At 40.0% G+C, this 144,179-nt stretch overlaps 5 protein-coding genes and 1 long non-coding RNA gene across 15 annotated transcripts; 3 read left to right on the plus strand and 3 right to left on the minus strand.

The window, feature by feature from the left end:
- The first annotated feature begins 21,064 nt into the window (after positions 1 to 21,064).
- Positions 21,065 to 49,306, plus strand: lrrc17 (leucine rich repeat containing 17). 5 transcript variants are annotated; one of them, XM_086268760.1, is made up of 5 exons: positions 21,065 to 21,540; positions 30,426 to 30,778; positions 31,694 to 32,180; positions 40,360 to 40,515; positions 45,252 to 49,306. In XM_086268760.1, exons 2-5 carry the CDS (start codon positions 30,506 to 30,508, stop codon positions 45,692 to 45,694), a joined length of 1,359 nt encoding a protein of 452 aa, XP_086124886.1. In that variant the 5' UTR covers positions 21,065 to 21,540; positions 30,426 to 30,505; the 3' UTR covers positions 45,695 to 49,306. The 5 variants fall into 5 exon arrangements, with proteins under 5 accessions (XP_086124886.1, XP_086124887.1, XP_086124890.1 ...); XM_086268761.1 differs by having other exon boundaries at positions 30,429 to 30,778; XM_086268764.1 differs by lacking the exon at positions 21,065 to 21,540 and adding an exon at positions 22,435 to 22,455.
- LOC147310436 (ras-related protein Rab-19-like) lies at positions 47,326 to 53,694 on the minus strand. The gene is made up of 4 exons (XM_086268765.1): positions 52,843 to 53,694; positions 50,584 to 50,767; positions 49,768 to 49,871; positions 47,326 to 49,684 (listed from the first exon to the last, which is right to left on the minus strand). The coding sequence occupies exons 1-4, from the start codon at positions 53,035 to 53,037 to the stop codon at positions 49,493 to 49,495; spliced, it is 675 nt and encodes a 224-aa protein (XP_086124891.1). The 5' UTR covers positions 53,038 to 53,694; the 3' UTR covers positions 47,326 to 49,492.
- Positions 53,695 to 55,582: 1,888 nt separating this feature from the next.
- On the plus strand, positions 55,583 to 75,839 carry LOC147310437 (tetraspanin-8-like). Of its 3 annotated transcripts, XR_015125893.1 has the most exons (11): positions 55,687 to 55,800; positions 56,452 to 56,517; positions 56,873 to 56,986; positions 57,133 to 57,207; positions 57,325 to 57,423; positions 59,529 to 59,615; positions 63,340 to 63,399; positions 63,652 to 63,735; positions 63,858 to 68,926; positions 70,192 to 70,332; positions 70,602 to 75,671. XR_015125893.1 is itself a non-coding variant. In XM_086270291.1 (9 exons), the coding sequence occupies exons 1-9, from the start codon at positions 55,720 to 55,722 to the stop codon at positions 63,960 to 63,962; spliced, it is 771 nt and encodes a 256-aa protein (XP_086126417.1). In that variant the 5' UTR covers positions 55,583 to 55,719; the 3' UTR covers positions 63,963 to 68,944. The 3 variants fall into 3 exon arrangements, 2 of the variants coding, with proteins under 2 accessions (XP_086126417.1, XP_086126416.1); XM_086270291.1 differs by lacking the exons at positions 70,192 to 70,332; positions 70,602 to 75,671 and having other exon boundaries at positions 55,583 to 55,800; positions 63,858 to 68,944; XM_086270290.1 differs by lacking the exons at positions 55,687 to 55,800; positions 56,452 to 56,517; positions 56,873 to 56,986; ... (3 more) ...; positions 63,340 to 63,399; positions 63,652 to 63,735 and having other exon boundaries at positions 63,970 to 68,926; positions 70,602 to 70,713; positions 71,212 to 75,839.
- Positions 65,076 to 70,132, minus strand: LOC147310438 (uncharacterized). The gene is made up of 6 exons (XR_015125894.1): positions 68,701 to 70,132; positions 67,076 to 67,158; positions 66,819 to 66,908; positions 66,395 to 66,451; positions 66,167 to 66,251; positions 65,076 to 65,957 (listed from the first exon to the last, which is right to left on the minus strand). It is a non-coding gene; the product is annotated as an uncharacterized LOC147310438 (long non-coding RNA).
- Positions 75,840 to 75,952: 113 nt separating the features above from the next.
- On the minus strand, positions 75,953 to 83,253 carry LOC147310439 (tetraspanin-8-like). 2 transcript variants are annotated; one of them, XM_086270293.1, is made up of 9 exons: positions 83,043 to 83,253; positions 80,100 to 80,165; positions 79,694 to 79,810; positions 79,500 to 79,574; positions 79,333 to 79,416; positions 78,511 to 78,600; positions 77,792 to 77,863; positions 77,575 to 77,658; positions 75,953 to 77,152 (listed from the first exon to the last, which is right to left on the minus strand). In XM_086270293.1, exons 1-9 carry the CDS (start codon positions 83,100 to 83,102, stop codon positions 77,018 to 77,020), a joined length of 783 nt encoding a protein of 260 aa, XP_086126419.1. In that variant the 5' UTR covers positions 83,103 to 83,253; the 3' UTR covers positions 75,953 to 77,017. The 2 variants fall into 2 exon arrangements, with proteins under 2 accessions (XP_086126419.1, XP_086126418.1); XM_086270292.1 differs by having other exon boundaries at positions 79,497 to 79,574.
- An 8,564-nt stretch (positions 83,254 to 91,817) lies between these two features.
- On the plus strand, positions 91,818 to 99,344 carry LOC147310440 (pseudouridylate synthase PUS7L-like). Of its 3 annotated transcripts, XM_086269771.1 has the most exons (11): positions 91,818 to 91,885; positions 91,987 to 92,016; positions 92,427 to 93,248; positions 93,613 to 93,772; positions 93,934 to 94,153; positions 96,251 to 96,349; positions 96,486 to 96,567; positions 96,911 to 97,076; positions 97,489 to 97,615; positions 98,576 to 98,629; positions 98,730 to 99,344. In XM_086269771.1, exons 3-11 carry the CDS (start codon positions 92,459 to 92,461, stop codon positions 99,048 to 99,050), a joined length of 2,019 nt encoding a protein of 672 aa, XP_086125897.1. In that variant the 5' UTR covers positions 91,818 to 91,885; positions 91,987 to 92,016; positions 92,427 to 92,458; the 3' UTR covers positions 99,051 to 99,344. The 3 variants fall into 3 exon arrangements, with proteins under 3 accessions (XP_086125897.1, XP_086125896.1, XP_086125898.1); XM_086269772.1 differs by lacking the exon at positions 91,987 to 92,016 and having other exon boundaries at positions 91,840 to 91,885; XM_086269770.1 differs by having other exon boundaries at positions 91,818 to 93,248.
- Positions 99,345 to 144,179: the final 44,835 nt, after the last annotated feature.

The raw sequence follows: 144,179 nt of genomic DNA on the forward strand, positions 1-144,179 counted from the left end.
ACTTAGTTTGGGTCACTTAAGTACTCTTGCTCTTCCTTTGTTTCTCTCTGACCTGTTTTCCATCATGTTGCATGGAAACATGTCGACTGACATCATTGCAACCTTTGACCAATCAGTTTTATTTATTGTGGTGTCTTGGATGACATGTATATTACTATATAAAGAACTGGGCTTTCTGTCACTCAAAGATGCTTCCTGTTGTTCAGGCTTTCCCCCACAAATTGAATACAGACGACTGAATTTGTAGTACAGTAACAGCACACATACAAAAAAAGACTGTTGAAAAAACTAAACAAAAAAAAAATTGGGTTAACAAGCTCTGAAAATGCAGCTGACTATGTAAGAGGTTATGGGGGACTCAAAAATGTTAGATAAATAAGGAAATGCTAAATTCTGAGCCACCTCCTTTTGAAGGTCTCTTATCAAACTGATTTTTCAAGGAACGGTCCACATGATCTATCCATTACTTTTCCACTGCAGTAATTCCACATGCCCAGCACCATATGACACATATCTTACTCTGAACTGAAAGCCACACAAAACAGAAACAGGGACTTTAGAATTAAAAGCGTATATCACCAAAAGCACTTATCATGAAACAGTATTACTTTGCCATGATATTGAGCTGGATGGAACAACGGAAATAGGAAAAAACAAAACAGAAATAGGAAAAAACACAAGGGAAGTATTTCTGGGGAGACAATAACACGACGGACCAGTTGCAGGAACCCAAAACATGCTAGGTGTGTTTTATCATGATTAATACTGATGACAGATTTTTAGGCTAATAGTTAGGCTAACACACTTACCTCTCATCTATTCTTTCCTCACAAAACCAATAGAACCTCCACTTCTTTTAAGTGTCTCTCAGCGCAATTCTTAGTATATTTTGGTTCCTGCAACTGGTCCGTCGTGGGAAGAAATACTTCCCTTGTGCTTTTGGACATGTGTTTTTTCTATTTCTGTTTAGTTTTTTCTCATTTCCGTTGTGTTTTGTGTGCTTTTGCAGCATTTTTCTTATTGCTGGTGTTTTCTTAAGTTGCAGTCCATTTGGCCTCTCAGGGCCACCGTAGGTATCTCTCAGGGCAGATTTTATAGAATTCTGAATTTCCAGAATATTCCTTTAAGAAAAAAAAACAAGAAAGCCACAAAGCTGCTGCTTTCTTACAACAGACAGCGCATAGACACACACACACACACACACACACACACACACACACACACACACACACACACACACACACACACACACACACACATATATGTGCAGACTTTAGCTTGTTAGTGTTGGAACACAGATGTTCTAATGAGAAGTTACCCTTAATAGTAAATCACTCTTTGACACGCCATGAATGTATTTCATTCCAACATGCAAACACTCTGGCAGATACTGAAGCTGAGTACACCCTAAATCACAGATTTAGGGTGTACATATAACAAAAAGATTTATTTATCTCACAGCAGTGAGCAGAACATGTGAGCAGAGGTGTATACACAGTTTGTATAGACAGACTATGATGTGGGACAGTTTTCTACTTAATGCCTAAACTGTTTCACTCTTTGTCTGTAAGAGAAAGACAGAAAACAAGTGTGAATTTTTCCCCAGAACACATTACGCGAAACTGTCTAATAGAGTTCTTTGGAAGTTGAAGGAGATTTTGCAAAAACAAAAAAAAAATACTATGCGGTATCTGTGGTGCTGACTCGGCTTATTTTCAAGTGGAGATGCACTCAGCCAAGAAACGGTTGGTTCATCTCTCAAATGATGTGTGTAAGAGAAACACTTGTGTTGGATATAGGTTCACACAAAGTGGCTGACACACACAAACACACGCTGCAGTCTTTTAGATGAAATTAAGCTTTGGCCAAAAGTCTTGAGTCCCCCCTCATTCCTTTATATTATGCTTCCAAGGAGCTGAACTTTCTCGTAATTATTTTAAAGTGGTTTCAAACAAAAGTTCTCCAGTCTTTCTGAATGTCTGAAAGTATAGAGTAAAAGAAGAAATGGTAGGCCTGAAAAGATAGCTGCTAGAAATTTTGCACTTAAGGAAAAGAAAAAACAGCAACCACCTGACACAGGATATTGGAGATGCATCTGCACCTTCAGTTGATCCATCCACAGTTCAATGAAACCTCATCAGAAATGGTCTCAGGGGAAGGGTGGCTGTCATGAAGCCAATCTTAAGGGAGGGAAACAGGGAGAAAAGGCTGAGGTACCCCAAATTACACAAGAACGGCATGTTTTTTATGCATTGACCTCTGGTGTCTGCCATGCATTTTCTGTGGCTTTAAAGGTGTTACACAGGCTATTTTGCATAATGCTAAATTAATGCTTTTTAACCACTAGGAGCATGTTTATTAGACATGTAATTTACCAGAAAATGTGCTGTAATATCTAAAAGGGGATATTTTCTCCAGCTCAGGCAGCTATGTTCACATCTTTCACTGTTGTAAACAGACATCCAGTTAACGGAAAAAGTCTAATAACTATATTTTAAGGCATCAGATCATCATTGACTCACAATACTGTGCAGTCAGGTTTATAATGCCTTAAACAGCTTTGGGCTTCATGGGTAAGAGAAACTTGGAAGAATTCCGAAATGCATTAATGCTCCTTATCCTTATCACCACAGTGAGATTTGCAAGAGTCCAGCCAATATCAACAATTTTACCTCTGCCTTATCAAAGCTGTAGATTATTAGCTAGTAAGCCAGTTGTAAAATATCTCTGTAAATTAATGAAACATAAATAAAGTGCAAATGCTACATTGATTTTAGGTGGCCTCTCAAATTAATGTGCCAGATGTAGCACATCACATGTGCTTGGCACATTATTACATTTTCACACATCTCATAATGTTGGTCATAATTTACTCTTCTTTTGTTTAAGCAGCTATTTCTAGACTGACACTAAAGACACCCCGTGGACATTTGCAACATTCCGATTACATTACAACATGTACGGTATCGTAGCTAGAAGTTATGGCAGTTCAAGTAATGACATGACAACAACTGTCAGCCTCCATTTCTCCCCAAAGATTTGGCTTGTCTGAGAGAAACGTGAGCGGGTTTATTGGACAACATAAAGCGCACCTGGACATCGGCATGATAGAATTTTAAAAGTAGACTGGATTCGCCTCATGCGAGTTTCTCTTCTCTCCCCCAAAAGGCTTGGCTTGGAAAACTTTGCCTTCTTTTGTGGAAAAAAGAAGCAGGGGAGTATGATGAAAGCTTACCATTGGTATAAATTTGACATGTTCAAAGACATCTGGAAGGTAAACAGAAAGAGGAGAAAAGAGAGGCTAAAATAAAGGGTCAGGAAAAGAATAAACTGAATAAAATGATTTTAAAAAGACAAAAAAAAAGTCTAGGATATACAAATGGAAAATGGATGAGTGAAAATAGTGAGGGAAGATGAGATGAGTGATGAGAAGGGATGTGGGTTGAATAAATGTTTTTGGACATAGCTGGGATGGGGGGGAAAAACAGCCTCCAGAAAAGAGGAGAATGTTTTGCAGACATATTTTAAACTTTCATGGGAATCAGCAGAAACATCCTCTTTGGCTTAAGACATACAGACCATTTACTCTTTCACAGTTTGACTATGCAAAGTTACAAGTTCTTTTCTATATTGCAAGTACAGTTGAACCACAGTCAGGTTTATTACAGCGATGAATGATTTGTAGACTATAAAATCATAAACAGCCTCCTTTTATGGCTTCTGCTGAGCTCTTGTTCTAACCCAGAACACCGATGTTAGATGATTACATCCCATGGAAACTATTTCCAAAGATCACACTTAATATTTTGAAGTAATTATTCCAAAAATATCCATGCATGCCAACTGCAGTTTAGCTAAGGTGTAACTATAAGACTACTCTACTTAAAACTACAGCGAATAAGCCCATAAACTAAACTGTTTGAGGTTCTTAAAATAGACTGCATGAGTGTGTGTATATATGGATGATTTCTATCTTCTTTGTTATGTTTTTGTCCACTATACTGGGACAGCTGCTGTATAAAGCTGGCTGGCAACACTGACAAATGGCCCATTGGGTGGCAGAAATCAGAGTACTTCCCACAGCAGTTTAGGCTTGTGATCTTGATTAAATCACAGAGTATGCATGAACATACTGGTATATAATCTGGTCTTTAGCAGGTGATAAAATCAGGTAAATACAACATAAAAAACCTTGACATATTAGATTGTATCATTTTTTATTAAAAAACAAACAACTATATCAAAATGTTGAAGCAGTGGGTGAAAAAACGTGTGCAACGTAATTGCAAATTTTTAGAGCAGTACAACATTTAAAGTAGCATTTAGTACAATATTGCATAGTAAGAGCTTTTATTTTTATGATAACAAAGATAAAAAATAAAATCCACAGTGCAGAGTGTGCTTGAGAAACTGTCGGACAGTTTCTGTGTGCATCAGGTGTGCACTAAGAGAGTGCCAAAGAGGAAAAACATCAGTGTGCTTAATCTTAAAGAAGGGTTATTAAATCATTTCCAAATAATTTAAAGTCCATCGTTCAGTCCATCATTTACTGAGAAAGACTATTCACAAGAGGAAAACATTCAAGGCAGCTGATGATCTTCCCAGGAGTGGAAGTCCAAGCAAAATCACCCCAAGGTCAGACTGTGCAACTGTAATAAACCCAAAAGCTGCATCTCAGACTCTGCAAGCCACAGTTAGCATGTTAAATGTTAAAGTTCACGACAGCACAATTAGAAAACGACTGAACAAGTTTGGCTTGTTTGGAAGGGTTGCCAGGAGAATGTTTCTTCTCTCTAAAAAGAACTTGGCAGCATAACTTACGTTTACAAAGTTAAATCTGAACAAACCATAAGACCTCTGGAACAATGGCCTTTGGACAGACAAGACCCAAGTGAAGATGCTTGGCAATAAGGCACAACACCATTTTTGGAGAAATCTAAACACAGCATATCAGCATAAACACACTGTAGCGCAGTGGAGGGATAATGATTTGGGCTTGTTTTGCAGCAGCAGCAGGACCTGGGCACCTTGCAGTCATTAAGCTGACAATGAAGTCCTCTGTACTTCTAGTTGTCTGTACTCATTTGACTACTCTAGAGTCAAATGTCACAATAGCAAATCTACAGCAGAATGGCTGAAAATTAACAAAGAATAAAGAAAGGTATTGCAATCCGGTTGTTCAGTCTGACGTCACTAGCCGTGTCTGGGTCTAAACTCCGCTGCAGGTCCATATATCAAACGATCACTGTGGCATTACTGAGAGTTGAAAAACTGTCTAAAGTCTTTCATCTTTAATAAAATGATCAGCGTTCTGCTCTACCAGGTGTAACAATTGAGTTTAACATCCAGGCATCCATGAAAACGGAATTTATGACATTTAACGGAGTTAGAAGTTAGCAGGGAGTTAGCTCGCTAGCTTCTATCTAAATACAATATAGCATGTCCTGACTGCGGGGTTTTGGAAACAAATTAAAACGTACAGCTCTGTTATCACTTCCAGCATAAATGAAGACAGAAAACTAAACAGCAGTAACGTTTGTAGGGTTACTGAAGTTGGGCTAGCTGGTATATAATGATGTGCTGCGTGACCGCTAGTGACACAGCTACGTTAGCATAATATAAACAAGCTAACTTTTTTTTCCACTCGATAAAAGTTACCGTGAGTGTTCTCGGTGGTCAGGAACAAATGTAATCGCATGGCAGGATGCTGTAAAAGGACCAAACTTCAGCCAGGAGAACAACTGAGATAATCCATCCACAATACGAGGTTAGTCATTCATATACTGCTGCATGGGCTGGGCTGTAGTTACACCCTAAGGTTTTAAAAACTGAGCTTAAATAAATGATTAGCGGTAATAAAAGCCAAGGGAGGTCAACAGTGATCACTGACTGTTTTAGGAGCTTTTTGAGATCAAATAGAAGAAAATACATAGCATTAAACATGTTAACAACACAAAAGCCATATTAAACGCAGACTACTTTAGACCCGGAAGTAGGATTCGTCGCGTCATCACTGAACAACCGGATGGCCCTGTAAAAGGCCTCAGACCTTAGCCTGAAATGGTATTATGGGAAAGCTGTGCACTAACAATGCCTGGAAACCTGAATAAAATTAAGCAACACTGAAGGAGATTTCCTGTACGATACCAAATTAAGCTAGGCAAGAAGGGAAGAAATGGCATTCCTACTGCTCACATAGACAGAGAACCACATAGATGAGGAAGAGAGCAGTGGGAAAACAGGGAATAAGAAGTCAAACCAAGGACAACAACAAATACAAAGTATTGAATTTAGTTTTTTATTAATAATCCACAGCCTTTGGAATCTATTGCATTTGCAGATAATTGAGACATATTTTCCTCTGGAGCTGTGTATTTATGTGTGGACTCATAACACAGACCAATGATTCTTGGAATATCCAGTTAAATGGAATGACATGTGATACATCTTCAACAAGTAATTTGGGTTCTGCAGAGCATGTTCCTTGTTTTATGTGTCCTTGGATTAAAGGCTTAACGATGTCATCATAGACAAAAGAGATAAATGAAACATGCAAAAAGCAGCTCTGCTTTAAACAGGAATTAGATACAAAAATTGGGGTAAAAAAGCATTTAGTGGCAATGAAAGCAATAGTGATAGCAGCTTGCACGGCTCATATTTCAGCTTGAAATGTTGGCTTAAAAGGAAAAAAAGACTGAATTATGTTCATCATTTTGTAACATTGCACTAGTAGTTTTGAAACTAAAACTGCTTCCAGATCGCATACGCAATGATTGGTCTTGATTTGGAGAGACAAGAATTGGTACACAATCAATTGAGAATATTATTAAGGTATATGTTTGCACTGGCCTGCACCAGTTACCAGTCACTTTGTGGAGCATTGGACTGCCACTACCTCATAAGACTTTGTTGTTACACTATCTCTTACCGTACATTACCAAATCTCCATTTGCACTACTCTGCCTGGTTTGCACTCAATGTCATTTACTCATTATATTGTATATTGTATAGCTTTCTTGTTATATGTAAAAATTGTATTGTATTTATTTATTTAAATTTTACTTTTTAATTATTTTACTTGCATTTTTAATCACTCTTATATTTAAATGTTCATTTGCTATTTTATCTAGGGATTGAGAGTAACGTAGTTTCTATTCTCTGTATGTCCTGTACATGTGGCAGAATTGACAATAAAGCTGACTTTGACTTTGACTTAAATTCAGCTCTCAGACAACAAGAGAAGGATAACCTCTAACAATAGTAAGAAATCTCCCTTCTATTAGGCATTAGCCTTAACAGCATTAAGTTCTACAAAGCAAGACCACAGGTCTAGCATAATGAACCCAACGCTTCTTGTAACAACGTCTCTTCTTCATCATAGCATGTTTCCTTCTTTCTTGATCCTCCCCCATCTGCCTATCAGTGGCAGAGCAGTCTTGTAATGTGGATAGACGAACAGCTGTGGTATGTTTGGACAGTGCTGGCCTCCACAGTATGGTCTCCTTGGTAGCAGAAGGAAGTGCAAGAGAGGTTCTGTGAGAACTTTTAGCAACATCAGGATTAAGTGGGATTTTTACCATGTTACAACAGAAGGTGATGGTGAAGTGAAAGTGATTATTTTTCGTCTTTTCTATCTGTGTTGGACTGTCTGCAGGCAAAGCAACATGCTATTTTCATCACCCTGCCCTGCAACATTTGCCAAAAACCTTAAGTCTGTGAATGTCACATTTTCCCATATTGCCTCAAACTCATAATTATCCATAAACTATGTATCAATGGAGCTTATCCCAGCTATCCGGGGTAACATTCAGATTCTGATATACATATATTTATATTTATTTTTATTTGTTATCAAAAGGTGAGACCCTTCTCCCTCTGGTGCACTACACAGACTCTACCCCACTCCTAGAAAAATTTATTTTCCTTACACAGATTCTTCAGTCTAACATGTGCTATTGTGTTATTAGTTAAACCAAATTTACTCTTTGAAGGGGGCATGTTGAAGATTTCCATTTCATGCTTAATTTTAGTTATTGACAGGGCCATTGCATCAGAAAAACGAGTGGAAACACTGAAACCAGATAGTTAACACAGTGGAGAATTCATTCCTGGTCTCGGGCTGATGCAACTTTTGAATGTTTAAGGTGATTGAAACCATTTTAAGTTAAATGTAAGACACTTGAGAGCCAGAGAACACATCTGGGTGTACTCAGTGCAGTACATAATATAGCCTGCAGCTCCTTGCTATACTTGAGTAAGAATAGCCCATTCTCTCATTTTCCTAGACATACTGTAGAATAGCTTAGCAACACAAAAATTCAACCAGGAGACGACAAGCACCACACATTTCTGAGAACAAAGCTAGTTCAAAATGACTCATCATTTAGTCAAAAGGAGATTATTATCTATATTTGATGGCATGGGTCTAGGCAGTGGCAATTCTAGAGTCTGTTAGGGGGGCATCTCCAGCCAACGCTCATCACCATTATCTTATAAATAAGCTGACACAAGCTTCAACAACAGGAACTTTAAAATAAATAAATGCAGAGCTATATATGGACAGGCAGAATGAAAACTTATAGTGGACTTTTAATAAAATAATCCATAAGATATTGCGTCCAAAATGTCCAAAATTCCAGAAGGTTTAGGAAAATCATGAGAATCCAGTCGTTAAGTGATGACGTGACGAATCCTACTTCCGGGCCTAAAGTAGTCTGCATTTAATATGGCTTTTGTGTTGTTAACATGTTTAATGTTTTGTATTTTCTTCTATTTAATCTCAAAAAGCTCCTAAAACAGTCAGTGATCACTGTTGACCTCCCTCGGCTTTTATTACCGCTAATCATTTATTTAAGCTCAGTTTTTAAAACCTTAGGATGTAACTACAGCCCAGCCCATGCAGCAGTATATGAATGACTAACCTTGTATTGTGGATGGATTATCTAAGTTGTTCTCCTGGCTGAAGTTTGGTCCTTTTACAGCATCTTGCCATGCGATTACATTTGTTCCTGACCACCGAGAACACTCACGTTAACTTATCGAGTGGAAAAAAAAGTTAGCTTGTTTATATTATGCTAACATAGCTGTGTCGCTAGCGGTCACGTAGCACATCATTATATACCAGCTAGCCAATCTTCAGTAATCCTACAAACGTCACTGCTGTTTAGTTTTCTGTCTTCATTTATGTTGGAAGTGATAACAGAGCTGTATGTTTTAATTTGTTTCCAAAACCCCGTAGTCAGGACATGCTATATTGTATTTAGATAGAAGCTAGCAAGCTAACTTCCTGCTAACTTCTAACTCAGTTAAATGTCATAAATTCCGTTTTCATGGATGCCTGAATGTTAAACTCAATTGTTACACCTGGTAGAGCAGAACGCTGATCATTTTATTAAAGATGAAAGACTTTAGACAGTTTTCAACTCTCAGTAATGCCATAGTGATCGTTTGATATATGGACCTGCAGCGGAGTTTAGGCCCAGACACGGCTAGTGACGTCAGACTTAACGACCGGATAGGAAACCAAACCAACCAGAAACATGATGGGAGATAACAAAGCACCGCCAGCAACAAAGGACTGACCGGGTTAAAGCACACACACTGAGGGGAAAAGGGAAGTGGAGACAGATGCAAGGAACAACTGGAGAAAATAAGATGAGGGAAAAAATGACAATAGTTTCTAATTAAAACAGGAAGTAAAAAGCGATTACTAAATGGTGCAAGAGACACTAATGAACTTAATAAGGTGGAAAAGACACGAGACGATGGAACTAAACTCTTAACAACCAAAAACTGAGAACATGACTAAACAGCAAAATAGATAAAGAATATATATATATAATATATATAATATAACTTATTCTATAACTGCAGTTAAGAAAATGGAGCGATGGCAGAGGGAGAAAGCCAGAAGTGAGGATAGAAGCTTCAAGCCACCTTACATGAAAGAGGGAGAAGTTAATGAGAGCAGATTGGATATTAAAAAAGTCACACTGAGGAAATTGTGTAAGTTATAAAATAAAAATGCACTGTGAGCTTTTATTTCTTTTATAAAATGTTCTCTCTTCTGTTTGAATTCAATCTATCTTTGACGTTAAGAAGAACTCATTTTGCTGCAGAGGAGCAGAGGGAGCAGAGAGTCTTAGGTCAATGCAATTCTGCTTGGAACAAACTACAAAGATGTTCCTTCTACTCTTTCCAGAATGCTGTCACTTTTGGTTTGCTTCTTGTGCAGCTGTGAAATAAAGTAATGTGGAATGAAAGCGTATTATGGTTCGCAAATGATGAGCTGATGTAGAAAGACAGGTAAAGTTTGGACACGTGTCAGGATTTTCTTCAACATTTTCAGGGAAGTCAAGTTATAAATCTAAGGGCAAGTCATCTAAAATAAACTAAAGATGAAGCATTTCAAACGGAAATAAAACCCCAGCAAATAAATAAGTCTGTGATATTTTCATATTCACAGCTCAGTGTAAAGCGCTTTTAAAAACAGCAGACCAAAGCAGTAATTAACCACAGTCCTTCTAATTAAAATGGTTTCATATGCTGAAATTGCTTTACACAACAACACTGAAATTTATTTTGACATCTTGAAGAAGTTATGGAATTGGCCTTGATATCTCCGAGACAGAGCTATTTGGGGTTTGTGGAAAACTGTTCTACTGCTTTCCCCAGTTTTCCCCCTTTATGGAATAGTAACTGGCGACACAGCCAATATCAGCATTGTTGTCTTGATCTTTTAAATCTTAAAAATAGAAAACATAGAACAAAGTAGACTACTAATACAGACTCTGATCAGTGCTAGAAACATTTGCAGCCAGTCAGAATTGTATTTAAATATGATTTACTCTGGATGTTCCTGCTTTTATCTCTGTTGGGGAAAGATACAGCACAAAAAGATACATCTGGCCCCAGCTTGCACATATTATTTTAAACACCTTATTATCTGCAAGGGTCTTTCTTAACACCACTCATCTGGCAGCTTCCTTAGGAGGTCAAATGATTCGTGCAGATTATTTTTAAATGAATGTATCTATATTTTCTTTCGCAGCACTGAAAACACCGAGCTTCCCTGGAATAGTGTTGGCTTGGTAGAGGAAATTTCCGGTCCCGGATAACTTGTCCTGGTGACCTCATGGTGCACTCCACACAGGGAGTACAGCTATGTTGCCTAAGGGATAGTATGTCTTTAGTTTAAGCTTTTGTCAGGTTGACTAAAGTTTGCATTGTCTTTGTTCAAACTCCCATTTTATAATCTTTGGTCCTGAGGGAAAACAGAAAGGAAGATAAGTTGGATAACCATGCCTGCCTCTCTGGCTTGTTATTTTATCTCATTGGAGGAAAGCGCTGAAATGATGGTAACAACTCTGAAATGGGATATGGCCATTAGAGGAATAGAAAGCATGCTGGTTTAATTTGGAACTTTTATTAGAACTTAGTGTGATGATTTTATTACTATGTCCAGTCTGTTTTTTATTTAGTTGTGCCTACCTAATAGTGATATGTATCAACTCCAAGTAGTAAGATGGAAATAATTGCAGTAGCTAATCTAAAAAACTAATCCAAAGTCTACAGCCACCCCTCATTTCTTGATATTTTGCTTCCAGACTCTTGAGCTTGGGCTCCAGACTCTTGGCTTTGAGCAATAGGGCTTTTTTTTGTCATCTCCAAAACAGTTAGACCTTTTTTTTTTTTTTTTACACCAACAAGGTGATTCCCAGGGAGCTATTAGCTAAAATCTTGGTGTAACCTGTCACGGTTTGGCATGGCAAACCGTGGGGGGTGTGGGGAAGGAGGACCCAGGCGCGGTGCTCTATGCATTTATTTACAGTGATGGAACTGATACACAACAATAATACATCCCCGTGTGCTCCCGACTTCCACTCCGTGTCTTCTCCCAGTGTTTGTGCCCATGTGTCTGCTCCCTCGTGCCAGTGCACTCTGTGTCTGCTGCCCTCTCATCCAGCAATCCTTCCTGGGAAAATAGAGGCAGTAGTTAGTACCCTCAGTTCACTTGGTAAGCTCACACTCACAAACAGACCAGCTGGAGAACTGACGGGACGTCTCACGAAATGATCCCACGCCGGTGGGAGCTCCAAGACTCTCTTAAGTAGCTCCCCCGACGAGGCCTGATCAGCAGCAGGTGTGTGGCTTCGGGTGTGGCCAGTCCGCCAGCAGGGCCACACCCACCAGGCCTGAAGGCGCCCGCAGAAACACACACACACACACACACACACACACACACACACACACACACATACAAGCAGGGATAACGAGGGACAGCAATACAAAATATATATTATAATATTAGTCCATAACTGCTCAGGGATTCTGGGTCGCTCAGACCCAGGACCCTGACATAACCTTAGTTTTGGCATATGTATTTACTTATTTATTTACACACTGAAGTTGTATAGATTATAAAATAAATGTATGCTTCATAATATGTTTTGCACTAATATTGCATGCTTTTTACATATCCTACAGGGCTCTCAAAATTTCAAAATCCCTGGTAGCCCTTCGGGCAGGGACTCTTCAGTTTTTGGTAGCCCAAAATAAATCTAAGTAGCCCGAATAAAAAAAGAGAGCAATTTTTTGATTGACGTTTTGTTTCCTTTACAATATTATACATTAAAGTATAATATTGTAAAGGAAACAAAACATTAATCAAAAAATTGTTGAAAAACAAATTACAACATTGTATAAAAATTACAATCATCAACTCAAATACTTGGTTCTAATTGAACAGAAATTTCTATGAACTTGTAAGAACTGTGTAGGACATGAATCAGTCTGTGTCAGATCCTGAATTTGAAATTTCCGCTGAAGTCACGGGTAAGAGACAAGTGGAACCAAGATCTAGGCCATTTGCTTTTTGAAGTTTGCAAAGACTGCTAAATTTTGCCAGTGGTAGTTCACTCTTTGCAACATAGTACGCTGTTCTAAACAGATTTTTCAGGTTTATTTTTAGTATGTTATTTGCAATTGGTGTTTGTTCGGGAAAGATATTGCAGACTGAGCAATAATGCATTTCTTGCATTTTTCATGGGTTCTAATGGGGCCTTTCTTAAAATGACTGGTCCCGGTAACAAAGGCGCTTGTCGACTCAGAAATCGAGAGAAAACCAACAACACACCCGGCAGAACATTATGTTATTTACACGGGTGCACATAAGTGGTCCGCATGTGCGCATTCGCTGTCAAAATAAAAGAGGCGCACCAGATAAGAAGTTGCAACGCGCGTTTGCGTCTATATAAAAAGCACTGTTTTTGTCCGCTAGAGTGGGATTTTCACGGCACATTCCGCACCACATCTCTGTGCGTTCATCATTTGTTTGAAGCCAGCTCACCTCCTGCAACCACTTTTCTTTTGTGGTTCGGACTCCTTCTGACATTTCTTTGGAGGTGGAGGAACACCAAAGTAATTGCTTAAAGGAGCTTCTTCGACATCTTTAAGAGTTCTAAACAAATGTCTGTCCTCCTCCAGAAAATCTTATGTATGCAAACACGCGTTGCAACTTCATATCTCGTGCGCGTTTTTTTTTTTTTTTTTTTGACTGCGAATGCACACCTGCGGACCACTTATGTGCAGCCCCGATTATATAGCTCGTCATATTGCAGCCACAGAAATTCTTTTGTCCATGAAACCATAAAGCTGCACTTTCTTTTTGTCTTATAGTCTGATTTGTCATAACTTTTCCGTTTTGTGGTAAGCTTTTCTTTGGCTGTCACTTCTTCACCCTGACCTGTCTTATTTGGCTCAGCAGAACTAAAATATATATCCTGCTGCTTTTACACACACACTCACATAACGGTCAGCGATTCTCTGCGCGATCAACCTCTCACATGTTTAAGCTTGCTGCGGGAGATTTCACTTGTCATGTTTGCATAGTAAGCTAACGATTGATAAGACGATGTCAGAGGAATTGGTGCGCAAATTATCATCACTCACCAATCAGTGCTGTCGCTCTCTATACACAGTTCGCGCGATTGCAAAGTGAAAGCAAAAAACAAGCGCAAATTCAAACGCGATTTCAATATGTCACATATTGACAGTGGCTCACCGATGCCAATGACATAATTACCCAGCTACATTTCCGAAAGAATGCAAAAGCATTGACATATATTTTTCCTTCCTACAATAGCCCGACGGGCAGGGCAGAGATAGATTTTGGTAGCCGGACTGGAAAAATCGCTAGCCCCGGGACGTCGGGCTAGCGATTTTGCAAGCCCTGTCCTAGCTTATTATATAATTATTTACTTTACTATCATTTACCTCACCTTATTAATTTATGTGTAACATTTAGGGTATTTATTATGGTCACTTTTGAGTGGTAAATTTGGTTCCTAACTAGTAGTGCCTGTTTTTAGAGTTCGACATGCTCTGAATGTCAGTTGGGAAGAGATTGGAGTAAAGGTTGAGTAAACTCTGTCCTGCCCTGTTGGTATTTATGTGATACTTTTAAGAGAAACTGTAGCCCACCTTACACCCACAGCCCACACAGAATACTAATGCAGCCAGAAATGACGGATACACTGGCATGTCCCAGGGTGGTGAGCATACTTAGAAAAACAGGACAGTGAACAAATTGAGGATTAAAGAGAAGAAGTGTCAGGCTTAAAACCCATCTAGAACAGATGAACAGTATTTAAAAGTCATAGGAAAAAAATCCAGCAAAGACCTGACACAGAACCTGAGAAATGCATCTGGCCCTGCAGCGGCTCCAGCTGCTGTTCACGGAAGCCTCATCAGAAAATGGTCTCAGTCGGAGGCTGGCTGTCAAGAGAAAAAAAAGGGAGAAATGATGAGTTATGAATCACACAGTGAAGTAAATTAGTGGCAACATGTGTTATGGATAATTGAATCCAAATTTAAATTTCTGGTTCAAGTCAGTGTCAATATTTTCAATATTTTGTGGAGGAGGTCAAAAGAGAGGTAGAACAGTGTCCACAGCCATCAGTAAAGGCCCCAGTATGAATTGGGGATCTTGTCAAAAATGATGGAATAATGAACACAGAAAAGTACCAACAGATGATATTACATGATCCACATGCAATACCATCTGGAAAGCGTCTGTTTGGCAGTGGCTTCATTTTTCATCATGACAATGATGCCAAACATAAGAGAGAAAGTTCAGGCTGTGTTGAAAAAGATGGTCGTACCAAATATTGCTCATTTTCAGTCTCATTGGAATTGTACAATCTCTGGTTTTTTATTATATGCTGTATCTCTTTGCATGCTTTCAATAAATCACCTATTTCCCATTTTCCAAGCAAAATCTAAAGAAATGGGGGTGGCTCAAGAATTTTTCACAGTGCTGTTCATAAAAACACATCATCTTGAATTCAATACAAGGCACATTGTTGTTTATGAAAATAATGTGTTTGATTTTTATTAGAATTTTTTTTATTGCTTTTGAGCTTTTGGCAGAACACAGAACAACAAATAATGAAGACACTGAAAAGAACTTACATTTAGAATAGTTTACGATTAAGAATAACAAATTCTCTAGTTTTATCTCTGAATTTGGTCTTCACTAAATCCACGGTACAAAATAAGGCTCTTTCCTGCTAAATCTTCCACTGTGTTCTCTAGCTAGTGGTTAAAGCTAGGCATTAGCTAGCGGCTAACCGCCTACCATTTGGGTATAGCATACCAACTGAGCTACGGAGCTAGATGGCTCACAACATCACTGTATTCATTTTTCAAATAAACAATGAACAGAGGAGCATGAGGCCTGCAACCAATAAATGCTGTCAGTAGTCATTATTCACCTTACTCTCAGGAATACTTTAGGGATGAACCATGGTTTAGAGTTATATTGAGAGCTGCAACATACTGCCATGGAGACATTGCTCATATTTGTCTAGAATTATCCACAGCCCAGGGTTTAAACCAACACTGTCACTTATTTAATAAACATTGCCAAATTCCAGAAAATATTACTTACAGTTCATCATGATGTGATTCAAATCTGCCGTGGCTCTCGGGATGACAAATTGTGACAGCAGCTGATGAAGAAAATATATCCAAACAATCTTCTTTCCACCCTCCTGTTAGCCTCGATTAATGGTCAATATTACGCTAAACGCAGTTACAGCTAAGCAATGTATTAATCAGCGGAAAGCACGGAGCCGAAGGCAGTTGTGTTATTGTCTTATTGATGTCTATTTCTCTATTCTCAGTCCAATCTTCATTTGTCTGTTTGCGAAATGTTATGATTTTTAATCCACAATGACATCCAGAGAAACACACTGTCACAGACACCCAGTTAATTACCCATGTGAGAGCAAAAAGTATGTAAGAATGACTCTTTTTATTTCTTCGAGTCAGTGTTTTGCTCTCTATTTCACTGAGTAAAACAGCCATATTCTACCATTCTGGCATCTTTTACTTCCTTAAACTCTTCTTCAAGTACAATAAAGCAAACGGGGGATGAAAAAAAAGCAGGAGAAGAAAACTGAAGAAGAAAAGCGGAAGCGGCTGAAAGATGACAACGCAAAACAAATTAATCACCTAAAGGAGTGGAAAGAGGAGGAAAGGGGCATGTAAACAGTGAGGAAATAAAGAAGGGGGGGAAGAAGGTGACGTGATTTCCAGAGCAAAGGAGTTATTAATGCTTGTTGTCTTTGAAGTGAGCAATTACCTGTGGAGTGTGTGCTGAATCACTGCTGTACACTGACAGAGTGTAACAGAAGGGATTCAGTGTGCAGCACTTTGCTTAAAATTGGATCTACATTTATAGCCAGAGCAGATGGAGATACTGGGTCATCTGGTTTGTCTAAATACTTGTATCCGCATGAACAGCGTGTACATGTGTTGCTTCAGCATGCTTCCAGACTGTTATGGATTGCGGCCAGGTAGAGAAGCATGGGACTCAGACAGAACCAAGGTCAAATAAAGTCAGCCAATACAAATGAGAAGAAGAGAGCAGAGTTAAGTGACTAAACATGCAGGTTATTCAAGGGTGTCTCATAGGTGGTACAATACTAAAAGCTTACCAATATCTCTGATGTTGTTGCAAAGAAAACATCCAATATGTGTCCTCGTGCAACTCTTCAATTACTTTCAGTACTGCTGCTTCTCTGTGTGTCTTTCACACCCCCATTTCACAGGGAAAAAGTCTGAATGAAATTCAGCTTTAACTTCATTTGAATGAGGAGAGATCATTAGGAAAAATTAAACGTAATTAATCAGTGTATTTGGAGATTAGACTCCGGTAGGAGATGAGTTGCACAAAGCACAGTCTGAAAGGGAGAATGACAGAGAGCATAGATTTAAACCCTGCAGCGTAGATGCTGATTGGTTCAAAGCAGGCACGCAAGAAGATGATTGGAGCAGAGTATTGAGCTAGACAGCGTGGGTAGCGGTAGTAATATGAAGAACAGACTAGCAGCTGAAAAGCGATTACAGATCTTAATTGCTGAACTTCCGCATAAGCTTCATTAGAAAGCTGTTTTTGTGTGGCTAAACAAAAGGCCATAAAAAGATTAGATGAATTTCTTTGTTGATTTAAGCCTTTAGTTCCCATTTACTCCTGTATAGAGTAGAATAGAAATATATAGAGTGATTTTATAAGCTTTGTTTTGCTTTGTTTTTTAAAGCCATCTATTAGAACTGCTTTCATCAAAGATTATTTTGGAAGTTTATACACCGTTTGGAGGTTATAAAAACGTTTTAAATGGATGCAGTGGATTGTCAGGTTGACCTGGCTCTCAAAGAATGTTTGAGACATTTTAACAAGGCACACATCCTTCATCTCCCCACTGGCAGCACAGCTGGCCTGGCACACAAACAGACCTTCTCATTCCTGGGTATTAACAAACACACATTCAGGCAAAGGTTTTCTGACTGCCCTGCAAGCCTGCTTTTGTGCATGTGTGTATATATACTTAGCTTCAGTGTATGTTCATTTACCACTGTTAAGTAGACAGGTTATATAGCCTTTTGAGAAACTAAAAATGCTTTGCATGTCCCCATACCTGCTGTCCTACGTACTAAAAATAAGTGTTCTGTTATAAGTACCCCCAGGCCTTTTGAAGTGTTTGCCAGTAAACAATCCCTTTAAGAAGCTGCAGAATGGTGGTCCTAATATGGAACTGTTCCACTCAGTGTTGATCTAGAGACCAGAAGTGCTGAGCAGTATGTTGACTATCAGGGATTACTTGTCTCCTACTAAATTAAACTTCACAGATCAACAAAACTGTCACGGTCCTGGGTCTCCTGACCCAGCGTTTTTAGTTCTTTGTGATTTTTGTATTATTGTACTTGTGTGTGATTTATTCTATGGCTTCTAGTTTTGATCCCTTGCCCTTCATGTCTCTCTGTGTCCCCTCTGTTCTGTGTAATTGTGTGTCTTTGCATGTTTGAGTTTCTTGTTTTCTGTCACTCTGCATTGTGCATTATGTTCTCATGGTTGGTTTTTTGTTACTCTCGCTAGTCTAGTCTCTTGTGTTCCCAGCTGAGTATTTCCCTGTGTATTTTGGTTCTTTGACCTCTGCCTTATGGTTTATGTCTCTGTATTTCTTAGTTGCTGTCTCCACTGTGTCAAGTTCGCGTCTCTGTGTGATACTTCCTGTTTTACTTTGATGGTCCGTGTCTCATGTGAATGCGTCCTGCTTTGCTTGTCTCGTCAGTCCTGATTTCTCCCAGCTGTGCCCTCCTTCTGTGTCTCATTCCCCTCGTTACTTCCCAGTGTATTTAAACCCTGTGTTTCTCTGAGTCAGTGTCGCGTTGTCCCTCATGCTGTGTGTGGATCTCCCTGTGAGTTCTTAGTTTATGGTTTCCCAGTTTAGTCTAGTTTTGTATGTTTGTTCTACCAGCAAATAAAGCTGTGTTTTGAGTTCACCTCCCCGAGTCTGTGAGTCCTGCATTTTGGGTCCAACTCCTGCCTGCCGCACAGCGATTCATGACAAAAACACTATTCTGCTTTGTTTTCTTACTCATGTTTGCAACAAACTGCAAGTGTGTCAAGTGAATATGTTTATTATTAAACAAAAATGTCAACTTTTATCAAATAAATTATTAAAAATGCGCGAGTAGTCTTGTGTTACAGAAGTGCTAAAGCAAAAAAATACACTGTTTGTACATCCACTGCAGTCCTAAGTTGCATGTGAGAATGTAGATGCCCACTGCAGTATTATCAGAGTTTAAATAGTCTTCACCCTCCAAACTCCTTACTGCAGAGTGTGTGTGCCATTTCATTTTTGCTGATGTGAGAACTGTGCTGGAGAAGTGTAAGTGTCTTATTTTGCTGCATATGTGTCACATTCACATGTTTCACATCATCAAACAAATGTTAATGTTAGACAAAGATGATAAGATGATAATGCAAAATGCAGTTTTTAAATGAGAATTTTTTTTATTAAGATCTCAGTAAACAATATTGTAGTAAACACACCACAGACCAGTTGACAATTCAATGCTTTTCAGCATGATTGTGGATGCAGCTCAGGTGTGTCCACCTCCCCTGCAGCGCCACAGACCACGTGCTGCCGCATATATATTATATGAGAATCTAATGAAATTCAAGAACAGATGAGAGACAAAATTATTGACATCTATGAGTCTGGGAAGGGTTATAAAGCTATTTGTATGGTTTTAGGTCTTCGGTGAACCATGACGAGAGCTGTTATCCACAAATGGAGAAAATCTGGAACACTGGTAAATCTTCCCACAAGTGGCCGGCCTACAAAAATTACTCCAAGAGCTCATCGATGACTCATGTAGGGGGTCACAAAAGAACCCAGAACAATATCTGAAGAACTGCAGGCCTCAGTTACCTCAGTTGAGGTCAGTGATCATGATTCAACAATTAGTAATAGACTGGGAAAAAATGACATCCATGGCAGATTTCCAAGGAAAACACCACTGCTGACCAAAAATAACAATGCACAAGAGTTTGGAGAAAATATTCTGTTGACCAATGAGGCAAAAGTTCAACTTTTTGGAAGGTTTGAGTGCCATCACTGATGTAAAACTAATATAGCATTTTATAAAAAGATGATCATACCAGTAGCAAAGCATGGTGATGGGAGTGTGATGGTCTGGGCCTGGATTACTTGCTATTGATAGAACCATGAAATCTGCTCTCTACCAGAAATTCATGGTTCAAGTATTTTAACACACTGGATACAATTTTAATGTAAGAATCGTGCTTAAAGTCAAGATGGAGCAGCTTTACTTGTGGTTGGGATTCTTGCAGAATTTGCAAGACAGTGTTAGAAGAGAGCCCATCTTGAGTCGAGGTTATGTGTTTAGAGCTGAACTGCTGCAGGTTCTTGCCATTCACCAACCTGTAGAATATATTGGCTTGCTTGCTTTTTATGGACAAATGCAGAATCATCTGATTATATACTAAATACACAGCTGACAACACAAACCGCTTGTTAATTCTCTTGAATTCTTAGATTGCAGCTTGTTTTTCTTCTTTGATGCTCTCTGCACCCAATGTTTCATTGCTGATTGGTTAAAAATAGAAGATCCATTCAGTCATCTGTTTGTGAAAGGACCTGCCCTTTGTCAAATAGTTTCCAAAGACAATTTCTGACACGGTTCTTGTAACAAGCAATCAAATATGACAGATTAATCCTTTCATGAACATCAGCCAAATGTAATGGCAATGATTTATGGGGAGTACAAAGCACAAATGTTAAGGTGCTGATACTTAAACCCATACTGTGAGGACATAGTATAAAACTCCAAATGAGCTCTGGTTACTTCTCTTGTGCTGTTGTATCCTAAATTGATGCAATCCAGGTGTTGAGTGGCAAACTGTTTGCAAAACTTTGTGAAACCCCACGCTCTGCTTGCAAGATGTATGTAACATCTTCCAAGGACTAATAACAAAACAGTGCTTCACCACTGAAGCAGATGTTGGAAGTGGACCAAAGTTATTTTGGAACAAGCCTGTAAAGATTTAAGGTAAATCTAGAAGGTTCTTTCTTCCTTGAGTAGCACAACAGAAAAAAGAAAGAGACAGACAGGCTGGCACACTGGTGTTTGCATTGGTGGGCGAGTGCATGACTTCACAAGCTCTCTCTTACTCAGAGTACTCTCTATCAGGCCAGTTAGCAGCACATCTTGGGGGTAAGTCCACTGCTTCAAGACGGAATCAGTGCAGGGTTGGAGCCCTCCCACACATGTCTGTGTGTGTGTGTGCATACTGCTAAACCAGACAAAGCCTTGTAGCTCCTTCGAGAATCAGTTTTACATTGCTTGCAGTCTCTCTCTCTGTGTCTCTCTCTTCACACTTTCAGTACAGTCTAGCTGAGTGGGTGAAAAGCAAGGAGTTCATGAGAGAGAAAAGGAGAGAGAGAGAGAGAGAGAGAGGGAAGGTGAGAGAGAGAGAGAGAGAGAGAGAGAGCAAGCGCAGCCACTCATTCGTCCCTCACTCCAGGCTCTAAGTTTACAGGCAGCCAGGCAGATTTTCTTGGCTTGGATGCAGCGCTCATGACAGGATTAGGAGCCTGGGATACAGGATCAACCGGAGATCTGCAGGTTCTAGTGGATGAGCCCAGGTCAGATTCTCACCCTGCACAGGTAGGAAAAAAAATAGTGCATCAGACCTTTATATATAAAAGTTTGCAACCTTGGGATTGTTCAAAGTGTATTTCTTTAACAAAATCTGATTCTCCAAGTGTTAACAAAAGGCCACAGTGAACCAGTTAAATCATAAAGTAAAGGGTGCAAAGTTGCAGAGTATGTAGCAATAAAATGTACCAAAGTGTTGACTTTTAATTTTAACAGACATATATTACTTCCCCTTTGTTTTAACCCCTTTGTTCTTTAGAAATTACAGGGAGTTTAAAGGCGTGCACTAACAATGAATGAAAAAACTCTGTCAGTTTTCATTACTTACTAAAGGATTGATAGTAAGAGAGTCAAAGACAAGTTTTGGCAAATGCAGAAGCAAAATTGAAATTCTGGATTGAGTGTCAGACACTAACTCAATAACAACTCATCACAAATGTGAAGCTTTGAAAGGGCAGAAATGAGCAACACACAAGTGTGTAGAACATGCAAAATGCAATTAAAACTCATAAACAGGGAGGAGATTAGAAAATCTTTTAAAAAATAATTTCAGCAAAGCTCTCTCTTGTTTCTTGCTCTGTATTTGTTGATTTGTTGAATTGCTGAAGTAAGCATTCTTTCCACTATGAAATTTTTAGCTGGAAGTGCTGAAGAGGTGCCAAGTTTATTTTAAAATGTGCGTGTGGGCGGATGGGGATCATTGTCGCCAGAGATTAATTTCGAAATCTCTGCAAAAGCAGCAAAAGAGAGAAAAAAAAAAAAAAAAAAACAGGAATGAAACATCCAAGTTCCTGTTTCAGATGCTTCCTTCTTATGTTATGTAACTGGCTGGTGGTCCCGCTCACACTGCTGCGACAGATTGAGCCGAGCACCACTTCTGCCAGGGAGAGAGGTGAATTTCTTTTCTTGGACCCTCTTTGCACTGTAAGGAAGAAATTATAGATAGCCACGCCCTTAGAACCCTGTTGTGTGCTACTTCATGTTCATTGAATGCAGCCGGTTCTCTATCTCGTTGAAAATGAAGAAGGACTGCAAGAGAGTTCAAGGAAATGGCAAAAAACATTCACATTTTCAAAAAGCTTGATGTTAGAATATTCTAAAGGATCCACACACTGCTGCACAGATTGTGCTGTTTTCTCGCAGGTTGCTTATATTTGATTATATTTGCGCATGTCCTTGCAGCAATATGCACACACAGATTTACGTGCCCTCTTTTAACTGAAATTCCAAACGTATGCTTGGGAAGTGGGAGCAGTGTGTGGTTTCACCCTGAAATTCTTCAGGGAGAAAAGGAGAGAAGAGAAACTTGGTAAAGTTGCAGGTTTACTCTGATTACAAAGTGCATTGGTGCCTTTTAGTAAAACTTCCTTCTTCTCAGTCTTGTTGCAGTTACATTTAAATAGAGCACGCTGGGGTAAGAACACGAGTGGGAGAACTCTGTTTGTCTTTACTGCTCAGATGTGTCTGGCACCAAACCAAAGCTGGGTGGTGGGGGAAGGCATTGTGCATGTGTTTGAACTCTGTTAAACATCTTGTGTCAGCTTTTGAACTCCCTTTTAAAAAAAAAGTAGACACTGAAGGTTGAGGACATACTATGTTATCAAACACCGCAAAATATTGTATAATAATAAGATAAAGCACCTCCCCTGCTCTTTGTTTTTTAGGATGGGTGGTGGTGGTAGGGTAATGACTCCATAATCTTTACTTAAAGCTGGCCATTTTTCCCGTACAGGAGTTGCACAGATGCAGCTGGACTCTGGCCACTCTCAAAGGTGACCAACTGCTGATTTTGGACATGCTTTTGCACGTGTTTGGATTTCAAAGTGTTCTAGAAAGCTGTTTCTCGTGGGTCTTGCAGGGGGAAGACACAAAGACAGGCAAAATGGCTCGTTTCTGTCAGAAAAGTCCTTCTGCTGTTTGCTTTTGTGAGCGGGGGCACCTCTGACCCTCTCCGAAACACTCAAGCGTTCACTTTCTGTCTCCAAACATTTCTTTCACAGCACTCTCAGTTTTCCTCCACTGCAGAAATGAACTTGTATGGTTTCAATTAGGCTCTCAGGGACGTGTGAGGGTTCTCTCTTGAATGCTTTCTACATGCGCAGCATGTCTGTCTCTGTTACTGTCTCATCCTCTCCTTTAGCATTAAGGGATTATTATTATTAGACTTCCCTCCCACTTCTGTTTTCTATACATTCCCACTGTCTGCACTTTTATTCTTTCCCTGTCTTCATCTCTCTCTGTTTGGAGTAGCTTGTCGGTAGGTCTGTTAAACAGTTGCACTTGGGCATGCAGGAGAGTTAACCCAAAGGAAACAAAGCAAGGTCAAAGCAAGGGAGGCTTTCCAGTGTATTAAAGAAGAAAAGTCACCTATCACATATAAGCTCACTCCTTGTCTATGCTCTCCGATTTTCTGTCTTTTTTTCTTCTCTTATTAACTGCCTGACTTACCAATTGATGGCTTCCGTGTGCATGCGACTTGGATGGAATTTTTACATTTTGTATTAGTAGCTAAGCAGGAAAACCTCATTCTTGTTTTTACAGCCTCCCCTTCTTGTTCTCACTTCTCTCTCTAACACAGTGGCCCTTGTGTTTCTGAACTGTTTCCCCTGGCGGTCTGAACTCTTTCCATACCAAGTGACCTGTCCACTGTTACCACCAAGATCCTCTGTGGTCGACCAGTGCAGGTAGCCACTGTGCAGTCTCAAGGCTTTGCTGGCGATATACTGTTACACTAATCACTACAATTTTCAGGGTTTATTTTTTATTTTATTTATTTTTTTGCTTTTTAGGTACGCCCTGCTTCATCATCAGTCTGGAAGTCATTGCCGTGGTTTTGACTTGTCTTTTCATCATTTGTAAACCAGCAACAGCGCTCTATCCTGATTATGTAATATCCCTGCAGTCATCGAGAGGTCACCGGTGGTCTGTGCTTTGACCCACAGATATAATCTGACTAGATCTATTACACGGGCACCCTTTGCTGTTGCAGTTTTCCCCCAGCTAGCCAGGGTTTTAACCAAAAGGCTTTCTTCTTTGTTCTTGGCTTAACAAAAACAGTGACACTTAAAACCAAACAAAAAATATCTCCTCTTTGCCAGCAGGAATTTCCCTTTTGCTGATGTCACTTTTTTTGGTAACTTAAATTTTGCCTTTGGGACTTGCACTTTCTTCCTGCGGTTTCTATTTAGTCTGAAACATCTTTTGCATCTGGTTTTCGAATAAACGAGCAGCCACCATCTGTATTTGTCCAAACTGCAGTCAGTGCCTCTTCCTGATGTAGGTGGTATGCGATGGTTTTAGAAGCCAACCTGTCTGCTCTGGTCTACTGAGCCCAAATGGCCCATTTGAGCCCACACAGACAATTCAAGAAACATACACAGACACTCAAAGACAGAGCATGCTCAGGCATATGTCTGCGGGTGTCTGTTGTATGCATACTTTGCTATCTGCTTTATTATCCAGTACTGACAGCCCTAAATTATGTGTATATTTTGTGCAGTGTGGGTACTACTGTACATATAGTCAATGAATCACTTGTATCTTTTCGTTTTTTGCACAATATCCATTTTTATTGCAATGCTGTAAACTTTTATTACGTTACTATTACACTACTAGAGATTCCTTGAGAGTAATCATACAAATATTCGCATATGAACACAAATCCCTAATACCTTATTTTGTCTGGATACAGAAGATGTTGCATTTAAAGATAAACTCACAAGACACTCAATTTGCTAGTATCCTTTAGTCGTTGGACGCACTTCAACTCTTCATGGCATTAATTCAACAAGGTGCTGAAAACATTCTGCAGAGATTTTGGTCCATGTTGACATGTTAGTAACACACAGTTTTTGCAGATTTGTCAGCTGAATACCTGTTATTCAAATCTTCCACCGCATCCCAATGGTACTCTATTGGATTGAGACCTGATAACTGTGTCAGACCATCTGAGTACAGTGAACCCAATGTCATGGTCAACAAACCAGTTCGAGATTAAATGAACACATAGTACATTTTTTGAGTTACTGTTAACTTCCTATAAGAGTGATAGTTCTCCTCTGAAATCAACAAGGCACTTTTTCTGCCACTTATTGCATATTTTCCCTGTTTTTCGGGCCATTTTCTGTAAACTCTAGAGAAGATTGTGTGGGAATATTCATAAATCAGCACTTTCTGACATGCTCAGACCAGCCTGTCTGGCGCTAACAAGCATGCCACGTTCAAAGCCACTTAAATCTCCTTTTTTCCCCATTCTCATCCATGGTTTGAATGTCGGCAGGCCAGCTAGACCATGTCTAAATGCCTAAATGCATTCAATTCCTCCTGTGTGATTGGCTGGTTAGTAATTTGTGTTAAAAAGCCACACAACATGTGTACCTGACAAAGTGATTGGTCAGTGTAGCATAATTGGTAAAAACCATCCTGGAGAGCACTTCACAGAAAAATGTAAGAGAGATTACTGTAGAAATGGATGACATTTTCGGCCTTAATCCCTGTCCAAAAAATCAAGCTACTTTTAATTGGTGCTTAGTTGGGGTCAGTATACACTCAGCTTGGGTCTGGAGATCTTTCACTTATTGCTTTATTATAACACGTTACTTTGGTAGGTGCTTGAAGGCATTTGATGCTGTGTTCTCAACAGACCAGAGCTGTCTCTGGGCAGGGTCCAGTTTGCACTTCACTGTCACTTTGTTGTTGTTATGTGAAATATTTTATGATTCATATGTGCAAATGTCCACACCCTCTGACAACATCTCATGCGTGAACTAAAATTGGGCAATTGTTGCAATGCAAATTAAAATCCAATTTGATTTTGATCATATGCTTTTTGTATATAATCAGAGAATGCTTAAAAACTGAGACTACAACAAAAGTAATCTCACTGTTTGATTAGTAACTCTAATTCCAATACTGAAGGTAGGAATGGTTGTGCGTTCACGGCATTACAGATGTATGAATGTAATATGAATGTTATAATCTGTTAATTTTTTATGTGTTACACCGAGCGCTGCTCATAAAATGACATAAGGTAAAAAATAATAGGACTTTGGATACGGCACATTAAAGCTGGTTCAGCAGGGAGACAATATATTCAGTTAGATCAACACTCCCTGCAAACTGTCCCCAAAACATATTCCTCAGACTTGGGTATTTATTCAGCGGTTTGTTTTCATTTGTGTCGACAACTTAAAGCTCTTTTGCTCATCTAAAGACTGCATGCATCAATTGTCTTATTAAAAAGTTATTGGTTTCTTTGAAAAATAAATTCCTCACAACTGAGCCAGAAATGCAAAAAAGTAATTAGCAACAAGAAAAAAGAAAAAAAAAAACCTCAAAGAACATGCTGTATCTTTATCGTTGTAAAGTAACCCGGAGACAATTAAATGTCACTCTTGCTAGCAGGCAGGACTTTTGCTGAACTTGTGGATACAACTGTGTTCCAGACTGGGCACAGACATGACACTATCCACACAAAAATTATGAACAAAAAAATGAACTATGATTAAGGTCTCTGAGGCAAAAGAGAGGACTCGAATTCTTTGCAGAGGTTTATTTTCACGTAGTCAAAACGCAGGGACACGTTGCTACCACATTTTACGTCTAGACCAAACTCTATTCTTGTTCAGGACAGATGTTATAGTGGCAGGAAAACAGTCTGTGTGATATTTAGAGACGCCCCTGAGGATAAATGGGCCTTCTGTAGATGTTCTAAGATGGAGGGAGATAGTTTTTTTTTTTCTTTTTCTTTGACCACTTTGGGTTGGCATACACTGACCAGTGGTAGCTGGAGTGGGAAATAATACCAGAGTGGAAGGACTAAACTAGTCTGCTGTGGCCATGGGGCTAACCAAAGGGACGGGTTTAGCCTGAGTGGGTTTATTATGGTCACAGCTGGAATGTGTGCTGGATAATGTAGAGTGACTATGCCAATAGTTGTCTAGAAGCTTGATAACCAGATAAACTAGATAAAAAGAGAGATAGACCAGCACCACAGTTACATATATAAATGGGTAGGTATACATCACAAGTGGGTTTGACCCCCTTTTCTTCATGGCATAGATTCAAAAGCTTCTGGAAATATTCTTTATAGATTTTGGTCCATATTGACATGATAGCATCTGCAATTCCTGCAGATTTGTCAACTTCACATCTGTTATGCAAATCTTCCATTCCACCACAGCCCAAAGGTGCTCTATTGTGACATGGCTTGTTATCCTGGTCAAAGTATCCATCACAAGATCAGTACACTGTGGACATAAAGGGCTAGACATGTTCAGCAACAATACTTAGGCTGTGGTGTTTGAATCATTCTCAGTATTTTATGGGGCTCAAATATTTTCACCAAGAAAATATCTTCCACACCATTACCCCACCAGCAGCCTGAACTATTGATTCACGGCAAGGTGGATCCATGCTTTCATGTTTTTTATGCCAAATTTTAACTCAGCCAACAATGTCACAGCAGAAATTGATACTCATGAGACAAGCCAACATTTTTCCAATCATCTGTTGTCTAATTTTGAGCGAGTGAGTGTGAACTGTAGCCTCAGTTTTCTGTTCTTAGTGGACATGAACGGCACCCAGTGTGATCTTCTGCTGCTGTAGGATGTTTGCTTCTGGGTTCAGTGATGCCCTTCTGCATAGCTTGGTTGTAAGCAGAGGTCATTTATATAATATAATACAATTATTATTATTATTATGCCAGTTTAAATGGCTTAAACTGAAAGCACTTACGTTGGCAAATACTTAAATAGTGATACACAGGGGATGTGTCTGGATCTCCTCAACAAGTCTCTCTGTGCTTTCAACCTGAGTCTAATCTAGTCTGGACTTTATACGTGGCACAAGTCTCTCATTGTGTTAAAACATGCCACTCATCAGCTTCATAAACATTTACCACAGGATCTATAACATGTTCTCTTGCTTGCACACTGGCACATAAATACATAGAAAGAAGAAAGACAGGCACAGTTAGGCAGATAATGTTAGGTAGTGACTTAGAAGACCAATTCATTAAGTTCTTCTTGGGTTTGGAGAGACAGCTCGCTGGAAGGGAATTGCTCCATATAATGGCTTCAGTGAAAGAAACTGAAGGTTTATGTTTGCTTCATTTGATTAGAGATCATTTGTAGATGGACAGAAGATTTCTCAGTGAAGTGCAAAGTATTTCCCCAGATACATTCTCAGCTGTTTTTGCTTGTAGCTAGCTACATGCCCTGTCTGTTCTTCACAATGGAACGACACCATCTGCATTGACAGGCTTGTTCCACTGTATGAGTCTGAAAGACGGTAAGAGAGCTGCGGTTTGGTACAGTTGGCCTTAGTCAGCACACATGTGTGTCTGTATGTGTGCGCGGGGTGCACGTTGGCAGACCTGTCGGCCTCCCCCTCTTTTTTTCTTTTTGGCTCTGATAACACAAGGGATTCATGACTCATATATTTTGGCATGAAATGTGCACACCCATACACATGCGCATATTAACATAGCCAGCAGGCTGTGAGAACAACCAACTGTAGAGTAAAAAAAAGACAATTACCATCATTATTAGGCAATAAATAATAATATTTACAGTCTTGACATATTCATATTTGCACCTGATGACAGTGTTGGAGTTTGACAGTGCAAATGGCAAGAACAGCAGACCAAGAAACAGACATACAGGCTCTATGTGGTTTTAAAAGAAATGGTTTATTTGGGAAATTTGGTAGGCTGCTGTAAATATGAAACTACAATCAGCCTTGTTTGCTTAGCAAAATGACTGGAAACCAGTAGAAACAGCTTGCCTGCATGTGCCCTGATATTTAAAAAAACAAAACTGCTTACATTACCTTTTAAGTTCACTAATTAACACGCCACATTTTGGTGGTTTGACCTATATAGTAAATGGTGTGTGAACAAACCGCAAACTTGTGGCTTTACATGGCTTTTTATGTGCAGTACTACATCCAGGCCAGGTTTCTGTGGTTCTGGATGATCTTCACTAGTTGTCTGGGAACCTGACAGATAATGAAACATATATTGTATTGTCAAACTGTCCAACTAACACGTACATGTGGCAGATATTTATACACATAACACACTTGTTACTGTATCGAGCACTCTTGGTGTTTTTAGATAAAGGAAAATAGCTCTAAACACATGAAACTACATGATTTCAAATGCAATACACACACACCCCGACCCTCTACTTTATAACACAAACAATTCCTATATTATAAGGAGAAAAACTGTGTTTAGAAGATCTTGAACATTCAGCTTTGTTTGGCTGGAGGCAGAAAACAAAGAAAACTGAAAGAAAAAATAAAAGAAAACTGTTATGAACACACATCAACCTCGAGAAATGTCTTTTCGTTTTTTCTCAAAAACCCCTTTTCCACCCCCACACCCCATTTCTGCCCACTCCACAATCACTCAGCTTTCCCACTAATTCTTTCAACATGTTCAGCATTACTGCTTTAGTTGTTGCCAGATATTGACAGATTGCCAGATGTTGACAGATATGCTGTAATAAAGCAGATACTCTTTATCTGTGTCAACTTCTCCTTTATGTTGCACATAAATGCACACAATAATGTGATGTCAAACACTGACATTTTCATGTTTTCTATTCTATAAAAGCATTCAATGCAAAGTGCTCATGAAGATTAAAAAAAAAAGTGTGATACTCAGCAAATGGGTTCAGGTAATCCTCAAATTCCTGGTATAAAGAGTACTGAGGAAAACCTGCATATGGACCAGGAGAACATCCAAACTCCACACAGTAAGGCCCAAGATGCAGGTTCTTATTAAGGACTCTCTTGCAAATCTTTTAGGATTTTGTGAGAAGTTTCCACTGAAGACCTTTGAAAATTCATTTTCTTCTCTCCCTCTCTTCCTCTGTTTGTGCCACCAGCAGTGACTGACCTGTATCCCTTCCTCATCCAACTTCCGAAATTGACCTGATTGCCAGGCTCCATCCTCTCCTCTCCTGTCATGCATCTCCTTGTTTCCCTCCTGCTCTTGCTACTCCTTGGATCAGCGGAACCCCGGAGAGGCCCTCGGTCAAAGGCTGTGGAGAGGGGCGCACGGGGCCATGTACGGGGTAGAGGCAGGCCCGGCGTCATGAGGCGTCAAACTGAGGTGTGCTTGGAATACATGGAGTCAGGAGAAAAATACCTTGACTGCCAGGATAGGCAGCTGACCACTGTGATGCAGGACTGGCCCAAAGATATCCACCACCTACTGCTGGCGAGAAATAGGATTCAGGTATTTACAGGCAGATTTCTGTTCACCTGGTGCAAAAATAACAACTGATGTTAATTACAGCGGACTGGAGATCTTTTTTTTTTGCAAGAAATTGGGTTCTTTGCAGCAATTAAGCCTGAGTTAAGTATCCATAATCTATTACTCTCTATGCTTCAGATGGCTTGTTGATGCCATGAGCATCTGTGCACCAGTTATTTGGGAGCAAGATCAAAGACAGACTTTTCTTCCTTATGTGTGCAGCTTTTTGCATGTCTGAGCAAGTACAGGATGTTTATGTCGCAGGTGCTGAGAGAACTGAAACAAAATGTTAGCCTGCAGGTTAATAAGTGGAAATGACTGAGCAATAGACACTGATGAAAGCAATGAAAACAGGTATAACTTATGCGGGAAGTCTTCGGCACTTTGTTTTGGATTTAAATAGGATATATTTTATCATTTAAAACATCTTTAACATGTATTTTTTACACTAAAAATATGTAATTTGAAAAGTTAGATACTTGGAATTACAGATAGAGAAAACTGATCCATGCTGTGTCTTTCACCACTTGCAGCACTTTGGGTTTACTGTTGCTGTTCAGAAATGGTAATCTTAACATAGTGCACCACTGTATTTTCCAAATGTCTGACATCTGGCTCCAGCAATATGGGAATTTTAAACTTCAGGCTCTGAAACAGTTGCCTATACATCAGTGGGTAATGCCACAGTAGTTATGGCCATTTTTTATATAGAATCTGTGGTATAACATGGGGTCAAATGGCCGTAGGAGGCTAAATTCCTACAAGCTGCAAACTGCAGACGATTGAAGTTTTTTAGTACAGTAAAGATAAGAATAATGCACAAGTAAGCTGATGGTAAATGCTACCATATTGTCCAGAAATGCAAATAAAACAACTCAAGTACATCTCTCCTTTCAGGTTTTGAGGGACAACATGTTTGCTCAGTTCACCCAGCTGAAGAGCTTGGATCTCCAGCAGAACCGCATCTCCAGGGTGGAGGATGATGCGTTCAGTGGCCTCTCCCAGCTCAAAACCCTGCTCCTCCAGCACAACCAAATGACAACAGCCTCCGAGGAGGTCCTGCTCCCCCTACCCCGCCTTACTTATCTCCGTCTCTATGACAACCCGTGGAGCTGCCTGTGTCCCTTGGAAAGCTTGATTAGAAAACTGCAGCTGCCAGGCAACCGCAACTTGGGCAATTACGCCATATGTGCAGAGCCTCTTTCACTGAAGGGTCAGAAACTAAAAAAGTTGACTGTAGACCTGCTGTGTGAGGAAGACAAGGGGCCAGAACCTGGAGTTGTAGAACGGCCAAAGCCTCCGCCAAAAATAAGGAAGCCAGATGCCACCTCCATGTGCCTCACGTACATGTTTCCCAAACCGCTGCTGGACTGCAGCAACAAAGGTGAGAGATTGTCAAGTTCTGTCTCTCTATATCTTTATCTATACATTGTGACCTATTCTTTAAATCTGTGTCTTCTTGCCTTGAAATCTGAGGCAAGAAGACACAACTTGGATGCCATTATAATATAAGTTGACGTATGCAGGTCTTGGTTGGGGCAGCAGAGGTTACCTATTAGCAGCATTGCTATGAGGATGCTGGTTTGTCCAGATGTTTTAGAAGGACTGGTGTGAAGGTTTGTGCAGAAAAACTTGGACTAAAAGCACCTTATTAAAAAACTCATTTACAGAGTTTGTTATGTTCAAATGTTTTTTTATTAACTGTGAAATGGGGGAGGGGGGGGGGTGTGTATTTGTTTTGGACGGTGAGCATTATGTACTGGATGGGGAAGTTGTGGTTAGTAAGACCACACAAAAATCATCTTACATCCAAGCTTTATTCTTGGAAATGTGGTGAAAATAAGAAAATATTACCATGTACTAAACTGAGCTGGTGAAACATAGTAATCTTTATACTACATGTTTGTTTGCCTGTTAGAAAAGTTGCATTTCAAATTAACTACAAAGTACTTTATAAGACTAACTAGATGCTGAGTAGCCCAACTTTACATTTACGCCATAAACGCAACACAAAGAAGAAGCCGTGTGGGGAGTAGGATGTGATTATTTTCTTATCACTGACAAAGTATCTCGAGGACTTCACTGAAAGAAAAGCCAGGGTGCAGTACATAGAAAATTATGGCATTTAACAGTTGTTTTCACTAACCTGTCAATCCGATTTAATTAATTTTCTCTAATTGAAGGAATGTTGTTCTGGAATGTGAGTTTGACCTCGTGTATCATCCTAGCTTTAGTATATTGATATAACTTTTAGTCAAAGTTAAAAAGACATTATAGAAAAACACAGATGTTTATTATTAGTGCAATAACAGAAAAATGATCAGCTTTAATTAAACTAAATGTAGGAATGAAATAAACTCTGACAAAGAACAATTTCATTGTTTCTGAATCAGACAGTATTTGTCCAATTTCAGGTGCTTTGCTAAACTTGGCCGCTTCTTTGTTGCAAACAGATAAACTGCTGTGAGAGGAGTACTTCATATGAAAAGGCACATTTATTAGCTTTGCTCAGCGCTCTTCGGGACACAGTCCTGCTTATTTGTTCATTGAAATTAGGCGCAAGAGTTTTTTTTGTTGAATTATGTTTGGATTATAATCAGGCGGCAAGCAGAGACGTGTTTGTTTTATTAGCAATTTCTACACTGGCTGTCTGAGCCTGGCTGGGCGGAAAGGCGTACGCTCTCTTCTCCTTTTTCAAACTCTTGCTCAGTAGTGGAAAAGTTAGGATTAAAAAGTAAGGTTTCATATATATCATACATGTACAGGTTTTTGTGTGAAGGCAGATGTCTTTATCTGATCAGCCAGTATTTTAGGCTTGTTCTTGTTATTACCCATCATGTAATGTGACATTTGATGAGTTAAACTTTTGCAGTACTATGAAAAAGTATTTGCCCCTTCCTGACTTCTTCTTCGTTTCTTTTCTTTTTTCTTTTTGTGTGAATTTTATAGGATTTTTCACATCATCAAATAAATATTAATATTAGACAGACCACCTGAATAAAAGAAAAAAAAAATTGCAATGAAGCCAATGAGTCTTTGACATCGCTGTAGAGGAATTTTGGCCCACTCGTTTTTGCAGAATTGTTTTAATTCAGCCACATTGGAGGGTTTTTGAGGCTTTGCAGCGTTTAACATGTGGGTCATGCTAAAGGTTTCTTTGTTTTTCTGAGCCACCTTTTCTGACCCCAAAACAAAATGAACATTTTGGATTGGCCGAGTCAAAGTGCAAACTTAAAGGCATTTGAGATGCTGTTGCATGACCTTCAACAGAATTCCTCCACAGCGATGTGAAAGACTCACTGCCAGTCATTGCAAACACTTGATTGACAAGGACTTGTGCTTACCAGTTTTTAGGTTTAGGGGCAATTACTTTATCACAGCACTACACGTGCGCTCTAAACTTTGCAAATATAGTCCAAGTTCTCACCCAGGTTTTCACATCTGGTTCTATCTTTGCATTAAGCTGTCACTATGAGACTGTTGTCATAGTGACCCCAGTGTTGCCTTCAAAAAGACAGATGGCAATTTCTGAATTTGTGCAGATCCCTTGTGGTTACTTTCATGTGGCCTCTCCAGTTCCTCTTCTATCTTCTTTTTGTTGTCCTCTCACCATCCATTTAATTTAACACACTGTTTAACACACACTGAAACTCTGACACTTTCTGCGTCCATTATTCTGACCAAGTCCCACATGAGGATTTGAATACATCTATCAATGGCGAGCTTGTATCCTCCTGAGAAAGCAGTCTTTCATAGAGAATCGACAAGCCAAAACCACACAATGCAGCTTCTGTGTTGTAAGGACTTGAAGAAGCTTTTGCATATTTTCCTAATTATTTTTTTTCTACAGTAAGACATTTGAATATGTTCTTTATCTGAAGCATCATAAGGTTTCTCTGTTTTGCTCACAGGGTGAACATCCCATCCATCTCTCCACAACTTTCCTTTTTTATGCCCAGTAATGGTTCTCCCCATCCTGCCTCTTTCTAAACCACACTGCACCATAAAAGCTGTATGTGTTGTGTGAATATTCCTTAATATGGTGCAGCTGTTGTGCATGACAGTTAATTCCTGGTTTTGTGCTTTTGATTTGAAAGGATGCCCATGCTGCATATTTACTTCTCATTTTGTTCTTTTCCAGCACTTGTGTTTTCATTTAATAGTTGTATTAGCCGTGTGAAATCTAATCTAAGCATTACACTTACATGATTTCCCCCTAATCGTTTGTCTATTTGACAATCTAAGTGCTTAGAGTTTTCTTTGCTGTAATTCAGCCCAAATGAACTACTGTTGTAGTGTCTTGATGCATGAAACTAGCACTACTGAGGTCAGTTTCTTGACTATTAATATGGAAATTGTCATGACCAACAACAACCACTGATCAGAGACCACTGATCAATGGCCATTCACACAGGGTTGTGGAATTGCTGCAATCATAACATTGTAAGATGCTGTGATTCCTTCAATTCAGAGATGGTCTTTCCCTTTTTCAGTAAACGGCCTCCTTGATTTCTTCAACTAACCTGTAGGTGTGAATAGAGTGCGGAGTCTTGGTCTGATGAGTTAGCTCTTTTGTGTTTTGCCATGCACTTCACCAGAGGTTGTGGGGTTTTCCCCGTTACTCTGTGGGGGACCAGATCCTTGGGGTGGACCAATTTTTGGCACAGAGTATTTTGGTGTTTGAAAGCCACAGGGACACAGTGTCTCTGTGGCTTAAATACTAACAAATCTTAAATACTGATCTGTATGCATTGGTTTATGTTACACATCAACTTTTGAATCTCACAGTCTAAGAAGGCTAACTTGATATTTTGGTTAACTTGATGTGTTGGTCCACTGAGTTAATGTGACCAGTGAACCGTGGTATATCGTCAGATTTGATTTTCACCCAGGTGTCATCCACATACCTGAACCAATGATTTGGTGGTGTTCCAGGGTAGGACAGCAGAGCCCTCTTTTCCACTTCTTCCATGAACAAGTTGGCCACAGTGGGTGAAACTGGGAAACTGTTGTTTGCCCATGTTTTGGGCTGACCAGTTTTTGTAAAAAATGTGGAAAGAAGACAGTTCCAAAAGCAAACACACTTGGTCAGTGCTGAGAGTGCTCCTGTTGTTGAAGTTGAGGTCATTCTGTAATTTCTTACGAGCTGCGTCCACTGCTTCAGTAATGAAAGATGTAATAACATCCCTTTGTCAACAAAATCTAATGTCTTTTGGATGTGGTGTTTAGAGCTGCCTACCAACGTGTTGAGAATTGAAGCCAGAAACTTTGAGATGTTATAGGTGAAGATGATGGGGAAGGCATACTGTAATAAAAGGATAGAGTACAAATAGCACAATGTATCTCCAACTGCCACATCTGTAAGAAAAATAAACATACAACACCTGGAACACAAACTTTTGAAAATGCACAGGTGCATAAATCAACAATATACCTGTGTGTGTGTGAGTGTGTGTGAGTGAGTGTGAGAGAGAGAAAGAGAGAGAGAGTGTGAGTGTGTATGTGTGTAGGTGTGTGTGTGTGTGAGTGTGAGTGTGAGAGAGAAAGAGAAAGAGAGTGTCGAGTGTGAGTGTGTGTGTATGTGTATGGGTCTTTGTCACGAATGTACTTGAAAATGATGGTTAGAAGCCACAAAAACGAAGCCCGGGAGCCAGAAGCAGACAGAGATGGATCGGGGAAAACCGGGCCACCCGCAGCCCCCAAGAGTACTGAAGACCTAAGGCCAAACATCTTCACCCAGCAGGAGAAGGAGGGATAAGTAGACACCCCCCTCAGATTATACAGAGCACTGTGATTATATTGGTTTTAGGGCCATGATGTGATGTTAATGCCCATTTATCTACAGTGTCTTAGTAAAGTCCTTGGCCACTGTTATAAGAACAGTTTGAGTTCTTTATAGTTTGCTTCCAAGGACCCACACTATCTTTTAGTTGTTAAAGTACTCTTGAGCAATAGCTCTTCTGTGTTTTTCACAGGCTTTTAAGGTTTTCCTTTGGACATTGGCTGCTTTTTCGCTCATTTTTAGTCCAGTCTTGGTACATGACCATTTTCAGAATGTCTGTCAGGCTGAGTAGCCTGACAAACATTCTGAAAACTCATAAAAAAAGCACCCAACTTGATGGTTGAACCAGTGTTGTGTCTACGCATAACAGAAACCTTAACTACACTAGAGTATATAAAATATTCTAGGAAGCCCCATCACTTCTGATATTGTAAGATGTTATACATAAGCCAGACGTGTTAAATGAGAGCAAAAATCTTCCATCTTTTAACAGTCCCCCCGCCCAACATTATAAATCTCATGATGATGCTCAGAAACCCAGTTTTATGTTCCTAGACATTGTTTTCAAAGCTGCTGTTACAGCCGGTAAATCATAGATTTCAGTGGTAACAAGTGCTGTGTAAAAACTTGGGACATTTGACATCTGAGTAGGCAGCACAAAAATGAGTCATTTGTATATGGTGACTTGGCTGCACATACACCCACACTCATAGCACTGTTATAGCTCTCTATGGATCTCGTGGATCACAGACAGCGGGCAGATCGTTAGCAGAAAAAAAAGAGACCATATTTTAGGTTGAGGAGAAGTTGCTGTGGTTTCAAGGGTCCTGACTGCAATGTTAACTGTTTACCTTTTGGGAAACTTTTTTACTTTTTCACACTGGGGTGAAACGGTCACAGAAGCAATCAATGTAGCATGGGAGGAGCATGGTCACCGTCATAAATATAAAGTAAACAGAGTTACTAATAGGTTTTCCACTTAATAATAATCTCAACTCTGTTGCTAAGGGTTCTGAATAGACTAAGATTCATTGCACTGCATATCTGTGTTTCTTTCTCTGCCATGAAAGCATTTACATTTACAATTTAACAAGTAAGGTGCATTTGACCTCACATGACATGTGGAACCGAGAAAGGCCCATCCTAATATATAAACTACTTTATTGCATCCTAGTGCTACTATGCAACACATAATACTGCCTAACATAAACATGTGAAGTAACCTTTTCCCCCGTCAAAAGTGGGGCGTGCTTCCAAAAAAGCCATAAATGGCTGCTTACTATTCACTATGCACAGTGGACCCCCTGTAATCACATCAGCACTGTAAAAAATTAATGGCTTCACTTTCTGCTGTCTAAACAGTATAAAAAGGTTTTGCAACACGTGCTCTGAGTGAGTTCAGTGTTTTTGCACAAATTGAATATTTGCTTTGCAGGAATGACTGAAGCGCTTCATGATATTTTATGGAATCTGAAGCCAAGAAAGAAAAGACTCTGGCTACGGTCCGGTACTTCACTCCACATATCTATTTAAATCATCCTTAGTGCTAGCACATAAATAGTAGAGTGGGTTACACAGATAAATTTCCAGATTGATGCTCTGCACTCCTACTAAATAATGTAAATAGCTTCGTTCTTTGTATTGAGACTGTGTAAATACTGCATTTACTCCCTGTGTTCCTGTGTTTAACTAGTATTAGTTGTACTAATACAGGAACCTCTATGCACTGCATTGGTGAGTGGCCACGTATATTAGTGCTAAAAAGTTATTTAAAGTTGGCCTGTTGAAGTGAACCAGGTGATTCAACTTAGACTACAAATAATAGATTATGACATCTGTGAGAATTTAAAAAAAATATATATATTTATAATGGATTTTTTAAATAGATTGGGTTTCCAAAAAGGAAACGTTTTCTCATGCAGCTATAAAGCATGAAGTCCTTTTTAAAAAAAGAAAAGTCCAAGAGGTACAGCTGTTCACCGAACTAATGACTTCAGCAGATTCAGCGAGAGCCCAGTGCAGTGATAAATGACTTTCACACTTCCTGACCCAGGTCCTTCGTCCGTATCTTCCTTCATTCATCTGTCTCATCAGTAGATACATGTTAACAGATGTTAAAGCAGGAAAGTGCTTAACACTTTATCTGCCATATCTGTGCCATGAAAAAAGTGACTCCTGATAAAAGCTTCCTGATAAAACACGGTAGCTCAGCTTTTTGTTGAACTTTTACTACCCAGAGGGAAACATGGACTTCTGGTCACAGACACTACTGTCACAGCTGAATACACAGTGTAGGCGTAGGTCTTTATTTATGGTAAAACACCGAAGACCACAGATGTATCTGTCTTTGCAATGGAGGATTTGCGTTTGGCTCGGAAAACTGAAGTCCGATTTCTCACAAGGGAATCAGGAAGTTTAAGTCTAATGTTGGAATGACCGCATTTCCCTTTCCTAAAAAGCTGCTTTGACAACATTTCAGACACATTTACACCTATTGGCAGGCTGGGATTCCCTTTAGGTTTTCCAGAAGAAAATTTCTCGCCACATTGGACTGATAACATGTGCTGGAATGCTCTCTGAAGACAATTTTTGCTTCCCTGCATCACATCACAAAACAATAATCATTACACTTCCTGAGTCTGTTGGCTACATCTGTGTGTGTGCTGCATGTGTGTGTGTTTTCTTGGAGTCTGTGATGATTAATGGCACCATGCCTGCATAATAAAACCAGCTATAACATCTGTGGCAGTAAAGAGTACAACATCTGCGCTATAAATGTGTCCATAAGCATACTTCTGATGCAGCCTGTGTAAATAAATACATTCAGGAAACATCTTTGTATGCTTTGCCACACACATTTCATTCATGATTTTACTTACAAATCTACAAAAAGTTGGCATTCAATACCAAAGCAAAGCATTGTTTAATTATGTCTTAGGCCGCGCTTGCTGCCTATGCACACTTATGTTTCCTCCAGTCTATTTTGCTTCACAAACAATCAGCTATGATCCTTTTGATGATACAGGTTGCATGGACCACCTAGTCTGTTTTAAACAGCGCTACAATGTGATTGGCACGGCAGATGGGACTTCCAATTTAAAAGATATTCATGATGTTGCCCACCATGACAGGTTCAACAAATCTAATGACTCAAAAAACCACAAAGCCACAAAGTCTAATCTGTGAAGGCTTTGATCCAAAACCTCCAAAAGGTAAACTGTGATCAGAGAAACCTGAATCTATTCATTGTTAGTGCCGAACATACAGGTTTCAGCCTTTTATTTTCAGTGGTTTTGTAGTGACAGCGTCAAATCTTTATTTCACCTCCCCCATCACGGCAGGAGGAACATTTATAAAATCTACCTCCGGTGTGGGACTTTAATTCAAAACTCCAGAGAGGCTCTGTTATAGAGATTGCGATACGTAGGACGCTTTGACTGTTTAGTGCATTACTGACTTCAAAGACAAGTATGAGTGTGTGTGAGTGATGCTTCCAGTGTAAGCAGAAAAGAGATCCCTCTGGCAAATAAGTGAAATGTTGTCATACATGATGTCCCCTTTGACTACATCTTGAAAATGTAAAAAGTTGCACACAACCTGCAAACCATCTTGAAGCCATAAAGATGCAGACACATTTCTGTCTGAGTTGAAGAGCCGGAAATGTTCACACCCTCTGTTCACATATCTTTTTTTTGTGTGCACTGATGATAGTAAAAACTTTTGTCTTTCAGGTATCATGAAAGTTGAAGGCCTAATGTTTCTGAACTTTTTCTGTCTGCAGATTTGATTAGCATCCCACCTGACCTGCCATCTGACATAGTGAGGATGGATCTGTCCAACAATAAAATAAAACATCTCAAGCCAAAACATTTTGTGCTGTCCAAAGACCTCAAACTTCTCAACCTCAGCAGTAACAACCTGCACCATATAGACACAGGTAACAGAAGCACCGCTCACATATTCTCTCTCTGCCACACACACATGTGAATCTGAGCACTCGTATCTGGATATCCAAGTATTTTGTGTTGTCACAGCACAGAAAACAGACCCAACTGCACAACTCAGATAGATAAATTACATTTTTAAGGGTGGTTCAATTCAATTGTATCTATATAGCAGCCAATCACAACAATCTCTTTAAGGTGTTTTCTGCCAGGGATTAATAATAAAAAATAATTAAATACAGAGTGGTGTATAAACAAAGAGATTTAAAAGTGGTGAGTGAAGAAGAAATGCTCAGTACATCATGGGAAGCCTCAGCCGTTTAGGCCTATTGCAGCTTTTCACAGGAGCTTTTGCAGGATTCGGGGTCACCTAACTACACTACCTGGCTTGGATTTAACTAAGCAAATAGGTACAAGCCTCATATTGGACAATTACTGCATGGGGGATTATCTTTCAGCTGGCAACAACTTATTTAACCCCAACTGGTGCAATGAGTTCTTTCTCATTTCATAAACAACCGCGTCGAAAGACACATCTCATGATCGTGAAAAAGATGTTAGTGTGTTTGAGAAGGGTTAAATCATTGGCACCCATCAAGCTGAGAAAACATCTAAGGAGATTGCAGAAACTACTAAAACTGGGTTAAGAACTGTCTAGTGCATTATTAAAAAGTGGAAGGATACCCATCATCAGAAAAAAAAAAGTAGAACTCAGAGCTAGGTTTAATAGTAAACATGCACAAAGCGAAGGGAACTCAAGGGAAAACCACTAATCAGTTTGGCAAACCAGGAAAAAAGGCTTCAATTGACTAGGGAGCATAACGATTGGACTCTGGAGCAATGGAAGAAGGTCATGTGGTCTGATGAGTCTAGATTTACCTTGTTTCAGAGTGATGGGCGCATCAGGATTCGAAGCGAGGCAGATGAAGTGATGTACCCATCGTGCCTAGTGCCTACTGTACAAGCCTGTGGGGAACGTGCTATGATCTGGGGTTGGTCAGGTCTAGGTTCAGCAACAGTATGTGCTCCAAGAAGGAGGTCTGACTATAGTGAATGACAAGGTTATTCCATCAATAGGTTTTTTCTTCCCTGATGGCATGGACATGTTCCAAGATGACAATGCCAGGAAACATCATTTTCACACATGGATTAGCCACCACAGAGTCCAGACCTTAACCCCATTGAGAGTCTTTGGGATGTGCTGGAGAAGGCTTTGCGCAGCGGTCAGTCTCTACCATCAGTGCAAGTTCTAGGTGAAAAATTAATGCACTGGATTGAAATAAATCTTGTGTCATTGCAGAAGCTTACCGAAACAATGCCACAGCAAATGTGTGCCGTAATCAAAGCTAAAGGCGGTCCAATGATTTTACCATACCTATGATATCATATAGATGCTTCTAGCTCTTGAGAAAGTGTTTTTTAATCAACAATATAAATCAAAGGTTTGAACTTTTACTTCTGCTATTTGCCAGGCAGACGTACTTGTGATAGGCTGCATTCACTATCGATAACTTGATAGCATTCTTAGCAATATTTTGAGTTCTGCATCAAAAGATTTTTTTAAATAACTCAAACAATATTTGTAGGCTTTTCCTAAAATAAGATTCAAAAAGCTTTTCCCTCTAACTTGCATTTACTATGCATCATTAATGACTAAGACCATGCAATTTCATATTTTAGTTACAATAAGCCAAGAAAAACAATAATTATACTTGACTACATTTTTGTAATGATAACAAGCAGAAATTCTGGCTACTCCTTGAGGGCAGGGGCAGGACAACCATCCTCTTTGCCTACAGAATCTCCCACAGTTCTCTATTCAGGAATGTCTTATAATGTCCCACTAGAGGATTAAACTCCTTGAACACATTGCGATATTTCACTTTTTCCCCTCAAGAAATACTGCACAATTATTATTATTTTTATTTAAAATTTATTGAGATGAACCTGAGAAAGAAGCACATGTTCCACTCACAGGGAAAACAGATATCTGTGATTTATTAGAAAGATGTTGTTTATCACCTCATCTCTAAGCCTCACTGGCTTGTGCTCAGGGTTCATTTTGAGGACATCCAAGTCAATCAAAATGTGACATATTTAAAATTGTGAACAGGTTCATGGTACACACTGGGGAAAATGTGGCTAGAAATTGCAGTGCAAGCAAAATGATTGAATATGCAATGAACTTGCAATCTCATTACCTTTGAAATGGCTGTTTTGAAGACAGGGACCAGGTCTGTGACCACTCGCAGTTAGCTGTTATCTTCAAAGCAAGTCAAGCAAGTCAAGGCAGCAATAAAATGGCAATAAGACGGAAAAAGTCTGCTGTCAGTTTCTGATTAAATTTAATCAAGTTGCCATTTACATATAATAGTTGCTGCAGGACAGCAATTTAACTGCAAAATGACATAGCTGCTTGTCAACCTTGACCTATAATGGCTATCAATACATTGATGGTTGTTGCACGCTCAACCACTGGGCAACCAACCACTACAACTACTCGCAACTGGCCTCAAGAGGCAAAAAATTGCAAGGTAGTTTACTTAACTGCATTGTGACTGATTTATTAGAGAGTTCCCAAATCCTTTCCTTCCTTCAGAGGCACATAAATGCTTCTTTCCTTGTTTATTTCAGCAGTTCCCAAAATAATGTAAAATTACCCTATAGTTCATGAGAAAAAAACCAATTTTTATGGAAATATGTAACATTGGACATTGACATGGACTAGATGAGAAAGTATTCGGAATACAAATTCGACCTCAGAAATAGAGGAGTACCATTAAAAAGTGAGAATTCATTAATCTCACCGAGCTAATTATGTGCGAGTCCATCCCTTTTCTGGCAAAGAGGGAAATTCAAAAAGCTTCATTATCCTGCAACAGCACATGCAAACAATCTACTGTAGCTCACCCCACTGTGTCTAACATTCTCTGGAAACTCAAACAGAAAGTCAGTATAATTGTGAGAGCTTGTGATTGCCAGTGGCATGTGGTTTAAATCCCCAAACCCTCTTTTTAATCATGTCCACATTCAGAGTATATTCAAAAGAAAAAGTTGTTTATTTATGCTTTTCATGGGAAAGGTGGCCAGAGAGAAAAGAAACATGAATGAAAATGCAACATAAAAAAATCTGGCACATTGCATCAGTGTTCTCTTATTTGTGTTACTTTTTTCATGGAAGTCTTTGGCAGATTGTTTTGGTTTTCTAGGCCAGGCAAAACCCCAGAATAGACAAAGCAGTAATTTGATGGTCACAGGATAATGCAGTGCACTTAAAGCCTAATTTTCCTAATTTTCCTCAGACTAATAACTTTATATCTTAGAAAATGTAAAAGGAAAGGGTCCCACCCAAGGTTAAATAAATAAATAAATAAAAGTTCATAATAGTCTTTAACTAAGTCAGTTTATCCAGCTGGCATTATTTCTGTGTTATTGCAAGTGAAGTTTCAGTGACCGGATCGCGACTCTAAGTTTAGATGCTTAGATTAGGATCTCTTGAAGAGCATGGAAGAAAAGGTAAGTGTCCCTAATAAACAGTTTAGCCTTTAGGAAATGTGCTTCAGACTTTCTGGCAAAGTTGGATGAAAGGATTCATGTATTTCAGTTCCTGGGAAAGTAGCATGAATGTGGTCATTGTGGCTCCAACAAGCACATGAATAGTATCCAATTTGGGAGAGCCTCAAGCCTCATGAGTCCAGAGATAAGACATGGGAGGAGGAGGTGAAACGAGCATCCCTGCCCCCTTTATTACACTTCCTTCCTCTGCTATAGTTTCCTCTGTCTGTGTTGTTCTTGGAGATGAATGTTCATAAAGCTAATGTAGACACTGAAAGAACCTCAACACCCAACCAAACCAAAAAAAAAACTTTTTCAGTCTTCCTTTTCAAGTTCCCAATGTCATGAATTCCCTCCTTCTTAGTTCTCTACCTCCATACGTTCCTCCCCCCCTTTCCGCTCTGTAAAGATCAAAGCCTGGCCAAAGGCTGGGGAGCGTGAAATGGTCTTTGCTGTCCCATTACTCCCACTGAGAATGCATCCATGGGCATGCACGTGCACACATTAGAAAATCAGACAGCTAACAGTGACTGGAAACATTTGAGAATATCAGCAGTCACCTTTTAAATCAAAATGTTTGATTTTGCGTGTCATGAAGCCCAGCTGAAACCCAGTGTCTATACAGGGAAACTGGCCTCGGCAGCTTGCACATCTGGAAAAGCACCGTCAATACTGAAAGGTTTTAGAGCAACGTATGCTCCTATTCAGATGGCATCTTTTTCAGGTCTTGCATATTTTAAGTAAGACAAGGCTAAACTTCATACGTCATGAATGGAATCAGCCTTTCACCAATTGAAAAAATTTGGCACAGCATGAAACCAAAAATGTGACCTAGAAGACCCAGGTATGTTGATAAGCTAGAAAAAAAGCTAGAAAAAAAAGTTTGCATTGTTTTGCAACTTTTATGGAACTGGGTTATAAAAAGACTTGATTACTTGATTATTCTTAAAGATAATCAATCAGTCAACAATGAACTAAAACGGTCCAAAAGCCAAAAAATATGTCAAAGACTGTGAGAAACTATGGTAGAGTTTAAACTGTGGCAATTTCTTTGTGTGTATTTTTCTTCCTTTTTAGTCATTTTATTCTCTGTTGAGTCTTAAATTGCTCTTTAAACCTCATGAATGCCAACAGAATGCTAACTAATTTAGTTTGCACTTTTCCCTGCTCCCAGCTGCATTTGCAGGCCTGCTGTACCTCCGTGAGCTTGACCTCTCCAACAACAGTCTCCAATACTTCCAGTACAGTGTACTAGAGGACCTCTACTTCCTACGGAAGCTCTCACTGGACAACAACCCGTGGTTCTGCGACTACAACATCCACTACCTAAATTACTGGCTCAAGCACCATCCTGGCGTCCATCACACTGGCTTGATCTGCTCAGGGCCGCCTGAGTTCAAGGGCTGGCGTGTCGCGGATTACGTCAAGACCTACAACGGGGAATGTCCTGTAGATAAACAAACAGAAGGGACAGATACAGGACAGGGGGCACAAGAACAGTCAGAAAATGACGCACAGAAGCCAGGGATGGACAATAGTGATGGACAGGGTGCAAATCTTCCACAACACCTGAAAAAGGCGGCACCAAACAAATTTAAAATCATCAGGCTGAGCTAAAATGCAGACGGCTCAGAGGACTGGTAGAAACGTATACAATAAGATTGAAATGGATGTCTGAGAACAAGCTGAACGATGGCTTAATAAAAGGAGGAACTCTGTTTTGTGGTAAAATCCATTACGTAGGCTATTAGGGATAAAGCTTCCCTGTTCTGTATGGGTTGCAGAAATACCTAACTCTATCACTTTTCTCTCTTACAGTAATTTTAATTTTGACTTCAGGATATACTTTTTTTTTCTTCTAAAAAGTAGTTTTTGGTCTTTTGGTATTAACGTGTGCTTTTGTCTACTTGTTTTCAGGAAATAAAATTTGTTGTTTTTTGTATTGTTTTTTTCTGAAAATGTGTTTTACTATGTGATCGAAAATTTCCAGATACATTGCAGGTAATGTGTCAAGGATCACAAATGATTATTGCTAAAGTGTTCCATATTCCATATCATTAGCTGCTTATGGTGGGGGGGTGCTGGAGCCTATTTCAGGCACAGGCACAGAGAAGGGTATCTAAACACCACATAGAAACTCCCAACACGATAAGAAGGTTCTTGCTGTTTACTGATCGCCACCGGAGACTCCCAAGCAATGAAAAATTATCCATACAATGTAATACTGATCAATTTAAAAGGTACCCAAGAAGCTTAAATTTATAATGTTTTTTTTCTTAAATACATAACATAATGAGTCCCAAGACGAACCTAATACAATTTAATGTTCTTTTTTTTTTTTTCAAGGACAAGGCACATTAATCACCATTAGTATAAATGTGCTATTTTTTGCCAAATGGCTCATTTTGAGTTGCTGTTCCTGGGCCAGATGTTAAATTATCCATTAAAGGGCTGTAAAACATAAAAGAACACAATTAAAGGCCATTAGAAAATAGAGGAAGGAAAAAATAAAACAGGGTCAAAACTTGAGAGAATGGAGCAGGTAGCATGGAAACAATGCTGTGCAATAGTCTAGGAAAATGGGAAATGTGTGTTTGCTGAAGTCTAGCAAGCTTTAAAGTCAGTATTTGGTGTGACCACTGTTATTCTTCAACACACCCTGAACTCTTATAGGAAAAATTCTTGAATTCATAATTCCATCAATTTAGGCAAGATCTCCTATACCACTGAAATGCAGCCCCAAACCATCACAGAGCCTCCAGAGTGTTTTATAGATGGCTGTAGACACCCCTTTCCTTAATTTCTCTGTGTATAGTGATTATTTCAGGCAGAAATTACAAATTTGGATTTATCCCTCCATAAGATCTGTTTCCAGTGAACTTCAGTTCAGTGCTTGTGTAATTTGGCATACCTCAGCTTTTTCTTCCCGTTTCCCTTTCCTAAGAAAGGATTCTTGACAGTCATCCTTCCACCTAGACTATGTGAACTGAGGCTTCAGTGAAAAGCAGATGGATCAACTGAAGGTCCAGATCCATCTCTCAGGTCCCTTGTTAGGTCTTTACTGGACTGGACTTTATTTCTTAAAGGCATGGCTGTCAGATACTGTTCATCTGTTGTGGATAGTTTTATACACCTACCACTTCTTTTCTCCTCCAGTTGTCTAATTTCATGGTTTTTGGCTTTGGGAATCACCTTATTATTGCAAAATTACAATTTTATGACTGTTGATCTGTGTTATTGTTGGATTTTTTTTTCCTGGATTCACCCAAAGAAATGGGAACAAATGTGTTTGTGATAAAGCCAGCTAGTAACAAAATGAAGTAAAGATATATAATTTAAAAAGTTGTTCTTTGCTAAGTTGTCTGTTGCACATAGACACAACACTGGTTTGCCCTTAAACCTAGATGCCTTTTTAAGCTTGAATGATTCATAGGTCTGTGTTAAATAGTTTGACATAAAAAACAAACAAACACTTTTCTGGTGAGAAACAAGGACTGGATTGAAAATGAGTGAAAAAGTACCACTTTAAAATATGGCTTTTAAAAGTCTGGTTCCTTTGAGACAAAATATAAGGAATTGATGAGTGGCTCAAGACTTTTGCGCAGTACTGTGTATAACATAAAAAGGAGTCTGGAACAAACAGCAGAGTCAGTTAAACCATAATGACATAACAGCCCTTTACATTACAGATGACAAAGATTAAGCTAACTAATCAGACAAAACTGACTAAAAGGAAAGGAAGTGAGCACCGATGATGGCAATCTAACTGCTTTTAAACCAGACTGCGTGCAAAGAAATGATAATCCAAGCAATAATTCATTCTTAAAGAATAACTCACAGACTGGATCAAGGAGAAAAAAAATACAAAACTCACATGTATTTATAATTTGTTGCTTGTCAGATGCAGCACAATGTTACTGATAAGGGACCAGGCTACACCTGGATGGTCTTTTTAAGCACTGGATAACCAAAACAACAAACACTGATGATCAGCATAGCATTTGTTACATTGCTTCAAGGCTGGTGTTTCAGTGAGGTCTGCCAACTTTGCATCCTGGTTTTGACCCTGTCAGCTATGTTTAGAGGAAGTAGTCTTGGCGTGGTTCTGCCTTTAGGCTAATGAGACTTTTTCCTGCCTCCTGGTTTTCATATAAACTTGGTTAATTGTTTTTAGTGCCCTGACAGATGTTCCAAATAACCTTAGTCTTTAAGTCAATAAACAATCAGCCTACCTCATGCACAATGTGTAACAGCACAGTGCCATCTTGTGTTAACTCATAAGGAAGGCACCCATTCAGTACTCATCAGCCCAGCCCTTCTCAGGAAAATTCCCCTATAATCGGCTGGGAACTTAAAAGCAAGTATGAATTACTGTATGAACTGTGAACTATATTAATTTCTGGTGAATGTGGCCTTCTTAGTCTCAGGATCCCCCTCATTAACACACTAAAAATAAGGACATATGTTGGAAAAAAAACCCCAACCTTCAGAAAATTTCACAAGTGCAGACCATGGTGCATTAAAGGCAGTTTCATTTTGTTCACAAGCATTAAAGCACAACAAAGTGCAACCTCTCACAGACATTTTTAAGCATGTAAGATATCATTATCCGTGTATCTTTTGTATCTTAGAAAAAAACAAGGGCTTAAAAATGACATTATTCACAGTGATTTGGCTCATAGCAGACCCCCCTCTGGACTTTTTCAAACACACTGCAGCAGCAGAGGATCACAGCTCATTACAGAGACAACACAAGAGGTCACTTGGGTGAAATACTCAGTCCTCTGAAAGCATTTAGTAACAACATCTAATTGTCTTTCACTGGCTTTTCAAAAGCTCTATAAAGGCACAAAGAAAAAACTTCAACAAAAAAAAAAAGAAAGTAAGAAAGAAAATTGGGACTTTTTTGTGTTTAACTGATTGCACATTTGTTCCCAGTAGGTGTGATTGTAACTTGTAAAAACAGCCATAATAGCTCTTCAGTTTATAAATGAATTGCTGGATTCATTTTAAGTAGCCTCATGACATCTTGTGGAAATAAAATGGTATTAAATGGGAGACAAAAGCAGTCCAAGTAATGCTTGACATGAATGAGAAACGTTTACTGGAACTTTCCCACAACACTGATTACTCCCATCACCACTCTGTTATTCTCTAAATGAAAAGACTGGTCAACTATTTTTCAGGTCAGGTAAGTCACAAAAAAAGTACACTGGTTTTCTTGCTTGTTTTTTTAAGGCAATTATTTTCTGATAATTGCCTGAATCCCCTCGATGCATATATTGTTGAATGTTCTTGAGCCTGTGCTCGCCCTTATTCCCACAGTGATGTATCTCCTTCAGTTCTTCAGCTCCATCTTTCTCTTGCTGCCAACATCCAATGTCGGTCCCTTTTCTTGTCCTGTCTGCATTTGTATCAGCAACACGATTTTTTTTCTGGTGTGTGTGTGTTGGCACTTATGGTGCCATTGATTGGCCGAGAGTTGGCTCGCAGCAGAACTCGAGGCGTGTCCTTGCTCTCGGAGTCTTCAGGCTGCACGTTAAGGCCGTTACGAGACAGCAGCTCTCTGGCCATCAGCATGAAGGCTTCGTCCACATGCTGACTATCCTAGAAAAATATAAAAAAAGCTCTATATAACAAGTATCATCAGCATTAAATGGTCCCATCTATTTATTATATGCGTGTATTACCTTTGCAGATGTTTCTAGTGCAGCCAAAATGCCTTTTTGTTTTGCCAGATTGCAGGCTTCTTGAAACTGAACCTCCCGTTCCTGCTCCAGGTCACATTTATTACCTAAATGGAGAGAATAAAGAAGCTAAGTGATGTACACACAGTGACACAGGTTCTGTTAATATTACCTTGCACCTAATTTACATAATAAAGTCAAACTCTACTCGTGTCCATACAGTACTGTGAGCAGTAACACATGTTAATTTTAAAATGTAGTAAGCAGCAGCAAGACTCCCAAGACACAAATCAAGCTTAATTGACTAAAGATAGGGCATTAAGTTAGAAAGAACAAAAACAGAGGTGGCTGGGTTGCAAAGTGGCTTGCAGATCGCAGGAACAGTTGAAAATGATACAATTGTATATTTTGCATAAGCAGGCCATGCTAACTACAATATTTCTTTATTTAGTTGAGCTTGGTATCATTTTCACTTAAAAACAAAAGTGCATTTCTTCAGTCAAAGCATCCTACTCACCAAGCAGCATTCACTTATTTACACAATGACTGATGCATCACACCAGTTTTGGGGGGGAATTGGGAAAGACATTCATGATTCAACCACTGAACATCTGTGTGAACAAGCCTTTCGAACTCCTTAGCCACATCACAGGAGAACGTTTTCACAGTAATCTGTGTAAAAACTGCCAGGAGAAGAGGCTTTTTCTCATTTAAAGGCTATTGTAATCAAATTCCCAGTATTCTTTAGGGCTAACAGCATACCAAGAAATCTTCATTTCCTTAATGCTTTCAGTCGTTATCAGTCCTATCAGCACTCACCTATGAGTACGAGAACCACATTGGCTGCTCCATATAGCTCCACCTCTTCTATCCAGTGCTTCACCGAGTCAAAAGTTGAACGCCGTGTGATGTCATAGGCAATCACCGCACCGTGAGCGCTGCGGTAGTAGCTCTGGGTGATCGTACGAAATCTTTCCTGACCTGCTGTGTCCCATACTTGCATCTGCAACAATAAATCATATTTAAGAAATTACAGGAGGATGGTATCATAGTAAAGTAAAGAGTATTATTACTATATCGAGACAATCATTTCTGGATTAAGGTTTTTGTTCTCAGTGCTCTGTATCAGTGAAGTACTTACTCCAAATAAAGATATCAGGATTTTGGAACATGAAAATTTCCACCTAGTGCAAGGCAGCTCAGTGGATACAGATGTTAATCTTTCAAAATGTGATATGGAGTGCCCCGCAACACGAGTGCTATCTGGACCACCCACCTACACACATAAATGCTCACACAGTTGAGCACTCATTAGTCTTCCCCTGAATAACAGTCCCCGAGGACCAGACAGACCTTGTTAGTGTGGTAACAACTGTCATAGTAACAAACAAGACTCACCAACCCCACCCCATTTGTTTTAATGCTATGTGATGGTTACACCTAATGCAGATTATAGACATATGCTCAGATCTTTTTTGAGCATAGACTTCTACATGCATATGATGCTGATCAATATAAATCTGCAATGCCTTTAAAACAGGCTAATGACTCTTTTATGTCGATGTGAACGGCCTCGTTTTGTGACTAAGTAACTCTTTGTAGGGGCTTTCAAATACCTGCTTTTCTGCCTTAATGAACATCATACGAAAAGTCTATCATTTCAATAACAGAAGAACCCAACAAAATAATTTATAAGAAATTAATTTTAAGTTCCTATTGGTCCATACGACTGTGATATAACTTCTGATCACCAAGATATCCAGATATTTTTAATACCAATAGTCTGAATTATGAGGTCTCAGGCTTGCAAAATTAGATGGTGTTGTAAGACTACTTATGAATTACATCACCAGTGTGTGAATGTGTGTGTGAATGGGTGGATGACTGGATATGTAAAGCGCTTTGGGGTCCTTAGGGACTAGTAAAGCGCTATAAAAATACAGGCCATTTACCATTTTACCATGAATTGATTGAATCTTTAAGATGATCCTACACTGTGATTTGCCGATGCTTAAAAACAGACAGGCTAAAGTGAAAAATAGAAAGTTTTCAGAAGATTCAATGCAGCTGAAATGATACCAGTTAACACAGAATCTTTAAACATCCACAGTTAAAACTCGCCATTTGAAGTTGGACTACTTCCCTTTGCGTGCTTTTTTTTTTTTAGAAATAGTTCACATCATTGCTATACTAACGCACGGATAGTTGTAATATTTCCCCTAGCTTTAAAAAGATGATCTATTAGTTAAGGAGAGAATGCATGCCATGAATTTATATCATGCAACCATCTGTTTGCCCACCAAACACTGCAGTTACTGTATTTGTGTGTTTGTCTTGAATGACATACTGTTTCTTCCCCTGTGATTGATGAAGTTAGAAATTAGGGGAACAAAAAGGAGGCATTAAAAAGCCACACTACCATGTCTGTGTTTACTGATCAGTGCAGATAGTGAATGAACATGTATTATACACAAGCCACGACTTAACTGTATGAATAAGGAGCTAGATGTATTTATCCAAGTAGGCATTCAGACCAGAAGTATATCACAGCAATCATGATCCACCCAAACAATTAGTTCCTTTTTTTGTGTGTAATGACAGCACAGAGAAGTTTATTTTTACTCATACAAAAGGTCAAGCAGAGAAACCTGAACTACAGGTCCTTCGTGTGAGTGGCTGGCGTGACCCGTTTACAACTCAGCATACAGTAACTCGCACTGTAACCGAACGACTCCCCATTGTTATATCATTTACTGAGAAAATGAGAGAAGTTCATCACATCTGCACATTTAAAAGAACTATTGTTCCATTCATCCAGGTTCCTCACTCCTCATGACATGAGCAGACCTGTCCTAAATGATATATTTAATCTAATCAACAGCATATGGACCGGCTAAAGTGACTTAAAATAGATGTATTAACTAGTACATTAACTAGTAAGCCAGAAACTTAACTTGGATTTTTTTTTTTAGCCTAACTCAAGCCTCAGAAAAGGAAAAACCCAAACTCTCTCCCACAAACGCTACCAACTGCCTTTCACACACACACGCACAGACACGCACATTACGGGGAACTCACCTTCACCTTCTTCCCCTCAATGTTCAGTGTCCGTACAGTGAAATCTACTCCGATGGTGTTCTGCTGTTTCTCTGAGAAAATCCCAGACTTGAAATTCTGAATCACGCAGGTCTTCCCCACGTTTGAGTCTCCAATAAGGATTAACTTAAACAGGAAGTCAAAAGTATCATCATGTTCAGGTGCTGGCATCTCCATGATGAAGTCACAGTGCAATGTGTGTCTTTTCCTGGGAATAAATGGAAGGAAATGATCCCTCCAGTAATGTAGATCGCTAGGAATGGGTTTTCTTTGAGGGTAAGAGACGCTGGGTTATCTTTGAATTTGAATCAAGACTCAGTCACAAGAAGGAATATGGATATCAAACTTGTGGTGTGTTCAAAGTTTCAACAGGGAACAACTGAAAAAATGCCCTGGCTCCTTCTTCTTCTAACAAAATCTACAGTTGGTAAGCAGGCTAGATTTCCATCAGCAGAGTAGGTTTAGGTAAATATGGCCTGCAAAACCAGTTTAAGGCTGGTGGAAGGTTTGTCAAGATAGAGAGCAGTTCAAAGGTTAAAAAAGCTTCAGACAATCCATCCAGTCATTCAAAAAAATTTCCTAATAAGTCTGCATGTCTTCTGTTTTTAGTTCAGTCTGCCCCTCTTGTGTTCTTTCAAACAAAACCGTCTGAGTTCTGCTTTTCTTTTCAGCAACTTCTCAGTTGTTGACCCACTTTTTAGCCCCCAGCAAAAAACAGCACACGGCCTGTTGCCCCTTTGCACAGGTTCTGGCTGTCGCAGCAAAGGAGAGCTTCCTCAAAATAAGAATTTTTAAAGATGTGTGTCCGTAATCCAGGTTGTCTAATCCACCTGCTGCTCTTTCACACACGTGTCACTTTCCTCCACCTGACTCTCTCCCTCCCTTTTATTTTCTTCCCTCACCAGTTCTTCCTGTTTTCTTTTTCGCTGTTTAGAGCACCTGTTGTAACAATAGAAACCTGCTCTACCTGCTTTTCGCAAGTAACCCAGCCCAGCATCATTGTTGGATCCTGGGAAATGGAGTCTGTTGACCACCTACACACACAATATGTCTGCTGAAAATCAGAGAATATTACATTATTGAAACTAAGCATATTTCTTTAAGTATTATACTTGAACTCAAAGCTATTTACATTTTAGGTGCATAGGTTTTTCATATTTATATCCTGTTCATAGCCTGTACATAGCTTGTACTCACTACAGCCTGTACATACTTATAGTTATAGAATATTCACAACATACCTCATACTGTGTACATTATAACATAATAGACCCATTTCTGTAATATACTTACATATCTATATTATTGCTAATATATATTGTAATATATCTATATCACTAAAGCACTTCTGGATGGATGCAAACTGCATTTCGTTGCCCTGTACCTGTGCATGTGCAATGACAATAAAGTTGAATTCTATTCTATTCTATTCTATTCTGATGGGAAAGAGAAAGTGCACTCTTTTAAGTCACTTTTAAAATTTTGCATATTAGAACATAGTAAAAATTTCGGCCTTACTAGTTTCTAAAACATTTTTAGGAAAAACTACACAAAAATCAAAGAAATGTGTGAAAAACGGAGAAAATTCAATTATTCAGTAGCTTGAAGCACCAACTTTAGTAGCTATTACTGTGACATCGTCAGCCTTTGTCCCAATTCTTTTTACTGTATAAGTTTCAGTTCGCTAATTTATGCACAGCTCTCTTAAGGTCTTGCCTTAAGAGAGGTTGAGGTAGAAGTTTTGACTTCGACTGGGACATTGCAGCACCCTTTTCAGCCATTCTGTTGTAGATTTGATGCTGTGCTTGGAATCATCAAATCAAATCAAATCAATTTATTTATATAGCACTTTTCACAGGATAAAAACCACAAAGTGCTTCGCAGTAATATAAAACAGGAATACATAAAATACATTAATAAACAAACATACAGCACAAATCTAATTAAAATCTAAATAAATGAGTCTTAAGCTGCTTTTTAAAAGAATAAATACAACCAAGGCAACGTAATGATGGAGGGAGAGCGTTCCACAACCTGGGGGCCACCGCTCTAAAAGATCTATCACCTCATGGTCATGACGCATGACCCCTTTTCAGCCAAGCTTTAGCCATCAGATGGATGTCCTCACATCTGACTGTAGAACACTGAGATGCACAGAGGAGTTCTGTGGCTGCAAAATAAGCCCACAGGCGTACTCAAAATGTGTACTTTCAAAAACTGCATCTGCAATTTACTTTCATTTTTGTTCAATAAATAATGACATGGTGTAATGCCATGTGTCACAGTTCATCTCAGACTGTATTTTCATAATTAAAGACCACAAAAAATGACCATTTAAGGACCACATAACTTTGAATTGTATCCTAACACATAAAACCTTAGAAGTGATAGAGGGTGTACTTTCGTTTTGTCATTTTTTTAGGTGAAATACAGCATTTTTGTTTTACATTATATATAATGTAAAATAGGCATACAAATATATACATTTGTATGCTTGTATGGATTCAGCAAACCTGGCACATTGTAGTTAGACATGCACAGATTAACATTTGGCGGCTCGAATAAATTAGCCTGTCTTACTGAGTTTTGTTCAGAGGATACGAGCGCCTCCTCGATGCTAGCTGTGGCCATGTGGCAAGAGCCACTGCCTTTAACCGCGGTTAAGCTAAGCATTACTCCCGGATTGCAATATTTCCGAATGCACCTGAAAGCGGCACAGACTCCTCATCCAGCACATCACAGTGACGTCCTGTGCGGATACAGCAGACAGATGCCCTGACTGCTACGGTCCCAGGTCTACATCCGTAACGTTTTCTCCATGTAAAAGGGCGTTTTAAAGCCCGGGGGAGCAGCAGCAGAATGCAGCGGAGCGCGGTGGTCGTGGTGGCGGATAAAACGAGCTTGAAAAGGCCGTTTATTTTTGCAAATTCAGTCCATATGGTAGGAATTTTAAATCAATGCATTTAAAGCCCAGGGGCCTGTTTGATATCTTTTTATAAGGTTAAGTAGTTCATTTGTTGTCGTGTTCCCACTCAGATCAATTAATCTAAACCAAACAATGCTGTTTTGTCTGTATACCACGCGTATCGCGTGTAGTGTACTGCAGTGTTTGCTGTATGGTTCTTCCAATGTGTTTTTAAGGTTATACACTAAGAAGTCATCAGAAATGGGGGTGAAATTGCCATTGTGATGAATTTCTGCCTTAATATAAGGACACCCATCCTTTTCCGTCCATCTTCACCCCAGCATCTTCCCTTCAAATCACATATGCAGTATTCTCACATTGGTAATGTTTACAGTGTTCTGTGTTTTCCCAGCTGAGTCACATGTAAAGGCCTTCTGTTTTGCTGTGCTGTTACCTTGCTGTTCAGTACTTCTGCCTTCCATCTGCACTCAAAGGAGCTGCTGCTCCTTTAAGAAGTGACACCCATGATTTAAGCCCTAAACTGAGAATCTTTGCAGTTCCACATTCCCCGAGCTGCAAAACAAGCAGACCTATCATTAACCTCAAATATTTATTTCATTGTGACATCCTCTTAACTCAAAGCTGTTTGCACACTTAACACATGTTTGCGTTCTTCCTCTCCAAAGGCGCTGTGCTTCTTCTTGCTGACAATGACAGTGGCTTATCATCGAGATATCTTACAAACTGGAAAAGTAAGACCGACTTCTCATGGTTTTGGGGTTTGGAAAAAATAGTTTCAGATGTGTGCATTTATTGAAGGTGGCAATAATGCTTGTCAGGCTTCAGTGGAGACAACTGGGGATTTATACTAGGGGTCTCATCAGTGTCCTTGAGGAAGACAGTGAATAATCATCATGCTCAGTGCACATCTTCTGAATGCAAGCATGACTGTTAACCTCAAACAAACCTTAAAAGTGAATGTTAAGTGTAAGCGAAATTCAGGTCGGGTGAAATCTTTCACAAATGTTTGATTCAAGGCTTATTCATCAAAACTGACAAGTCCAGTCGGTGTATCATTTTAACACCATTGTGGTTTTTCCTCTTCAGATGGTGTCTACTGTTTCCGTAGTGATGTTGTACGTGATAGAGATTGGCTGCCTGCTGCTCTCGGTGCTCGGCGTGTTCGGAGCCTTCAAAGAAAAGAGATGGTGTTTTATTCTGGTAAAAGTGTGTTTGTGTTGCTGCTGCGCATGTGGGTCAAATCTATGTCAAATAACAAAGCTCGACTCATTCATTATTCTTGTTTTCGATTTCGTTCATTTGATTTCTTTGTCACTAAAACTTTCACTGATTTTGTTTGTGTGCAGTATGCAGCTGGGATGGCAGCAGCCAGTCAAACAATAATTGTTAAAGCAGCACTAAGTTACCAAGATATTTATGAGGTATGACATTACGTGAAGGCCCTGCAGTAAAATGTCACCTAAAGCTGCTAAAAAAAGCTTTTGCTGTGGTCTTAATATGCTAAGAGAAGATTTTAATGTTGATTTCTTTCTCCTCAGAAACGTGTGGTCAATGAAGAGTCCAAGCTGCTGTCCATGATGCCACTCACTACAACAAGCCAAGCCAACAAGACATGGCTGTATCATATTCAGCAAGAAGTAAGCAGAAGTTACTTATACAGTGGGGGAAATGATTATTTGATCCCCTGCTGAATTTGTAAGTTTGTCCATACAAATGGACAGCCTTCTAATTAGTACCTTGAGGCAACTGTTGTTGTTGTTGTTGGCACTATATAAATAAAATCGAATTGAACTGATTTTGATGATAGTTTCATTTTACATAAAAGTGATAACTTGATTTGCATGTCATTGACTTGGTGGTGAAGCCGTTGTTGGCAAGCACAGTAATAAGATGTTTCTTGTAGTTGGTCACCAGGTTTGCACACATCTAAGGAGGGGGTTTGACCCACTTCTCTTTACAGAAACTGTAAAGAGAAGCTTCTGCTCCTTCAGCTCCTTTGACATTTTTTCTATAGGACTGAGATTTGGAAACTGGGTAGGCATTAATGAGCTTCTTCTTTATGCACTCCTTTGATTCGTCTTAGCATGTTTTGGGTCATTGTCATGCTGGAAGATCCATCCATGATGCATCTACTGTGTTCTGTCTGTCTAACGGAAGACGTACATTCAACGGTACACTGCCCCATCTGTTGACCCCTCAGCGCGGTGAAGCCATCCTGTACCCTTAGCAGAAAAACACCCACAAAGCATAATGTTCACCAACTCTGTGCCTAACTTTGGGAAGGTGTTCGTTGAGTCTGTGCAGGTCTACAATCTTGTCTCTGACATCCTTTGCAAGCTCTTTGGTGTTTCCCACGGTAGTGGAGAGGTTGGAATGCAAGAAATGGATTCTGTGGACAGCTGGGATTTACACACATAACTTTGAGATCAGGAGTATCTGCAATCGATTGATCGATTGTGAAACAGCAAGTCTGTGCGAACCAGAATTCTGGCTGGGTTAGAGGCGATCAAATACTTATTTCACTCATTTACATGCAAATCACTTAAAAACTTTTATGCAATGTGTTTTTTCTGGCTTTCTGGTCTGTCACCAATAAAACGAAACTGTATATTAAACAGTTTATTTCTTTGTAAGTGAGCAAACCTATCATTTCAGCAGGGAATCAAATAACTATTTCCCCCATGTTAGGGCCAAGTTTTTAATACTATGTGTTTAAGTTCTCCAGTACAAACATCTCAAACACCTTGGCAATACAACCTTGGTTCTCTGTGGTAACACAGACCATTATATACTTGCTTATTCCCTTTAGAAACAAACTGAAGAAACTGAAGTTCAGGCTCCCTGCTAGCTCCCAAACCCAGTATATTCCGCTGTAATCTAAAATAAAATTTGATTGGCCATTTATCCATTTTCTTACACTTATCCTTATATCAGCGAGCGGTGTGCAGCCTATTCCAGCTACCATAGAGCAAGAGGCGTGGTTCACCCTGGTAGACTTTTTGTTGTATTTCATTCCAATTTGGCTGATAAGTGTTGCTAGTTATGGAACTGTAAATAGAAACTATAATGTAACATTATGATAAAGGTCATGACTTATTTTTGCCCTGTTTGTTTCAGCCAGCTTTTAGCAACTTTTAAATCTACAGTATGCTAGGATACTCTGACATAAAAGTATGTTTTATGTTAAAAACACTAACCTCTTTTTGAGTATTAAAAAGATCCAAAGTGTGCCTGCCTCTGCTAACTGCTGACTTTTGCCTTTTTTGTATACAGTTAGCATAGTGCAGCTGTGCTAGCTACACTTTGCTAGTGTGAAAGTGCTTTGTTGTCAATCATGCACGCCAGAAACATCTGCTATTACTTGTTTTCTGGTCACCACTGACCACTCGTGAGTGTTGTTTGGTTTTGTTTTTTTTAATTTGGCTACCTCAGGAAGGAAATGTTGGGTTGCATGCATTATGCTTAAACAAAAGAATAGGCCCATTACAGTAGCGATGTTCAGACCCGTTGCTTTAATGACAATACTCACCCTCTGACGCCAAGAGCCTTCCTGAAACTCGTATCTTTGGAATAAACACAAGTCTGTAGTGAAGGTTTCCAAATCCAAACCGAACTAAAGGTCAGAAATCAGTGCTACACCTTGTGTTAATGAAACTTTAAAGAACTGTTGCAACTTTTTACTAAATGATACAAAAAATAATTACTGCTGGACCTGTTTTGAACCTTTGTGTTTCACCTCCAGCTGGAATGCTGCGGTCTCGTTGAAGGTTACAAAGACTGGGGCTCTTCCATCCCTTCATCCTGTAACTGCCAATATCCAGGAAAATGCGTGAGTGTCTTTCTTTTATAAGAACAGTGGTCATTATGTTCATCTCTGGTCCTGTAACCACACATTGTCCTCTAGAAACTGAGGAACCAATGACATATTTAAATTAGCAGTTTCACTGGTGAAACTTGAAGACACAATTGGTTTTCCCCATAGCAAGTGCCAGTGTAATTTGAGTCCAAGTAAAGCAGTTTTTTCATTTAAATATCCAACTAGCAATACGATGAATGTAGTTATTTATTCCTCTTTGACTCTGTGTATAGCTTAAGTTGTCTTGGATTGAGGTTAACTAGTTGTTGTTTATCCACAGACCAAAGTAGAACTCATACAGTTTTAATGGAATACTGCATTTGAGATATTTCTGAAAAAGATTCAGGCATACCTAAATAAAAAATCTAAATGGAAACTAAAGTTGAATGTATTCTACACTGTAAACCCAAATGTAAAAGGAATATAGTTAATAGTAAAAAAGTAAGTGCTATTTAGTCCTCTCAGCACATCATGCAAGTACGTACACATTTGGGTTATTTATTTCAACCATTTTTTGTCAAAGTCAGACATTTATGTTTATGATTTCATTAACCTTTCTGTAATTTGTAGCATGAATTTGACTCTGAAACGCTGCAAATCTGTTGGCTCACTTTAAAAAATATCCCAATTGCCCGCATGCGTGTTGTGGCTCCCCTGCGGCACTCTGAAAGGGAATCTAAATACATATTTAATGAGATCAGCTGCAAAAATAACTGTGTCCATGGGCCAGATTCACTAACACAGCACGACAGTGAAGCCTAAAGAACCCTCTTTAGGCTTTAAAAAGCTGTTGTCAGGATTTAACACAGGGGTGCAGTGTCAGTTTTCTGACTGAAACGCAGAGAAAGATGTTTTGGTGGTTGGCCTTACTGTATATGTATTAGTAGGAATTTCCCTATCACTGCACAAAGTTTTGGAAGGAGAATATGAATCTTGCAAATTTGATTTATTAACTTTTGTAGCATGCAGTGCAATATTAAATTTAATGCTGAAAAAAGCATTTGTTATTTTGGGCGTGTGAGTTGTGATAGTTGGGAATGAGAAGGGGAAATGTTATCAGAAAGAGCGTGTAGCGGTGATGTGTGGACGACTTAAAGCCTTGAGAGCAGTACTATATGTTCTGTCACTTTTCACAGAGAATGTTTATAGCCATTTCTTTTTGCCGCTCATTATTAATGCTAGTATTTTATATTTAAAAAGTCTCTGGATGTCTTTTCTCAGCAGTGCGCACACAGAGTGGCTTTTGGGTATTTTCTCTCTTTTAAAAAAAGTCTCTACATTGGAGCCATATTGAAATGTCTGCCAACATACAGCGATTAACTTAACTGTGCTAGTGTGTCAGACTTACACTATTAGTGCGTGCAGCCTCACACAGACTCCAGAAAAAAACAAGAAGAATGTGCATATTTGTGCATGTGGAACAAATGTTAATTAATGCAGGGACGACTCATGATCTGATGGTTAAATAATGTTTGGTGTTCTGTGCATCACACAGGGCAGCTGTCATAGATTTCAGGTTTATGTGGTGGAAAGGTTTGCAATAACACACTGAATAATAATCCTACACTCTGTCCTTTGGAGGAAAGATAAGTTCACAGTTATAAAAAAAAAACAACCCATTTTTCTTCAGTCTATTCTCATCTAGAGACACGTGTAAAGCTTGAGCTTACACTGTCATTTATGTTAGGATATAAATTGCTCGTCCTCACTTCCTCATCAGCTGCGCATGTTTTGGAGCCACGAATCTGCACTTGTATTTGTATTAGGGCTGCCACGATTAGTCGACTAGTCACGATTATGTCGACTATTAAAATCGTCGACGACTAATTTAATAGTCGACGCATCGTTTGAAGCTTTGTAAGATCACAAAGGACGCAGGAATGAGTAGTAGGATTTAAGAGTGTAATAACGGACTGAAACAGAAGATGGCAGCACTGCATGTACAAGGATGCCAGCTGCCGTTAAACCCCGAAGAAGAAGAAGCTGTGTCCCAGAATTCATAGCGCAGCTGTCAACAATGGCGGCAGCTAGTTAGTTTTAACTTTACTCTTATTATTCTTTCTGGGTCACAAAATAAACGTTTAACATATTTTCAGGCGAGAATGTAGCTGTGTAAACCTCAAATATCTGCTCAGTTTATCAAGACACCACATATTTTCAAAAGCGCTCCGACGTTTTCGGAGACGTCTGTTACCCACTAGCTCGATAGCTAGGCGGGGGCAAGGCTAACTAGAGCGTGAGAACACCGGACTCCCGGCAAATCGTTTTCAAACCCAGCGCCGTCTTTCGCTAGTCAGGTTAAACATATATATAAGTCACTTAGATAACTTAAAAATGTTATTGTTTGGCTTTCTTTAGTATTTTATTTGTTCCTGAGTAAATCTGGCTGAGATTAAAGTTATAGTTTTTTGCACAGCTAAAACTGTCAAGCAGACAGCTGATTATCAGAAGTGTGAGACGCTGGAGAATATACTCCGGTGTCCTGTTATATTTTAGAAAGCAAGGAGTTTATTAAACTTCACCGAAACAATCGGCAAATTTCATTAAAAATTAATAAACTACCATCTTGTCTTTATTTTTAGTTAGCACAAACACTTCAAGCTGTAAGCTAATGATAGTTATATAAGACCAGATGCTGCTGGTGCAATAAGCTGTACGCTGTACGTCCAATGGATGATGATCTGATTAGTCGACTAATCGCAAAAATAATCGGTGACTAGTCGACTATCAAAATAATCGTTTGTGGCAGCCCTAATTTGTATACGAAGTAACTGCGTCTTTGTGGACAAATGAGTGCATTAATAGTTCACCCATCAGACTTTCCATTCTCATAGGGGCATTGTTTTTGCAAATGCATCATCATGTTAATGTGCCCTGTGGCTTTATGTCACAAAAGTGTTTTTTTTGGCAAACCTCACAGTAGCTTTTTGATGCCAAAAAAGGGTTTTTCACTGGCGCAGTTACCTAATCTGGCCCTAAATGACAACACAATTTCTAACAATTAAGCTGTGCATATTTTATTTTTTTACTTGGTAAAAAAAATGGCAAGGACTATAACTCTGATTCTAACTGTGGCATTTCCATCTTTTTTAATAAATATAATTAATCATTTTGTATTAATGTGACATTTTTATCTATACATTCATACGCCACGTCATCCTATACAGTTAAAGCACTTTATCTAACTCGCATATATGCACAGTTTAATGCACAATAAACCTACATGTCGTATGCATGTCTTTGGACCGTGGGATGAAGTACCATTAGTGTTTGGAAGATGAGGCTCAAAGCAGAAGCCTGATTGCTGTGAAGCAATAACGCTACCCACTGCACCACCATGCCACCCGGTGTTTAAATAAGGAGTTACAGTACTTGTTAGTTACTAAAGAAAAATCAGGCTTTGGGTACTTGGTAGGGGTTCGCATACACTTTAACCTCATTCTGGGTTCTTCTAGATAATCTTTTAGCGAACCTAGTTTTTGGGGAATTTCTAAACTTAAATCATTTTATGTTTTTTGTTTTTTTTAGTTCTGGGTTTCAGTGTAGCTTCATCAGCATGAGTGTGTTGTGCTGATCAGCAAGCAATAGCAAGAAAATCTGAAAGGAACAATCAACGCCGGGCACAGCTAAAACAAAAACTGGTGAAATTGTCTTCAATTTGTTGCATTGTGCTGTGAGATTTTGTGCTCTTCGACAGATTCGACTACGAGGCAGCGCCACACTCGGGGCTCCAAAGAACCACTATGTTTATCAAGAGGTAAAAAGAAAATTCTTAAAAACAAAAAAATATTGATTTCTTGTAGACTTTCTTTCTGATTTTTAAATTCAGGCAAAGTTTTTTTAACCCCTGCACAGTGAATCATCACCACTTTGCTGGAGGTGTCCTTCCTGCACAGTATACTTAAAGTATAATGATATAATTATGATATAATCTTGTTATCTGGCACAGATGAAGACAAAACTAACTATGCTCCCCTACCCACCTGTACTTTCACTCTTTCGTTCACAGCCTTGCCTTCCAATTTACGTTTCCGAGCTGAAGCTTGCATTCTCGTTGTCGATGGGTATACAGTTTGGAAGCGGAGTGTTTTGGGTATGTGGTTTTTATATATATATATATATATATATATATATATATATATATTGTTATATGTTGGTGAAAAGCATCTTGAAATATTTTCCTTGTGCTAACTTTTCTTTTCTTTTCTATTCCAGGTTATTTTACTTGTTATGAGCATCAAGTTGATGGACCAGATCAGAAGGAAACAGGACTTTATGGCTCTTCTCGAATCAAACAGATACGTTCCCGGTGCTTTCTAGCCCCCTGCTGTTTTAATACACGCATCCTAATTTCCATAACCTGGCTGTCTTATCATTTTTCTGTGTTGATGTTTAAATGCATGTCTAAAAGTAATCTACTTGCGCACAGTAGATAAGATTTAAATGACTCGTCTGCCTTACTGCTGTAAAAAAAAATTTTAAAAAAGGAGAGAGAGAGAAAAAAAGTGCAATTTAATGACATTAATCAATTTGAACTAGTTATCACATTTTCTTATGCTTTTTTTTCTGGCTTTTTCTGTACATTAAGACTTTTGGATATATATCAGTGAGGCTTTCAAAAGGCAGATATTAATCTAATAATAATTAATCTGCTTCGATGTTTTATTGAAAGCTTGCCTCACTGAAGCCAACTGTAAGTTCTGAGTTTTGACGTATGTACCTCAAGTCAAGATGGCGTAATGAAACACGAATACTTGTCTTAAGCACACATTGACTTTTAAGCATTAGAGCAACTAATAATCTTTGCAAAATAATATTAATAACCTTTATGTAGCAGCTTTTTTAAACACTGTTTACAAAGTGCTTTGATTCAGTTATTCATTTAGCCATGCATATTACTGCATAATCAGGTGAGACAAGGGAATGATTCACATGTCTCTGGGACGGCAGAATGTTTTGATGCCTTGTTATGCACACTGAATATCTGAAACCTTGTCGCTGATTTCAGTTTTTCTTAAAGCACATCTAAAAATTCGACCTAGTGTGATCATGCCCAGCAGAGAGGAGCGGGTGAGGAGGAGGAGAGGGGATTCTATTTTGTTGCACATACAGTAGACACGCAGTAAAATCCTCTTTGATTTGAAGGTTTTGCACAGATGTTGGCAAGGCTGCTGCAAAGAGGTTGTGAGAGGCTCTTGTAGGAAAATGTGCCACCCAATTTCTTGCAGAGACTGTAACGCCCCAACTGATGCAACTCTCACCAAAGAAGCCTTTATGCCACGCCGCGTCTACTTTAACTTGCTGCATGAGCTGCCTGCTGTTGAAACGTCTACTCGACTCATATATTGTCAAATTAATTTAATCTGAAGCAGCAGATCCAGTGTCTACCTGTGCACTTTAACCATTATTGCCTAATATACACGTTCTGGCAACGTATGGTGTCTTTGTTTCTGTGACACACTGTTTTTGTTTTTTTATTTGCATGACATGATGTAATATTTTGTAAATAGAATGAATAAAACAAGTTTTGTCTTTTTTTTTTTTACGTCTTCATTTTATTTTGTTTTCTTACGAAACTGAAACTGCCCGTCCTCTTAATGACGCTAACAGCTCGGTTAACCCAGCAGCAGATGCTGAGGAATGTAAATGATAGTTGTATGCATTTTAAATGTAAATTTTGGCAGCTGGCCTAAATGATACAGCACAGTGAAAAAAAAAGGCACCTCATACTAAACACCAGTATATAACAAACACATCGTATTAAAAAATGAACACAAAGTAGAAATGTAAAACTCGAAATACAAAAAAAAAAAAAAAAGTAAAAAAAAACAAACAAAAAAAACAACAAAACATCGACAAACCAAATTTTACACAGTATAAAAAAATTAAAAGCTACCGAATCATCAAGTATTAAAACAATTCACACATGATATTCAGTTTGTTTTCGATATATGTTTAGTTATATTAGCTTTAAACAGTGCATTTTCACTCAGTGTTGATATCCCAGATCAATAATCTCAATCAACTGAGTTGAAATTCAGAAAGTCATAATAAAGCAGTCCATAATGCAGTTGTAGGATATGATATATTCAATATAACCAATTATCATAAATATATTTATTATTTAGCATGCTTAAATAATGGCCATCACTGCTGGAAGCATCAGAACTAGCAAAGACATCGGAAGTGGTCTGGAGGCTCTGTGAGGGTGGTGCAGTTGCCTGCTTTTGCCTCTGCACCTTAGTTCACTACCGAGGTGTCTCTGTTTCGATTCAGCTGGCACAAGATGGCTCTACACAACACGAGGGACTACATCTACAGGAAAGTGAAACAAAGATTGATTATTTTACTTCCTGTTCATCTTCTGTTGTTTCTTGACTTGCTTTGAGTCCTCTTGCAATTTTAGAAAGAGACTGAGGAGGGCAGAAAAGCCAAAGAAAACAGACACTTGCTCGCCTCTGGTTTCTTTAAACTCCATTTTTCTGGTCTTTTATGCTAAATTAGTAGATTGCGACTGTACTTACCCACAATAATAAAAATCCCAGTAACGTGCCCAAAAAAAATCTTAAATCCATGCATGAGGATTTCAACAAGGTACGTAAGGCATCCCTGAAACAGGAAAGGCTTAATAGGATACATATTTTCTAAAGATGAAACAAACAATTTGCATCTCAGTTGCATCAGATGACACCATAACAGCTTATAGAGTTTGCAAAGGTTCCTGGAAAAACTGATGAGAATGTCTTTAATACCTGTTCATAAATCATAACAGTCTGATTTTCCTCCCAGCTGCCTCCAAGAGTTTCCACCTAGAAAACATAATCATTTTAAGAAAAAAAAAAGAAAAAAAAGAATGACAAGCAGGGATAACAGAGACCAGAGTAATGTTTATCAAAAACAGATTGCATGTAATTGCCAACTTGATGCCATTCAATCACAAAGTGATGCCAGGCCGACTCTGCCTTGTTTCGACTCATTAAAATTGTTTTGAAGTTGGCAGCTGATACAGGAGGTCACTGAACTCGTCCCCATCTTCGAAGCAACATTTCAACATTCAAGTGTTTTTAAATCAATTGGTCCTCCATAATGAATGAACACTACTAATAATGACAGCCTTATATCAACAGGTTCTATTACAGAAGAACACAGTGTAGGCATGTTAGCTTTCACACTTACACACAGATTAGTGGACTCTTTGGCACAAAGGCAGGATTTTGGGATGTTGGACTTCCAGTCCTGGTAGCCCTGAAGTCTACAACACTCCAACTGAGATGGAAGTCAAAGGAGAACATAAGAATACTTAGAGACAACTGCAAAACAACCACTTCCTAATTACCTCAAATTGGCTACAGGTATTAACAGAGGTATGTTTCAGTGTGATTGCAAAAACATGGACATCCTGACTCGCAACCTCAAACTACGAGGTTTCTTACATCTGTCTGTAAATCGTCGAGCAACTCTTTGCTGCTTTCCGTCAGCGGCAAAAGCCTCAGGTATTCCTTCTTCAGCTCTTCAACTAGCAGCACAACAAAAACAAAGTAATATTAAAAATATTATTACAAACAATACTGTGTCTTCTAAAACACATTTTGGATTAAACTAAACAAACACACAAAAAAAACCCCCAAAAAAAACCCCCACAGAAACTCCACATTTTAAAGTCAACTCGGTGATACCTCAGGGTGGGAAGCCAGTCCAAAGAATAATAGAATGATAACCATCAACAAGACGATACTCTCTAAAAATCACTCCAACTGCATACTGTCACACACTGTCACAATTTTTTCTTGGTTCACCTATTTTGGGATATTTACACGTTTTATTTGTAGGTTAATAATTGCTTAATTCTTTGTTTTGTTATTTATCTTTGTAAGTCAGCCAGGAAGAACTGCAAGGTCATTAACTTTAAGTAAAGGGACTGGTATAGGACCAGCATGCACTGGGGTGGGCTTATGGTTTTTGTTTTTTTTACCAGATTTGCAAGAATCCCTTTTAAGTTTGCAACTGCCAGAAGAACAAGTGAAAATGCAAACTGCATATTTTCAGTCCAAGGTGACAGTATTCTGTTTTTATAGACAATCCCACGTAACAGACAGGTCTGGCCCGGCTCTAGTGTGAAGCCAGACACTGCTGGCTGACTGGCATGGTAAGGGGTATGTCAACCAGATGTGGGCCAGGTCTGGCAATGATGGCACTGTTTATGTGATGGCATGCCACATCTGGCCCGATTGTGGTTTGGCTTATGCGTCCCAGATCTGTCGTCTAACCGGCATGAATGTGTTTTCTAGCAGTATCAAGTTACTAAAGTTACTATTTGTACTGGATGTCACAAATCCTCACATCCTGTGAGGTCAGATACAGATTCAATAAGATTTTTCTATTTTATTCTCAGTTTCCAGGAATTTCAATTTGTTGTTAAAAAAAAAAAAAGTGTTTTGGTTTTGTCTCCATAGGACTCATTTATTTCACATGAAATATGTTAAAATGGTATTAAAACACTGTCATCATGTCAGTTTGCTGATAAATGCAAAGATTAATAAGCCATCAGAAACTCAGGGCATGCATTTGAGTATTGGTATGTCACATATTTAGACTGCTGGGGTTGTAGATGTGATTTTAGCGACATGCCTTGGAGGTGTTTTACTCTATAATCTGCTATTAAAGACGTAACTAATATTAACCGTGTTTTGTAGAATGATTTCTAACATTTAATGTTGTTAAGGCATTTTGCTAGAGTTGTAATTTTTCAGTCATGAGTGAAACGCTTAAGTTATCTTCAAACAATGTATTTAGCCTTTTATCTTGAAAATGTATTTCTACCTCCATAGAACAGCATATTACATTTTAACGTTCCCTAAAGTAACATGCTGGGACTGTAAGGGGGGATTTAGCTTTCATAGCAGGCTTCATGATCATGCAATTGCACCCAAAAAAAATTTTCATTCCAGGATCAATACAGTTAGAAGAGACCTGATCAGAAAATTGTAATTAAGAAAAGGTAATGCCACTTCCATGTTTAAAGAATATATTGTTATGGATTAACTCTAATCAGTACTACCTTCTTATTCTGTGTTTACTTCATGTTCTGTTAGGTCTGGGCTTCCCGGTGATCGTCATTCCCTGGATGGGGCTTCGGGAGATGAACTCCCTTAAAAGAAGGAGAAGCCTGTCAGGTTCTGTGACCCACCTGGCAACTCCAGCCATCTCCTACATCTACAACTGCTTGAGGAGCCAGGAACCTCTCCTGTGGGGCCAGTCCATGCAGCAGGACGCAGAGAGCATCAGTGAGTGGAAACTTATGACGGCAGAAACAAATTAAAGACAGTTAATGTCTCCATTATGCTCCTGTTTCTCTGGTTCGCTCTTGTTTTTATCACTTGAGAAATATTGCTAAACTGAGTCCCATTGTATTATGCTCTGAATTGGAAATTGTTACACATGCATTTGTTTCATCTCATTTGCACTATTGTAATTGTTTGTTCACTTGTTTATGTAAGGCCCCCTTGGAACATCTGCTGGGTTGTTCAGAATGCTGCTGCAAGGTCTCTGACCAAGTCTTCTAACTACTCGCATGTCACGCACCTGCTGATGCAGCTGTACTAGCTCCCCATTAAATTCAGAGTCCACTTTAAGATTATGACTTTGACATTCGGGGCTCTGCATGGACAAGCGCCAAAATCAACATCAGAGATAGTTTACATCCGTACATCCCTAGCAGGTCCCTGGGGTCATGTGATCAGTTCTTGCAGGTTGTCCATAAAACTAAGCTGAAAACGAAAGGTGACAGAGCTTTTGTAACTGTGGCCCCAGAGCCTGACACTCTCCCTCTTTGAGTTTGAGATCTGTGGACTCAGTGGTCTCTTTTATAAAACAGCTAAAAACTCATTTTTTTTAAAACTTGCTTTTGGTTCAGTTTTGTTTTATCTTTTCTAAAGCACTTTGTGATTTTTATCTCGAAAGGTTCTATACAAATATAATTTCACTTACTTACTTAAATCTCCATTAGCTGATATAAGAGCTGACTGACAGGCTGTTGGGCAAATTGTTGACTTGATAAATAAATGTCACCCTTATAAACAACAGCAACAGGTAAACCTTTCTATCCATTACAACAGAATTGTCTTCTTTTCAGTTTGTCAATTAAAGGAAGCATTTTGTCATTACTTGACTTCATTGCACAGACACTAGGTGGCACTAACACCTAACACTTTCTCAAGAAATTAAAGTCACCATAATATACATTGTAAACTTGTCAAGGGCATTGCTGTGTCAATATTATGTTATAATGTAAGCAGTAGGCGTAGGACCTTTGTCACTTTGTGCTCGTATTCTATTTTCAAATTCACACCAGTTCTTTTTCCTGTTTATATGTATGTTTATGGACAGTTTAAAGTTTATAAGGCACGCCTGACTGTAACAGTAATACAGCAACCCTGCAAAATTAGGCAGAGGTGCACCTCTGTCCTTATGATCACATGCATTGTCTCCTACTGTCACCACATTACACAACCATAAGTCAGTTTTTTTGTGTGTGTGTGTTCGTTCTCAGGTAAAACAGTGAGTGAGACAGACCGTGGAGCTGTCTCAGTGGCCGTTGAAGGAGTCTTAGAGCTTCTGGAGGCTTTTAATATAAGATCAACACAGGTTCCAAAAGCGATCTCTCGCCATTTTGATGAGCCTGCAATGTCAAGTGAGCACATTTGAAGACCTAATTCAATTGATTTATGTTTACGTTATGACTGTTTGCAGCCACATGAATAGTTAATGATGTACTATGGTTGTTGTGTCTCTTTGTGTCATGTATATTGTGCCTGTACTCAGGAAGGTATGTATTTTTATGGTCTTAAAAAGTCTGATAATGAGCTAAACATTACCCAGAGACAAGTATGTATTTTCTAATTAGCAATTTTTTTTTAAAATGTATTTTTCAAATTGTTTAACAGCCAAATCTTCCTACAGAGGGAGAATCCACCTGTGATGTCGTCATGAGGGATGACGACAAGAACGAAGACTCTCACCAGGAAGCATGGACTGTGTTTGAGAGGATGTTTTCTCATTTGTATCATCTAAGGTGGTTGTTTTTGTTATTGGAGTGTTGTGATTCCACTGGTGATTATACTACAGATACCAAATTAGGATTACTTACCAGCACATATGCTGTGATTTAGTTAAATAACTATGTCGCCATCAATTCAAAAGTGGTCGCATTCCGCTGTAACACTGTAGTATTGGGGAAAAAAACTTAAAGTGAGTAAAGTCTCTTACATAATTTCCCCGGGGATTAATAAACTACATTGATTCTAATAATGATGATGGCTGTAAAAAAAAAAAAGAAAAAGAAAAAACAAACAACAACAAAAAACAAAAATGCAAATAACAGCCAAATCTTTCTAATTGTGGAGGAAGAAATTGACAAATTACAAAATAATCCAGCCCAGTTATTAAAAAGTCCATGCTTGGTGACATGAACTAATTTGCCAGGACAAAAACCACACTTTGGTGAAGTGTAGCTTGTTTTTTGTTCATTCTGCTGACCCCCTGAAATCTTTTGGTTTCTGTTATGTTGTAGCTCGGAAGTGTTCAAAGCTCTGGGCTTTGACCCTCACACCAGTCACTGCGTTCAGCCAGAGGGAGGTCCTCCACCACCACAGGAAGTCTTGGCCTGTTTGCAAAATCTGTCCATCATGCCAGTTAAAAAAAATACCACAGGACATTTCACTCATCTTTCATTTCAGGTTTGCATAAGATCCCTTCCTGATCATTCTTTGGATTATAGCTGTGCCTCTTATAGAGAAATGTATGCATCACAGTCACCATTTCACAAATCTTATTTGTACATCTGGATCTGTGTCCTTCAGTAAACTCCACAGAGGAGTTTGATCTTGCTTACCTTTGCCTCAACAAGTAGCTTTTTGAAGGAGTCCTTTAAACCACCACCCGTCTCCTTCTTGTGTGCATGCGTTTTATGTTCTCATTGCTCTCAGGCTCCAGAGGTGAACCTCTGCCTGCATTTGTCAGAACTATGTTCCAAAGTACTATGGTGCCTGAGAGCAATGAAAGCATAAAGGACTGGTTTAAAGGACTCCTACAAATTGCCTAATAACAATCACCTGCTGAGGCGTGGGTGTGTCCTGAGGTGGGCTATCAGCTGGTCACGGGACCTATTTAAAGGGAAGCTGCAGAGCAATGGAGGAGGCCCCAGATATGATGAGAAGGAATGTGTAGAAGTGAGGTATCTGATAGGTTGTGTAATGTGGTGACAATAGGAGACAATGCATGTGATCATAAGGACAGAGGTGCACCTCTGCCTAATTTTGGAGTAGTGTATCTCCACTGTTGTTTACTGGGTGCAGTCGTGTTGGGGGAGGGCTATTAGCCAGGACAGCTCCCCGGATGATGGTTTTGGCCCATATCGGTCTGCTTACAGGATGATGGGAGGCTTCTCCTCGTCCACCCGGGACAAGGCTGCCGTGGTCCCGCTCTGAAGAGAAAGTGCTTCCCGGTTGTCAAACATTATCTAGTCTTGTAGATGGTCTGACAGCTGAGAATAATGATGAGTCAATAACAACAGTGTGCTCTCATCTTATGCATGTGAGTTTGTCATTATAGTTTTATTTGTAAGAAAATGATGAACTTCACAATGTGTACCTAATCAAAGAACATTTCATAAGTCAGTTTAATTTCATTGCCCTATGAGAGCTGGGATAAACATATCCTGACAGTTACAGTTGAGCACACTTCAGTTAAATCTTGAAACAGTAGAGACAGATAGAAATAGATTCACCTTTGCATAGACAAAAGCAGATACCGCCTGTGTTCAGTCCATCATATTAAAAAGGAAACTATAACATGCTCCATGTCATCTTGCATCCACGTCTAAATTGTTGACAAGCAGCCCGGTGTTGTTGTTCTGACTGTATTTAAAACAGGGCTGTGCTGTCCAGCTTCAAAAGCTGGTATCTCTTGGTGGCGGTATTGGCTATATTAATTATTGTTAATTATAATTATTATATTCTTAGAGTTTTCTCTTTCTCTTATATTTAAAATAACCACACTACGGATGGATACTGTGAGAAGGAACATTTATGTGGATGACTGTTTAAAATCTGTTGCTTCACAAGAAGAGGCAGTGCGCATGCTGCAGAGGCTGATATCTGCATTAAAGGAGGAGCTTTCAAAATGGATCAGCAACAGTCACACAGTGCACATCTCAATCCCAAAGGAAAGAAGAGCAAAGGAAATCAAGGGTCTGGATTTGGATCAATTTCCAATTGAGAGAGCACTGGGTTAGTTCAAGTTCAGAAACTCTCCGCAGGATCGTCCACCAAGTAGAAGGGGCATTTTGTCTGTGATCGGCTCACTGCATGATCCTTTGGGAATTTTGTCTGCTTTCAGTATGCCAGCTAAACTGTTGCTACAAGAACTTTTGTTGACAAAATTTGAAGTGGGACGAAGTTATTCCCCACTCTCCCTCTAAGCGGGGGCGTGATTGGGTGGAGGAGCTCCAGCTGATTCAGTGGAATGCTTTCTTAAACCAAGTTCCACTGGAAGACCAGATAAAGCACAACTTCATCATTTTTCTGATGCAAGTCCAGATGGTTATGGGATAGTGTCATATTTAAAACTGGAAAAGAATAACATCTCAAATGCTGCCTTTAACCTGGGAAAAGCTAGAGTTGCTTCTTTTAAGCAAACTACAATTTCCAGGCTGGAATTGACAGCTTCAGTTCTTGCAGTTTGAGTGAACTAACTTCTGCAAAAAGAGTTGCAGGAAAAGTTTGAAAAATCTGTTTTTTGAACTGATAGCACAACAGTACTGAAATACATCTCCAAGGAAGCCAGAAGATTTAATACCTTAGCTGCAAATAGAATTTATGTTGTTCAAGAAGCAACAGATGTGAATAAGTGGAGATATGTTTCCTCTAAGGAGAACCATGCAGACGACGCATCCAGAGGCATGAAAGCTGAGGATTTTCTCAAATGTAGGAGATGAATAAATAGGCCAGAAGTCAGAGGAATGGCCTAAAATGGATGTGGATCACAGTGCAATTCCTACAAATGACCCAGAGGTCACAAAGGACCTGACAGTGAGCATTTTTTGTGAAGGAATCACAAGATGCTACAAACTGTCTGATTCATTACTTCTCATCTTGGACAAAACTTCAAATCTCAGTAGCCTGGTTTTAAAGCTGAAAGAGACCTTGGTGTTGCTGGGACAAAAGAGGAAAGAGTTTGTTGTTGCAGATCTGAATGAAAATGATCTGGAAAGTCAAAAGAAAGAAATGGAAACAAGAATGGGAAAATCTGACTCAAGAAGATTTGGCCAAAGCAGAACAAGCTGTTATTCAGCATGCACAACAACAGAAATGTAAAACTGAAATGGCTTTAATAAGCAATGGCCTCAAAGCAGGTTCCAAGGGGAAGTTCTCCCTTCAAGCTCGACCCAGCATTGGATGCAGGGGAATAAATGTGTTAACATTGATTTTACGGCATTTCCGTCAAAACTTGGCACATGTAGGAAGAGCGTACATCCTGTCAAAACTAAGACAAAAAGACTGGATAGTAAATGCAAATTCGGCTGCCAAGAAAATAATCTCTTGTTGTATCATGTGTACACGCAACAAAGAAAAGTTTGTTGAACAAAAGATGGCACAGAGAGAGTCCTGCCAGACATGGCTCCGTTCACAAATGTTGGAGTGGTCTATAAGGACAAAGTCTCTTTAAAAGGTATGGGGTTCTTATTCTTTGTTTGACCAGTCGTGCAGTACATCTGGAAATTGCATAAACACTCAGTAAAGACTGCTGTACAAATGCTGTCTGGAGGTTCATCTATAGACAAGGCCCAGTTTCGTCCATCAGATCTGATAATGCTAAAAATTTTGTTGGTGCAAATTGAGAGCTGAAAGAGAGCTTGGCTGAGCTGAACTATGCTAAAATTCAAAACGCTTTTATTCAGGATGGCATCAAATGGGACGTTAATGTCCCGGCAGCATCTCACCAAAGTGATGTGTGGGAGCGTCTCATTCGTTCCATAAGGAGTATTTTAGTCTCAGTTCTCAAAAAACAAGCTTTGGAAGATGAAGGCCTCCAAACAGTCCTCTGTGAAGCTGAAGCTATATTGAACGACAGAGCCTTTACCAGAGTTTGCAGTGACTCAATGATCTTGAAGCACTCGCACCCAATTATTTGTTGCTGCTGTAAAACAAACCAATTTTGCCACCAGGAGTGTTTGATCAATGTGATCTTCATGCTAGGAAAAGGTGGAAATGGGTACAGTACATGGCAAAGCTGTTCTGGAAAAGATGGCTTTCTAAAGACATACCTCTGATGCAAGAAAGACAAAAATAGCAGGGGACTAAAAGATGTCTTATACCTGGACATATTGTCTTGATTGCAGATGCTACAGAGACCTGTGTTTTGGAAAGGCCAGTGGCAACACTTCTTTTGCTACTGGAAGCATCCTCTTGAAGAAGTAACATCATCATTGAAGATTAAGGACATGCCAGAGGGAATAGCTCCTTTTTTAAAGAATTTTGAAGTAACTGTGATTGTATGCACAATTAGGGGCCAGAGTGTTGGAGCCATTTATTCTTTATTTTTATTATTTTGAAATTTGTTTATCTTTGTAAGTCAGCCAGGATGAACTGTAGGGCCATTTTCTGTAAGTACTAGGACTAGTATAGGACCAGCATGCACTGGGGTGGGCCTATTTTATTTATTTATTTTTTACGAGAGCAGAAGCAACAGGAAAGAGTAAAAACTGATTTTTGTTTATTGCTTGCCAAACTCAATAAATTAACCATAAAACGCAACGTTCAAGTTTTGGACATTGGACTTTTTTTTTTGCTTGTGTGTAAAATATCACCACAGTGCAGCAGTGGCTTGTGAATTTTAAATTGTTGAATGTTTGTTTGGACAAACAATGGAATCGTCACTACAAAAGGTTTTCTTAAGATATATAAAACAGATGTGTTGCAACAAATACACAAAGACATATGAAACAGAGGGGGCTTTTCAAAAAATAGTGTAGAGACTTTTTTAGTTTAATCAGTGCCATCATATCAATAATTTTTAGATGAATTCTAATTGTAAAATGTCTTTTAAAAAATTCTGTGGAACAGGTCAAAATTGAGTGATCATTTTACTTAATTAGTTATTTAGTAATTAGTATTGTTAGTTTATGAAAGCTGTAGCCATTAAGAAGTGGGCTTGTAACCTAAGGGTTGCATAACTTGATAAATCATTACTGGTGTCATCATTTCACTTGATTTTATGTCAAATTTAAGTTTACAAAACAAAACAAAGCTATATGAAGGGAATATAAAATGTTTTATTACACAATGAAAAACAGTCTTTCGAATTTTTCTAAAATGTTCCCACAAACCTGGGGAACAACAATCAATACATTAACTGTGGTTTACACAGTTATAGGTGTAAACTGTAAGCTGTATATTTTCCTTTTGTCCTTTCATTTATTAGCGCTTTGGGGTCCTTAGGGACTAGTAAAGCGCTATACAAATACAGGCCATTTACCATTTATGCAGTGGATAAAGGATGTGCCACAGCAAGGATAAGGAAGAAACTGGATTGAAGGATTTTTTTTTCTTTAGCAGCTGATCTAAACGATACGGAGCAATGAAAAAAGGCATCTTATACTGAATACCAGTCTTATCAAATATGAGAGTATTAAAAAGCTTTGAATGGAAAAAAAAGTCAGAGTTAAAGAAAAATGAAAAGCTACCAAACTACAAAATATCAGTTAAGCTTTAATTCACCCGTACTACTCATAAGTGCTTTTTTACTGAGCACATTAGCTTTAAACTCTGAATTTTTACTTATTTTCTTGCTTGCCGGTGCTAAAAATCACAGATCAGAGGTACTAGATTACGCTCTATGTTGGTGCAGAATTACCACCAGTCTCCAAACACAGAGCTCAAAGGCGCAAAGCAGGTAACACACTCTGTCACTTATCATATCCCTCTTGGTTATACTGGATAGAAATATTTATCAAAAAAGGAACATAGTGTTTCACAGTTCTGTTTTTTGTGGCACAGCCCAAATTTACAGCTCATTAGGGATTACATAGTGAATAGAATGTAGCTTGCCATCGCCAGTGTGTGAATGTGTGTGTGAATGGGTGAATGACTGAATGTAGTGTAAAGCGCTTTGGGGTCCTTAGGGACTAGAAAAGCGCTATACAAATGCAGGCCATTTACCATTTACCATAGAAAATACCCTTAACAAAGAAGTTCAAAATACACTTACATGGTATGATATAGTCAATATATCCAATCATCACAACGTCTTCTATTAATCCCATTGCTTCCGAGGTTTGCCTTAGCTTTGCTTAACATGCTGAATCAGAAACAAAGAAATCAGGAGTGGTCTGAAACCTCTGCGAGGGTGGTGTAGTTGCCTGCTTTTGCCTCTGCACTGTAGACCACTGCGGGGGTGTCTTTCTTCCGATCGAGCTGGCACAAGATGGCTATACACAATACTGCTGACAATATCTAAAACAGAATCAAACAGAGGTGGTTTATTTTACTTCCTGTTCATCTTTTTATTATTTCTTGAGTTGCTTTGAGTCCACCTGCAATTTTAGAAAGAGGCTGAGAGAGAGCAGAATAGTCAAAGAAAATAAAAAGGCAAGTTTGCCAGCGCAGCGAAAACAGATACTTGCTCGCTTTCATTCAGTTTTCAAATCTGTAGTTAGCAACTGCATAGGAAGATTTCAGGATGGAAAAGAGTTTTTGAAACCCTATGACTGAAAATATTAGTGAAAGACGAATTTTAAGGGAAAAATTAAGACTTTGTACAAATGGGATCACCTAAGCAAAATTCTCGTAACATTTCTGTCAACAGCCATGCACGCTTTGTAAAGATCACATCAAAGGAGCTATAACCATGAGAGCTACAGACTGATTGTACTCACCCACAATAACATGACTCCCAGTGTTACGCCCAACACAATCCTAATCAGACTCATTATGATCTCGATGAAGTATGGAAGGCATCCCTAAAACAAGTAAAGGATTAATGAGATAAACCGATATAAATGGAAACAAAGTTCATAACAGCTTATAGAGTTTACACATCTACCTGTACTTGAAAAAAAAAAAGATAATTTCTAATGAGAATGCCTTTAATACCTTTTCATAAATCATAATAGGCTCGTCACCCATCTGGCTGTTAAAGAGGCTGCTGTTTCTAGGAGCCGCCACCTGGAAAACACAGAAATTATAATTGTGCATGAAGTGTATGCACACACACAGACAACATGTAGTTTTTAAAATGTGATGATATTTGTGTGTCAAAGCTTTTAAAACATGCTTTTTTAACTGACTGCAGTCATTTTCAAGCAGATTTGCAAATAACTGGTGTCTTATTTTTAATGCAGACAGACTGCCAACATGCTGCAAACAATCGAAATAAGACTGCATGATGGGCATGGCGTCAACGTGTTAACGAGCTAACCACGCTAACACGTTGATTTCGTGCAGCCCCACGCACGGGGCGATCCGTGGTAACTCGTTAATGTAGATTTGCCGCGTTAATGCGGTAATGGCGTTGACATCATTGCAATTTTCACCAGTTAATAATAGTTAATTGACATATTATCACAAATGCCAGCTTGACCCCACTGAGCCAAAATCTTAATGACGTTTTATCGCTGACTTGATGCACTAAAATTGCTTTACCGTCTGAAAATGGTTTGGTTGTACCACAGTCTCCAACCACTGTTTTCCCAAGTGTTACTGTAGCACAAAGGAGCCTGGTGGTGCTACTTTGGGAGGAAGTTGGGCTTTGTAAATGAAAATTTATTGAAAAATGTTTTTAACCGTGTAGGCATGTTAGCTTTCACACTTACACATGGATTAGTGGACTTGTCGGTGCATAGGCAGGAATTTGGGATGTTGAACTTCCAGTCCCGGTAGCTCTCCAGTCCGCAACACTCCAACTGAGATGGAATCAGAGAAGAAAATAAAGAGACAACTGCAAAACAACCATCTCCTAATCCCTTCTACAAACAGTTAAGTCTGACCAAACAGCATCTGATCTGTGCTGCTGAAAACTGTATCAGTCATGCCAGGACAGTCTGGTTGTACTTTTGGAAAAATATGTCCGTCACAAACAAGAAATTTATGAGTGTTATCTTTCTTTTGTTAAAATCAAGAATACTGCATTTCTTCTCTGTTCTCACTAGAGTTCTCTATAAAACACTAAAACAGCTATTTTAAGTTGCTAATATTATAAGAAGAGCATGTGCCTAGCATCCAGTTAAGTTGTGTATCAGCATTGTTTAGTTATGCCATTAGCCTTACATATTATATGTGAGCTCTGTTTTTAGTTAGTTTTGTTTGATCACCTCTGAAACTACTTGGAACTGCAATTCTACAAGATTATACTTACAAAAACTGGCACGGGCTATCCATTATCGCTGCTCACAAACATCTCTATGACCTCATCGGCTATTATTTCCTTGTGCCATGTTTACACTACTGGCTGCAAGTAATTTTCAGTATAAGCTGGCAATATGATGCCTCAAATTGACACTGCAAAATTTTGTTATCTGAAAGACCTTAAATTTGTTTACTTATTAATGGGTTGTGAAGCTAGATGAATAGCACACACACACACTACAAACACATGCACATCTTCACTCACAACTTCACAACACAAGGTTACCTACTTCTGTCTGTATATCATCGAGGAATTCAGTAGCATTAACCAGGGGTAAAAGGTTCAGGTACTGCTTCTTCACATCTTGACGTACCTGCGCAACAAAAGCAAAGTAATATACAAACAGTTAAAAAACATTTCTGTATCTTCTAATGTGGAAAGGCACTTTGGTAATACCTGAGATTGTGAAGCCAGTCCTTGAATATTAAGCCCCAACATGAGTAGACTACTCAGAATCATTCCAACTGCATACTGACAAACAGAAACACATACACACAGAAATACGGGAATAAGGATCTATTTGTTTTTGTTATAAATTGTATTTTTATTACAGCTACCAAGATTCTTGTCTTCTTTTTTTCTTTACCCACCACTATTAGAGCCCACCGTATCTCTTTCCAGACACCGATTGCGCCAAAGATGGTCAAGAGAATAATTATCGCAGCAATAACATACATAACATGTATGACTGCAATCTCGCGTTCTGCCTGTGGAGAAAAAACAAAGACGCAGGTTGAGAGTGAGCAAGGGTGTAACCTGACTTCAGTGCCCCATGCAGATGTTGTTTGTCATTAAGAATACTACAGGAAAAGAAAACACTTACATGCTGGCATTTGTCTGACAACGGCTGCATAATATTTGCTTACTTATTTTGCCACTAATATAGAAATTGCTGCTGAGCCATATATGTGTTGTCGTACATACAATAGGACATTGTTAAATCGCACACACATTCATGTGTCATAATGCAAGGTTCTATAAATATACATTTTATACCTCTTCCTGTTGGTGTAAGTGTCCATGGCTAAAAAGACTGAATCCCAGCAGCAACAAACTGATTATCTGTAAAAACAGTAAGAGACAGTTCAACACTTTCAGGGCTGTAACAGGCAGAGTGAGAAACGCTAAGGTTACCGAAAGTCATCAATGATTTCTCCTCATCCCCAAAAGAATTGTGTACAAATGAAAGTATTAATTCTGCTTATTTAGAATTAAATGATAAGCATTTACATATTTAAACATTTACTATGCTTTACATTAATGATCTTGAATAGGTTATGTGACACCTGATCAAAATAATAATGAAAATATGAACATATAAGCTACAAAAAACATATTTTTTTGTAGTAAAAAGATGTAATGATTACTAAACCCCTTATACAAAACCCTTTTTTCAAACACTCAATATGTTGGTTAGCAAACTATAACATGGTACATAAGCTTTTGTGAACTTAACAACACTGACGTAAGCATTGTTGTATCAGATGAACTGCAAAACATGACATATTGCACACAAATGAAGAAAAAATGCAGAAGCACTCTGTGGGAAACTAAGTCCACTCTTACTGCTTACACAGGAATCAATATGTCAAAGTGGAAAGACATCAGCTATGTGATTGCTGGTGCTCATTAGTCTGGTAATGCTTATACGATCACTTCCAAACAATTTTAGTCCATTTGTTCTACAGAGAGAAGGAGTGGACGTCTAAGGAATTCAATCCAGGGTCTGGCCATGCAACAAACAAATACAGGAGCTAAATATCAGATGCTACACGGTTCAGTTTGATGTTCAGGTTCATGACAGCACGTTTAGAAAATGGAAGGGATGTCAGGAGAAAAGCCTCTTCTCTCTAACAAAAACATGCCAGCACAGCTTAGGTTTGTACGTTTGCATCTGACCAAACCATAAGACTTCTGGAACAATGTCTTTTTGGACCGACAAGACCAAAGTGGAGCTATATGGCCATAATACACAATGCCACACTACAGCAAACTCAGCACAAACATACCCACTGTCAAGCACGGTAATGGAGGGGTGATGACTTGGGCTTATTTTGTAGAGACAGGACCTGGGCACTGTACAGTTTGTCAGTCAGTCATGATCTCTGCTTTATCTAAAAATGTTCTGCAGTCAAATTTGAGGACACCTCTGAATGTTAACACTTGGCCAAAACAGGGTCATGAAACAGGACATTCATTCAACAGAACGACTTCAAAAACAAAGAATGAAGGTGTTGTAAATGCCCCATCAAAGTCGATATCTGAACTCATTTGAAATGCTGTGGCAGACTAAGAGAGTAATCTCCTAAAGGAGAGTGAGAACCTGATAAAGTCATACAAGAAACAATTACTTCAAATTAGCTGCTCCTTTTTTTTTGCACACAACTAATAGAGGGTACACCTGGTTTTTACCATGACTGTGCTTGTGCTTGCATGTCTTCAAGTAAGGTTTTAGCATTTCTTCAAATAAAGTCATAGAACTGTTCCTAACTATTGTGACGTATGCATTTTCCTCCAAAATATGCAAGAAAAAAAATAGCCTGGGAACTGGAACTGGTTTGAACAAATCCATTTATAAGATCTCTCACTTAACAGGGGTAACGCCTAAATACCAGCAAGATACTTAATCCACCCCTTGAGTATTGATCCATAATTGACTTATGTTGTTACAAGAACTGGAAGCCTAAGAGTTTGGCATCTACATGAGGAGCTCGGGGCATGAAATGAAACTTGATAATTATGCTACTTTGCAGCAAAACCATTGACCCAAAGCGCAGATCTGAGACAATCAAAGTATACTTGGTGGGATGTACTTCTGAACCATCTTGGTTCTTGGATTATGGTTTGGTTTAAAGAAAGTGCTGACATCTGTTAAACCCAACAATATTTGTTAAATAGAATCATTTGAATTTCAAGAATGTGTTGACTAATGACTACAATGAAGAGTAGAACTACTGAAGAAGTTAATCCAGCTTTACACTGTTATGTTAATCTGATAAATAGTTCACCCTGTACATTTGTTTACCCTTTTGACATTTGGCATCAGCTCTTATAGGCTCGTGCTAATCTTAGTAAAGTATTGCACAATGTGTTTCTTTTGTAACAGCTCTGGGCTAAATCATGTGTTGGTAAACCACTGTAAATCAGTAAATCCAAAGCAAGTGATGAGACACATAGTGACAGCTAAACCATGAGGGACAAGCTGTATTAGCGGGAAAAACATGTTGCATAATCCACTTCCCCTCAACTGTGGGAATGATGAGAAGAATAAGGTGGGAGAAGGAGAAGAGGGAGTTAATAGGTTGGGGAAACCAGAGCATCACGTGGTATAACTGCCACTCAATCAGGTTTGGTGGGTCCCAGATGTTGTGCCAAGATGGCGATGCTGGCACATAGTCTGTTTTCTACAGTCATTAATGTCATGTTGCTGACTATGTGCCAAGAGTGGGCCACATTTGCACCGTACGTTTGTCACTCCTAGCTTTTGTTCTGTTTTTTCCTCTTCATTTAACAAACAAACAACCAAACAAGCAATTTATGACATCATATTTTGGATTTTTGGAAACATTATGCGCATTTTAACTGTTTGTTTTCATACTTAAAAAAAGGAAAACCAATGATGACATCACATAAGACTACAAGCATTATAGTACACATTATTGTTTAATACAGCCCCTAATTTAATTGTTATTTAACAATCTTACCGTTTCCTGGACACTGTTGTTTTCCCGTCTCGCTAATTATTCCAATGTGTTTCGAATAAATAAAACAAAAATTTTAAAAAAGGGCCTCCTACAACCTTCATTGGCAACTCGATTGAGTAAAACTGAAAAGGGTTTAACTGCAGCATCTGGATAAAGTAGATTTTTACGCATAGCACGAGGAGGGTCTCAACATCTGCATCTAAACAATCTTTTAGCGCCTCGTAACCATACTCACCGCGATCAGACTTATCACGACAATGAAAGTCCGTTTCAGCCACACATTCGCTCTTCCCATGTTTGGGTCTTCTGATGTCGCTCCACGAGTGAATGTGTCCCTCAAAAGTGATAGTTTGTGTGCCCGTAAAGAAATAAATCTACTTTTAAAGAAGCGAGACCCGTTAAAGTCCCTCCCCGCTAGACTACTGCGCTCCCCACCTGGAAATGGTGAGAATGTGGGTGGGTGGAGTCTTATTCTCCAGCTCATGAAGTTGCTTAACCCTCTTAATTTAAAGCCTGAAACATGAAATAATGAAGAAAAATCTTATTTATTTTTTGCAAAATAGAATGTTTTGTTAACCTTATTACGAAATAAAAAATACCATTAATTTGCAAATCTGTGTTTAAATTTGCAACATAATTTATTTCGGTCCCCTAATAACGTAGAAGCCTCAAAATTTAAATATGATGCAATTGACTTTAATCCCTAAACGCAGGTGACTGCTAAGTAACATATTTATTACCAATGTGATCAATATTTATGAGCACGAAAAACGCACGATCATATATGGATGGGGTGTCATATTAACAGGAGTGTAAAGTTTTGGAAAATGTGAAAGAGGACATAAATTTTGAAATGTATTTTAATTAGTTTTACAGCTTTTCTAACAGATAAAGACTCCCTCTATGGGCATTCAACTACACCAAATTAAGTTATAGTTATATTTTAAAACCATTGAAGTTGTGCTTCTTTTTCTTATATTAAGATCTCTCATCTGTAGTTGAATTTCTCTACACTGACAGAAAAGGGAGATGCACCCGTCTGGCCCACATGAGATCAAAATTAGCTATATGTGATGTACTTGGGAAATATGACCGCAAATGGAGTGGGAGTGTGTGGGTTGTTTTGTTTTTTTTCACTTTGTCTGACATGTTTCCTGCAACAAGTTCTTGATATAGGAAGTGCATTTTCCAAAGTAGCTCACACATACAGCAAAACACAGAAGACACAATGACAGTGGCTTCAGCTCAATTCTCTAATGACATTTACAAAGCAGAGAGCATTAGGTGCATTAATGATCATATACAGAATTGTCTATCTGTGTTGAAAAGACAGTTAATGTAGTATTTTTAATCTGTTAAATGCCTTCATTCTGCCTCAATATGGTTTGGTTTGGTTTTTTCCCCTATTTCAGCACTTCATTTTCTTTATTTTCCTCTATTTTGCTCTATAGCATTTTGTGACTGATTCTCTGTACACAGCGCTTTTTAAATAAACTTTATTTACTTACCTTAACTTTCAATAACATATCTGCAACATTTCATTGCACAAGTCATCACAGAATATGCAAAATAGTTTATCTAACTGTCAAAATGTGCTGAGGCCACAGCTGTAAGTGACTGATAAGTCAAGATACATTAAGCTGCAGAGTTACAGCATTGGGTAAACACAGAAAATGCGCTGATAAACACTGTACAGCCTGTTCACTGTACAGAAGAGGATATATATATATATATATATATATATATATATATATATATATATATATATATATTGTAACATTCACAAGAACCAGACGGTTGGGTCTCAGTTTGTCCGTTTATTCGGCACATAAGCAAGCGGGTTGCTAACTCCGGGGAGAGCGCCCTCGTACAACTCCTCTCTCCAGCCTGGCACACACACACAAAAACCCCCAGGTCCCCCCTCCCCTTCCTGTACCACAACCAAACATGAATCTTAAAGGAACAACAACAGTGTGCAGAGATCACCAACATGTCACTGTACAATAACACTTAACCATCGTTACACTGCCCCCCCAGCAATAAGTTCCTCGTCCCCGAGGGAACGACACAGTCTCTGAGGCGGGGTGGTAGCCTACGTTCCCTCCTTGACCTCCTGAGCCCCTGAGGTGGACGCGGAGCTTCGGGACTTTGGGGTGGAGAGTCCGAGGGAGGGGAACGCAGCCCCGGTCGGGGGTCCCTCTGAGCAGGGTCACGGACACTCTGTACACGTCCCTCTGGAAAGGAGGGGAGGGACTGCCCTCTGTAGGGGGCCATCCGGTCTCTGTGCAGCGCTACTATCCTCCCCCTAGGAGGCAACTGCACCCTGTAAACAACCTCCCCTACTCGCTCTAGGACGCTGCAAGGCCCCACCCAGCTGCTATCCAGTTTAGGACACCGTCCCTTCTTCCTCTTTGGGCTGTAGACCCACACCAGCTCCCCAGCATGGAAGTGCCTCCCCTTAGTGGTGATGTCGTAATTCCTCTTTTGGCGCAGGCCTGCCTTCGCCAGCTGCTCTCGGGCGTAGGAATGTGCAGAATCCAGCCGGTCCTGCAGCTTCGTTGCGTAGTCCCGGCCCGGTGGTGCCTCTGGCGCGTCCGGGGGCTTCCCAAAAGCCAACTCTGCAGGAGTTCTCAGCTCTCTCCCTAACATGAGCAGGGCAGGCGTACATTGGGTGGAGTCCTGTACTGCCGACCTGTAGGCCATGAGGGTAAGGGGAAGATGGTAATCCCAGTCCCGTTGGTGTTCTGAGGTAAGGATGGCTAGCTGCTGGGCCAGCGTCCTGTTAAACCTTTCCACCAGCCCATCGCTTTGGGGGTGAAGTGGGGTGGTGCGGGTCTTCTTAATCCCAAGGCGTCCACACATGGCAGCAAATACCTTGGACTCAAAGTTACGCCCCTGGTCACTGTGGAGGGTCTCTGCTGTTCCAAAGCGGCTGAACATCCCCTCCACTAATACATCAGCGACAGTCTCAGCCTCCTGATCTGGGATGGCGTATGCTTCCGGCCACTTGGTAAAATAGTCCATTGCCACAAGAACATAGCGGTTTCCTCTGTCTGTGCAAGGAAATGGGCCCATGACGTCCACAGCTACTCGCTCCATTGGGGCTCCTGCTGGTTGCTGCTGAAGCTGAGCCCGGGACTGGTCCTGTGGCCCTTTGTGTGAGGAACATGCATCACAGCTGCGGCAAAAGTCCTCCACGTCCCTCCGCTGTTGACCCCTGTAATAGCCCTGGCGGAGGCGGCGGAGAGTCTTGGAGACCCCAAAGTGGCCGGAGCCAGTGCTCCCATGGCAGGCTTCCAGCACAGCTGACCTCAGCGACCTTGGCACCACAACCTGCCACCTCTCCTCCCCCGTGGCAGGGTCCTTCCAGGCACGCTCCAACACCCCATCCTTCAGCCTGAGAGCTGCAAACTTGGCCCATAGCCCCCTGGTACAGATGGAAAACCCAGTGACCTCATCCCAAAGGGGTTGCTCCCCCTTCTCCAGCCACTGCAGGACCGGCAGCAGGTCCGTGTCTTGTTCCTGCCGTGCCCTCCACTCCGCTGCATCCACCACCAGAAGAGCCCTGCAGGCGAGCTGTGCTGCTCCGTCTATTGTCGTGAGTTCCCGCTCTATTTCCTCTCGCTTCTCACAGTAACGGCAGCCAGCTGCAGCACATGGGCGGCGAGAGAGGGCGTCTGCGTTAGAATGGTGCGTCCCTGCTCTGTGCTCCACAGTGAAATTGAAGGCTTGGAGCTCCTCCAGCCAGCGAGCCACCTGTCCCTCTGGCTCCCTGAAAGACATCAGCCACTGAAGGGCAGCATGATCAGTTCTGATAACAAATGCTGTGCCGCACAGGTAGTACTTAAAGTGTCTCACCCCCGCCACCACAGCCAACAGCTCTCGTCGTGTGACACAGTAGCGCCGCTCACTCCTGTTCAGGACCCGGCTGAAGTACGCCACCACCTTCTCCCCTTCCGGCCCAACCTGCGACAACACCGCTCCCAGCCCCACATTACTTGCGTCAGTGTCCAGGACAAAAGGCAGGGCGGGGTCAGGGGGGGCAAGGACTGGGGACTCTGTCAGCGATCTGCGGAGGGTGTCGAACGCCTGCTGACAGTCCCGGGTCCAGATGAAGTCACGGTCCTTCTGCAGCAGGTGGAAGAGTGGTGCGGCTATGGAGGAAAAGCCCTTCACAAACCTCCTGTAATAAGACGCCAGTCCTAGGAAGCTTTTGAGCTGTTTCTGGTCTGCTGGTGTGGGCCACTCGGTAATGGTGTGGATTTTTTCCTCCAACGTGCTGATGCCCTCACGACCCAGCTTGTGGCCCAGAAACTCCACCTCCCTCCTCATGAAGTGGCACTTGTCGGGGTGCAGCTTCAGGCCTGCAGCCGCCACCCTCTCCAACACTTGTCTCAGGGCATCCAGGGCAGCATCAAAGGAGCTCCCGTGCACTAGAAGGTCATCCAGGTAAACCAGACACCGTTGCCGTGGGACGCCAGCCAGCACACTGTCCATAAGCCTCTCGAAGGTCGCAGGAGCGTTGCAAAGACCAAAGCTCAGGACTTTGAACTGCCATAGTCCCCTGTTAGTGCAGAAGGCTGTCTTCGGTCTGGATTCCGGGGACAGTGGCACCTGCCAGTAGCCACTCCGCAGGTCCAGGGTGGAGAACCAGGAGGACCCGGCTACTAAGTCGAGAGACTCATCAATCCTGGGAAGGGGGTAAGAGTCCTTCTTCGTCACTTTGTTGAGTGGTCTGTAGTCCACACAGAAACGCATCCTAGGACTTTTTTTCTTAGGCACCATCACCACCGCGGAGGCCCACGGGCTATCAGATGGCTCTATGATGCCCGCCTTCATCATTTCACACAACTCTCTGTCCGCAGCCTCCTGATGAGCCAGGGGCAGGCGGCGTGGGCGCACTTTAATAGGCTGGGCATCTCCGGTCTCAATGACGTGCTCTACCAAGTGTGTCAAGCCAACATCACTTTCTTTCAGGGCAAAAATGTCACTAAACTCTTTTAGTACCTGCCATAGACTCTCTTGCTGCTGTGGAGTCAGCCCCTCACAGTTCTTTGACCAGATACTCCTCACTGCTAAGAACCTCTCCTCCTCCTCCGCTTGCTGTTCTGCTGGCGGGTCTGCAGGGGTCTCTGCGGTGGAGGTGGACGCCGCGGCAGATGCTGTGCAGACCGGGGGAGGAATAAGCGGCACCTTCTTCCCATCAGAGATTACGAGGAAGCCTTTGCCTAAGTCCAGTACACCGCCAATGGCTCGTAAAAAATCCAGCCCAAGGATGCAGGCGTCCTGCACGTCAGCCACCCAGGCAGCATAAGACACACCGAGGTCCCCCACCTTGAACTGGAACACTCCCCTCCCTCTCATTGGGGCCAGATCACCGGTCACAGTCTTAAGTTGCACATTAGTCGGTTGCACAGCAGCTCCGGTTGGGACAATATCGGGTCGGACCAGCGTTGCATTGGACCCCGTGTCCCGCAGGGCCGTACAGGACACCCCCGCGATCGTCACTGGAACATGGCAAAAGCCGCCAACCTGGGTCCATCCCACTTCTGACACCAATGTAACATTCACAAGAACCAGACGGTTGGGTCTCAGTTTGTCCGTTTATTCGGCACATAAGCAAGCGGGTTGCTAACTCCGGGGAGAGCGCCCTCGTACAACTCCTCTCTCCAGCCTGGCACACACACACAAAAACCCCCAGGTCCCCCCTCCCCTTCCTGTACCACAACCAAACATGAATCTTAAAGGAACAACAACAGTGTGCAGAGATCACCAACATGTCACTGTACAATAACACTTAACCATCGTTACAATATATATATATATATATATATATATATATATATATATATATATATATGTATGTGTGTGTGTGTGTGTGTGTGTGTGTGTGTGTGTGTGTGTGTGTGTATTGTAACGTTCTCAAGAACCAGACGTTTTGATCTCAGTTAGTCCATTTATTCCGTAACACAGGCAAATGGGCCGTTAACTCCGGGGACACCTGTTGTAACTCTCGTACAACACCTCACTTCAGCCCCGTACAGTTACACAACAACAAGGACCCCCCCCCCCCCCTCCCCTTCCTGCACACATTAACTCCCTTTTTCCTGCAGCACAACCAAACATGTATCTTAAAGGAATGACAACAATGTGCGATCGATAGATAGATAGATAGATAGATAGATAGATAGATAGATAGATAGATAGATAGATAGATAGATAGATAGATAGATAGATAGATAGATAGATAGATAGATAGATAGATAGATAGATAGATAAACCTCACATGCTAGCTGGCTAACAAAAGATTTATCTAGCTAGCTCTTTCATTAGCTAGCTAGCTGGCTTATAGCTCTTTTGTGAGGTGCATCTTCACTGCTGAGGTTTTCCTTCAGTGGTTAAGCAATGTAGTTATCTATTTTTTCATTTAACAGACCAAATCCTAAAAAACCTACCTCGAAAACAAAATATATGACATATTAGACATTAATATCCTGATCTGTCCAAAATGTATAACTGAGCACCTCCTTCATAGTCAAAAATTGTAACTGGGCCACAAAATGTGTTCTACTATACTGATGCTCACATCTGTGGGCTTGGCAGATTTTGACAATTAGTTGGATAATTCTGTATGTTATGACTTCAGAGGCATATCCAACCAAAAACTTTACAAAATGAAGACTTTTGAACATAGACATTTAAAAATACTAAAAAAGAATGTAAACAAACTTGTTAACAAACTGAGTCAAAGGGTTTCACAATATTGTTTTGATATCTACAACTGTTATTGACAAATTGAGTCAAAGCCATTTCCTGTTTATTTTGCAGATGTATTTGCATGATTAGTGGGGGGACTTTAAAAAAAAGAGAGAGGGAGAGAAAAGGATTGGTAGCGTATCCTAATATTTTCCATTGAAAAGAAGAGGAAAAGCTTGAAAAACTTGACAATAAAAAAGATGGGAGGGGACTGACAGGAAGAGAGATCACACAGAAGAATGTAAAATTAACATTGGGGAGTTGCATCAGATCCTTGTTTTCCTCTTTGTGTGCCTCTGTGACAGCTCGGCACAGTCCTCCTCAATAAAAGCCTTTTTGTCTGCTGGTGTCTTGGAAGAACAGATTGTTAGAAACTCTGTCACATGACCCCCTCACTGGAGTCCTGCGTGCATGTACAAACACACAGTCACACCATATGTCTATGCAACTCACACAATTTCACCCACACACATTATGTGCACTGCTGCAATGTTATTAGTCACTACATTCTTTCTTACAAAGGCTCATTCCAGAGGAAAATATTTCCTGATGGACTACAGAAACATCTGGAGAGTATAATCAACGCACTCATCACACTCTGCTGGCAAGAGTATGGACCCTTATCGTAAGATTTTTCTGTCCAGTGTTTCCAGTACACATTCAAAACATCTTTGGCACACATTCAAACTGTGTGACCCAAAGGCACAGAGCCATTCTACTGAACAGAGGATATTGGTGGGTGGAAAAGTACAAAGGGTCAAAACCCCCAAATAGTGCACCCTTTTATTCTCTTGGTGTAAATATTGAAAGAAAAAGAAATTCCTTTGCCTTTTTAAAATTAGGGTTACACTGAATGTCTAGTTATTATTATTTTTTCTATTGCATACATGCTGTGGTTTACTCATTCACTTTGCTAGTGAAAAGTTGTTAGTTTGAGTCAAGCCAGAGACACAAATTCCAGCTAGGAGTACACAAGCTAGTATAATGACTGTTACAAGTCTGGATAGAGGGAGGACTGCATGAAGGAGGGCATCTGGGGTAAAAACGCTGCCAAGTCAAACATGTGGGGCTACCCGCTGTGATGTCCCCTTCTAACAAGGGAGCAGCTGAAAGTAGCTTAAAAAAGTTTAAATAATACAGGTTTTGCATATGTTATTAATAAGATCTGTATATACTTATGAATGAACACAATACCTTGTCAGTCTTACAACATGTTGAAATAAGATTCTGATCTTCTGAAATCCATCACTGAAGTAGTTCTGTATTTAGAATTTTGCATTTATGAGAAGACAGAGTGTTTCTCCCAATGTCACCATTGTTTTTGGAATCTTTCATCTTTATAAGGAACATTTGCACTGTGGCTACTCAGCAGCTCAACCTGAAACACAATGAAGGATTTCTATACAGCCATGTGAATCTTTACATAAAAGCACACCTAAATCACTGACTGACTTTTCAGACAGATAACACTTTATGAGGGCATCCGTACTAGTTGTAAGTAATACCGCCCTTATAGAAATATGCATTCAGGACCAAAGGGGGTCTGACTCTCTCTCTCTAAAACATGTACAGATAGACTGATGTGTGATAATATCTGTCTTGTACTGATGTTATTGTACTGAGCTACCAAGTGTTTCTTGGTAAGAGTGAACATTTGATTTTGGATCCTTACTGGATGCATGACCTGGCAGGAATTTAAACACCCAACTAGTTGTTTGAAAGGCTCTAATGTTGCCACACAATTGCCTCACATTTCTTAATAGTTCCTTCACAAAGCAAGAGTTTCATTTAATTTTTTAAACTGGTGTGGACCAACAGCTCTCTAGGTTTTCTCATGGTATTTCAAAGTTGTTGTTTTTTCGGTGGCTGATGAACTGACTATTTCATTTTTAGTGAAGCCACAGTGACAGGACTCATTCAAACACTAAAAAAAGGATGTTACTCGAGTGATGAACCATTACTTATGTCATTAAACCACATGTAAAAATCCCCTAAAAAATTATGTTTACTGAATAAAGAACCAAAAAACTTCCCCCTAAGCAAGAATGTTAATAAGAATAAGAATAAATGTAGGTTGCACTTATAAATAAACATTTTTGTGTATGTTGTTCATTCATGTCTCTAAGGTTTCAAATATGGCCCAGAGGTCAGAACCATCTGCCCATAACCCTCCTACTAGAGGGTCCACATCTGGGTTCTGCGTTGCCCTTACCTGCCTGTCTCTTTAAGAAAAGTCATATGATGGTCACATGACCCGGAAGAATACCGAAGTCATTCAGCGTGGTTGTGTTTACAGGCGTGTTGTTTACTTGGCGCCTGCAGGTTTGTGCTGTAAATAAACCGTTAATTTACGATAATTAATCCTTTAGACGTTTATATTATCATTCAAAGAATAGTAACGTAACCTGCTTTCTTTTGTATAGCAGCCACAGCTCTCTGCTATCAATGTCGAGGTAGGTTTATGTGAAGGTTTTAGGTTTACTCGAAATAGACGGATTGCTTTGCTCTCAGTAAAAGAACTTACACGGAAATAAATCACCGATAGAATTCTAACATTATTTTAATGGTGTGCGGCGACACTAGCAGGCTTAAAATCCGACTCAAATCTCGTTTGTCATGTATTAGCATCTCTTCGTATTTCGCACAGGTGTGTTACAGATGTTTTAAAAATCTCAAGTAAGCAAAAAAAACATTACTGCCGTACGTTTTTAACGTTTCCCGATTTGCATGTATCCTCTCATTTTGAAATTGCCCTCATTTTCATTGACTTTTGCTTTATAACAATGACACGGTATGACATGTGTCTTCAGTTACATTGAAGCAGGTTTTGATAACGTTTTATTTCTGCCTCTTTTACCCTCAGGAGTAAGTAAAAACATTTCAGATATATTGATCATGAAGCAGGTTAGTGAGGCTGTGAATGTCCCTGCATGCTTCATATCAAACCATGAAGGCTTTCTTGGAAGCATCAAAAACTTCATTGAGGATTTTGTGGTGACTGAAATAGATATCTATGGACAGCATGTTAACACAGCAGCAGCCACACAGACACCGGGCTGTGCCTCTTCAGTTGGAAATGACAGAACCAATGCAGAATATAAAGAGGACAGTCATTCTTCAGCCTCACAGGATGTTGATGTCCCTCTGGATTGGGGGGTACACGACCCACTCCCTAGTCTAGGGAGTTTAGATTTAGGTTTGATTTTAGGTCAGTCGGTCAGTGAGGAGCTCGAGCAGTTTGTGTTAACTCTCAGAGATAAAAATCCACCTGAGCTGGAGCTCTCCCTTGGTTCCTTTGCTGACAAACACCAGAGAGCCAGTGTCCACCGAGCTGTCAGACACCGCTTCCCTTTTCTCATGACTGTCACCATTCAGCCTGAGATCAGGGTGAGGGAGGACCCAGACTACAGAGAGCTCTCCCAGCTTGTTAAGGAGGATGAGGCTGAGGACTTTTTCAGATTTATAGATGCCAAAGTGAGAGGTTCGTCCTATACGTTTGGACCTGATGACAATAAGGAGCACAGGACGGCAGTCCATCACTTCCTGAATCGAAGGTTCGGGAAACTGGTGGAGACTAAAAGCTTCAATGACCAGGGGAGGACATCGATCTCAGTTAGGCTGAGGGAGCGAGGGAGGCCAAAGAAGCGAACAGCAGAGGAACGTAAAGATGATGAAGTTTACACTGGTAAGGCATAGCATTGCATGTTATTGATCATTTATAAAATGTAAACAACAGGAGAAAACTCCAAGGTTAATGCTTTAGATCAAATTACCTACTTTAAGTAAACAAATAAATAATATAGAAAAAACTGAAGAAGAATGAAGAATTTTAAATATAAATAAAATAATTATGGCAGCTTTATTTCACAGTAATTGTGATTTGAATCGGTCAAAGCAGGAGAAAAAGACCAGAAAACTCTTAGTGAGAAGGGCAGGATGACACAGGTTAACAAAATGAAAATCAAAGATGGTTTAAAAAAATCAGATTTCCCATAGGGAACGTTTTCAAATGTGATAAAAATATAGATGTTTTTTGCGTGTTTTTCCAGCGTTCACTCTGTGTAAGGAAAACCTTGAGACTCTGGAGGCCATCAGCTACATGGCAGCAGCTCTCGGGGTCCTGCCATCTGATTTCACCTATGCTGGGATCAAGGATAAGAGAGCAATCACCTACCAGTCCATGGTGGTAAAGAAGGTCTCACCTCAACGGTACTGCTGTGTTTCTTTCATGCATTTTGAGTATATATTTATATATATATATTTTTTTCTTTTTCTTATTTACAAATCATGGGATAAAAGCACCAAACGTTGTGTTATGTTAGAGTTCTTCTTGAAATACTATTTATATATTTTGCATTTTGTGTGACTAGGTTGAAAGAGAAGAATGCAGAGTTTCAGAACAGAGGGATCCGCGTGTTTCAGGTGCGTTCTGTCAGCGAGCCTCTCCGGCTTGGACGACTGCAGGGGAATCACTTCGACCTGGTTGTCCGGGACCTGAGACCACACGGTGCCGGTGACACGCACTCCTCTGGCGGAGACGTGCACACACGGCTGGCAGCACTGGTGAAAGAAGCAGTGGAGAATGTCAAGGTATATTTTGAGTTTTAGGTTTTCTGCAATCCTGTGGTAAAAGCATATGCCAGGAACCAGGCTTTCTTTAATGTTTTATTAAAAAACTTTTTTTTATTGGATATTGACAAACTTAAAAAGGCACCTAACTTAAATAGTGAACCAGTGTTGTGTCTGCACTTGCACAGCTTGGCATAGAATACATTTTGAATTGTATACAAAAACTCTTCATTTGTTAAAGTTTATTTATTTGATTCTAATAATGCAAAGATATCACAGTTTGACCAACAAGGTGATTCTCAAAGAGCTATTAGCTAAAAACCTGGTATACCTCAGTGTAGTCTAGAGCAGGGCGATATGGCCAAAAATATTTATCACGATATATATTTGAAAATTTGCGATAACGATATAACTGACGATATAATTGATGCGAGACAAAATACAACTCCACAACATTACTAGCGCAAAAAGACAACCTTCTATTTATTTTCACGTAAACAAGAAGCTGGTTTTTATGTACATTAAAGCTTTATAAAAATGTAACAGTGCAAATGCAAATTCCTTGCTGAAAGTTTAACCCAAAGGCATTTCCAGTAGAAATGGGCTGACATATCCTGAGCATAACCATGTATAATATCCACTGAAGTTAAAAAGAGGTGCTTTGCAACATTAAACTGCAGTGTGCAGTACGCATTTTTCGGACCATAAGGTACACGGGATTATAAGGCACATTAAGCGAAACAAAGCAGTCAGATAAATCAAACTTTATTAAACTCATTCTTCTTGCTTCCTCCACTTCTGTACCATTGATTCATTAATGTTGAATTCTCTGGCAGCTGAGCTATTCCCATGTTGTTGCAGTATATTAATGACTAACCTCGTATTGTGGATGGATTATCTCAGTTGTTCTCCTGACTGAAGTTTGGTCCCTTCACGTTAACTTTTATAAGTGGAAAAGTGTTAGTGTTCCTCCTCCAGCTTCACTGTTTATGTTATGCTAACATAGCTGTGTCGCTAGCGATCACGTAGCACATCATTATATATCAGCTAGCCCAACTTCAGTAACCCTAAAAACGTCACTGCTGTTTAGTTTCCTGTCTTCATTTATGTTGGAAGTGATAGCAGAGCTGTACGTTTGAATTTTTTCAGAAATCTCTCAGTCAGAACATGCAATATCATGCTTAGGTAACTAGCGAAACTAGCGAGCTAACTTCCGCTAGCTTCCTGCTAACTTCTAACTCCGTTAAATGTAATAACTTTTGTTTTCATGGATGCCTGGAAGTTAAACTTTATAGTTACACTTGGTAAAGCAGCAATGCTGATCGTTTTATTAAAGATCAAAGAATTTAGACAGTTTTCAACTCTCAGTGATGCTGCAGGGTTGTTTGACCTGAAGTCAAATATACGGAGTTTGGGACCCAGATTACTCCCAGATTTAAGAGCATCTTAGTCCGACAAATACGACAATAACAACGGCCACTTGCATGTTCTGCAAAAAAATGTGCTTTGTTGTGTATCTGATGGACAAACACCAAACCAGTTCCACATCACGGAAGTTGCACCATTTTTACAAACCAACAATCGGCCATGTGCGTATGAAAACAAAGGCACTGCGCATGCGCGTTTTACTCCCATTCTATCGCGATATTTCATTTTCCTATCGTTGCCTAACATTATACCGGTATTACCGTGAACGGTATAATATGGCCCAGCCCTAGTGTAGTCCTCCAAAATCTGAGGAAAGTGAACAAATAGAGGAAAAAAGAAGAAGTGGTAATCCTAAAAAAAACCTCACTGCAGCAGAAAAACAGAATCTGAACGTCATGTCCTTTAAAAATAGGAGGGGGAAAAATCTGGCAAAGGCCTGACACAGTAGCTGAGAGATTCATCTGGCCCTTCATCTGCTATTCACTGAAGCCTCATCAGAAAAGGTCTCAGTGGAAGGGTGGCTGTCAAGAAGCCACAGCTGAAATTAGTCCTCGACTAATCATGTCTTTCCTGATAGAGTTTTAAAATATGTCTGCTCATTAGCAAGTGGTTTTGTTGGTCCAGAATGTCTGCTTCATACAAGCTACATGGCCACCACCACACATTGACCTCTGATGTTTTTCACTGTAGGCCAGAGGGTTTGTCAACTACTATGGACCACAGAGGTTTGGGAGTGGACAGAGCGTTCAGTCTGATCGAGTAGGACTAGCTCTACTGAAAGAGGATATGGTGAGCGTTTGAGACATTCGCTATGTATTCAAGATGATAATACTGTTGGTTACAGTCATATAAAGCTAATCCATGACCGGCATTGCTCAGTGAAAACAGCACATTGTTGAGTTACTGTATGTAATGTGTGTGTCAGGTGAGTGCTGTACGTCTCTTCTTCACTCCAGAGGAAGGCGATGATCCTCAGAGTCATGCAAAGAGACACTTCCTCCAAACAGGTTTGTTTTAGTTTTATGGGAGCTTTTTCTTCCTTCAGAAATTTCTAAAATGAGAACTATTCTTTGCTGAATCTGAGGTTTTTTTGCAGAACAGTGTGATGATCTGTTCCTCTATTTATTTTTGAAAGTTGGCTGAAATTCATCATCCATGTTTGGCTAAAACCTTATGATTCTGTAATGTCAGCGTCTGCTGTTCTAGTGAATTCATGACACATTTCATAAACCAAGTTTTGGTTTATGAAATGTGACTAAATTAACGTCATGCAAATGCTTTTTTTAGAATTTGCAATTTCAATATGTTTTGTCGTTTTATTTTTCTGTCTTTCACCCCTCTCCACTCCAGATAACGCTAAGGAGTCCTTAGCTTTGATGCCGTTGTCCAAGCCCAGGGAGCGATTGATGCTGCGGGCCCTGAACCGCTATGGTACAGGTCCTGATGGATGTGACCAAGCCTGGCTCAGCCTGCCACACAGCATGAGGATTTTCTACCCTCACGCTTACTGTAGCAGGTCAGCTGCAAGGAGAATCTACCCATCCATCCATTATCTTAACTGCTTCTCCTGTTCAGGGTTGCGGGGGAGTTGAAGCCTGTCTCATCTGTCATAGGGCACAAGGCGGGGCACGTCTTTGACTATTTTTTATGATATTAAATAAAAATCTTTGAAAGTAACACATAAACAGGTTTGACAGATAGCGATATGTAAAAAAAAAAAAAGTCGTGCATTTATTAAAGCTGGTTTCCATTATAGGTGAGGGAGATAAATTGGCCTTAGGTGTAGCCCAAATAAGTGGTTTCTTTTATTTATTAGGAAATTAAAATAAATGTTATATAAAAGCCAAACAGTATTTTTAATAACACGCCATCCCAGTGCTTTAGATCTTTAATTTGAAAAATTATGTCGATGTTCTTGTGGTTGTCAGAGTTTGGAACGAGGCGGCGGCACACAGGCTAACTACAATGGGTCATAGTGTCCGAAGAGGTGACCTGGTGTGGTTACGACAAGGTCAAAACAAAATGGAAGATGCTAGAGAAACCAGCATGGCTCAGGTAAGAAGGCAGATAAAACAGGAAAAGGAGATCTTTTAAAAGTGATAACTGATTAAAAAGATAGCTCAGGAGTAATTAGGATAGCTTTGTGTTATAATCAGAGCAAACACTTTTCCAGGCTTTGTGACTTGGTTGCATCTGTGACAAACATTATCACAGAAGTACAGGAACCAGCTTGTTGACTTCATCGTGGACCTAAATGCTAGAATTGTAGTTCCCGCGTTCGTTTTCACACATTTACCAGATCCTTGAATTTTTCTATCTTAAACTTGGTACAGTCATGTGTGCTGCGTCCTGCATGCTACCCAGGCAGTGCCCACCGCTTAAACCACACAGTATTTCCAGTACAAGCACATCTAAAGCTGAGTGTTTCCTCCTGTGTGTTCACATGTTCATGCAAGCATGAGCTTAAGTTTTGTCTTATTTTTCAAAGTAAAGTTTGCACAGGCCAAACACCAAAGGAGGGATAAAGGAGGAGTGGCATTTAAGAATCCAAGCTGGAGAAATGAAAGCATAATCTTGGCCTGAAACTGCAAAGCTGGGGTTAGAATGGGGGGTGAGAACAACACGAAGTATATCAGCAAACAGTGCGTTAAAATTTTTTTATCAATTAATTATTTATTGTTTCTATTTGTTTCCTTTTAGTGAGGTAAACTACCCTTTTTAGTGTGCATGAAAGGACAGAATAGAGGTGAAAACTGTGGTTACTTCCTTTTTTTTCTGCTTGTTGAGGCTGTGATTTACAACAGTAACTTTGTTATGGTTTCACTTACTGTACTTTTGTTGCGGCTGCAGTCCAGAAATACCTCCTGGTAATTTCAACAGTAAATAGGATTATTTAGTGACACATTTTTTTGTGCTCTTTTGGTCACAGGACACATTTTCGATGTGAGGACACGTTGTTACTTTTTTCAAACACCTTGTCAGTGCCACTAACTTTGTGTTTGTGCTTTCTTCTAGATCCATGTGGTGACAGATAAAGAGGAGCAAGACGGTATCTATAAACTAGAACAAGTAGGGAGTGTTTGGAGCTATTTGTGTCTCTGCCAAATGCTGTTTTTTGTACACTACAGTAACACTGCAGTTGCTACTTGTTATATTATTGTTCTGCCAGGTTGTGTTACCGATGCCAGGAAACACTGTGAAGTATCCAGAAAATGCCATGGGAACTTGGTACCGAGAGAGACTGGTCAGAGATGGACTGGAAGATTGCCGCTTCAGAGTCAGCAGCCTCAAACTGAACCTGCCTGGCTGCTACCGCCCCCTGCTGGCAGTGCCGCACAACCTCAGGTATCAGCTGCAGAGAGCAGCCAGCAGAGAGGGTGGAAGAACGATGGCAGGTTCAGAGTCGCTCACTCTCACGTTAAACTTCGACTTGGACTCCTCGTGCTATGCTACCATCTGCCTCAGAGAGATCATGAAGTGTGACCCCTGAAGGTTAAAGGAGGACATAGCTGTTGTATTTGTTTGAAGGAGAAGAAAACAGCTTTTCTACAATACTTTGTACTTTCATTGACCGTTATTATGTTACTAGTAGTCTTTTAGTTTGTTGTTGAAGACCGTAAGTATAAAGAAAAATCATATTGTGCACTTCAAAAAGCATAATGAAAGGAGGCCACTGCCAAATGTGAACAAATGTCTATGTAAAAGAATTCATGCAGTATGTTTCTCGTGCCATAAATAAATCCTGTAAAACAACAAAGTTTCTGATTTTAAAAAAAAAAAATTTCTGTATTTTCATTCAGAATGTTTAAGTTTGAAATCTTAAAAACACAATTTGAGTGGGTTCAACTCCACACTCTCCATCTTAAAGATAATAAAGCATTGACCTAAAATTTCAGAAATTAACTGCAATCTTAACTAAGTCCACTTAAAATGTGCATGTGATTTTTTTTTTTTTTTTTAAAAAGAGAGACCAATAACCTTTGACCTTCACAAAGGCTTTGTTCACACTGCAGGTGAAGGCGCATCAAATCCAACTTTTTTGACCTTATGCGACCCATATCCGATCATGGTATGACAGTATGAACAGCACAAATCCGATATTTTCAAATCCGATCTGGGTCACTTTCGTATGTGGTACTGAATCCGATACGTATCTGATGTTTTAGAAAGCGACTGCGGTTTGAACGGTCATGTCGCATTAAATCCGTCTTTTACGTCACTGACACAAGACAGACGGCAATTAGCGCTGGAGAAGGGCACAAGAAGACATCGTGAACGCTTCCTGGCCATCCAGTGAAACTGTTGGGAAGACAACGTTGGAGAAACATGAACATTTTATTTGTACTGTATAATCTGCAGGTTCTGACAGAAATCTGCAACTATCCTTTGAAGCACCGCTCCACTCTAAAACAGCAATAAGGATAATTATTAGGCCATATGTAAATAACAATATAACTTAAAGAAACATTGGGAAACGTAAAGTCCGAAACAAGTCTGTAGATTAAGGGCCATCAGTCAAACAATACGTTTGGTCTGGGTCTAAACAGAGCACGTTGTGTGTGATGTCTTCTTTTGCGCATGCGGGCCGCTTTGAGGGTTCACACTAGAGCGGATTTGATCAAAAAATTGGAATTGAGCATTAAGATCTGCAGTTTGAACGTAGCCAGAGAGGTTCCAGAGCCTCTGTTGTGCTGTTGGGAGCATTTTGCTGGCATGATTGGAGTCTGCTTTTTCCCTTCTCCCCAGTTGTCGTTTTAAAGTTGTTTTGCAGGTGGACTCCATCTCCCTGTTCTCTTCTTATCCCGGCTTATGTAGCATTTAGATTACACAACTGCCATTCTGATTGCTCAGCAAGGTATATCAATATGTGCTATCACAAGAATATTTAAAGTGTCTCCCAGCATAGTCTCCAACATTGAGTGAGGAGAGCAGGACAGGGTCATTGAAAAGCATTAACCCACTGCCAGAGCCCTGAAAATGACCTCCAGTGTACCTGTCAGAAACGGACTCCAATAGTATGAGGTGAGGTGGCAACATCTGGCAGAGTTACCTGTGCTCACAGCTCAGCACCATACAGATCAACTGACTTTCACCAAAGAACACTGGGACTGGCCGGTCTGCCACTGATGCCCTATTCTCTTCACAGATAAGATCAAGTTCACACTGAGCGCATGTAACAGTCCTGAAAGAGTCTGGAGACATTGTGGTAAATGTTTTGCTGATTGCAAGATCATCCAGCATGACCAGTTAGGCAATGGGTCACTGATGGTCTGGTGAAGAATATTCTTAGAGCAACACGCAGATCTCCACATCCATGTTAGACCTTATGCTAGTGACATGGGGTTGGCAATACTCTGCACCAGAAAGAGACGCTCATGGATAACTGATGTATTGATGCTAATGAACCACCGTCACATTTGGTAAACCTGAATCCAGCTGAGGCAAATTGGGCCACAGATGCTTACGGATGCACTCATCCAGGTCTGAAAGGAGATTCCCCAGGACACCATCCACTGTCTCATCAGAGGCATGCCTAAACATGATCTCACGCTGCCAATAGTGACAAGCACACTAGCAATAAGCAAGAGTAGAGGAAGGATAAGGAACGAGCACTGATCTGTGGCCACCACCTGTGAAACCATTTCCTTTCTGGGGCTTATCTTGTTGCTTCTCCACCTGTTATCACTTTGATGAAATGGATTTGCAAATGTTTATGCTTCCTAACTAGAAAGATTTAAATTTAACAGACTTTATGTTATGTCACTGTGATTATCAAGCGTTACCTTATTTCTTATTTATTTTTTAAAGAAGTGCAAATAAATAAATCTTTCATGGGGGTTTGAAATGTATTCTTCCAAATTATCTAGATGCTTTAAAAAATTGATTAAATCACAGTAAGTGATATCCTCTCCTAGACTAGTCTTGATGGGCAGCTGGGGCTCAGGAGGCTCAGGGGGTTTTATACCAGTCAAAAGATTTATGGTTCAATCTCCAGCTCCTACCCAAGCATGTCCATGCCCAAGCATCCTTGGTGATGAATGCTGATAGATTCATCATAATGTGAGTGTGTGAATGTTATATAATGTGCTTAGGCATAGAATAAAAAGCACTGAGCACGTAGTTGGGTGAATCAGACTTGCACTAAAAAGCACTTTGACCACTCAGTTAAAAAGTGCTCTATTAATACCAGTGCTTTTAGATCGTTCTCTTATTTATAGACTGACAAGGCAACGTGTTGAAATAATGCAGCTATCCATTTTTTCACCATTGGATTTAATCTGCATATGGCTTGTTTCCTATTAAGATACTCATATTTCCATTTGGAACACTGGCATGGATTTATTACACTGTCAAACAGATACCACCAGATGGCGAAAACACACCATATTAGTCAAGCAAACGTCACAGGTACTCCTAGCGGTGTAGTGTCACACAGTAAAGTGGTTTAAACTATTTTGTAGAGTATGGACTCCTTAAGTGTTCACCAGTTTACTATTTTCCAAACTGGTATTATGCTCATCATCTTATCTGACAGAACAGCAGCTGCCCCACATAGCTGAAAGGTTAATGATAATGTTTAGGATTTCAGTGCACTCCTTTTCTGTGACTGAATCCAGCCCTCCAGTTCACATGATCCCCTCTCGTTTAAACATAGAGCGGTGGACCAGTGAGAGAGCCATTTTAAGAACCAATAAAAAGCATAATGAAGGATAAAACTCGGGTGTAATTACGTTGCTAAGGGGCAGCTTTCGATCTGGATTAAAACGGAGCCAGCTTTGCCTCATGTGACTAATTTATGGAATTTTGATGAGAATGTTTACAGACACCAGCATATGAAACCAATCTCATGAATAACTCATGCTGGTCATACCTCTAAGCTATTCTTAATAGCTATCACTGTAAGTAATACGAAAAGCGACTGCTTGCATGGGTGTTGTTGTTAAAGGTGGGTTCTGACATGCAGGCTGTCATCAAACCACTGCACTGCTTGATAAAATATCTGCCTGTAAGCTAAACTGTCTGGTAAAGAAATACATCAGCACTAATGAGTTTCTTCACTTGTTGAAGATTTTTGTGGCAAACTTGCATGCTTGCACAGCGCACAGACTACATCCTACAGTACTGAACATTCTGTTAGATGCCACAGGTGTACTCTGGATATCAAATGTTTTTAGGTCACTGTTATATATTGATATTTTGTCATTTTTAGTCTTAAACCAAGACTCTTAAACAAAGAGTCTTATCAGTGGCTAAACCTTAAGATCTACCCATCCAATCCATCTTCCACCAATCAAAATCCAAAGAGCAAAATAACTAAAATAACCATCTCAAAACTACTAAACTAATGATATAAGCTTAAACGTTTAATTTTCCATTGATCCAACAAGGTGCCGGAAACATTCCTCAGAGATTTTGCTCCACATTGACACAAAGTTGACACACAGTTGTGGAAGATTTGTGGGCTACGCATCCATTATGGGAATCTCCCATTCCACCACATCCCATAGGTGTTCTCTTGGATTGAGATCTGGGAGACCTTAGAGGTCATTTGACTCCAATGAACTCACTGTCATGTTTAAAGCGCCAATCTGAGATGAGCTTTGCTATCCTGCTAGAAGCAACCATTAGAAGATACACTGTGGTCATAAAGAGGTGGACATGTTCTTGTCTGACCCAACCATCCTAATGTGGCAGCAGAAATTAAGATTCATCTGATTGTTTTTCCAGTTTTCTACTGTTCAATTCAACTGTAGCCTTAGTTTCTTGTTTGTAGATACCAGGAGTGGCACCCGGTGTGGTCTGCTGCTGTAGCCTATCTGCTCCAAGGTGTGACCTTACACTGTTCTGCATACCTTGGTTGTAATCGGTATGGAAAGTGTGGCCATTCTCCTCTGACCTCTGATATCAACCATTTTCACCCAGAGAACTGCAGCTCATTGGAAATTTTGCCTTTTTGAGACCATTTGCTGTAATCCTAGACATGGTTGTGTGGGAAAATCCCAGTAGATGACCAGTTTCTGAAATGCTTAGTCTGCCTGGCACCGACAAGCACACCGCAAAGTATTTAACATGTCTACATGCCTAAATCCACTGCTGTGTTGCTTTGATGTGATTAGCTAATTGCATATTTGCATTAGCATGCTGTCTTAATTTAAAATGAATATAATATTTTATTATACCAGAGATTTGGTTGCTTTTAATATTTTGAGCGTCAGAAGTATCATTGCTCACAGTAATAAACTGTTTTTACATTGAGTACTTTGAAATGTTTTGCTTTACACTAACATTTAGCTCACTTGCAGTTTAAAACCAGTGCCGAGTAGTATCACTCTACATTATAGGCAAAGAGTGACTGACACACGGGATGAGTGACTTCTCCTCACTCTCGGGCTAATTCGCAATCCAGCCGGCTGTGGAGAAATGTTGACCCACTTCAGCAGCAAAGATGACAAATTTACTGCACATCTCACTAGCTGAAAGGCCTGAGAATGACAAGGAAGTTATGAGAGACATTTAGCACTGATATGGTCTGACGTTTTCCCCCTCACAAAGAGAGATGGAGGAAAGGCTGTGAAAGACACCATCAAATGAGGAAGCACTGTATATCACTCTTAATTTTCCTAGTTTTTCATTACCTGGTGAAATTTGGTTGTTTCTTACTCAGTCGTCAATAATATATGTTTATGCCATTTCTGGTAGTGGTTTGGAGGCTCCTGTAGTTACTGAGGAGGAGGAAGCCTTATATGACAAAAGGAAGGAATGCTGGATGAACAATGGAAGAAGTAAGGAAAGCAAGCAGGCAAAATCACTTAGCAATCTAATGCAAAACAATGAAATGCTATATATGACTAATGGTGAAATTAAGGGCAATTTTTGAAGTGCACACTGCTGTTTCTGGTTTGACAAATACAAAACATGCCCACACACACTGATTGAACATATAAACACATTTGACCTCTCTAAACTGCCTGTCCCTCACTCAATTGACTGACAGGTGGTGCACAGTGTAGTTAGACAGACACTGATATGCAGGTGGACCTGTGTTTGTTTTGATCTGCTCTGTCTCTGTGTCAGTCTCTGTTTCTGTCTCTGTGTGTGTTGTTGTTGTTTCTAAGTCCTGTCTACCGTGTTAATGCAGTAACCACTGCGGAGTATTCTCCAGACTGGAGGCTGATCATTGTCATGGGAGGTGGGATAAGGACGAGCAACGCTGCTATTGTTACCGTGTCAAAATATGTTTTGACTCTTCCTAATAAAAGAAAACATTCCCATCATTGCTGTGAACCTGCTCATACACTTACATTTAAGGTATTTGTTTATTCAAATGATGCACTGAGTTCAGTGGCGCTTCTTGGATTGGATTCTAGTCATTTTGCGGGAAATGAAACTAACACGAAGGAAGCTGTTGTCAAAACAAAGACCTTTAAAAAGTGGTTTAAAAATTTGGTATGTGGGCCAATCTTTTCTTTTTGACGCTGTTATTTAAGATGTAGTTTTAAAAAGCATCTTCTGTTATTGGCAAAAAAGTTGTGTATTACTGATTTAAGCCATGCCTGACTCTGCTTGCAGCTGCTTGCCCTATAGCAGCAAAACTATTCAACATAGTTGACCAAGGTTTTTTTCCTCTTTAGTTTTTGAATTTTCATTTATCGTCTGTTATAAATGTTCATACTGATATATTGGCAAATAGCTAATATTGGCCATTATACCAGCCCTGCCATAGTATCAGTAACTTAAGAGCTGACATAGAAGTATCAAAAAGCGAATGCTTGTTATCTTTCTGGTACGTTTTTGGACACTTCCTGCAAAAAAACCCCCCAAAATTCAGATTGTGATTGACACAGTGTCATTAAAAGAGAATGTTTTCAGATTATTTGGTTTAGGGTTTTTCCTCCAAATATATTTCTTGGACTGGTACACGAGCTAACAGGGCATGTTTCCTTTCTTTTAATTTTAAAAAACGCACATGGCCATGCCCTTTTATTATGCTACCATGCCATTCAACAGTAACACCACACAACCTCTTTGCTGCCCAGAGGCTGCCATGTCACCCATTTTAGTGTTCTCCAGTGTCCCACATGTGAGATGCCTCCATGTGGAAAATGAACTGACCCAGTAACTGCAGCTGTGGTATTGACAAGTGGAACGGAGGGGAATGAATGAGTGAAACAAGATTGATTATGGGATAAGTTAATGCTGCCGTGCTGCAGGAACGGTACTGGTAGCACATGTTAGATGTGCTACCACTTCATAGGACAAAACAATGATGATGAAAGGTGTAATGTCAGTCCACAATGCGTAGTGTGTTGTGTCTAAATGAGAATGGCGGTCTCAAAGTAGTGTATAAATTTCATATCATTCCTTTTTATTAAAATGATGTGATGCAGATGTGTAGAGCAGCACTGATGCCAGGTTTGAGTGCGGCTCAGGCAGCAGTGAAAAACAGCAAACCTGCTGTGCCAGTTAGAGTTTAAGGAAATCCCTTTTTTGTGTGGAAAAATTAATCTTATAACCATTAGACCAATTCCATTTCTAGCTGAAAAAAGCACAGCTCCAACATATCTCTTTTTTTTAAGATAAAATAAAAAGCTATAAAACATCTGGCTGCTAAAATATAAGAAGTGCCTGTTGCTAACTTTTGGATATGACCAGGTACCACGTCCAGCCAATGGAAAAAGTTAATTTCCTGCCCTGTTTGTGACCCAACTTTTTACACACTCCGGCACACCAGCGGGATTGTGGTAAACTGCCTCCACATGAGCCCTTAATGGGTTACTTGCTACAACCGGGAATTTTTCTCACATTGTAAAAGTTAAGATAAAAAAAAAAAAAACCTGTTAAACCTCTTCCCTACACTGTGGACTCTGTGCCAGAGCAGAAGACTCTCACTGACTGCAAGGCACAGAGAAACAGAGGAAAGCTCATTATTTTTAATGGTGTCTCTCCACTGGTTAAGAGAGAAAAAGAAAGAGGGCTCAATAGCTTGTTCCAGACTGCAGCACTGCAACCAGTGTTTAGCAGAAACATTAGGTCTACCTGAATATATATATAATTTCTCGTGCCTTAACATTACATATGAAGCTAAGAGATGACCAGATAAGTTGTTGTTTATGCAAGCTGTTCTATAGTAATGTTTTTAAGTTTAGGGACCTTTATGGATTTACCAAAATGTGAGTAAAAACGAAATCAATACAAGTGTTTTTAGGACACCTTTTTTTAGGAAGTCAGAGTTAGGCGATGGTTAGCTTAGCTTAGCATATAGCTTGTTGGAAACGGTAGGAAGCCGCTAGCATCAATAGACATAGCTATAGGGAACTCACTCACTGATTTTGGAAGTCTCATTTTGAATAAGATCCCATGTTGTTTTTTAAGAAATCCAGATGTGAAGGGGGGAGCGCCTGGATGTGAAACAACTTGCTCACTGGATAACAACTTGTTTTCTATAAGTTGTTAGCGAATGACCATACCAGGTATCAGCCTCCTTGTTGAAACATAGTATGGCAAAGGTTTACAAAATCAATTTGATTTTGTATTCAATATGACCTAAACTGTCGGGATATTAAACCCGCTGACTTATATAGGACTGGAAGTCTTTTTGGAACCACAGCTATTGCTATTTAATGCAGGTTTAAGATACTTCCACATTTTCTTCATTTCTCTGATGTGGAAGCTACATTAGGGTGACCAACCGTCCTCTTTTCCCCGGACATGTCCACTTTTCACATTCTGTCCAGGGCATCCGGGGGGATTTTCGAGATGGATGAAAATGTCCGGGTTGCTTATAGGCCTACAGAGGAGCCATATGTGCAACATCATCCCCGAACTGCTGTGTTGTAACTGGTTGTTCCGCGCTCACAGATGGGACAGAGCATGGAGTGGTGCGCTGAAAAGATGAATGATTGTAAAAGAAAACAACTATTTTATACAGCTAAAAAGAGCAAAAAAATTCTAAAGGGAACATTTATTTATTTTTATTTTATTTTATTAGTATTTTCCTTAAATGTGTCAAATATATATTTTCTCATCTAAATGTCCACTGCGCTGTCAGCCAGGGGGCGGTAATGCGCCTTAACATTGGTTGCCAACCAAGAAGAAGAAGAAGCTGTGAGCCAGGAGGGAGGGGGTGAGTGAGTCCTGAGTGATTCGCTTACGCTACGATTCAGCACAGGAGGGAGGGGATGAGTAACTCAAATGTGCTGTTAGCATGTTAGCTGAGCGATGCTCCTGTGAACCGAGGAGCTATTGTCTTGATGTGAGCTTCTACTCAGGGGTTTTTCTTCCAGTTCAGAGCAGAAATGTTTTTGTTAAGAAACTGGCTGTTGTTTTTCCCCCCACAATTTTAATTATAAGCTAGATATATTTCTACTAATGGAATTAGATTGTTAACAGCAACAGGGATGAGTCAGTTGCGCTTGTGAATCATGATTCTCGAATCAGTAAAGTGATTCTCAAGTATTGAACGATTCGTTCACGAATCGAACATCACTACACCAAGACTGAAGCTATTGTCAATGGTGTGATAGTGCTACATTCAGTGGAAGTCACTCTTGGAGCTCTTAATGAAATCCAGAACTGTGGCATTTCTCAGACTTAAGTAACCATGGAACAGGGAAAATATTCCCAATCATACTTTGACTGGAAGAATGGTGGTGCGCAAACAAAATTAATTGAGGTTAGAAACGCCAAATGAGACAGCAGAAACTATTGCACAATACCTCACTGGTACCTCACTATAATTTTTCTTATACGGATGAGGCATTATTTCTGTAACATTATTTAATTCCAGTGGTTTTTAAGTTTTTTTTTTTGCACTTGTTGACTTGTAAAAGCCTATATGACATTTTCTATTTCACCATTCATTAACCGCACAAAGAAGGCATCTTTTAAATATGTTAAAATTTTCTTGAAACAAACAGTATTATTAAAATTCTTCATGACTGGGCCAAATGTCCTCTTTTTTTGGAAATCAAAATATGGTCACCCGAAGCTACATCAATGTTTTATACTCTCTGTTGTCTATATGCAGTATTATTTTTTCAGTTAACACATTACCCTTTACTATTTATTTAAATATTTAACAAATAATCTAATGTCAACAACTTTTGATCTTACCTGCATTTACATGCTCACATTTCTTAGAATTTATACATTATTTTTAACTACAGTTCTGGCAGCCTAACTATGGTAAGAAGACTTTAAGCATTAATGCATTCAGGGTACGAAATACTTGCGATAGGGTCAGGTAGACGCAGATTTTCGCCTTATGTCCACTTGATTCAATTGACTGGTTGTGTTCTGCACATGGATTTGCCACAAAACAACACTGGAATAAAGTTGGAGGTATTTTTTTAAACAGTTTGCACCACTGCATTTCTCAGGCTCTGTATTTCAGTCTTAATGCCAGGCTAGCAATGAGCGTATTTAAAAAAAAACAACTCTCTTTACAATGTTGAATATAGTTTTTACTTTTCTGTAAAATGTGTTGTATGTTGGAAATGTTTAAGGTGGTTTTCACTCTCTCTCTCACTCTCTCTCTCTCTCTCTCTCTCACACACACACACACAGATCTTAAGAGTTACAGTGCTGAGGTTTCGCATCCTGTGTCCTTTCATTGCCATCAGCCTCACTCTTTTACATCAATCAGTTTCTCGGCGGTGTAACTGGTTTGGAGTCTGCCCGTAGTCCTGTAATTACCGACTAAATCCCAGCTGTATGTGTGTATTTGCAAAATGTGTGTGCTCACGGAGAGATAGGAATGAAAATAGCAGGCAGGCCACTTTGGAGCAGCTGCGCTGCTGCGTCTGTTGGGTTTAGTGCCCGAGGAAGAAAGTAAAAGAAAGTTGTCTTCACAGTGATTGATGGAGTAGCTTCCTGTCCTGATAGAGGTTATTGAAGACCTTGGAGGGACTGTCGTTGTTTTCCAATCCTCTTAAATATTCTGCTTCTTTCTGCCCTAAACCCCCTTCATCTTTTTTACTTCCTTACTGCTTCCCCCTCCTCTCTTTAAAGCTCCATGCTCCATTCCCTTAACTCTCCCCTTTGTTTTACAAAGGAATGACATACTGTTTACATATGACTTGCTGATATCGCCATATGCCAAATTATCTCCACAGTATCTCACATGTGGCCATGCTTGGACAATTAGATAATGTGTTGAGGAAAGTAAAAGCACTATTTATCAGAATCAGAATCAGAAAGGGTTTTATTGCCAAATGTTGAGCAGGTTTACAACATTAGGAAATTGCTGCGGTGCTTCAGTGCAAACATACTGTCATAAAAATATAAAAATAAGAATAAGAATTAAAAGTGCTAAGTGGATAGATATATACATGATATATACATGAGTGCAGGTGGTGATCAGTGCCAAACATGGAATGATGCAGTGAACACAGCGTATCACAGACGTAAGCTTACAAGCACATTATACCCTGCTAAAATTGGATATGGCACATATTTCATGCTGTTATTCTCTGTCTACACAATCAGTCGAGCCTGTAGAAAATATATCTTGCTAGTGTTTAGCTAGTCCCACTCTATTCATTCCAGCTTTACTCTCACTTGTTATCTTTGTTTATCATCATACTTACTTTCCTTCAGCTTCACGTCTTCACTACAATGTAACAACTCATGAAGGAATGTTTTGAAAATCGAAACTCTGGTCAGCAAGGTAAACCAGAAGCTAGGGCAAGGCTAGAATTAGCTTAGCTTAGCATAAGCACAGAGTGACTAAGCTTCATTCATGTATCTCATTTGTTTAATTTGACTGCAAATAAATGTTCAAGAAGAGCATTAAGACTTATGAGAAAGGGTTTACGAAGACATGCATTTCATTGACATGAAAAGTCGTGTCCTGACATGAGTTAAAGTGTGTGCAATAAGATATCATTTATATTTGCTGAGATTTGCACAATCATTTACAAAAGTAGCTGAATTACTTTGTTATTCTGACTTTGTGTTGTCCGCATAACACCACAACCATCCACTCATATTGTTTTTGAGAGTGCACTGCAGGGTTTTAGAGGACTTATGAGCTTCTGTGAGCCATTTAACCACAAAGCATGTACACTTGCTCTGACTGCCAAAATATACTGTTGGTTTTAGCTTGATTTCATACCTACATGGCAACAGTTGGTTCATGTTACTTTTTTGAAAGGTATGAAAAACAAATTGACTTTGACATCACCTAAGCCCATAAAGCCATCTCAATAACATTAAATTGTGTTTATGTAAAGAACAGCTGTGACCTGAACATGCTAGTGTTGCCTAAATATTCATTTTTAAGCCACTCACAACATATTTCTCTCTTACTGATCTTAGTCAATTCTTAGTCAACAATTAACAGACATTTTTTTTATTACCAAAGTGGGTCAAATGGCCTAGTCTTGGTCTGATTTTTCGCCTGGTCGCACAGTTGCTGCAGATTTGTTTACACATCCATTATGGGAACTTGCTGTTCCACCAGATCCCAAAGACTGGAGACCTTTTTCCTTCAGGACTGCCTTAATTCATCATGGCATAAATTCAACAAGGTACTGGAAGCATTCCTCAGAGATTTTGGTCTATATTGACATCAACAGTTGCTGCAGATTTGTTGGCTGCACATCCATTATGGGAATCTACTATTCCACATATCAAAGGTTTTCTATTGGAGTGAGATCTGGTAACTGTGGAGGCCATTTGAGAAAATCAAACTCAGTATCATGCTCAAGAAACCACTTTGAGATTATCTGAGCTTTGTGACACGGTGGATTATTTTGCTGGAAGTAGCCATCAGAAGATTGGTACAATGTGGTCAAGGGCTGGACAAGAAAATATCCCACACATCATTACACCACCAGTGTGAAATGTTGATACAAGTCAGGATGGATCCATGCTTCTTCTACTTTTTTTTCCTTCTTTTTTTTTTTTTTTTGCAAAATTGAGACTCATTTGATCAGAGAATTTTTTCCCCAGTCTTCCAAAAGCCCATGCACATCCGATGAAGCTTCAGTTTAAAGATGAGCCATGCCTATTTAATGTTAATGGCTTGGAAGATTACATGTTGATAGGATTGCCACAGAGTGGAGTCATTTTACTTTAAACTGGTCACTGGTTTTTAACTAGAAGTGAAATCATTTCTATGCTGATGACATTCAGCTGCATATGTATTTTAAGCCTCATCAGCTGGATTGGCTCTGTGACAATGACCTTGTTTTAAAAACCTAGACTGAGACCATGATTATAGCTCCTCCTGAACTACATTCTAAAATCAGTCAGGTTCCTGCTTCTTTCTGTCCAACTGCTAAGTCAAACATTCAAAATCTTGGGAGTGATATATGATTCTTCTCTGGGCCTTGACTTGCTTGTAAAACCTTTGTCTCGTTCCTGTTTCTTTCATTTAAGGAACATTTCTAACTTGCGACACATGGTCTCCTAAGCTGAACTGGAAAAGAAATTGTTCATGCACTTCTGTCATCGTGTTTAGATTATTGTAATGTCCTGTTTACCAGCTTGGACAAATCATCTCTTTCTTGCCTCCAAGCTATACAAAATGTTTCGGCCAGACTACTAACACGTTCTAGCAAGCGAGCTCACATTACTGCAATTTTATATTCTTCCTATTGGCTCCCAATAGATTTTAGCTTTTTTTTAAAAAAATTCTTCTTTTAACATACAGAGCACTAAATGGCCAGGCTCTAGATTATCTATCTTGGCTATTCTCACAAAATACACTGCTGCTCGTTGTTTCCGTTCACACACTCAGAGTTTGTTAGTTGTTAGTTGTTGTCTTTTGGTCTGTGGTACCAAGGCTGTGGAACAGTGAACCACTACAACTATGTTTGGTTGACTCTGTGGATACTTTTAAAATAAAATAAATCAATTTGAAAAATTCTCAACAGAAAGCCTGTTTAGACAGAAAAGTTTTTAACTGCTTTTTAAAACTACCTATTAATTTTACTGTTTTATTTCATCTTTTGTATTGTCTATACCTAATGTTCTTGTTTATTTTAACGCTTTGTCCCACCTGTCTGTGAAAAGCTCTTAATAAATAAATTTGACTTACTACAAGTCTTCCTAGAGCTAATTAGATGGATCCTTCCCTATAATCCAGACATATACAGAGATATCCCACCAGACTCCAACCACAGTTTAAAAGTCTATTCTCTATGCATTCTTTGTCATCTTTCACATGTGAAATTTACAGTCTCTTACCGTTAAACTTAATTCAGAAAAGCTGACCATCACTCGGCTAGGCTATAAACCCAAATTACTTTAACTGCCGGTGAAGAGGGTAGAGATGACAAAAAACAAAAGGGCTGAGAAGCAGGAACAGTTCAGTGTCTAATTGAATTAAGTATGAGGGGAGATTTTCCAAGAATGGTGCCTTTGTGCTGGAGCATCTGGAAAAACCTGACATCCATTTGTGTGCGTGGTCCTTTAAAAAGAACTGTTCTGCAGAGGAAGTGGACTCGGTCCAGTTAGGGGAAGGGAAAAAAGAGAGAATGAGAAAAAAAAATCATTCATCATCATAAATGAAACACGAAAACACTGAATTGGTGGCATTCTATTGAGCAGAAGGAACTGAGCGGAACAACAGATGGGATCATGTGCAGTTGGTTTGGGTAAGGCCACACAGGGAGAAACAAATGTGAATATTGTAGATGTTTGCAATGATAAAATATAACCACTCTGTAGCAACACAATACAAAACAATACCATGACTGATCCCTAACACCCCTGCAAACTCTTATCAGTACCTCGCTATGGTTTGAGCAAATGCGCAGGATAAGTCGACCGCCATGCCCTCCCTTTTCTCACTGAAATAGTTATTTGGAGGAGCATAAAGCTTGCATGGCTCCCTGATCTCTTATAAGAGTTCAACACATTCAGATAGAGAAAAGAGAACATCCGCTGCAGTCAGTTTATTCCAAACGAATTAATCCGCTACATCAACACTGTCAACCTGTCAAAATATATCCGATCAAAGGGCAAGTCCAGGTTGTCCTCTGACTTCTGAGTGTTTGTGTTGGAGTAGTTACACGTTAATGTGTATCTGGGAGAAATACAGTTGTAAAGACAATTCTTAACTGCTTGTATATTACTAAAAAAAAACAGAAGAATGATTCATAGCGTGGATGAGACTGTGAACTGGAGGATTTTGCTCATGGTTGTTCAGAGAGCACTAAAGCACAGTTCAGTGTTTCCAATTTTAATGACTGAAGAGGTTTCATACCAGCTTTATTGCCTTGTTGCAAAACATGGAAGGATTAAATGAATCGTTTTTTCTTCAAAGAAATTAAAGTTTCTAACCAGGTTCATTCATTGGTCCAAGATAAAATATTAAATGAATTAATGTATATATTACCATTAGATTTACTTTTAAGAAAATCTTGCTAGGCCTTCCAGATTTGTTCCCAATTCTTTAGTGACTATACACATGTAGTGTATCGTATTTTTACCCCAAACATGTTAGAGTCTGTTCAAACAGATGACTTTTCTACAACTTTTTTTGGTTGTAAATAAATGAAGTATGTTCCTGGACAAAATTTCTAGGCACAGCCAAGTGGTGGAGGGTTTCCGGCTTCCTGAGCTCATGATCACCCCTTTGCTTTTTGTGGAAGGTGTGGTTCTGTTGGCTTCATCAGTAGGTAATCTCCAGCTCACACGGGTGGTTTGCAGTGAAACAACTGACTTGGAGGTGCTAAATCTAATTTCTGAGGTTACAGTACTTTTCCAGAAAAGGATGAAGTAGCCCCTCTGGGTATGGAAGGAGTTATTGTTCCAGGTGTCCCCAAGTATCTCCGGGTCCTGTTCAAGAGTGGCTAGGGAGTGGAGTCAGAGATTGACAGAAAGAGATAGGTGATCGTAAACGTGAAGCTGTCGACTATAGCCTAGGAGGTAGAGCTACTTATCATCTGCTAATTGGAAAGTTGGTGGTTCAATCCTTGGCTCCTTCAGTCTGCATTGAAGACTGTGCAAGATACTGAACCCCAAGTTGTGAATGTGTGTGAATGATGGGTAAAAAGCGCTTCAGCATTGAAAAAAGTGCTAGAGTAGAAAGGTTCTATATTAGAGCCAGTCCATTTACTGGTCTGTCTACGTTCCTGCCTTCACCTCTGGCCACAAGCTCAGGGTAGTGACCGGCTGCGGACATAAGGAAACTGGATGGCTGGATAGATGGATGAACGCTACAAAAAGCATTGTATCCATAGATGCAGCTTGTGTTTTCTGAAACTGTTATGTTGGTTTCTAAGTATTGCATTCATGATAAGTTTTAACTCACTCTAAAAGTTTTTATGTGGCGTAAGCTGATTTCATTTACCATTATCCACAAACTGCAGACATTATGTTACACAGTTAAGATACTGTGAGCATTGCAAAGCCAAAGCCAACTACGGACGTTTTTATTTTTGGTACATATGGTTGGCATATGTGGTCAGTGCCCTGAAATGCACTGAACAGGATCATGCAGTCAAATTGGAGGGTACCCAGATGTCTATATCAAACCTTGTGTTAAACATCTGATGGCAAGACTTGTTTCACTCGGAGTGAAATGGACCCTCGCATACTTGCAGATACAGAAGGAATAACGCAGGTGTAGACCTGACATTGTACTTTTGCGTGAAATGTCTCAACAACACTTGGATGGATTGCCAAGAATCTATAATCTCAACCTTTCATCTATCTGCATTATGAGGTCAAAATGGATTGAACAATAGTTGTACACACACAGTGAAAAAATCTCAATCTCAACAGTCCCAGCTCTGCTTTGCATTTAGAGCTAATTGGTTAAAGTTAGTTCTGACATCCTATCAGCTGCCACTGCTGAATTACTGTGACCTATAATGATAGCTTCCACTACAAATGGCCACTGGAAAGAAATGGCTGTGCTTACTACAGCACACCCATGCGTGCAATATGCGGCCATGTCTGCAGGGCTTTGGCACACTGGCAAGAGACCAGGGTGTGAAATTCATCAGCTTATTTCAACAACACTGTTCATTTCTGACAGTTTGAACAGTTGTGTGTATAACATTGGAAAAAGTTGCTCATAATGTGTTGACCTTAGCCAGAACTTCAGGAATGATTGTGGGCTCATACTCTTGACTCTGATTCTTAGTTTTGTAAAGGCTGCGTGATTTATCAAGATAAGGGCTGGGTGGCTGCACACTTAGTTTACATGATTTCCTACTGGAGTCACCTTCTACGTCTGTGAGGGTTTTTTTAATATTCATGTGCAATCTGTCAGAGAACATCAAGAAAACATTCTCATGCAGGATTATTCAGCATTCAAGGAACAAATCAAGGCAGAGCAAGATTACATCTGAACATCTGCTGAGTTACGTGCAGCACTGTATGATGCAAATATAATATATTTTTCGTCAACCTTTTCATGTGTTTTCTCTTAACTCCACAGGGAAAGAAAGCATAGGAGAGAAAGGGAAATTGCCCCATTTAGGGCTGTTTAGAATAAAGTGGTTAAAGAAAGCTTATCTAAACGATGTGGCTGATTAGAGTTAGAAAAAGAAAACGGTGTGCTTATGAAGAATAACGTAACCCGTCTCTTTAATTCCCTTTAATTCCTGTGCTCGCCTGTGAAAAGCTCATTGGGATTTGTGGTCCTGACAACCTCACTGGGAGCAAAGGAGAAGAAATTTGTAAATACTAATTATTCTTACCATACTCCTTTTTTTTTACATCATGAGTACAAAAACACCCATTTTAAGAAAAAGCTTGAAGAGAAAAATTCATACAATTGTATATTTCTGTCTGTCTCTTGCTTGATCACCCTATCTTACTCATAATCATGTCTCACTATTTTTGGCTCACATTAGGTTTATCTTCTCTCTCTGGTGTATTGCTGCGTCATTCCTAGTTCCCTCCCGCTCCCTTTCATCTTCCCCTCGTCTACTAACAAAATGACTTAATTGACTTTGAATGGCTTTTTAAGCCAGACTGCTTTGATTCTGGGAGCATGTGATGGTCAGGCAAGCTGACTTTAAGGTGTTGTCACCAGGTAATCCGATTACTTTTCTCAAGTAACAAGTAATGTAAGGGATTACTATTGCAAAAAAGTAATTAGATTACTGTTACTTTCCCATAAGCACGCTGCATTACTGCGTTACTAAACCGTCGTGATTTTGTTTGTGAGAGTGTTTCATGACAATGATGTAAGCACGTGCGACACCCGTGGCAGCAACAGACGTGTGTAGATCAACAATGGATAACATAGTGCGGGAGAGAGTAGGATCATGCAACGTTTAAAGCGTGGAAGTACTTGCATTACTTTAACTTTTAGTTACTTAGTAAAAAGTGACAAAACATTAACGTCTGCTGCACACTCTGCGTGGAAGAAAACTTGAACTTTAAATCTGAGCAAGCACCTAGCAAGCCATCACGGGAATGTGAAATTCACAGAGAAACCCCCCGGATCCCCCCACTGACATGACCGATGCAGCACCGGTCAAACCTCCACCCGTCCCACTCCTGCTAAACAGGTGAAAATAGATTTAAGAGCTACAGGATTTAGTGCCGCTGAATCTTTTTTGCTGTGTTTTACTTGCATCTATTTGAAAAGAGTGAGTGTAAACACAAAAAAATATTTAATTTTATTTTATATGCTGGAATATGCAGAAAATAGGTTTAAATGTTAAAGAATTTCATCAAGTCAAAGACAGTTGCATATAATTAAATTTTTGCTTAATGCAATGTGCATAAAATGAAAAGATTAAAACTCATAAAACTATTTTTAAAAAGAGGCTTTCCATTTTTTTTTTTTACATTTTATATGATGGATTATGCATAAAAATAGAATTGGGGTCAAAGGTCTATTGCTTTATTACGTATTCAGGTTGTGTATCTTTTTCTTTTTTTTTTTAAAGTAACTAAGTAACTAATTAGTTTTGAAAATAAGTAATCAGTAAAGTAACAGGATTACTTTTTTGAGAAGTAATGAGTAATTAGTTACTAATTACGTTTTTCAAGTAACTTGACCAACACTGGTTGTCACATTATACAATATATATACACAAATCTTTTGGCTTCTTTTTGAATCTAAAATCACTTTGATAATAAATTGGATTTAAAAAAATAGTTTTTCATTGCTGAGGCATTGTACATCGAAACTATTTGCACTGTTTGGATGTACAATGTAGATACAGTACTGGATTTTTTTCATTAATTAAAATGTGTAGGTAAACTTCTTTAAGCTGAGAGGGGAATTTCATTAGATGTGGCCCACAGTGTGAAATTAGTTTCACGTGCCTGCTGCAAAGTGAAAAAGCATTATTTGTTTTTAGGTAATGTAAGCTTCTCGTGAAGAGCAGCACATCTGTGGTGGAAAAGGTTTCCTAGTGGCACTTTGACCAGGACGGTTTTCTAAATAAGGGTGTGTAAAACACACTTATACACTGGAAAAACCAAAATGATGACGTGCTGATTTGGACTTTAGGAATTCCATATATTAAAGAAAACACCTGCATCCGTTTCTTAATGGAGTGCTGGCCCATTATAAACTGCCAAAACAGCTTCAGTATAGCTTGGACTTTAGTGCAAAGTGTGTGACACTGATTTTCGTTTTCTCCATGGCGTCCACTTGGGACAGCCAGGAGGTTATTTCCACTGCAGCTCCAGGGGCAGCCCCTGAGCAGCTGTTACCGGTTCTGAAAGAATTTAAATTGATGCATAGTCCAAGTTCTTACATCTGCTGGGCATTGTTTGTTTCAGCTTGCTAAAACAAGAACCAACTCCACTCCAAGGTTGTGAACTGCATAGTAATGTAAAGTAGAGTGTAGTTGCACGCTATAAAACCAAATCTGCATAGCTGGGCTGATCAGATCAAGACTCGCCCCGCTCCTGCTGCATTGCCCTGTCCTCACAGATCCTGCTGGAGGTGATATCAAATGACACATTCCCACACTCCCAGTCAGGCGTGGGAGAATAGGGTGGGTGGGTAAGACGGCATGATCTGGCCTCACACGTGCCTCGCTGCCTTTGTCAGAACTAGCCCACGTAGATGCAGACACCTACGCAGATAATCCACAGTGATGTCTGTGTGCATGTACAAACTGTAAGAGTATGCAGCGTGCAAAATACGCAAGAACTGAGAAAGCGTGCATGCATACGCACAAGTACACTAAGATAACACCGAAGACAAGCTTAGACTGTTGATCAGATTAGGATGATGATCAGATCCTTTTGAGTAAAGGTATCTAAGCACAGAGAGGGAGGAGGAGAAATGAAAAATAAAGGAAAAGGTGGAGATATGAGAGGACAGACAGTTATGAGAAGGAATGAGAAATACTCCAACTTGCTTTCCTGCTGAGAGTTAGAAATAAAAGCCAATTCTACTGCCAGCAGTAACTTAGATTAGCATAAAAACTAGATTCAAAAGGAAATCAAGCACATTAAAATCTCAATAAGAGACCACATACTTTTGGGAAAATCCTGCCCTGATATGCCCTTTCTCACAACAGGCAGCTGTGTGCTGCCCTGCTTTATTTAGGTGAAGGGTAGTGCCTGGTCATACCGTGCAGGAGGTAGGACACATGACACCCACTTCCACTCTGAATTCTCCGGACAGTTACCTGCTTTATTGTCACTGGGGCTCAAACATTACACAGGCTTTGTACTAAGGAGATGGCAGGTAAAAGCCCATGTAGAGTCGGATCTGATTTATGTGGACACTTCCATTCTTGAACACAGTTTCATCAGGTAAAGTCTAATAAGCTTCAGGACTGCAATGTATGAAAACAGCGCAAGAGACTGTGAAGGATCAGAAATTTGATCAAACTACTGTGAGGTCATTGAGGTTTGTGAAGAGTCTGTGATGTTCATGGTCCCACTGCAACATTTTCTTGTAAGAACAGTCCTCCCATGTGCTTTTTACAACACTCCCATGGGACTCGCATTTCACAGGTCGACGGACTAAAGGGTGAGAATCAAACGTCAGAGTTCAGAACTGTCATGTGAGTGGACTGACACTGGCCAAAGAAAGGTTTCACACATGCCCTCAATAGTAGTTTTAGTGACCATCGGCCAGTGAGTGTGCAATATTGAAAAAGGAGGGAAGAGAAGGAAATCTGTAACTAATCCATTCCTGACAGGCATCGGGCTTTCTACATCTCAGTATCACCAATTCACCACACCGCAACCACATGTTTAGGTCCTGACTGGCAAGCAAACAAACATATGTTTGTGATGTTTATCGTTTCTGGCTTGAGGTTTTACCATCGAGCATACAATTTCATCATGAAAAGTACCATTGAACCACCCCATGGAGCACATTGCTGATTAAGGACAGATTTTGTCTTGTAACAATAGACAATATCCAAGAAAAAAAGATAGTTGAGCCGTTGTTAAAAAGCACACTGGCATAAAGTACACTATACAAACGCAAAATTATCTAAAATCTATCCAACCATCAGTGATGCCTGTAGCAGATGTGGACTATCGCCTGCCAACCATGTCCACATGTTTTGGTCATGTTCGAAACTGAGTGCATTTTGGAGGAATATATTCGACACACTTAGCCAAGCATATGGCCAGACTGTCCTTCCTAACCCACTCTCTGCAATTTTTGGCATTCCTCCTGACTTGAACTTATCTGGTCCCCTCAAACAGGCCCTAGCCTTTACCACTTTACTGGCCCGGAGGCTTATTCTGTTGAAGTGGAAGCTTCCCCACCCCCCAACTCATGACCATTGGGTGAGAGATGTACTCTTTAACTTAAAGCTGGAAAAACTTAGATTCTCTCTAAAAGGTTCTATTAGGGAATTTAATAAAATCTGGAAATCATTTCTCTTGCTGGTCGACACTGTTACTTTACTTCCTGAGTCTGCAGTGAACTGAGCGAAGCTACATTATAATGTTTTTTTGTTTGTTTTTTTTAATCTTATTTATACCTTATCTATTTGTTTTTCCTTTTGTTTTGCTTGGTCCTTTCTCTGTTATTTGTTTTCTCTGTTTTTGTTTTGTTTGTTTTTGTTTGTCTGTTTGGTTACGGGGCGGGGGGAGGGGGGGGGGAGTTGTGGTTGTTGTTGTTTTTTTGGGGGTTATGCTTGTTATGTGTATGGGTCCTGAGGTGTTGTTTTTTTTTTTTTTTTTTTTTTTTAATTTATTTTTTGGGTTTTTGTGTGTGTGTGTGTGTGTGTGTGTGTGTGTGTGTGTGTGTGTGTGTGTGTATGTGTGTGTGTGTGTGGGCAGAAACTGGTTTTCTGCAGTGTTTTGTCTATTGTAGACCTGGTAGGGGGAGAATTTGGGTTGGGGGGTTGGAGGGTATAATGGACATACCACTGTTCTGAAATCAAGATGGACTTAGCTGTTGCTAACTTTGTATGTCATTGTTGAAATTAATAAAACAAAGTTGAAAAAAAAAAAAAAAAAGCACACTGGCAGCAAACTTTTTTTTTGTAAAGGAGCAGACTATGCTGCATGTTACTGATATGTCACTGACTGTGCTGTATAGTCCTTAGGCGTGGAGTCCTTGCTGCAAACCCAACCTAGAAGAAAACATTCCCCACATTAAGTAAGACTAAAGGGATATGCATGATGGAAATTATAACTTTCATATTTCTGGCCATCAGTTCCTTGTCACCCCAAAGGGATCATTACCCTGACTGCACATCTCCACCCATGGGTCCATCTCAGGGTAGTTAGATGGAGGTCTTTTGTTTGCTAATAGGCTTTCATCCACTGAAGAGAATGGCTGTTTAAAACGTAATTTGTCCTGGAAATCAAATTAAGTGATCTCATTCATGACTTACACATTACTGGCATATGAGAACAACATGCAGTGTGAATTTCAGAACAAGCGTTAGTACTTTTTTTTCTGGAGTGGTAGTCGGTGTCACTAGGTGGCTGGTTATTAGTGTCACAGGCCATCACCTTCAGCCTGGATTAAACGTCCTTATAAGAGGCTGAGCAATGTCCTAGACTGAACTGCATAAAGCAGGATTTAGTGAAATGAGTCCAAATTAGCGTGTGATAATACCTTAATGTCTCTGACTTATACCCCCTTATATTATACCCCCTTCTTTTGTCATTTTACTTTCTCTTGGCCATGTGAGAGGTTCAGCTAGCCAATATAAACTGCATCAGGGTAATAATTTCATCACTAATGAATGTTATTGTTGAGTAATATAAGAATTTCCTGCCAGGCTCTGTCATGTGTTTGAAGTGGGATGGGTAACAGTTTTTACCAGAACTGAATTCACAGCAGTTCTGTTTCTGTTTGGACAACGCTGTGAAAAAGTGCTTGTCATCTTCCTGATTGCATAATTGTTACGCTTAAATATTTCACATCAAACTGATTTTAACATTTGACAAAGATAACCTAAGGAAATAAAAGAAAAAGGAAGGGGTTAAATGATTACTTATTTTAGTAAGGGGGAAAAAGTTATCAAAACCTACCTTGACCCATGTAAAAAAGTAATTACCCCTCTTGTTAAATGATAAATTAATTGTGATTAGCCGCATTTTTGGAAAGCTGAGTTCAATTTCACTAGCCACAACCAGGCCCGATTACTGGCAGACCTATTGAATCAAGTAATCACTTCAATAGAACCTTTCTGAGAAAGTGAAGTAGAGTAAAAAATCTCAAAATGAAACACACAAGAAAATCAAGAACACATTTGAAACAAAGTCACTGACCTCTGTCAGTCTAGAAAGGGTTACAGAGCCATTACTAAGTCTTTGGGACTCCAGTAAACCACAGTGAGAGCCATTATCCACAGATGGAGAAAGCTTGGAACAGCAATGAACCTTCCCAGGAATGGCTAACCTACCAAAATTACTCCAAGAGTGCTTCAGCGGCTCATCCAGGAGATCATAAATGAACCTAAAACAACATTTAAAGAAAAACTGCAGGCCTCACTTGCCCCAGTTAAACCCCAGTTACCTGTTGAAGTTCATGGTCTTGCTGCTGGGCTTTAGAGCTAAGCTTTAACATCACTCTGGGTTCTTGGGTAGCTTAGTGTTAGCATGCTATTTGTGCAGATGCTTTGGTCGATAATAATGTCATTGTAATAACTCCATGGCAGACCAATCCACGTGTGTCATGGTCCCCGTGCCTGCTCGGCTGGCCCTGTGTGGCTACATGTTATGTTTTGTCTTTTCTCTCTCTCCTCTCTCTCTGCTCGCTGCCTGGGCGGAGCTCATTGTGAGCTCCCGGCCTCCACCACCTGTAGGCAATCACCTGTGGCTCCTCACCTTGTTTGCTCCCGCTACTTAAGGCAGTGACTGAGAGCACCTCGCCGCTGGACTATTGAATAACGCTCGTCAGTGCTACTTTAGCCTCAGCCAGTTTTGAGCTCTGTCCGTGAAAGTTCCGTGCTAACCCTTGTTCTCTGTATGCAGATTTCTCGTGTTTGGTTTGGAGACTCTGGACGCTTTTCCCGACCCCGCTCTGCACCCCTGGGAACCCTGGCCCCCTTCTCCTTCACCTGTATATAGTGCACCTGGAGTGTGTAAATAAACCTGTTTTTCTGAGATTTCAGTCTGCGCCGAGTCCTCCCTGCTCCTCCGTGACAACGTGTCAATGCTTTTCAGTATACTTTATTTTCTCCCACGGTTGCTGTACAAAGCCTCGGCTGCAGCTTTAAAGCTGACAGCGGAACACATTACCAACAACAACATTCTAATGACATCACAGACTTTTAAGCTGGCGAGGCATGATTGCAGATGCAGCGCAGGTGAGTCCATCTCCCCTGCAGTGGCACCGCAGACCACTACCTCAATTCAATTCAATTCAATTCAATTCATTTCAATTTTATTTATATAGCGCCAAATCACAACAAAAGTCGCCTCAAGGCGCTTCATAGATACAGAGAAAAACCCAACAATCATATGACCCCCTATGAGCAAGCACTTTGGCGACAGTGGGAAGGAAAAACTCCCTTTTAACAGGAAGAAACCTCCGGCAGAACCAGGCTCAGGGAGGGGCGGGGCCATCTGCTGCGACCGGTTGGGGTAAGAGAAGGAAAACAGGATAAAAGACATGCTGTGGAAGAGAGACAGAGGTTAATAACAGATATGATTCAGTGCAGAGAGGTCTATTAACACATAGTGAGTGAGAAAGGTGACTGGAAAGGAAAAACTCAATGCATCATGGGAATCCCCGGCAGCCTACGTCTATTGCAGCATAACTAAGGGAGGATTCAGGGTCACCTGGTCCAGCCCTAACTATATGCTTTAGCAAAAAGGTCCTGTGTTCCTCTAGATGAAGCCATATTTGACAAAATGTATGCAATGATATCTTCAAGATTATTGGAAACTACTGATTGAGAATATAAGCTCGTAATAGGAGTGTTAACTGAGGTAGTAAATCAAGAGAGAAGTAGAATCGTTTTCTCATATATAATCTGACTTCTTTTTGCAACCAGAGGAGTCGCCACGTGCTGAATGCACATTTGAGACTCTTCTACATTAGATTCACTTCTCAGACACTGAAGCTACAGCCATAATTTATATACAGGATATACATTTTGTTATTTACATATGGCCTAATAATTATCCTTGTTGCTGTTTTAGAGAGGAGTGGTGCTTCAAAGGATAGTTGCAGATTTCTGTCAGAATCTGCAGATTTTACAGTACAAATAAAATGTTCACATTTCTCCAACGTTGTCTTCCCAACAGTTTCACTGGATGGCTAGGAAGCGTTCGCGATGTCTTATCATGCGCTTCTCCGGTGCTGATAATTGGCGTCTGTCTTGTGCCGGTGACGTAAAAGACGGATTTAAATCGACATGACCATTCAAACAGCAGTCGCTTTCTAAAACATCAGATACGTATTGGATTCAGTACCACATACGAAAGTGACCTAGATCGGATTTGAAAATATCGGATTTGTGCTGTTCACACTGTTATACCACGATTGGATATGGGTCGCATAGGGTCAAAAAAGTCGGATTTGATGCGCTTTCGCCTGCAGTGTGAATGTAACCTTTGTGTATCCTGACTGCAGGCTTTTCTGGCCCAAACAATGCTTTATCTTGAGATCTGACTCCAGACTCAAAGCTTACCAGCCCGTTTAAACAAAACAAAGGTTTATGCCAACATATGATATCCTTAGCCGACAAAGAGTGACACCCACACTTGAAAATACTTTGTGCCATTTAAGCACTCACTTTAATACACTTAGTAGGCAGTGTAATTGAAGACACTTGACACACAAGAAGAAAACATGCGACATAACTTCCTCAAGTTCAAGGTAACGTCCTACTTTTTCTCAAAAATTGAAAACACATGTGTACATTAGCATTCCTGTTAAGGAAATGCTTGTCAAATGGTTTATCTTCAGGCCTTAAAAACTCAGTTTATCAACCCAAGTAACCTCAGTGTGTTTTCATTTTGTGATTTAGTATGAATCATTTTGCATTTTGATGAATACTTTGTTTTTTGTTCCTTTTTGGAGCAAAATCGACAGTAAATGCATTCCATCCCCTCATCTTGAACACCTGGCAGAAGGAGTAAAAGTTGATGCAACCAAATACAGGAGTCTAAAATTTATGTGCAATTTTAATGATTTCATATATTAATCATTTTACGAGTTATTATATATTTTACTCATCGTTATATCCAACACTCTGCAAAGATCTTAAATTCAGTCCAGTGATTGTATCTAACCACTTTTTGTTAAGTCACATAACACCGAACTATAAATCATTCAATTTTTTTTAAAGTACCAAACTCAAGGAATGAACCAGTGTTGTGCCATTTCTAAAAGTTAGCACATTTAGAAATGTTACAAAGAATCAGTTTTAAATTGTATCTTTTTGACACTTTGTGACTAGCAGCCTGTTACAAAAAGGAATGTTCCTATTTCTTTAGTGGAATTTACATAAATACCTAAGATTACAGTTTGACAAGCAGACATCAGTATTTTTTGGACCAACAAAATCCTGAATTTGTACTTGATAATTTGTTGAACAAAACCTTGAGCTTATAGTTTTCAGTCTAGCTGAAATCCATATGTAACAAATCTCATCAACAACAGTTTTTGGCGTGCCAAGTCAAACCGACAGAGACCTGTCTTTGTACCAACGCTGTCACAGATCCACCAGGGAAAGGAAGAGCATGTCATGACACATCAGCCATTTGTTAAAGGCAGACTTACAGGCTAATAGCAACAGTGTGTTGTCTTCTCTCTTTTTTTCGGGGCTTTAGCTGCCAACAGCCATGACTAGTCCCAGTTATCTCCATTCATACCCTGCAATTTCCCAAGGACAACTGAGGTTGTTATTTCCACACAGGGGTCGAACACACATACAGGGGCATCATTTGGAGACGGTGAACAGGTTCAGAGGGAGTTCAAGGAAAGTGGGGCATCATTTTTACAATTAGCCTCGCTCTAAGTACTGAGGCCTTTTGCCATGGTTGAGGCTTTTGGTTTTGACTTCAGTGTTTATTAGTTCCATTACTGCTAGATCACATCTGGTTTGACTCATTGTCTCTATCTGATTTCTTCTTTAACCAAGCTGTGCTTTTGGTGGTAGTTGTATCTGCAGGTCCACACGTGTTTATTGGTTTTAGAATATATAGTTTCCAATTATTACAATGCCAATATCATTAAATGAAGGAATGTTTAAGTCATTTTACATTGCTGTTTTGCTAGCATTGTCCACATCCACAAGAGATGTAGGCTAGCAGTGTGACACAAGAAAGTGTGAAGTTTAATGGACTGATTGGCATTTTGTGACGGTCAGTTTTCCTGGAGAATAACATTTCTGGGGTTTTTTAATGATTAATAATAAAATATAGTTGGATTTTCATTCAAATATGTAACTTATAACACACAAACACTAGCCATTTACTCTAAGCTGAAATGAAAAAGATGATGCAAGCCAGAAACAGAGAACAGTTATGCTTTACTATTAAAATCTATACAACCTTTAGGGATTGTTAGCCAACAAACAGGAATACACATTTTTCCCTAGCCAGGGAGTCACTGACCAGTATCAAGTCCTGTGTGACTAGAACTTTAGTAGTCAGTTTTAGACAACCAGCAACCACTCATTACCAGCTGGCAAATATTTATTTTCCCAAGCAATTCATGGTTACCAGGCAGTCGCTAAATGTTTTTAAAAGAAACAGTTACGTATGAATCTGAAAAGGCTAGAAAGGGATTTGAATTGGTCTGGGTATTTATTGCATTACATCTAAATAAATAAATATTAAAATATAGCTACTTTGCATCACGTCTTTAAACTTGTAAAACACAATCGGGTTGTTCCACAAAATCAATGGGACAATCTTCTGTGGACAGATGAAGTAGAAGTTTCACTCCTTGAACAAAGTTTCATATTTAAATCAAAAAGGGCGCCACCATTGTCGAAACCACATTCCAACAATGGAGCATGGTGGAGGAAGGATCATGATTATGGGCCTGAAAGTATTGCAATTAATTCAAATTTGTGTCAGGATATTTGACAAAAGAAGGTTAGATAATCTAACCAGACAATACCTCAAAACAAGTAAATAAAAAAATAAAAATGATGGTTTTGGAACAGCAAAGTTAAAGCAAAGAGTGCACTATTTAGTCAAGACATTGCAGCAATATTGACGAACTAAAACAGTTTTGTACAGAGCAGTGCTTCCCACACCTGAGGCAAGCAGCATTCAGCAAACATAGACACTAAAATGATCTGTTGACAGGAATATTGAAAGAGTGCCAGCATCATTATATAACTGAAACGATTCACTATAGTTGCCATGCTATAACTGAATATGCCTCAGACACTAAAAAAATGAATAAAATCTAAGAAATGAAGCTGCATGCACATAGTTGTAGCAGAACCATAATGTAGGACAATTATGTTATGTTATGTTATGTTATGTTATGTTATGTTATGTTATGTTATAACTGAACATTAAGTGAAGGGTGGTATGCATTTCTTGTACAAGCCACTGCAGAGCTAGTCGTCAGGCACAGGCAGAGGTAGGCAGGACTGTTTACCTGAGATTTACTTGCTACCTTGGCTTAATATATCACCCAGAGATGCTTGTCCTCTTAGTTTGTTAATTGGTGGAAGGTTGAAAAGGACAAACAGGAAACAAAAAAAAGAGCAAAGGTGCCTCTCTGTCCGTCAGATGTTTTTTTTTTTATCATTTTCTACCTTAAAACCAGATGGAAGAGGTTTCTAACACAGCCGAGTCATAAATTCTTCAAGACATAAGCATGGAGAGAACAAAATCAAGCTTTTCTGGGTACACTGGCTGTGGAAAGTGTGGATATTTTGTCTTTTTTTGAGACAGCAGGACACGGAGAGAGGTTGATACATCTCTTCTGGACATGGGAGCTGTGCTGTCACATATTTAGCTTCATTTGAGTGGAATGTAAGCTCAGGGCTGTGCTCTGTCCTGTTCTTCTGTAAAATGTTTGTGCGTTCAGATAAAGATAAAGATAACAAATCACTAGGAAGGTAGGAAAAGTACTTAAAGGGGTTACAGGGTGCTCACAGACAGGATGGAGAGGTTACAGCAGCTGGGAGAGCAAAGGGGAGTGAAGGTAGAGAAGGGTGAGAAGGGGAGAGGAGTATGATGGGGATTGGGTGAGGGGTGTTTTAAAGTGTCTGGGACAGATTATCCTTGGAAGGCAATCAATCTTCCCTGGGATTTGGACAGCAGCAGGGGGGTAAATGCACGCACGCAGACATCCACATCCAAACAAATACACCGGCGGGCTCACCCCTCTTAACCTCGTCTGTCTCTTTTTTTTTAATCTCGCCATCTCTCCATCCACCCTCTGCCACCATCTCTCCCTGAATGATTGCTCCCTCTCCTTATACACTCAAACTTTAAAGTAAATTGGCGATAATAGTGCTGCTCCTCAAGGTGTAGGCTTGAACCTGGGGTCCCCTCAGACATGTGGTTGCAATTTCTGAAGTATAAGGGGAAGGAATGACACATTCGGAGAGAAAGACAGTGCGGTGAGCTCTGTTTTGGGGTGGGGTGGTGGGGGGACATGAGGTTGCATTTATCTGAGCGGAGAATAGCGGGATCCACGTGAGGGCTGGAAAATAAAAACAATCTCATATGCAGATGGTCGAATCACGGCGCTGTATTGTGTCAACATCTCAGACCTCAATAAACTGTGGCGTCCTGCTTGGAATTCACCACATTTGTAACTCGGCACAAGTCTTTTTTTCTTCAGCTTTTTCAGTAAGAAAAAAAATATCTGTTTCCTTTAAGTTGGATTCTATTCTGAGGATGGCAGCTTTCATTCCTCCATGACAACTACCTGTCTCCATAATAAACAGACGTCATCTATGAATACATTAAGCACATCTACTTAGTATGGATGTGATAATGACAGGCTAGATGGTGAAAAAATGTCATCAATCAAGCAGCAGCAGCAGGAGGTGAGACATGGTCGGACTTGCAGTCAAAATATGCTGTGAGGGAGAAAAGATTTAATAAGCCCGACATGTCGAATGCTGGAACAAATCATCTCAAGATGATTGGTGTTAGAAAAATCAGATATGTTTCTGATGATGGGGCAACAGTGCTGCCCTCAATGAAAGGCTGACTCTGGGACTATGCAAAAGTAAAAGCACACACTTACCCAAGAAGGGGTTAAAACTATGAATTTATTCTCCAAGTTTTACTCTAACAAAGTAGGTTGTCTTATCAAATTACTGCATCAACTTTATAGTTAAGAAATGTATTGCTTACCCATAAAATACCCTACAACCACAAACAGTGCGACATCATAAAATTTTAACATTTTCCCTAGAGGTTTTAAATGTGTAAATTTTTTAACTCTTTAATCCGTAGCCCAGATGTTTATTTGAATGATGGTATGCATTTCATTTTCTGCGAATCACTCTTACAGCATTCTGCTCCAAGGAAAACGGACTCCTTGTCAGAAAACCCGGCCAAGTTTAGTTCCACATGGCGATAAATTGCAGCCATGGACTTGGAGTTAAAACCCAAATCCCTGGATTAAATATCTCTCTTTCTGCTGCATCAGAGTGGCTGATTCCCAAATCAACATAGAGCCTTTGGCAATATCTGGTGGATGACTAATTTTTTTTTCTGTGTGCTCACCTCTAAGTAATGTGTGCTAGTTGATTTCAGGATGAAGAAGCAGGCAACACATTTAGTGCAAGAAGTTGCAGAAACTTTTGCAGGATGTGACGGGAGGCAGCGAACAAAGAAAGCCGGCCTGTCCTTGGCGTCTTGCATGTTTCCAGCTGTGAGATCGTGGTGAGCATCTTTCTGTCCCTCCCCTCCCAACTTGTCTGCCTGTTCTGAAAAGTGTCTTCAGCAGGAATGCTCACACACACAGATGTGGAAACACACACAAGCACAGAGATGCAATCATGCTGTCTGTTCAGCTGCCAAGGCTAAGTGCCCCAAATCTGTAAGATCGCTATCAAATTTGAAGACCAACACAGGGCAATTTCTCAGTGGGATTGTACGTGTGTGTGTGTGTTTGTGTGCGTCTGGTGCGTCTGTGTGTGTTTTTCTGTGTCCGTGTTGAGCCACAGTCTGTGTACACACAACTTGGACCGCAGCATTTGTTAGCATGTCTTTGTAGTCAGCCTTAAGACAAACATCTCTTGGCAGATCACGTCACATGCTCTCCCTCGCCCTTTTAGATACACATTACACACACACACACACACGCGCGTGCACGTGCTATGGCTCCTATCGCTGATTGATAAGCTGTCTGCTGAGAAGTCTATCTGATCATTTCAGCATGGTTGTGTTGACTGTGGCTTTGCCTGGCTTAACTCTATATTCTCTTTTTCCTCTTCTCTTCTTTTGTTCTCTGTCACTTTCACTCTTAGTTCAAGTTTTATTTTTAGTATCTATTTTTAGTGGAGATTCAAGTTGCAGAACAGATTGAGACTGTTTCTTTAGCTTCATTATTTCTGCTGTAATATTTTCAGCCGCTCTTCTTTGTTATTATAGGGAAACATGAAATATTTATTCAGGCAGCGCTGCCTAAAAAGACTGTGATTCGAGAGAGGAAGGACCTTCTATTGTTCCTTTCTGTGGACTCAATTTGGGGAAAAAGCATCAGAATGACCCGTTTTTGGTGTGAAGGATGAAGCAGGAGCAGGAAATGTTGATGACCCAGAAACTAAACAGCAGTATTCAGTGCTATAGTTGGTATTCAGGTGAGGAGCATGACTGGGCGCATGCTTGTAATTTTTCCGGACAATTACAGGGTTGTGCACCATAAATTCCCCATCCATCTCGTCAAAGTGTCAACACAGTTCTGCTGTGACGTCCTGAAGTGTCTGAGGGAGATGGTTTGGTGTAAATTACCCTGGCAACACATTTTAAAAAATATATAATTAAATTTAAAAAAAAGATTTTTAGCCTCGCCACATAATCTTTGCTTAATATCTTCTGGCAGATTTAGCCGCCAGGAACTTTGTGTTCTTCCGCTAAAGCTGAGCATACACTGTGCAACTTTTGGCCCATTTTGAGCTGACTTTTCAGTCATGCGACCGTTTTGGGGATCGGCACGAGTTTCGCCTTAATCGTGAGTCATGCATCGTGTAGTATACATGGCATAACGAGAAGCGATTAACACCTCACGACCAGCTCCCGATCATCAATCGTATGGTTGCAAGAAAATCAAACCTGTTTGAAATCCTGTCACCCTACGTAAGGGTGTCAACGCAGCCTCTCACACTGCGCACACGCAAACAGAAATTGAAGTAGAAAAACAGAGTAGCACGGCAGTGCAGCGTGTGATCTGGACACAAGAGATGGAGGCACAACTTGTAGAACTTTGGCAAGCTCATCCGAGCCTTTTCGATGTGGCCTTGCAAAATTATCACTACCCCACCAACCGTGAAAAGAGTTGGATAGACATTGCTGCTCAATTGCAGCCGCCTGGTCAATGTTTTTCATTAGCAATTTATCAAAGTTGATGGTGGCGGTGTGTGTGTCTGTGTGAGTCAAAGACAGAGAGGAAGAGAGAAAGAGAGCGTGAGACAGATTTTGTGTTAAAAGCTTCATGTTATGGACGCACAGTGTGAGCACTATGGTCGCATCAGAGCATCGGGCCGTATAGTGTGAGACCATGCATCATGACCTACGGACTTCTTGTTACGGCCGAGACCGTTTTGGACGAGTGACAGGACTCAAACGCAGGACGCCGAACAGCTCGTAAGTAGATTTTAAGAATAAAGTTTAATGTTTCCACAAATATTCATAAACAAAAAGGTGAGAGTAGACAAGTACAACGTTCCACCACTGAAACTAAGTAATGATCTGGTCCGGGTCAGAGAGGACAGCTATTCCAGGGATTGGACTGGAAAGCAAGTCACATTTGATCCAGGAAAAGGTCGGGGTCACTGTAACAGAGTGCAGATGTTCAGATACGGATAAGGAGACATATGAATATGTTGCTGGTTCAGAATCCTCCTTCGTACTGCGTACTTGCCAAAGGAGGTCGGAGATGACGTAGAGGGGTGAGTAGTCCGGGTGTGAAATCCAAAAAACTCCTGGCGTGGAGGCAGAGAGGCAGGTAGGTAATTTGGGTAATAGCCTGTGGGACTGCCAGATGGTCCAGCATCCAAGTAGGTGCTCTTCGACAGGGGTTGACAGTTGGGTGTAGTGATGTTAGCAGAGAATCTGGCGAAGAGAGATTGAGTACGCTGGCCTTATGAGTCCCCGGCTAAATTACCCACAGGTGTAAGCGATCAGCAAAAACACTGAGGCCCCTCCCCGGGGTGGAGACGCCGGCTCAGAGGGAGACACACTGGCACACACCCGGACCATGACACTTCTCACCCCTGCGATTCAGGCTACGTCCACACTAATGCGTTTTCGTTTGAATACGCATCGTTTTCTCTCCGTTTTGGCCTCCCGTCCAGACTGAGACGGCGTTTTCGCTCAAGGAAAACGCTCTTGAAAACGAATACATTTGAAAACGGTGCTTTCGCGTCGCAGTGTGGACAGCAAAAACTGAGACTTTTTGAAAACAATGACACATTTTAGTCATGTGATGCAGTCGACATTTTGCCGCGACATTTCAATGAGCCGGAAAGTAAATAAACGGCAGACAGAAACGAGGCAGGTCAAATCGTCTTGAGTATCACGCATGCGCAGTACTGGAACGTAAGCGTTTTCGGCTGTTTCAATGTGGACGAACAACTCTGTGAAAACGACAGTGTGGACGCGGAGCGTTTTCAGACGAAAACGCCGTTTTCAGACGAAAACGCCGTTTTCAAATCTATCCGGGTTAGGTGTGGACGTAGCCTCAATTGTACAGTTTGAGCAGGAGCTGAATAACGCAACTGGAAAGAAAAAAAAAATTGCACAGTGTATGTCCAGCTTAACTGGAATTGCCATTTTGACACACTGGAGGAATGCCGCAAACACACAATAGGACTTACGTGGTGCAATCAAAAAGTTGCAGCACTGGTTAAAGTGTCGCCGCACTGACCAAGAAGGCTACACTTAAGGAGAAATCATCTGAATTCAAATCACGTATTTGGTTTTTAAATTTTCTGTGTTTGTGGAACTTCCTGATCTCACCACATAGTTTTGCTGTGATGTTCGTCACCTTTTGCACTGCCGTCATTTTAGGTGTAAACCACTGCAGGATGCGCCGTTTGTATGCACCGTATCTTGTCGGTACAGTTGTTATCTGCTGCCACTCATTATTTTTTTTTGCTCTGACCCATTTCTGTCTGTGACCATGCATTTATTTCTTTCTCTCTCTCTCTCTCTCTCTCACTCACACACACACACACACACGCACACACACACACACACACGAGATGTAGTGAGGCTGGTTTTGGCTCGCCTTGCTGTCAGTGTCTTTCCTGGGCAGCTGTTAGGGGCTTTGTTTTAAGTGGGAGAAATTCTTGGCAATACTGTGAATCATATGTTGCTGACTTGATAGATGTTTAAGCAATGCCGAGAGGCTGTTTCAGTCTCAGCTTATTTAGGCCTTCTTACTGTTTCTTCTCTCTTTGTCTTCTGCGGCTCCTGTAAGGATATAATGACATATGCTCTTAATGTGACTTTCTCTTCCTCTCTCATTAATCTAAACTCATTCCTCTCTGACAGACAGACTGGAGGGGGGGGGGCGATCGCTCTAAAGGAGGCCCAAATGTGTATATTTGTCTGAGAGAATATGACCTGCAGATAAATGACAGCACAGCTTTTTTTTCACTCCCACTTACAGGTTAACCAGAAAACAATTTCTCTTCACCATCATAAATCTGCCATGACAATGAGGTGCTGAACGTTGTTTCAAAGGCAGACAAATTAACTTAATATTTTAATGATAGTTCAAACATTGATAGTTATAATTCTTTAGGATATAAAAAAGTACATTTTCTTTTTTCCCACCTCAGCTGTCAGCATATCAAAAATGATGGTGAAAAATTAAGAAATGACTTTAACCTTTTCTTGGTGTGTCTGCATAATATTATAATTACAGACCATATATATCCTACGAAGTCGTGATGCACTTAATAGAGGACGTCCTGGGTCTTGGGTGTCTTCTTTTAGCAAAAATGCAGGAAATTATTAACAACAACAAAAAAAAAAAAAGTACAACTGGAAGACTGAGCTCACCCTTAAATACCAGCTGGTTGATGCACTGATTAATAACAGGTGTGTCAGCTGACGCACAGAAAGCAGTGGACTCCACCTAACCACAGGGGACCTGTCAATTGTCTCCAGGAAACAGCAGGTAAGCAAAATCAACAACATAAATAAACATTGTCAGGCTGAAAAAGTAAAACTATCAGAGAGATGGCCAATTAAAAAAATATGGTAACTTCTTTTTAATAAAGAATTCCGCGATAAAGATATATTTCCATGGTTAAGGAAAACGCCTTCACATCTAACAAAATCAGCAACGCTCTTGGGGAGAATCACCATCAAATGTCAACACAGAGAATTTACTAGAAGGTGAAAACCACTCTTTAAATTTAAAGATCAAAGCTCCAGTAAATTATTCTTGGGAGAATAAAACCATAATGAAATTATCTTGAGGCAACAGTTGTCTCAAGGTGTGTTACACTGTAAACCCTACACTATTCTGAAGAAACCCCCAACAATCTAACTCCCCCTTTGAGAAAGAACAAAAGCAACAGTGGGAAGGAAAAAGTCTCTTTTAACAGGAAGAAACCTCCAGGAGAACCAGGCTCAACAAGGGGCAGCCATCTGCCTGATGAAATATAATATTCTTCAACAACTGTTGACCTGATCTCAGACCAGTAGAGCGTGCTTTTCAGTTATGGGAGACAAACTGAAGACAGAGAGACCCACATACAAGCAGCAACTAACGGCAGCCATTGACACCAAAAGAATTTCAGCTGGAAAATGAAAACAAACTTTATATTTAAAATTGTTAGTTTGTCCAATTACATTTGAACTTATGGAAATGAGGTACTATGAATAAAAATGGCTAAAAACAATTAACACAATACTTCTGTAAAATCCCAGAGGAACTGCTTGTTGTTTTATGTCATATTGCCCTCCATTAAACACTCTCTTGGTGACTCTTGGTGAAAGGTCGGCCAAGTTTAGTTTTACGCTGAGATAAATTGAAGCCATGGATATAATCCCGAGTCCCTGGATTTAATATCTCTCTTGTTTGCTCTGCTAGTGTTACTTTTTTCCAAAGTGGTAAAGAGCTTTTGGTAATTTCTGATGGACTTTTGAATTTTTTTTCTATTTCATTTTTCTGTTACATTTCAAGTAATGTTTAATAGGGGTTTTTTTCTTGTTATTTTTGTTTTTTAGGGATGCAAATGCAGGCAAAAAGTTATCAAAATCTTTCGCCTTTTTGCCTGAAAAGCAGGGGCAGGCAGTGAACAATAAAGCAGACTTGCTCTTGGCTACTTGCATGTTTCCATCTGTCAGATCATAGTGAGAATCTCTTTTTCCCCTAATATTTCTTCCTATTTTGAACAGCGTCTTTAGCAAGAATGACTCATATGAGAACTGAACTTTTGGAGCTAGCTTCAAATGGCGATTCAAGACACTCCAGGCTTGAATGGCCTGCATTTTTTTTGGCTAGTTGTTTTCAGTTTGATTCTTAGTTTGCTTACTGTTTAGTTTTTCACCTTTTGTGTATTTCTTTTGTATTTATTCCCAGTTAAAAGTGATGTTTGCTTTTGTACTCAGTTTAGTCTTTTAGGTTTTATAGTTATAGTTCTGCACTTTCCTCATGTTCCCTTTGTATCAGTGTTGGGTGTTCCTGTTAGTTTAAATAATTTTTGAAGCCTTTGTCTCACGTGTTCAGTTATACTTTCCCCAGTCTCGATGCCTTGATTGTTTACACCCGTATGTTCACCTTCCCCAAGTGTCTCTGTGTGTATTTATACCCTCAGTTTGTTTCTGTTCTTTGTCACGTCATACTGTGTATCCTGTACTGTTACTTCTTCCATCCAGGTAGGAAACGTACACCTGGAAGCTTTATTATTACTCTTATTTATTATTGTGAACACCAGTAGTTTACCAGTTTCCCACGTCAATCTGTTGATTAGTTGCTGATATTTCTCACTCAGTCCCATTCATGTGCTAAAGATAAGTCTGTAGGAGTTCATCGTCTGGTGATGATGGTGTTAGGATATTTCTATCTAAACAAAGTATTTCTACAGCTGATCATTAAACAGCGAAATGTGATGACCACATTTAAACCTCTGTGTTAATCTTTTGAAACTGTAATTGGTGTCTCTTAAGTAAGATGCAGCCTTTGTACAGTCGCTTAACTCAGAATCAATATGGCAGAAATGGAAATATTGTAGCACAGATGATGCTCCCAAAGCTTAAAGGAAGGCATCTAATGTGAAAAACATTAAGTCATTTGTCAGCAGTGGAAAAAGAGATGGGCAGTTTGGATAAAGGCTGCATTGAATGAGAAAAACATTTTCATGGTCTCCTCTAAATGTCACATTGTGGCTTCAGTTGCAGTTTGTCATCCTACTGTAGTCTGAGACCGTCCCTCTGAAATCATGTCACTTAATTCTTTTTCCGGCTCCTTTGTCCTTTGTTTTCGCTCTTTTATCCGACATCTCTTCCTCGCTGCTTCTTAGAATTAACCTCTCTGTATTTACTGCACATCTGTATTTTTTTTTTTTTAATATCGCTTTGCTGTCCTCCTGTAGTTCTACTGAGCAGCCGTTGGCCCTTTGTCCCATGTTCTTAAAGTACTAATCATAATGCCATGGGATCGTGCACCATGAATTCACATTAACTCGATGCATGAGGCTATATGCACTTCATCAGAAGGGAGCTGGGCTGCTAAGTAGATTTTATGACATTTCCCCAAGCTGATTCCAAGATCAACTTGTCTACATGAGGAGATGGTGATCTGCTACACTATATCTACCACAATTGCACTCAGACGAAGAGCATCTGAAAATGGAGTCAAAACTGAAGCTCCTCATGGTGCAGTCAAATATAATGGCTGAGATTTAGGCCTATATTCAGTGTATAAAGGGTTAGGGATGAACAGAGAGTATACTATTTGTCTTCAATAAAGACTCTGTTGGTCTTCATTTTTCATTAGATGTGGAGGTCTCTGAAGTTTTAGGTATGGGATGTTACACTCACTCAACAAGCACAAAAAAAGTGAAATAGTAACCAGGTACTATCTAGAGGAGTGGCTGGCTGGGTTTTGCTTTGATTTTAATGAATTTATTCTGCTTTTTAAAAAAAAAAAAAAAAAGAGGTATATCTGTGCCTTATGTTGTTCTACCTTAAGGTCTGATAATCCACTTGTCAACTAGGCCCAGAGTGGGGTCGCCATGACAGCTGCTGGGTCTATGTGTGTGATGTGTGACATTCCTGCCATACCAGTCGTAATCACGCAGACTACGAGACGCACACACAGAGAAGGAGAGAGAGTGGAGAAGAGGTTAAAGAAGGAAGTAAAATTTTAATTTGAAAGTCACAAGCTTGAACCCCAAAACAACCAGTGTGTCCATACTACCATGTATGTTTGGGTTTTTTTTTTTGTTTTTTTTTTTGTTTTTAAAGGGAAGGGGGGGGCAGTGATTTAAGGTGCTGGCACACTGTTAAAAGAAGATTCTGGATTTGAATGTTCTGGCTTGCTGGGGCCTTTCTACGTGGAGCTTGCATATTCTGCCCGTGCTCACACAGGCACTCTCTGAGTACTCAGAGACACTCTAAGTTTGTCCCACACTCCAAGGACATGCATGTTAGATTGACAGGTATTGAGCGTGATTAGTTATCTCTCTCTCCCTCTCTCTGTTAGGGCTGTGATAAATAGTTCCCACCTCTCCCTCATAGCCTTTAACTCGCTCACAGCTCTGATGGAAAGAAAGAGAGCTTTTCTTTCAAAGGTGCAATGTTCTTTAAATTAAACCATTAAAAAAAGTGTTTAAAAACTGCAGTTCCACAATTGGGCATTTGAGGCTGGCTAAAAAAATTGGGCCAATCCCTTTAGAGCCCAATCTATAAGGGGGCTGACCAACTTGATAGGCATACAGGCCTAGAGACCTTCTGGGAAACTCTTGTTTCGAGGGAAAAATGTACATTCCCTTACAGGTTGCCAAGTGTTTGGTGGAGGTTCCTGACTGCTTCCAGGTAAAATTTGTTCCAAACAGGGTGCTCCACCAAAAATCTTGTTTTCAGTTTGGTCACCAGCAGATTGCTGCAGCTGCCGGTGGTTGGCATGGAAGGTCCCAACTGTCTGCAACTACATGCAAACCACTAACTGAGCAGTAGTGAAACTTGGGAAAGTGTGACGCAAACTGGAAACATTTGCTTTCAAAGTAAAAGTTGTAGCATCAAAAGCCACAGTGATAAGGTGTAACTTTTAATTTTTAAACCCTCTGTGCTCTACACATTTGGAGAAATGGTAATAGGCAATAAATTACATATTTTCTAGTATAATTTAAGGGTTAGAGTTAGGATGATTGTTAAGGTGATTACTTGGCCTTTAGAAGGTGAAACTGATTGCACTAGAAAACTAAAAATTTGTGGTCCTTTTGCCTAGTAAGTACATTTTGTACTGTTTAGTTTAACATGCCTGCCTTAAGAGAAACCAAAATGGTACCGGCCATAATGCCATACATGAGATTTCAGAAAAATAGTGCTCAAACCAGTGAGTGACATCATGGTTGTTACATCCATTTTTACAAACTGTGGTTGTTGCCTATTTTCAACAAAACTAGTCCATTCCAACCAAACCAAACCCATCTTTATTCCTTAAAAACCCTCTTGATCTTCATAATTAACTGTCTCAACATAGCCAGAAATCTCATGTGCTTCTTAAAACAATTATGGGCTTCTGCTTCATTAAAGTAAAACTGTGTTTCAATGTACCAAGCACAATCCTGTTTGATTAAGGTTCGGCTATAAACAAACAAACAAACAAACAAACAAAAAAAAACAAAACAACTGATCGAGCCAATCAAACAGGAGAAAACAGGATCTCAGAATACTGGAGATAATGTCTGTTTTATCATTCACAGCAGAGACACAAACACACACACGTTTGTAAACCCACACACTTCTCAGTGGTCAGATTTATGACATCCTCCAACATAACAGATGACAAATGGTGCATAGTTGTGTGAGTAGGAAGATGAATGATGTGGCTATAAAATAACACACCGAAGATGCTGCTGGCATTTTAGTCTGTCTTACCCAGCCCCGCTATGTGCCTGCTGCCAGGTCAGATGCTGCATTTTTTTTGTTGTACCACTATCACTTTATATGTGTTTCAGTGTTTATGGTTCATGGTGTTCAGTTTGCTGGCTCATTAGCTCCAGACAAAAGGGTTTTTTGGGGGTTTTTTTTGGTTTATTTGTACACAACAGCCTTTGTTGATAGATTTGATGAGCTATTGTTAGAAGCAAAGCCAAGTAATTCGTAATTCAGTTTGTTTAATTACACTGCATAATAAAAAACATGTATAACAACATGCAAGAGCTTGACAACGCTGATCTGATTACAGTCAAACCTGTCTTCATAATCCAGCAGATTTGTGTCCTCGGTGGAATTAAGCTCATCTTTTGTACTTTCTACCAAGGATCTCTTTATTGATTTAAAGTGCTCCTATGTATCCAGCTCACTTTTACTGCTCTGTCATATAAAAACTACATCCTCCTTCCATTGGATGGATAACCACCTCTTAAATCAAAGCCATAAAAAGCTCTTATTTCTTGTTTTTTTCCACTCAACTCTTTCCTTTCTACCTCATCTGTTTTTTTTTTTTCTTACTCTTTTGCTCTAAAAGATCATTTTATCCACATTCCCCTATATCATTCTCACCCTTTTAATACGTTTTGCTCAAAAGCTTCTGAAATTTAATGTGCACTGCTGACTAAAAGGGAGAATTACTGCTCACCAAAGTGTTGTGCAATGAGCTTTTCAACACTTACTCAGAAAACCAGCGAGAGGTCTGGGCTAAGGCAAGAAGCACTTTCACAACTCTTTCCTGCGAGTCATGGCTCTTGAAAAAACATACACTTTGGTCACCCAGCTGATGTGCCAGAATCACATTTTAGGACAAAACATACAGAATCATATTTTTCTTCTCTTTTATAACACTTTGGACATTCATTTATCAGTAAGAATGTGTAAAAGTAGGTCATGTATAATACATAACAAGCAGATTTCCAGTAGTCACTTTGCAACAACAGAGTTTACACATCCCACGAGCATCTGTTTAACACTGCAGACTAAAAAAAGAGGCGGCTGGTGGACACAAGGCTGAACTCAGTGTTCACACTGCAAGCAACACCATTATCAAGTCAGAGAAAGTCCATTCACTTCCCACTTCAACTCAGCCAACGTGTGGACGACAAACAAATTCATCAGAAGTAATGGAAATGCGCAAACTAAACTTTCTGTGACGTCTTCCTTTCAGAAAATAATCTGATTTCCTTTTTTTTTTTTTTTTTTTTTTTTTTTCTTTAAATGACATCAGAAACAGCAGTATGCGACATTACGTGATGGCAGAGCTTCAGTTCATCCTTTGTCATTTTTTTTTTTTTTTTTTTTTTTTTAATAAATAGGACAGGGGGAATGAATGAGAGAAAGAGGGGGAGAGAAAGAAAGAAAACCAAAGGGGAGAAGAGACGGTGAGAAGGGGGGGGAAGAGAGAGAAAAAAAAAAAGAACTCCTGGGTCACCTGTATGGAGAAAAAAAAAAAAAAAAAAAAACAGAGGAGACAGCAAACAACAAAGAGCAACATAATAATAGAGAAAACAAAGCACCATCACAATAAACTAGCTAGTCATAGATATCAATATTTACTAAATAATAAACGATATTGTGCAGCACGCAAGATAGACAGCGCACAGTGTGCTTTGAGGCAGCAGCCAAGAAAGCTTTAGTCCGCGTCTGTGAATACCCATGTGTGCATACCTGTGTGGATCAGCATGCTTGCATTCCAAAGGTTTCTCCATGTAATGATCTGCTAGGGAGTGTGGGGGGGCCACAGCCCCGTCCTCCAGGGTGTGAAGCGGGTATGGAGGAGATCAAAACTCCAGACATCCAGAGGCCCCCAGAACACAAGAGACCATGGAAGACCAACAGAGGGGCAGCCGCGCCACTGTTCCAGTAAGAGCTGAGGAGAGTCCCAGATGAGGGCTCGCCCAGCAGCCGCGGAGCAGAAGTCAGGGGGAGTTGCAGTGACGCGCCCGTGAGCTCCGCCGGCCCCCAGCTGTGTCTGAGTGACCGAGCCCCAGGCCGAGAGGCCGGGGGCACCCCACCTCCAAAGGGGCCCGAGCGAGCCCCAGGCCCCGACAAGCGGCCGCCAAGGAGTGAGCCGGTGTGTACCCGGACGCCCACCCCCAGACACAAAGAACCACCAACACACCGACACCTGAGGGAGTCCGCCACCGGCAGGGGAAGTGGTGGTGGGTGGAGATAGGCCTCCAAACCTTGGAGGGCCTGAGGTGTCCCCAGAGAGGTGGCGTCTGATACCCAACCTGATATATAGACACAGACATACAGGCACACACAGACACAAACATCCATTCCCACCCTCATGCTCTCATATGCACTCACTCCACACTCAACCAACGTGGAGACAGACATAAAGAGACGCTGTACACACAATCACACTCCCCAAGCGTACTCTACAAACCGGGTCTAGGTACCCTTGCCCCTGGAGGGGGGAATTGCACCCAGACCCAGGTGGTGTTACCCTTTTCCCTGCGGTGGGGAGAGGCAGACCACCCCGACTCCGCAGCAGCAGGGAGGCCCCACACCCCAGACCGCAGTCGGACGGCCAACTCCTCCTACTAGCCCTCCCGCTCCAGCAGGCCGCAGAGAATGGGGGTGGGAGAAGACTCCAAACCTCCCTCCACCCGCTCATTGTAGTGTTGATGCATGTGTGTTCTAAGGTGCAATTAAAACCCAGGAGGGCTTGGAGCTACCTGCCGAGGAGCAGCAGGTAAGCGCATAGTCCCTCCTGCTAGCCCTCAATGACTAAGTGTATTTAAAATTGAGAGGTGGGCAACGACGTCAGGGGTGAGGTATACACCCTGATGGTAATTTGGACTCCGTGATTGTGCCCACCCCCAAGATCCTATATGTATGTGTAATGAGAGTGTGAATAATGTGAATGTCTAAGTTGTGGGATAAAATTGAGGCAGAGGCAGCCAGAAGGGGACAGGGGGGGTAGCCTCCTCTGCACCCTGGTGACATACCCCCACTCCAAGGCCCTGCATGTGTGGGTGGTTGTGGAGGAGCGGGAAGAGGGAGGCAGCTGGAGATGGGGAGGGAAGGAAGGGAGGGGCAGGTAACCCCTCCCTGGGGCCAGCTCCCCCGCTGACCCCAGTAGGCACTCCCACCCTTCGCGACCCGATCTGATTTCCAAACTTGGATGCTTCTCATTTAGTCTGATTTTGTTTGTTGAAGGCAAATGTCCGGTTAATTTTTAATTTCTACGTCTTTGCTAATTATTTAATATTATAACAACTCGAGGGTTATCTTGTTTATGTTAGAACCTTTCTAATCCAGCAATTGCAGAGCCACAACCCAGTGTACTCATACTACCAGTCCCAAGCTTGGATAAATAGCAAACATGATATCAGAAAGGGCGTTTGTCATAAAATCTTTGCAGATCATAAGACTCAGAGTTACACATTAGATTGATTGGGGTCAGGTTAACAGGAGTGTGGAGGTGAGAGTAGAGACCTTAAATCCAGGGACTTTGACTGGTAAAGGAGAGAGAGATGGATATGTGATATGATGGAAAGATGGAAGGTAAACTGGTGTACTCTTTATACAGGAGACCACGTGGAATGGAAGCAAGCTCAGAAGCATTGAAGGTAGATTCAAACTGTTTTGCCATGGTGTAGATAGAAAGAGAAATGAACTAGAGCAGTGGTCCCCAACCTTTTTTGCGCCATGGACTGGTTTATGTCCAACAATATTTTCACGGACCGGCCTTTAAGGTGTCGCGGGTAAATGCAGCAAAAGAAGATTTATTCATAACACACGGGAAACCGAGTTAACGATAAAAACGCACACAAAAAAAACTATAAAAACCCTGAAAACCATAAATTTTACACTTGAGCCTCAGCTCTCGTGGCCAGTAACCAAATGACTCACAAACCAGTACCGGTCCGTGACCCGGGGGTTGGGGACCGCTGAACTAGAGGCAATTTTAAAGAAAAATCATGTGGATGGTGTTGTGAAGGTAAAGAGAGTCTGAGACAGGATCCTAAGTTTAAAGCTGGACACTGAACAACTGATGCTGAACATTGGATGTCAGCTAGAAGAGAGAGAGAGGAATTCTGACGTAAGTTAGAAATGGTAGTGGTTGAATTGGTAGAGAGTATCTGGAGTGGTGATTGGAGAAAGCTTCAATATAGATGAAGGAAACAGAGGTGACGAGCAGGTGTTGGGTAGTTGTGTTGTTAAGCACTACTACTAGATTTTACAAAAAGGGTGGGAATGGCTGTTGTGAACACACATATTTTAAGAGTGAAGAACATGGGGTGACATAAGGACGGAGGAAACTGCAGAGGGGTTGACTATGCTAAAAGAGATAGGAGACTGCAAGGTGGTGGCAGGGGAGAATATAACTTGGCAGCATTGAATAGTAGTCTTTAGGCTAATTTTGAAAATCAAGAAGGGGGAGCAAGTGAAGGCAGAGGCAAGGATTAAATGGCAGATGCTGAGGAAGGAAGAATGTTGCAGGGAGGAGTTGAGACAGGCTTTGGGTGGTAGTGAAGTGTTACCAGATGAGTGGGAAAGTACAGCTGAAGTGGTGAGGGGAAACTGCCAATAAGGTGTTTGGTGTATCCTCTGGACTGAGGAACAAAGATGAGGAGATTTGGTGGTTTGCAGTGGTGATGGACAGGACAGATGAGGTGTATGATGACTACGATAACTTTGCAGATGACATGGTGATCTGGAGTAAGAGTAGGCAGCAGTATGCACTGGAGAGAAGAAGGGTGAAAGTCAGTAGAAGTGGAAGACAGAACATGTGCGTGAATAAGAAGGAAACAGGTGGAAAGGTGAACATGTAAGGTGTAGAGGTAGTGAAAGGTAGCGAAGAAGACAATGCAGGGAGGGTTGAGTGTGTGGATGAGTGTCGGCAGAGATTTTTGACAGAAGGATTGCAGAAGCAGAGCTGAAGATGCCGAGGTTTTCATTGGGCGTAACCAAGGATGGATAGGAGTCAAAATCAGTACATCATTGGAAGGACCAATGAGCTCAT

Source organism: Aulonocara sp. 'chitande type north' Nkhata Bay, linkage group LG17 (genome assembly GCF_057382095.1).
Source record: "Aulonocara sp. 'chitande type north' Nkhata Bay isolate Kocher_YH1m ecotype deep benthic linkage group LG17, A_spYH_male_GT1.1, whole genome shotgun sequence".
In the NCBI taxonomy this organism is placed as follows: Eukaryota; Metazoa; Chordata; class Actinopteri; order Cichliformes; family Cichlidae; genus Aulonocara; species Aulonocara sp. 'chitande type north' Nkhata Bay.

Excerpts from the sequence above, each read along its gene's own strand:
- LOC147310440 (XM_086269770.1), top strand. The coding sequence starts at position 92,357 with ATGACATGTGTCTTCAGTTACATTGAAGCAGGTTTTGATAACGTTTTA. Across the intron at positions 93,249-93,612 it reads AGATGATGAAGTTTACACTG|CGTTCACTCTGTGTAAGGAA; the intron begins GTAAGGCATAGC and ends GTGTTTTTCCAG. Across the intron at positions 97,616-98,575 it reads GAGAAACCAGCATGGCTCAG|ATCCATGTGGTGACAGATAA; the intron begins GTAAGAAGGCAG and ends GCTTTCTTCTAG.
- LOC147310436 (XM_086268765.1), bottom strand. The coding sequence starts at position 53,037 with ATGGAGATGCCAGCACCTGAACATGATGATACTTTTGACTTCCTGTTT. Across the intron at positions 50,768-52,842 it reads TTGAGGGGAAGAAGGTGAAG|ATGCAAGTATGGGACACAGC; the intron begins GTGAGTTCCCCG and ends TTATTGTTGCAG. Across the intron at positions 49,685-49,767 it reads CACTAGAAACATCTGCAAAG|GATAGTCAGCATGTGGACGA; the intron begins GTAATACACGCA and ends ATATTTTTCTAG.
- LOC147310437 (XM_086270290.1), top strand. The coding sequence starts at position 68,644 with ATGCCACTTCCATGTTTAAAGAATATATTGTTATGGATTAACTCTAAT. Across the intron at positions 68,927-70,191 it reads GCAGGACGCAGAGAGCATCA|GTAAAACAGTGAGTGAGACA; the intron begins GTGAGTGGAAAC and ends GTTCGTTCTCAG. Across the intron at positions 70,714-71,211 it reads TCTCATTTGTATCATCTAAG|CTCGGAAGTGTTCAAAGCTC; the intron begins GTGGTTGTTTTT and ends GTTATGTTGTAG.
- LOC147310439 (XM_086270292.1), bottom strand. The coding sequence starts at position 83,102 with ATGGGAAGAGCGAATGTGTGGCTGAAACGGACTTTCATTGTCGTGATA. Across the intron at positions 77,659-77,791 it reads CTATTATGATTTATGAAAAG|GGATGCCTTCCATACTTCAT; the intron begins GTATTAAAGGCA and ends TACTTGTTTTAG. Across the intron at positions 77,153-77,574 it reads TGGGAGTCATGTTATTGTGG|ATATTGTCAGCAGTATTGTG; the intron begins GTGAGTACAATC and ends ATTCTGTTTTAG.
- lrrc17 (XM_086268760.1), top strand. The coding sequence starts at position 30,506 with ATGCATCTCCTTGTTTCCCTCCTGCTCTTGCTACTCCTTGGATCAGCG. Across the intron at positions 32,181-40,359 it reads GCTGGACTGCAGCAACAAAG|ATTTGATTAGCATCCCACCT; the intron begins GTGAGAGATTGT and ends TTCTGTCTGCAG. Across the intron at positions 40,516-45,251 it reads CCTGCACCATATAGACACAG|CTGCATTTGCAGGCCTGCTG; the intron begins GTAACAGAAGCA and ends CCCTGCTCCCAG.